We start from the raw sequence: 119,042 nt of genomic DNA on the forward strand, positions 1-119,042 counted from the left end.
AGTAGATGTCAGATCAAGCATACGGCACAAACAGAGAAGCTGCCAGACAGCACGGCCATTACTAGATAGGTAGCAGTGGCACTAGTCATAAGGAGGCAGCACCCTAGGTGTTAGGAAAGGGCCACAGCGAAGCAAGTGAAAAGCTTCCAACAGACTGCAGCTATAGACAGGTTGACTTCTGGAAAGACACACACACCTACGCCAGAGACTGAACGTCACAGCCGACAGATTGCTTGTGCCTGATATGTGGCTGTGAAGAGTACATATGCCGTAGTCAAAGAATCCACCACCAAAGAGTGAGTTTACGGGTCTGTTCACACTGAATTTTTTGCAGGTGGAATTTCAATGGGAGCCGCTCGCTTTTTTTTCCTGCTAGCGATTTTTTTCCGCTAGTGGGAAAAAGAAGCGACATTCCCCTTCTTCCCGCGGTTTCCGTGGCTGAGACAGCCTCGGTGTCTGTGGCGCGAGACTCACTCCCGATTATACCCATTTATTCGGGCCTAATCAGGCGTGGGAAGCTGTGATGGGATGCCGCTGCACTAAATCAGCATCCCGTTGCGGCTAGCCATGCAGAGAGTTCACACGGCGGAAAAGGTTTCTGCTGTGTACACATACCCTAGGAGGTCGCCCTGCGCATTAGAGAGTAAGCTGCTAGAGTATGACTATAAGGGTAAGTTCACACGTGAGTTTTTTGGACCGGATTTTGACATGGAGGCCGCCTCAGATTCCAGTTCAAAAAACGGCTATCCGCGATTGGATGCTCCGGATTAAGTCCAAATGAATGGGCCTAGTCGGGAGGGAGATGTCGCAAGGCGGACGTCCGTGGTTGAGTCAGCCGCAGAATCCGCCTGAAGAAAGGGTATGTCACTTATTTTTTCTACAAGCTCAATCCCGCATCAAAATCAGGCCCAAAAACCCCCGTGTAAACCTGGCCTAACATTGGAAGTTTCCCTATAGGTATAATTGAAGCAGAAAGTTCTCAAAGGAAAACTCTACGGACTCTCTGTGAAACTGTGATACGTTTCCGCCACGTTTTTTCCTGCAGTGCTTTTTCGCTGTGCCCTGCTACGTGGGGCCTTAGCCTAAAACAATCCCAAAAACACAATTGAGACCATTTTTTCCCCATTGCACCCTACACATCATTTTTCAATACATGATATGGAATATTAAATGGCGTCACCTGTTTTTTGTAACAATAGGAACTGCTTGTGGCTGGAACAAATCCCATCATACAATTTTGTGTACTACATGTGAATTTGCATGTTAGTGACGGGAAGATATATCGGTATTTGGTTTGAATGTGGAGTGACTACTGTGAGTGAAGCTTCAATGGTCTTTGTGTTTTTCATCCTACAATTTCTGCTGGTCACATCTTGTAGCTCAATCGTCTTGAGACATTCTGTAGAGTAAATTCCTCCTGGGCAATGTTTCCATCCACTTATCAGCAAAAATCTCCAGTTTTGTAAGATTCCCTCTCTGTAATAACAATAGCCTTATCTGAACCATCATGTCTTCTTCTATAGGCAGGAATCAGCTACGTGCCACCTCTTCGATCAGCTTCTATATATTCTCCAGCAGTGATGTCATCTTCACCACCAGTCATTGCACCAGTACGACCTCAGATATTGTTCTGCTACCTTGTATGACCTCACCTGATCTACTATAACAAGCACGTTTTGTTAACTTTAGTTACTCCCCATCCTAGATAAAACACTAGAATGCAACAATAGAAAAAAAAAAATCACTGCATCACGGTGGCTGCAACCTCAAGGGGTTAAAGGCTGGAGACACCTTTGCAAGAAAAAAAAAATCAATATTCTCCAGCGATTGTATGTATTTTATTGAATAAAATATATTTGCAAATGGATTCTATGAAAAGCTTGCTGCCTCTTTTGTTGTATGTAGTGCATGTACTTCCATACACTGCCCGCTGCTCTATTGTGATCTGTGCAAAATCTGTAAGGGGGTGTTCACACTATAGTTAGTGTCCGCTCAGCAGTGTCCGTGGCTATTGTCCGTACAAGATTTTAGCAAAGGACAATAGCTGGTCCGTTTGCAAATTTCTGTTCATTTCAATGAGATTTTGTCTTGTGTCCTTTAGCGTCCATTTGTGTCCGTTTACAACCATGTCCGTTTTTGCAAGTGGACAAAAAAAATCCTACCTGCAAGACTTTTCTGTCCGGTTGAAAAAAGGAACAGTAAGCGTCTGTTTTGGTTTTTTGTTTTTTTTTTGGGGGGGGTTAACATTGAGGTCTGTGGGCAACAGACATATAGCAGAAGTGATAGCCATCAGTTACTGTCCATTTGTGTCCGTAACGATAGGTGTCCGTTTTTTTGTTTTTTTTTTCAATTGGACACCTTCTGAGCGGACACCAACGGTAATGTGAACCGCACCTAAGAGAAGATCTCTGATGGAGTAGACTGCAGCTTCTAAACATGCATCTAATGTCAGTTATGTGTATGAACACAGTGCCAGACAACTAAGGCTATGTTCACACCTGCGTTCGGCACTCCGTTCTGTGGTTTCCGTCTTCTGCATGCAAGAAGACGGAAACCACAGACCGGGTCCGGCCGTGAGCGCCGGTGAGCGTTTTATGCTCTCTGCCGCGAAACTGTTTTTTTAAATCCGGACACAGAGTACTGCATGTCCGACTCTGTGCCCGGATTTTAAAAAACGGTTTTGCGGCGGAGAGCATAAAACGCATTCAAATGAATGGGTGAGAGAGTCCTGCAGGTTTCCGTCTCCTGCCTCTGTTTTGTGCAGGAAACGAAAACCTGCAAAACCGAGATCCCGGGGGCGCAGATGTGAACGAGCCCTAAGGCTATGTTCACACCTCATAACATAGTGTAAGGGGAAGACCATCCACAGGAACTCACAGCATGGTGTAGGGCAGGGGTGCTCACACTTTTTCAGCGTGTGAGCTACTTTATTAGTGCACCAAGGCAAAAGATCTACTACCCACCTTGTGGGCCGGGACGGTACGGGCCTATGGGCAGGGCCTGGGAGGGCCTGTGGGTGGGATGGGGCGTGTCTGTGGGTGGGGCCAGGCATGTGGGCGGGGCCAGGTGGAGTGTGAGAGCAGGAGACAGCGGCGTTCTGTGGCCGCACAGGGATCCCCGGTGTCTGCTTGTTCACAGCGCAGGCTGAGCATTATCTCTGGACACTGGTAGGCTGAGGCTGCGGCAGCCCTGCCTGCTAGTGTCCATAGATGACTCTCAGCCTGCGCTGTGAACAAGCAGCACCTCGGCTCCCTCCATCCCTAAGAGGGGGGAGCGCGTCATCCCCCGGAGCTGTTGCTGCCCGGCCTGCAAGTGTCCGGAGTGCTTGTTCACAGCGCAGGCTGAGTCGACTCTCAACCTGCACTGTGAACAAGCGGACACCGGGGATCCCTGCATCCCACGATCGACCCATACGTCCTTTGCAATCGACCAGTAGAGCGCGATCGACGTATTGGGCACCCCTGGTGTAGGGGAAGACCATCCATAGTAAAACACAGCATGGTGTGGGGGGAAGACATCCATAGCAACTCATAGCATAGTATAGGGGAAGAGCATCCACAGTAAATCACATCATATTGTAGGGGGAACCCCATCCACAGCAGCTCACAGCATAGTGTAGGGGAAAGACCATCCACAGGAACTCACAGCATAGTGCAGGACTTCCCACTTCTAGGACCTTTACCTATCTCAAAAATGCCCCCCTTCTCCTTTACCTGTCACATATGGATAAAGTGCTGGGTTATGAAAGAGCGGACTTTGCTAAACTGTTTCCATAACTATCTCGTAATGAATGGAGGCTACAGAAACAACATTGGACACAGTGAGCGACACTGTTTGTTGGATACCAGAATTATAGCAACAGTTTCCACATTTCACATTGGTTTTTATTGGAGTTACAGAAACAGCACAGCACAACCAATCCATAACTCTCAGTCTGGTGGATGGGACATCCAGACATGTATGACTGTCTGAGACTAGGTCCCCTGGCAGACCAAAACAATGGAGAGCCGGACCACTCAAACAGCGGTTACTGCAGACACCAGTTAACCCATTTGACTATAATGAGATCTACTATGGGATTCACTGTTTTCATACATAAAGCCATGGAATAAAAAAAACCTCCATGTAGGTGTCACGGGGTGACTAATGCTATCACAGTCTCAGAACACTGACAAGTGTGTGATGTGATAATAACAGTGGTAAAAGGAGATATTTCTGTAATGAAAAATTCTATTGTAGTAATTCTTTTTGACCACAAGATGCCGCTGTGTTAGGTAAAGGAAGAACTAGGAAGTGACGAGTTCAGGAAGTGAACTGGAGTAGTGTGTGAGGAGAAGCTGGCTGTTGAGCAGTGAGAGATTTGAGTGACAATCGTTTGCCATCCGCTGCCGTACTACGCTTGTTTCAGGCCAGAGCCAGCTCTGGAGAAGCCCGGACCTGTTGCTGGTTCCCATGTCAGGAGAGTTGGAGACGGTTGCGGTACAGACGCCGTGGAGCAGATGAAAAGAAGGACCAGCCCTTGTGACACCGAAATTCCTGTTTCATTCTGAAAATCCATCTGACTGTTCGCCCCCTTGCTAACCCGGGTAAGTGGAGCTCCGATTCACCTTTCATAAGGGTGAATAGTCTATACACTCAGTAAATAGTTTTTTTTGGCGCCAAAAACCTAGCATAGACTGGTTCCGGCCATTTTGCTTTAAAGTGAGTTCCATCTAGACAGAGATACAGCACGTGTTGTCCTGCTATTCAAAAGAGACACTATATCCTGGATTATAGTACCAGAAGTACGTCATAAGAGGAGTTATTTGGTTCACTAAGACTTGTGCAGCTAAGCACCAACTTCTAATAAAACAAAACCGGTTGCTGAAGTCCTCCCTGCAGGGTTGGGGTAGTGTGTTGAAATGTGGACATTGGGGAGTGGGTAAGTTAAATAGTAAACTGTGATATTGTTAACCCCAGTGAGACACCGCAGGTGACCTTCCTCTGCATCCTTACATTGTTTTGTTAGCTTGGTATTAATAGGTAAATTGCAGCTGCTTTATATATGTAGCCGCTAGTTAAAGGCATAGTTCACTAGTTCTGACATATTAGGTCACGGTGCAGTGTCACTCAGGGGTCTCGGCCCTCGGCTGAGTGTCTTGTAATTATTGATTTCATCAGGCCCGTTAGCCTGGACTTTACCCAGAAAGGGTATAGAGTAAAATTTATATTTCTTACTTCGTGTCTGGTGTGTTTGTGTCTGTCCGTGGAACCGTTGTATCCTAAAAGTTCCTGCAAGAGCCCCGGTAGCCAGTCGGCTGCCGTGCCCTTCCCCTCCCCCCCCCCCCCCCTTACATAGGACTTTTCCCTCCACTGATTTTTGGTGGTTTCAATTGCGAACCATTTGCGGACACATATTCAATGCGGCCTCTTACACCACTGGATATTTTATCCGTGGTGTGCCAGGCTGCAACCGTGGTCCGCACTTTATAGCGCAGGTCCGTAATGGCTGTGAATTCACGGCACTGCACCGACTCGCCCATAGAACTCTAAGGGCGAGTGCGGCAGTTCATGGGCGTCTGCGGTGTCAGTGTTGATGATTAGCAACTTGCGGACCGTAAAATCATTACGACCGTGTAAGACCAGCCTTACTCTGGCACTATTATGCAATGGCACTAAAATTTGTATAGCATTCGGCCAATCAATGCTGGTTCTGAATTGAATATTTACTGCGAATAGCTAGTAGTATTCCATTGAGTACCTACTCGATTGAATACTACTCACTCATCTCTATTGATGACATCATCAGCTTTATATTACTAAGCATTCACTGTAAATATATGGCTTTCCTACAAGGGACACATAATGCCACATGACTGAAACATGTTTTGTTACACTGTTCGTCTTGTCTGGCCAATGTCCTGAACATATTTGTTTGGGTACATTACGGTATATGATTATGACTGCCAATTGTGACTCAGCTCATTATGTGACAGTCGGATGGGATCCACCAGCGTGCATGGCTCATCCGATCATAACACAAACAATATCCTTTTTGGGCAATTTATTTTATTGTAAGAATAAATAGCTAAACCACAAGAATTACATTTTTTGTGTTTTTTTTTTTGTTTGTTTGCTGTACATTCGCTCAACATGTATTTGTGTATTAGTTACAGCTCGGTGTGGCCAAAGGACTATTTCTAACAATAAAGATGATAAGAGATTTAGATTCATTATATATTTGAAACTACAGTAAATGTGCCCATAAGGTGCAGAAGGTGGACTTGTCAACTAGGACCGACTTTGTTGAATTTGAACATGCCGAATCCTTTGTTTCCATTATAGATACAACACCACCAGAAGTGTGCGGCAGTGGCTTACTCTGCTCTCTTCACAATGAGAACACATGCACGCCCCAGCCAATAACACATACACGTTTATGAAAAAGTCACAAGGAACAATTTATCCTACTAATATTAATGTGAAAGTTTGTGTGTTTGTGTGTTTGGATGTTTGTTCCTCAATCACGCAAAAACAGCTGAACATATTTGCATGAAATTTGCCTCATACATAGATAGGAACCCTGATTAAAACATAGGCTACTTTTTATCCCGGTAAATGACATCACTACTCGACCACAGTGAAGGAATTTAGGTTCATACAACACTAAAGGACCTGTGATGACATCATTACAGGTCCTTGAGCCATTCTAGGATAGGATCATGCTAGGAAGTGGGGGGGAGCTACATGCTATTTTCGGTGCGGAGCTATATAGGATAAAGCTGCACAGTGTGAAAGCTGAAGAAAATGGAGTCTCATGGAAGGTCAGGAGACTACAGAACATGCAGACTGTGTGTGGGCAAGAGGAGTATATTGGGTATAGAGTTTCAGTGAGTACGACGGGGAATGTGTTTTTCTGCCTCTGATGGGGGAGGGGGGAGAACTTTAGCACATTTCAGCAACATCCATTCAGCCCTTTGTAACACAGAAGCTGCTCAGAGAGTCACATAACAAAACCCCTGTATTCTCAATTGCCTGATGTAGCAGAGCTTACGCAGCGCTGTAGCAAAGCTAGGTAGGCTCTCCATATGCAAACATGTGCATAGAGCTGGATATCCTACACATATGCAGCGATGTAGAAAGCCGAGACGCGGGAGCAGGCTGATCGAACTCTGGCATATTTCAGCAACATCCATTCAGCCCTTTGTAACACAGAAGCTGCTCAGACAGTCACATAACAAAACCCCTGTAATCACAATTGCCTGATGTAGCTGAGTTTAGGAAGCACTGTAACACACCTCTATAGGCTCTCCATATGCAAACATGTACATACAGCTGGGTATCCTATACATATGCAGCGATGTAGCAGAGCCGAGACGCAGTAGCAGGCTAATCGAACTGTGGCAAATTTCTACAACATCCGTTCAGCCGTTTCCAACACAGAAGCTGCTCACACACTGACATAAGGACACCCCTATAATCCAAATGGCCAGATGTAGCAGAGCTCAGGCAGTGCTGTAGCACAGCTGAGTACGCTCTCCATATGCAGAGATATACATACAAATGAGTATGCTGCGCATATGCTGCGATGTAGCAGAGCCGAGATGCGGGAGCAGGCGGATCATCCACAACAGCAATTGGCTAAATATAAGTGACAGTGCCAAAACCAACCCGCAGGCGAAGTTGCGGGCAGATGCTAGTTGAAGATATATAGCCAGATTACAACTAGAGTTTGGATGAATCGATTTAGACTGAGCCGAGTTCGACTCAAATAATCCAAATTGTTCATTATTTTAAGAAACTGACCAAATGGAGATTTGTCTTGAATGAACTAAAATGGCCAGAGCATTATACTCTGGGGTCTCTTCAGACCCCAAATTATAATAGGTGGAAGACCAGGGGAGGTGAAAAATGTATTAAAAAATTCATACTCACCTTCCATTACCTCTTTTGGGCCCCCCTTCGGCGTCCAGTGCGCTTTTCTATGATTTCATCTGCCAGGGTTCAGGGCTGAGGCCTTTGATTGGGCACATCAAGCCTTATGACGTCATGAGGCTTGGCGTAGCCCAATCACAGGCCTCAACTGTGATCCCTGGTCACAGAAGAGTGTTGGATGACTTCAGGAGAGTGTTGGATGACACGAGGAGAGAGCCAGATCTGGTGGGCCATAGGAGCGGCCCTTAGAACATGTAGATATGTACCCTGGAGAAATGAGTATGACTATTTGTTATGCTTCATCACTCTGAGATGGGTGAACCAATTTGTTCCGAGCCAGGGTCGACCCAAATGTTCCAAATTATATGGAATTTAACAAATCTAAATAAATGGTAGTTCACTTTGGACTAACTAAAATAACCACCGTAACATGCATTGAATGGTGAAACTATAGAAGACTCATGTGTCTGAGAATCACTGACATCACCTGACAGCCTCTCACCTAATAGTCAGTGGTACGTGGACACCTTATAGTGCTGATGCCGAGTCCAGTATATGAGTTACTGTGGGCTGGAACACAAGGCATTTCAGTGAGGGTGGAAGTAGGGGATGGATGTGTTATTCATCACTACATAATCCAAAGCAATGACTCCATTTTCTTCAGTAATACACAGCATTTAGTGCAGTAAAGCTTGCAATAGAGAATCTTAGAGGTAGCAGGGTTAGTACAAAGTTTAGTCAGAGTTTGCCACTTTACATAACTTCAACTGTGTTTGCCTTAGGCCCTTGGAGACAACCGTGGCCGTGGTCAGTGTGCTATCTGTGTATTTCACGGATAGCACACTGACTCATTCTTTTCTACAGACCCGTGCACACGACTATGAATTTCACGGTCCCATGTGTGGGACGTCATTATGGGCTGCAAAATATAGAACAGGTCCTATTCCCATCATATTTTGCGTCCCTTGATTCATGGCTCCTATTCATTTAATGAAAGGAGCCGTACATGCCCTGTGCAAGGGCAGCACATGGGAGACATCCCCCATGTTCCCCGTGTACCGCCCGTGCTTTTAATTCACGGCTGGCCGGTTGCAGCACGGTCATCTACAACCGGCCTCAGACAGCTAGAAATCGGATAGATAGATAGATAGATAGATAGATAGATAGATAGATAGGGTCTTAGGAGGCCTATGAGTGTGCTACACTTAATTTTAAGCCAATTTAAGGTATGGTTCTTATCAAACTTGTTCAACCCGAAACAAATCTTGAATCTGAACCACAACAAACAAATTAAACCTTTAGTGGTTTGTCATCTCTACCACATAGCATAATAATTGCAGTTTGGACTGAAGAAGTTTGGCCTGGCAAATCCCATTCCAAGCCTGGGTCTAATTACTTAAAGTAGCGTCATTGATGCTGTCAATTCAGGTCATCGGACCTGTAGTCAGAATAGGTTTTGTGGCAAAATACAGACACTATAATATGGACATATTAAAGCTGAATGAGGCTTTAGTTTACAAGATCTTGAAAATGATCTTCTGGACAGTGGATTGATTCACATAGAATTATTTAGCGATTTTTTTTGTTTTATATCCAGTTGTTGGTTGATTTATAGCATTAGGCACAATTTTTTTTACAACCACAAAACCTAAGGTGTAAACTAGAGATGAACAAACCAGTTTATAACAAGCCAGATTTGTTGTGCACTTTTCCAAAACTTTGTATTCAATTGAGTATAAACTTTTTGTGGTTCCATTTGCACGACTCAGCTATAATGGTGCCTGCCATGTGAAAGTATGGAGAAAAAGGAGAAAGATCACATGACTGTGGGGTTCTCATGGGTTTTTCCAAAATGATTTGAAAAGCAGCCCTTATAACATGAGACAGCAAACCATGAAGAACTATACATCTATGTCCACTGGTCAGACAGAAACAGAAGGCATCCATTGTGTGGGGAGAGTAATTATTAGAGAGATAGGGTGTCTTTTCAGACCCCAGAGTATAATAATCGGAGACCCGGGGAATAAAAACATAAAAAACTACTGTTTCTTACCTGTCCCCCGGCTCCTACGCTGTCTTCTCCACTGCCGTCCTTCTTCAATGACGTTGGACATCACATGACCCGGATAGCAGCGGTAGCGGCTGTCACCGGGCCCCTAATGTCCCGGGCCCTGTGGCAACTGCCTCTGATGCTATGGCCGTAGTTACGCCACTGGCTCTGTACAGGCATCTCACGTGTGGGGATTTTTCTCTACATTGTTGTACAACAAATCTGTTGCAGGGTGAAAGATTTGCACACAAATGATAAACCCTGGTTATCCAGATACAAATGCAGTCACCATGGCTCTCCATCAGTCCATGTTGAAGCATCTTAAGCTATGGGAAAAATGAATTTGCATGGTTGTGACCATGGCAAGCCATCTATGTCCTCCTCCTCTTCTTAGTTATTCTTGTAGAACGACCACATCCACAACTAGCACATGGTCCTTGTTGTCATCATCATGTTCTATACTCTATACCAGGGGTAGGGAACGTACGGCTCTTCAGCTGTTACAAAACTACAACTCCCAGCATGCATACTTGCTCTGCTGTCTTTGGAACTTCCATGGAAGTGAATGGAGCATGTTGGGAGTTGTAGTTTCACAGCAGCTGGAGAGCCGAATATTCCCTACCCCTGCTCTATACTAAGCTCTATACTCTCACATGGTGGACAATAGGGGCTACTCCTTATATTTGTCATTGTACGACAAGGAGCCATGCCATAAGCAAAACCTGGACCAACACTCACGGGCAGGAACAGTACATGTCTTTTATGGTGCACTTGGTCAATGTTTTTGGCAGCAGTGACCACCAAAAGAAGTAGCAAAGTTCTAGTTCAGAGTCTTCTGACATTTATCTGTCTCATTCACTTCCCTTGCAATAGACATCTTCTGTTCCCAACAGCAATCGGACAAAGTGTTGCTTTCACTCCCCCTACCTCCTTTCATAGTTGTAAGCTGAAGTGCTGTTATGATGTCTTACAGGTGATAATCTTGGACAAGAAAGGCCACCCAGGGGATGAGTTGCTTCTCTGCATCAAGCAACAAAACTCCCCGCCAACCCCAAATTGGCAACATAGTGAGTGAAAATGGCACAAACATTATGGCTGCACTGCAGTTAGATAAAATAACACATTGTCCCTGCAGGACATATGTCATAAATTTGGTGATGCTTAATAAAAACATACAGTATCTTGAAGAAGTTGAAATAGGAAGTGCATTTCAGCCACTATGTGACTAAGAAAACCCTCCTGAGCTTTTAGTGACAGAATAGTCTGCCTTTACACTTCTTGTAAAATTACTAAAATCCCACTTTTACATACAGGACTGTCTATATATGTAGTCATTGATTACTACATGCAACAAACGCCACAATGTTTTATTACTGTAAGATCAGGCAATTGATGAATTTCCTCCTGAGGCCCTTCAAGGGTGTCACTAGATTTGTCAGTAGGGACAAATGAGGCATCACTGATGCCCCCAAATATTTATAATAGAGGAAATGCAACATGGCAGGGGAGAAGCAACAGGGTCTTCCACATTTTGCTCCCTGCACTGGGGGATCAGCACAGGTGATGTAATGTGCAAGCGGAATTGAAGGTGGATGAAGAATTGGGTCTTGGTCTTGTACTTGGAGAAGAGAAGGAATTGTAGGATGAAGATTAGGACCCTTATTGTTGTGATGATGATGGTAACAGCGCTGGCCAAGGACAACAGCATTTGGCAGAAAAGTAACCTGGGTATCCTTGGGCACACTGGTAATGGTGGCAGAATGCTTGCCGTATCGCTTGCGTGATGATAAGTACATCATTAGCATTGAGGAATGGGATGCCTATTGGACAACTATGCTTTTAGACCTTTGCTACATAGGTAAAATGAAGGATTGTTGCCTTGCTTCTGAATAGCAGTCAAAATTGGCGTATTACAAAGAAATACTCTGTAGCCAACATACCCCAGCTTTTACTGAGCAGACCCCCACTGACATGTCTTTCTGGGAGGCCTCCTCCGTTCCCCACTAAGTCACCGCTCTGCCAATTCTACTTGTGCTGCCACTAAGAAGAGTAACAGCCAATACAGTTTCTGCAACATGGTGAACCAATGCCAACATAATGCAGATAAGCAAACAGATAGGCAGTGGCACCACCTGCACAGTACCTGCCCTGTCTCTGGCAGATGCCCTGAGCTCTGGTCAGTTTGTTGTCTTGTCCGGGTACTATGTAATGTCAGAGAGGATATTCAGCACCACAGATGGTGCAGTCACACTCACTCAAGAGGACAAGCATGTCTACCAAAAGGAGGAAAAAATTACATTCCTGAAAACTACTCAGACCTACATCTAGGAAGATTTCCACATACCTCCAGCTTATGCCACAAATTAGATCTGCCATTGCTGACAGCTGGGCAAATCTCTGGGTTTTTAGGGTCCATACACATGGTGCTTTATTTGGTGCTGAATTTTCATCAATGGGAGGCTTTTTTTCAGCGCTGAAAATTCAGCGTTGGAAATTTTGCTAGTGGAAAAAAAAAGCTAGCGGAACCCATTGAAATCAATGGCAGGCTTTTTTTTCAGCGCCCAATGATGCCACAGGTCTGTATGCCTGTCTATTATGTTTCAAGCTTTACTACTGTTGCTGCTGCTACAACTAACCCTAGACAGTCAGACAAAATCTCCGGTGCTGTCTGTCTTGTTCCATACGGTCCTGCTACTGCATCCATATACTACCAGACAGGTATCGTCTGCCATCAGCCACTGACTGCCTCTTCATTGTCCAAACCTTTTGCTAGTTCCCAAATTGGCTAATTTTTGGAGCCCTGTGGCGAAATTTTGACATGACAGAGCACAAAGCTGTACTGGGACTATTGCGCGCATCGGCAGATTCAGTAAACAGGGAGGAGCCATCCTGGAAGGAAGAGAGGTAAGTGTGATGCAGTGGATTAGGAGTGAAGTTCCATTTACAGAAACGGGGAAACGGATTGTCACGGGATAACCAGAAAATGTCCCTGGGGAAGTCACATGACCGCCCCAGGGATATGGGTAAATATACATTTAATAAATTATGTTATTTATAAAGTTGGCAGGGTGTTTAGAATAGTGTAGGGATTAGTTTTTATTATTTAAGTATGTGCTTGCGTTAAATTGCTCAAAAGGCGTCTGCCACACTTAACTTTTTAAGGCAATTTGCACTTCAGTTTTGCAAAGAACCAATTCAGACTTGAATCAAACTTTTGGGCCAAACAAGTTAGATCTGAAAAAATGTTTTATTCAAAGTTCACTCAGCCCTAAGCATCCAAACTAAGAGCATCTCTGTGATCTTAGAGTTACAGAACAGCCAGCTCTTATACTACCACCCATATACTAATACCTATCTGTACCTTTCATACAGTGGCATGCAAAAGTTTGTACACCCCTGGTTAATATGACTGTTATTGTGAACAAATAAGCAAGTTGAAGTTAAAATAATTTTCAAAAGGCACAACATTAAAGATAGCACATTCACAATGTATTTTTTGGAAAAAAAAAATATGTTTTCATATTTTACATTTTCGAAATAACAAAAAATGAAATTGGTCCGATGCAAAAGTTTGGGCACCTTGCATGGTTAATACCTAGTGGTAAACATTTTGGCAAGTATCACAATTTGAAAATTATTTTTGTAGCCAGCCAAGAGTCTTTCAGTACTTGTTTGAGGGATTTACATCCATTCCTCCTTGGAAAAGTCTTTAAGTTCTGTGAGATTCCTGGGCCATCTTGTATACACTGCTCTTTTGAGGTCTAGCCACAGATTTTCAATAATGTTGAGATCAGGGGACTGTGAGTATGGTAAATCCTTCAGCTTGTGCTTGTTTAGGTAGTCTAAAATGCACCCATTTTATTGTTCTCCTCCAGCTACCCCCTGGGTTTAATGTCCCCCTCCAGTTGCCCTCAGTTTAATGTTCTTCTTCATCTGCCCCCAGTTTAATGTTCTTCTTCATCCGTCTCACTATTGAACTGACTAAAATGGAGTTACTGCAGGTAGGTTCATGGTCTTGGTGTGTTGTGTAGTTACTATAGGTAGGTTCATGGTCTTGGTGCTTTCTGTGAAAGTCAGCATAGGGTCTATGTCTATAAATAAGCCCCACACAGGACATAGGCAGCAGCACGCCGAGGTGCAGATCACAAAAGCATACAGGCGGCAGACCCCCATGGACTGGTGTTCCTTCAGCACAGAGACAGCAGCGCCCCAGGGACTGGAGGCCTCCTCCGACCCCCACAGCACACTGTGGGCAGCCCTCCTCCTCCCAACGTGGTGGCAAGACCCCAGGAGCCCGACCTCTCCAATACACAGGCAACACTCCAGGGATCACCACCAGCAACCCCCCCACACACACAGCCAGCACCGCAGGAACCTCCCCACTTACATGAAGGTAGCAGCCTAGGGACATGAACACCACGCAGCAGCACCCCTCGGACCCTCCACAAAGGTGGAAGTACCCAAGGGACCACCATCAGCACCTGCTCACACACAGGTTGCACTCCAGGGACCCCAAACATGCACACAAGTGGCAGCACCCTGGGACCACCTCCAGAACACCCAGTAGCACTCCAATGACCCTCACTCCTATTTAAATGCCAAATGCACACCAACGACACATGTCCCCATACTTAGATACCAATGGCACCCTGGGGACACGTGTCTCTACCCCCTTTAGTTTCAAGAAGCTCACCAGGGACCCCTGCCTTCTATTCATGCCAGCAGCATCCCTCTTAGATGCCAACAGCACACAGAGGACCCATACCCCCTTAAAATGCCAGAATCACCCATCCCCCACCTGATGCCAGCAGCACCGCAAAAACCCCTTTAGATGCCAGAAGCATCCTGAATTCACATGCCCCTATATTATGATGCCAATGGCATCCTTGGAAACCCTGTCCCCCTTAGATGCCAGCAGTGCTACAAGGACCCTTGCCTCCACCCACACCCTCATTAACCACTTCTCTTGGTCTCTCACAATGTTCTTCTTCCGCCACACATATAGACGGTAACACGATTGATCTAGTCTTCCATCGACTCCTCACAGTCTCTAAATTTTCTAACTCTTCTCTGCCGCTTTCTGACCACAATCTTCTATCTCTCACCATCAGTGCTCTCTCCCCTTCACAAGACGCCCCTACCCATCACACATATAGGAACTTGCGTGCTATTGACACCCAGCACCTCTCAGATACTCTACAGTCCTCCCTGTCCCCCATCTCTTCAATCTCCTGTCCCAATCTGGCCACCAGTCACTATAATGAAACCCTCAAAAATGCATTGGATGAGGTTGCTCCCCCCTCCACTCGTAAAGTCCCACATAGGAGGCAGCAGCCCTGGCACACGCCACAGACACGATTTCTTCAGCGCTGCTCTAGGTGTGCCGAACGTCTCTGGAGAAAATCACGCTCACCTGCAGATTTCCTCCACTTCAAGTTTATGCTTAAAACATATAGCTCTGCCCTTTACCTCGCCAAACAAGACTATTTCACCGCCCTCATCTCTTCTCTCTCCAGCAACCCTAAAAGGCTTTTTGAAACCTTTCACTCCTTACTCACACCCAAGGTGCAGACGCCATTCTCAGACCTTAGTGCTGATGACCTGGCCATGTATTTCCATGATAAAATTGATAAGATCCGTCAGGAAATTACTGCCCAAGCCTCAGGTGGCATTGACTCCCACACCTACGATAGTACTGATCCCCTCACCAGCCGCACTTTAGACTGTCCATTCTCATCTTTTGAACCTGTCACAGAAGAGGAAGTCTCCCAGCTACTTTCTTCATCTCGCCCCACAACCTGCAGTAGTGACCCCTTCCCCTCACACCTTCTCCAATCTCTGTCCCCTGCTGTCACTACTTACCTTACTAAAATATTTAACCTCTCTCTCTCTTCTGGAATCTTCCCATCCTCCTTCAAGCATGCTGTTATAATCCCGCTACTGAAAAAACCCTCCCTGGACCCATCCTGTGCTGCTAACTATCGACCCGTCTCTAACCTCCCCTTCATCTCTAAACTTTTGGAACGCCTGGCTTATTCTCGGTTAATCCGTTATCTCTCTGCTAACTCTCTGCTTGACCCCTTACAATCTGGTTTCCGCGCTCTGCACTCTACTGAAACAGCTCTCACAAAAGTCTCTAATGATCTACTAAAGGCTAAATCCAATGGTGACTTCTCTCTTCTTATTCTTCTGGACCTCTCTGCAGCTTTTGACACTGTTGACCATCAACTTCTCCTCACTATGCTCCGCTCAGTCGGCCTCAATGACACTGCGCTCTCCTGGTTCTCCTCTTATCTCTCAGACCGCACTTTCAGTGTATCATTTGCGGGCTCTGTTTCCTCCCCTCTTTCCCTTGCTGTTGGGGTTCCTCAGGGCTCGGTCCTCGGCCCCCTGCTCTTTTCTCTCTACACAGCCCCCATTGGACAAACCATCGCCAGATTTGGCTTCAGGTACCATCTTTATGCTGATGACACCCAATTATACACATCTTCCCGTGACATCACCCCTGCACTCATACAGAACACCAGTGACTGTCTCTCTGCTGTCTCTAATATCATGTCCTCGCTCTATCTGAAACTAAATCTCTCCAAGACTGAACTACTACTGTTTCCACCATCTAACAGATCTGTCCCTGATATATCCATTGCAGTCTCAGGCCTTACTATTTTTTTTTATAACTCAAATTTTTATTGAAAATTTTTTTAAACAATAAGAAAAGAAAAAACAATTACAAGTTACAAGGCGAACACCCGCCCTGCGAACAGAAAAAGCACACAGTGCAACACAAAATACCCAGGCCTTACTATAACTCCTAGGCAGCATGCCCGCTGCCTTGGGGTCATATTTGACACAGACCTTTCCTTCACCCCTCATATTGAATCACTCGCACGTTCATGTCACCTCCACCTCAAAAACATCTCCAGAATACGCCCTTTCCTTACCAGAGATACACTAAAGACACTTATTGTCTCTCTGATTCATTCTCGCCTTGACTACTGTAATTCCTTACTAATCGGTCTTCCCCTCACTAAACTCTCCCCTCTACAATCTATTCTGAATGCAGCGGCCAGGCTCATCTATCAGGCTAGACGCTACAGCGATGCCTCCGGTCTGTGCCAGTCACTACATTGGCTGCCTATTCATTATAGAATAAAATATAAAGTTATTACTCTCATCCACAAGGCTCTCCATAATGCCGCACCTCCCTACATTTCTTCCCTCATCTCTGTCTACCGCCCAACCCGTGCTCTCCGCTCACTCAATGACCTAACACTTACATCCTCTATTATCAGAACCTCCCACGCTCGTATACAAGACTTCTCCCGAGCTGCACCACTTCTCTGGAATGCTCTACCCCGGACAATAAGATTAACTCCCAACTTCTACAGTTTCAAACGCAAACTAAAGACGCATCTTTTCAGACAAGCCTATCACAATTCCTAATGCACAAAATTGTCTGAACACTGTATAAGCAATGCCGCCCCTGCTACCTCTTGTGTCACCCCCTCTACCTCATAGATTGTAAGCTCTTTTGAGCAGGGCCCTCAGTCCCATTGTGTGAAATGACGTTCTTTGTTATGTATGTCTGTATCTGAACCCTATAAATTGTACAGCGCTGCGGAATATGTTGGCGCTATATAAATAAAATGTATTACTATATAAATAAAATGTATTACACCCTTTAGATGTCAGCAGCACCTCAAGTGTCCCTGCCTCATATCCATGCCAACAGTATCCCCCTTAGATGCCAATAGCACCCCAAGGACCCCTGTCCCCCTTTAAATGCCAGAAGCACCTAATGGATCGCTGCCCCCCCCTTTAGATTCCAGAAGGACACCCCTTTAGATTCCAGCAGCACCACAAGGACCATTGCCTCCACCCTTTATCCAGAAGCACCTCAAGTATCCCTGTCTCCTATTCATGCCAGCAACACCCCCACCTTAGTTATCAACAGCACCCAAGGAGGACCCTGCTCCAGTTACATGCCAGAAGCACGTAAAGAACCGCTGGCTCCCCTTTAGATGCCAGAATGACCCCCCCCCCCCTTAGATACCAGAAGCACCCTGCTCCCCTTAGATGCCAGTAGCTCCCCACAGACCCCTGCCCCCCCTTAGATGCCAGAAGTACCCCACAGACCCCTTGCTCTCTTATATGCCAGAAGCTCCCCATGGATCCCTGCCACCCCTTAGATGCCAGCAGCACCCCAAGGACCCCTGCCTCCCCTTTAGCTGTCAGAAGCACCCCAAGGATCCCTGATCTCCTTTAGATGCCAGCAGAACTCAAAGAACCCTGTATCCCTCGATGCCAACTGAACCCCAGGGACTCCTATCCGCTCTAAACATCAATCCAATCCCCAAGACCCCGTAGAATAGAGTCCCATGAAAAACATTACTTTTTCTTCAACTTCTCAACATGCAGTCCCATTTAAATACATCACCCCCACTCCTCAACCTCCTCACACATGCAGTCCCATGTAAATACATCACTCCCTTCTGTCCAACATGCAGTCCCTTGTAAATACATCACTCCCTCAGCCTGCTCCAACATGCAGTACCATATAAAACAATCCCCTTCCAATCTAGTCCTCACTGCTTTCTGTTCTCCATCTTCTCCTGCTTCCTCTATAGAGAACAGATCTGTGATACAAGAAACCCTGCCCTCCTCTGAGAGACCAAGCCCTTTCCTGTGACATCATTCATACCAGAGGCAGCTCCATCTAGTCACGACTGAGCAGGCGGGGACACTGTGGTGATGTGGGGGCTGTCCACTCCTATATCAGCACTGTATTCAACTCATCTGTGTCCTTTCCAAATGCATATGAGTTGAATCCAGGACATACTTCCCGCCGACCGGGATCTCGGGACACGACCCCAAGTCTGGGACTGTCCCGCAGAATATGGGGTGGTTGGGAGGTATGTTAATGGTTAGACAGATTTTCTTTTCCTGAAATTCTGTACCCTTTTTTCTTCAAACATACGTTTGATCATTGTGGCCAAACAGTTCTATTGTATCCTCATCGGTCGACAGGACTTGTTTTCAAAATGCATCAGGCTTGTTTAGATGTTCTTTTGCAAACTTCTGACACTGAATTTTATGGTGAGGATGCAGGAGAGGTTTTCTTGTGATGACTCTTCCATGAAGGCAATATTTGTGCAGGTGTCTCTTAACAGTAGAACAATGAACCACAACTCCAGAGTCTGCTAAATCTTCCTGAAGGTCTTTTGCAGTCAAACGGGGGTTCTGATTTGCCACTCTGGCAATCCTACGAGCAGCTGTCTATAAGGAAAAGTGACCATGGCTGGTAGTGGCTGACCACTGTTGTCATATGGTTTTATTACAGAAGACAAGTCACTGCACCAAAATCTTAACTCCTAGGCAGCAGAATCAAAGTGCTTGCTTCACAAGAGGCTTATATAATTTACTGCAATATAATAGTATGGAAGTTTAGATGGATGTTGATCAGTAGTCTGATCTCTTTCTGAGCCAAGAGATTTTATTTTGCCATTCAGGACAAAATGGAACTTGCCTCAATCATGACTTCAAGGAAACGTAAGGGCACATTCACATGGAGGAAAACGGTGCTGAATTTGGTGCTGAATTTCAGCGCTCAAAGAAAAGACTTCCATTGACTTCAATGGGTTCCTTTTTCTGCTAGCAGTTCTGCAAACTGCTAGCAGAAAAAGGAACCCATTGAAGTCAATGGGAGGCTTTTTTTTCGGCACTGAAATTCAGCACCAAATTCCTCACCATTTTCCTCCGTGTGAATGGACCCTAACACCTTTTTTTTTTATACCAGATAGTGAAATCTATCACTTGTAGATTGTAGATTTTTTTAATTCTATTTTCTGTACATGACTATGTAGACTGCCATCTTACCTGAGCTTCTCCTCTGTTCTGCTTTACAGTAGTCTCATGCCATAGGCAGCAATAGTCTGGAGCCAACTCATTGAGGTCTATGGAGGAGTTTTCTGGACATTCTCTGGGCAGGAAGGGGAGTAAATAAGCTGTAACATCAGTAGTGGATGTAATGGATGTAATTATGGGTCAGTGGTGTTATCTTCTATTGTAATCCTGTCTGTAATACAAACTTCTATGCACTCTCACAAAATATTACAGGCATCTTCCCTCCCTTGATAGCACTTTGGCAAGAACGAGTGTGTAACCTTTATTTGTCAGACCAATGGTGATGTGTTTCAAGGGTATTATGAATGTAACAGAGTCTACATTCACCACCGAAAAAAACTGAGGCAGGTGTCAGTGGCCTAGGTGTGCCGAGGAAGTGTTGTCCCACTGATCACAGGCTTTGCTGACAGGTCTCCCCTGTTTAATAGTATGACAGATATCAAGAAACTGTTACTGCAAGAGGATCGGATCCAAACCAAAGTCTTTTATTTCTACCTGTTTTCTCAATATTGTAATAGACTGCTGGTCTTATTGAATTACTCATTACCAAAGTGGCACTACCCCACAAAACAACAGCTATCCCATTGTTGTGAACACTGATGATGTGAAGTAGTTTCTTTCGCACATTTATCTATGGTGAGCAGTAGAGATGAGCGAACACTGTTCGGATCAGCCGATCTGAACAGCACGCACCCATAGAAATGAATGGAAGCACCTGTGACGCCGGCCGGCTGCCGGCAAAGTCAGCGTCACAGGTGCTTCCATTCATTTCTATGGGTGCGTGCTGTTCAGATCGGCTGATCCAAACAGTGTTCGCTCATCTCTAGTGAGCAGATATTAGTTATCTTTTACGCAGACCACGACCACAAAGTAACCTCACATACACATAAATAGGATAGTTATCATATCCATTTGTGTTGAAGGAGATATTTATAGATACAGGAGAACCAAACAACAGCGAGGCAGACCACTAAAACCTCAGTTACATACGGAGCCAAGTGGAACCCATTGACTATAATGGGGTCCATCGTCTTTAAAGTGAAAGCAGTGGAGGAAAAAGTCCTCTGTGCAGAACGTTTTTCTCCACGAATTTGCAGCAAACTTTGTGAGGTCCGCCAAAGAGGTGGGAGTGATTACTAGTTTTCCATAATTTACCATTATTGAAGCCCAAATTATATGATTGCCTATTCATTTGTGTGAGAAACATGTAATACTATATGAACTGAGTGCTCTGAGTGCCCTATTCTCCAATTATATAAGACCCTTGAGACGATGATCACAAATGCGCGAGGACTCCACTGCAAACTCCATCGCAGGGTCCACCTGAAAATAGGGCTTTCTCCTCCAGTTTTCAGTTTGAAAAAATGGACCCCAATATAGACAATTGTTTGCAGTCTTACTATCCATTGGTCTGGTTCTCCAAAGGACCAGAACAATGGTGAGGCAACACTAGTGGGAACCTAGAGTTAAAGTGCACCTCCAATTACAAACACATTTTCATACATGAATAGTACAGGTGAATACATTAAATGTTGTAATATATCTTATTAAATAAATATGTTTTCTTCTCCATATCTGAAGTAGTTATTTTCTACTTATTATTCTATGAAGAGGGTAAGGTTTGGAAAAGATACTCAAATAATTGCTGCTTTTACACTCTGCTATTCTAAAGTAGTTTAACCCTGCTAGATTTTTTTTTAATATACATTCTTTATTTAAAACAAGAATAAACACAAAACAGTGCAGAACAATTAACAAAACAGAACCCACTCAAAGGGGGCCCATAAATCATGCATCTGTGGTGAAAAGAAGAAGCCGGGAGATCCTCGGCTTAGAGAGAAGAAAAGAACAGAGGGAAGAGGAAAAGGAAGGGGAGACAGAGAAGAGAAAAAAAATTATATATAAATAAAAATAATAATAATAATAATAATAATAATAATGGAGGGGGAGAGAAAGTAAGCTCCGGTCGCCAGAGACAGGGATGCAGACCATCAGGTCACGGTAAGTCTGAGTTCCTTGGAAAAGCATCCACGGGGTCTACGCATCCATGAAAGTCCCATGAGCGTCCCGAAGGAACGCCGTGAGGTCCTCCATGGTCTGGATATCTTCCACCCTAAGAATCCAGTTGCAAAGGGAGGGAGGATGAACTGATTTCTAGAGCGCCCGAGGCGGACGACAGAAAGCCACCCCCTCCCAGGAGGAGGGGGCGGAGCAGAGGGGACAGAGCATGAGGGCGGGGCAGAGCTAGGGGGCAGGGTGGAGCGGCGTTAGCAGGCACGGAGAGGACCTGCTCTCTGCCTGAGCGTGAGGGGAGGCCGCTGGAGCAGCGCTGCTCCAGCGGCCTCCCCAATCCACCGTTCGGTGACGCTAAGCCAGTCCAGGACAGCTTGTCCTGGACTGGCTTATGTAAGCAAAAATGCCGCCCTCCCCGGGGCCCTGGCATAGCGCCGCCTGAAGCGGTCGCTTCAGGTCGCCTCATGGGAGGTGCGGCGCTGGCGCCGGAATACAGGCTCTGGCAACATTGAGCATATGCCGTATGGAGGATCTACGGTAGGCCCCTGAGGAGAAATCCAATAGGTGAAGCAGGAAGACGGCGGGCGTGCAGGGGATAGGGGCCTGAAAAATGTGACTGAGTTGATTGTGAACACCGTCCCAAAATCCCCTCAAGACAGGAAAGCTCCAGAAAATGTGCTGGAGTGTTCCCTCCTCCGAGGCACAGCGCCAGTAAAGGGGAGAGGAGGAAGGGAAAAATCTGTGCAACCTAGATAGAACAAGGTACCACCTGGTCAAGATTTTATAACCTGTCTCATGATATTTGCAGGCCACCGAACTCTTGTGAGCAAACTCAAGAATTCTAGCACACTGCAAGTCAGTGAAAGACAGGTTCAGGTCCGTTTCCCACTTAGATAGGAAAAGAGGCCTGTGGCCCGAACAAGGGGAGACCAAAAGCAGGTATAACTTTGAGAGAGAATGCTGGAGCAAACCAGAGCCAGAACAGGCCTGCTTGAAGCTCGTGAGACGCCTGTCAAATCCTGTGGAGCTAGGAAGTGAGGAGAGGAAATGGGAGAGCTGCAAGACTCTCCACGGACCCAGTGGAGGAAGATCCAGATCCAAGAGGAGATCTCGGTGGGAGCGCCAAGAACCCCCAGTATGAAAATGCATAGCCCTCTGCCTGCCCACCTCTCGCCACCGTCGGAATGATCCCAGGGAGAGGCCTGCCGGAAAGGATGGGTTACCCAGTACCAGGAACATAGGAGAGGGGGAGGGAAATACCCATTCTTTCGGAACGAGTGATTGAGACACACGTAGAGTGGGCCCTATAGTGGGATGAGACCTCAACACTGCTAGATTTTTGATAAGAGGCTAACAGTGCACAGAATGAGGCAATAAATCAATTAACCAGATAGCAGAAGAATCTCACATCCCCCCTCCATAGAGCTCTGTGAGAGAGGCTGAATACAGAGATATATAATGTAAAAAATCAGTCAGACTGAAGATGAGGAGGAGGAGAACAGCTTAGTATGCGAAGAAGGAAACAGATCTCCTTAAACGGAATCTATCATTGGAAAAAGTCATTTTTAAGTAAAGGCAGGCTGGAATAGTATTCCGTTCAGGGGGTCCGCATGGATACCAAACACATTGAAAAGTGATAAGCAATGAAAGCACACGGACCCCACAGACTATAATGGTGTCCATGTGTTTTCTGCGCGGTGTCCACTCAAGTCATGCGGAGAGAAAAGTACTTCATGAACTACTTTCCTCTCTGAATGACTCGTGTGGACACCTCGCGGAAAACACGCGGACCCCATTATAGTCTATGGGGTCCGTGTGCTTTCATCATACCTCCCAACTTTTGAAAAACCGAAAGAGGGACACAATGTGCTCCACCCACTTTTGTTGACTCCACCCATTCTCATTAATTTTTCATGAGCCTCCACACAGTGTAATACTCCTACAGTCACCCGTAAATTATATGTCCCCCCTCTATCTCTCCCCCGGTTTCATATACACCCTTCATCTGCCCCCAGTTTCATGTCCCCCCTCCATCTCCTCCCCCAGTTTCATGTCCCCTCCATCTCTGTCCCAGATTCATGTCCCACATCTCTGCCCACAGTTTCATGTCCCTCCATCTCTGCCCCCAGATTCATGTACCCCATCTCTGCCCCCAGATTAATGTCCCCCATCTCTGCCCCCAGATTAATGTCCCCCATCTCTGCCCCCAGATTAATGTCCCCCATCTCTGCCCCCAGATTCATGTCCCCTCTATCTCTGCCCCCAGATTCATGTCCTCTCCATCTCTGCCCCCAGATTCATGTCCCCCCATCTCTGCCCCCAGATTCATGTCCCCTCCATCTCTGCTCCCAGATTCATGTCCCCACATCTCTGCCCCCAGATTCATGTCCCCCCATCTCTGCCCCCAGATTCATGTTCCCTCCATCTCTGCCCCCAGATTCATGTCCCCACATCTCTGCCCCCAGATTCAAATCCCCCCATCTCTGCCCCTAGATTCATGTCCCCTCCATCTCTGCCCCAGATTCATGTCCTCTCCATCTCTGCCCCCAGATTCATGTCCCCCCATCTCTGCCCCAGATTCATGTCCCCTCCATCTGTGCCCCCAGATTCATGTCCCCCATATCTGCCCCCAGATTCATGTCCCCCATCTCTGCCCCCAGATTCATGTCCCCCCATCTCTGCCCCCAGATTCATGTCTCCCATCTCTGCTCCCAGTGTCTCCTTCATCTGCCTCCAGTTTCATGTTCCACCTCAATGTGTACACAAAAAAACCACTTAAACGCACCTTTTCCTCGCTCCCCCGCCGCTCTCTCCGCAGTCTCGCTAACACAGTTGTAGGTGCGATGTGACGTCATCACATCGCGTCTACACAGCCACTAGCCGGAGTGCAGCGACAAAGCAAGGAGCTGAGCTGTGACAGACGCAGATCTGAGTTGAAACCGGGACCGTGGGACATGTCACCGAAATAGTGAATGTCCCGCGGAAATCGGGACGGTTGGGAGGTATGCTTTCATTGCTCATCGCTTTTCAATGCATTTGGTATCCATAAGGACCCTCTGAACAGAATACTGAACGAAGATGTTAACCAGGCCTTATACAGTCCTATGAAAAAGTTTGGGCACCCCTATTAATCTTAATCATTTTTAGTTCTAAATATTTTGGTGTTTGCAACAGCCATTTCAGTTTGATCTATCTAATAACTGATGGACACAGTAATATTTCAGGATTGAAATGAGGTTTATTGTACTAACAGAAAATGCGCAATATGCATTAAACCAAAATTTGACCGGTGCAAAAATATGGGCACCTCAACAGAAAAGTGACATTAATATTTAGTACATCCTCCTTTTGCAAAGATAACAGCCTCTAGTCGCTTCCTGTAGCTTTTAATCAGTTCCTGGATCCTGGATGAAGGGATTTTGGACCATTTCTTTCTACAAAACAATTCAAGTTCAGTTAAGTTTGATGGTCGCCGAACATGGACAGCCCGCTCTCAAATGATCTGAAAACAAAGATTGTTCAACATAGTTGTTCAGGGGAAGGATACAAAACGTTGTCTCAGAGATTTAACCTGTCAGTTTCCACTGTGAGGAACATAGTAAGGAAATGGAAGACCACAGGGACAGTTCTTGTTAAGCCCAGAAGTGGCAGGCCAAGAAAAATATCAGAAAGGCAGAGAAGAAGAATGGTGAGAACAGTCAAGGACAATCCACAGACCACCTCCAAAGAGCTGCAGCATCATCTTGCTGCAGATTGTGTCACTGTGCATCAGTCAACAATACAGCGCACTTTGCACAAGGAGAAGCTGTCAGGGAGAGTGATTAAAAAGAAGCTGTTTCTGCAAGCACACCACAAACAGAGTCGCCTGAGGTATGAAAAAGCACATTTGGAGAAGCCAACTTAATTTTGGAAACAAAGATTGAGTTGTTTGGTTATAAAAAAAGGCGTTATGCATGGCGTCCAAAAAGAAACAGCATTCCAAGAAAAACACTTGCTACCCACTGTAAAATTTGGTGGAGGTTCCATCATGCTTTGGGGCTGTGTGGCCAATGCCGGCACCGGGAATCTTGTTAAAGTTGAGAGTCGCATGGATTCCACTCAGTATCAGCAGATTCTTGAGAATAATGTTCAAGAATCAGTGACGAAGTTGAAGTTACGCCGGGGATGGATATTTCAGCAAGACAATGATCCAAAACACTGCTCCAAATCAACTCAGGCATTCATGCAGAGGAACAATTACAATGTTCTGGAATGGCCATCCCAGTCCCCAGACCTGAATATCATTGAACATCTGTGGGGTGATTGGAAGCGGGCTGTCCATGCTCGGCGACCATCTAACTTAACTGAACTTGAATTGTTTGTCCAAAATACCTTTATCCAGGAACTGATTAAAAGCTACAGGAAGCGACTAGAGGCTGTTATCTTTGCAAAAGGAGGATCTACTAAATATTAATGTCACTTTTCTGTTGAGGTGCCCATACTTTTGCACCGGTCAAATTTTGGTTTAATGCATATTGCACATTTTCTGTTAGTACAATAAACCTCATTTCAATCCTGAAATATTACTGTGTCCATCAGTTATTAGATATATCAAACTGAAATGGCTGTTGCAAATACCAAAATATTTAGAACTAAAAATGATTAAGATTAATAGGGGTGCCCAAACTTTTTCATAGGACTGTATATTGATATCTCCATACTCCCAATGATCGCACGTTATTGATCTATTCTAATGATATATCATCAATATATAAGTCCTGAAAAAACCTTTAAGACCCATAATGTCCTTATTGTGGGCAGGTTGTGGCAGCGGTACTACATGAATGAGAAGATCACCAGACCACAATAACGAAATCATTGCAGGGTGTCTGCATTCATGGTCGAAGCCATTGGCAACTGATCCAGACAGCAGACTGTCACCACTAAAATGGATAGAGAAATCTTTAAAACTCTGTAAAATTGTCGCTTACTTATATTTCCAAAATTGTTTAACTTTTTTATACCGCACACATGTAACTATGGTTATGTCCATGGGAAGATCCCTTTAACCATCTGCATTTCCTAAATGATTTCCCTGTGTCTGTGTTTCCCTGTGCAGGAAGCGTCTCGCTCCATTGTATGCACACATTGCCTCTCACCTCATGTGTTTTATTCTAAAGTCTGTCTAATAATAGAACAGTATGAAGTAATATTGCCATTGATGTTCTTGAGGCTTTGATTGGATAAGTATATAAACAGTAGGGGGTGGATGGATAGATCACATTTGTATTCCTGTCCTATCAATGTGCTATGATGCTAACCACGTCAGTCTGCCAGATTCCCAACCTCTTCCAGTCCCACCAAGCATCTCAGAGGATCTTGAGGAAGCAGAGAGCAGTGAGCCTGATCTTTGGCTTGATCTCCTTAGTCCTCCAGGGAGGTGGGATCCAGGCACTATGAGGATGCTACAGCTAATCTAGGAGCCCCAGGAGCTCAAGCCTCTTCTGAATGGCAACTCTTAGCTGCTTGTGCTTGCCCTGCCTTGTTGTGATCGATCTTAGGAGGAAGCCTGCTGTGTGCATTCACATTGGGATGTCCAGGGATCAGCATGCATTGCAGGGCTGACCACCCCTGATCCAGAGCTATGCAGCAAGACTCAGCATCTCTCCTTCTGGCTCCTGAAGGTTACCTGCTCCTCCTATAAGAAAAGCTAGTTCCTAAGGAGTTCCAGTGGCACTTTCAGCTGTGTGCAGTGGCTGGCACCTTACACCCTCCCCCCATCTCGCCTTGGCATTGCCTGGTGGATGTGTATGCATGACTTCTGCACCGAATGGGCGCAAAAATCGCCCCAGGTCACAGGGATCGATCTTCCAAATCGGCAGCAAATCTCTCCCCAGAGATCTTGATCGCAGGGGGAGCTCGGAGAGCGCCCTCAAGTCCCAGAGAACCCTGGACCACTGCAAGATGGTGGGTACAGAAGACCAAATAATGCTAATATTTCTAATGGTTTTGCTTTAGTGCCACTCCCACCCACCCCCATCTTGTCTATTCACATCACGTGCACATGCACTATTTTTAAAACTGCAGCACCTATTGGAGATGACACCCTGCTCCACATATAGCTCAGTGCATTCTTGGGATGCTTTCTGCAGAGCGTTGCACCCTAGTCTACATACTGCTCAGTGAATGACTGGGAGCTACAAAGCAGAGCATTGCTTTCACTATACGTTCTCCAGTGCATATAGCTCAGTGCATGCTTGGGATGCTTGTTGCAGAGCATTGCACCCTAGTCTACACACTACTCATTGAATAAAAGCATTGCATTGACCATACAGTATATCTTCAGTGCATATAGCTCAGTGCATGGTTGGGATGCTTTCTACAGAACATTGCACCCTAGTCTACATGCCAATCATTGAATAAAAGCATTGCATTGACCATCTTCAGTGCATATAGTTCAGTGCATGGTCGGGATGCTTTCTGCAGAGCATTTCACCCTAGACTACATACCACTCATTGAATAAAAGCATTGCATTGATCATCTCCAGTGCATATAGTTCAGTGCATAGTTGGGATGCTTGCAGCAGAGCATTGCACCCTAGTTCAGTAAAGTACAGAGCATTGCATTGACTATATGTCTCTACCATCTCCAGTTCATATAGCTCAGTTAGGTTCATAGCAGAGCATTGCACCCTAACTGAAATGCATAAAGCAGATATAGACTATGTTATAGTTCCCTATTTCCAATGGATATAGTGCATCCATTTATTACACTGGGCTATAGGTCTCTGCTACTCACAGGCTACTTAGGTTCATGATAATAATATATACAGACCAATATTTCACTTGTCAATATGACTCCAATATACATGATTGTAAAGCATACAGTATATCATTGCATGGAGTTCCAGGTCTTCATCCCCTGCACGACTGGGATATACTGCAAAATTTTGCAATAAGCCATAAGTAGTCACTATATAGTTTACAGTTTGATTGACTTATGAACTGCAGATTATTGCACTGGACTACTCATCGGAGTTCACGTATAGTTCAGTGAATGATCTGAATGAATGAATAAATGGCTTAGGGAATGATGACGATCTATTCTGCAGACTATTGCACTAAGCTACTATGCCTAGTCAATGTATAGTTTAATGAATGGTTACAATGCACAGATCAGAGCATTGCACTGAGCTATCGCCAGTCCACCTACACCTTATGATTGGAATGCATGCAGCAGAGCATTGCACCCAGCTATGTGTCTCAGTCACTATCACTGGGTGTCTGCTTGTCTGCCGGTAACAGGCTGCAGTGTAACCACATCACACATCCTCGCCACTGCCCCCTCTCTCTGCCTCCCTTCCTCCTTCTATGGCCACTTGCTATAATCCAAGTGTGAACTAGACCTAATCCTGGTGAATGCACAGGTGTTTAATACAATAATCACATTATACACTCCCCAATCTCCAGCACATATTACGGAGCTTGCGGCTGGATGTCACATCAGTAGCCTCTGGTATTGCGGATACAGGCAGCGAGCTGGGAAAGAAAAATAACCATTTCATTGCTGACAATTGGCTACATCAGTCCTATAAATTCTGCACATTGTATTTGCCGTAGATACATTTGTTACTCTTTATAGCAACATTGCATTCTATGGTGTAAATATTTTCAAGGCTCCACCATTTATCTTTTGCTGCATTGGTATAGGATATGCCCAGAAAATACCCAGAGATTTCCTGCTAAAATATTTATAATGATGCAGGATCCCGAACAACTTGTTGTGAGTTTAAAGATGGTGTCCGAAGGGTTAAGAATAAGAAAGGGGACCTAGCTATTGCTTGGATGCAAAGTTCGGAGCTAGTTGATTATTATGTATATGAAGTAATATCCTGTTCTGTAGAGGAGACACCTGGCCGCATTCACCTCTTTGTCTAGTCTTCAGATTAGGTGGGGAGAGGGTTGTTGTCCTCACATGCACTTAGCGCTGCCATCATCTTATATCCCGTATAGCCATGCAGATAGGTTTAATGGATCCTCACATACAACACATAGGTAACATTAAACCGTGACCTGTATAAAAGATGCATGTGATCCACTGTAATAGACATAATCCTATTTCTGATGGTGACCATATATATTTTTTCTAGCTTGTCCAGGATTTCAACACCCAGGTGGCTTTGTATCGCGAATTAGTCATATCCATCGGGGACGTGTCAGTAAGCTGTCCCTCCCTGCGGGCTGAAATGCAGAAAACTCGAACCAAAGGCTGTGAGATGGCTCTCCAAGCACACCAAAAACTCTCAGCAATCTCTGGGTAGGATATGTGGTTTCTGTAATCCATAACCAAGGATATCATTCATTGTCTTAGAGATGTCTGTGGATGAGGATTGCTCAGAGGTCTTTGCAAGGACACCAAGCTGTTATTATGTATCTTATAGCTTCCTTCCTTGTGTGGCCCACAACCGGGTGAATATTAGTGTTCTTGACCATAGTCTTAAAGACGCTACTATGAAATCGAGAGTGACGTCTTCCAATAACCTTGTATCATCCATTCTATTATTAGTACTCGATTCTTGATTCTCAGCCTGTAGTATGTGTACGCCAGGTGGTATAAGCTATGTATCTACGGTATTTATATTGGTTCAGGCACATTGAGTAACACCGGTCTGTATCATACCAAGTGATAGCACATTTGGGCAAAAGTAACCCCTAGGAGAGTCTGCCAAGATGGCAACTATTGTATGGGCTGATCTCATAGCTAACTAATCTTATTGATGGCTTAATATTGGTGCACGACATTGCTGACACCATGTGGAGGGTGGAATCTAATATAGGGACATGAATTGTTACTGTCTACTTAATGCATTTGTAAGAAAATCATTATTTTTGACTGGTCTTATTTTATGTTTAGAATGCAACTGATATATCAAGAAATACAACCCAACCAACCCATCTGTTCTCAGTGGTTTCAACAATGCTATCAAGAAAGCAAGTAAAAATACATCATTTGGCTTTAAAGTGCTGGGAAATATGGATAGCATATTAGTGTTTATATCATATTTAGCTAAGGAAGTCCCCTACAGTCTCTAAGACTTGTGTTGCGCGATAGTATGGCAGACTTGCTTGGCATGATCGGAGTAGGCAACCTTCGTCACTCCAGCTGTCGTGAAACTCCCAGCATGCATACTTGTATTGCTGTTCTGGATACTCGAACAGAATTGAATGGAGCATGCTGGGAGTTGTATTTACACGGCAGCTGCAATGCCCAAGGCTGCTGACCCCTGTTCTAGATGGAGTCACTCTTTTAGGCTAAGGCCCCACTTTGCGAAAAAGCTGCTTTTGGCTAAGGCCCCACGTAGCAGGCCGCAGCAAGAAAGCTGCGTTTTTTCCTGCAGAGGTTTCCTCTTTAAACTTTCTACTTCCATTATACCTATGGGGAAACCACCAGAGTTTCTGTAGGTATAATCGACATGCTGCGTTTTCCAAAACCGCAATGGTTTTGGAAATCACAGCGAGTATTTTTTTGCAATATATGGAGGTTTTTGCCACATCGTTTACACCATGTGGGGACCAAGCCTTTTTGTTGCAGATTTTGTTGCCTTTTTTTGAACCAGACCCAGACATCACTACAAAAGGAATGGGAAATATATAGGAAGCTCTTATATTTCTGCCTTCTTCTCAATCCACACTTTTCTTTGGCTCTAAAAACCCGCAGCCAAATCTGCAACCAAAAAAGCAGCTTTTCCGCAATGTGGGGCCTCAGCCTTACTTCATTTGTTAGGATTGGATTGACTTGTTTGAAGTCTGAATTAGCTGATCTGCCAGGGGCCCGGGATCAGGTGCACGTGCTATACAGAGGATGTTACTGCAGGTTATCTCCATGCCCCTATGTCAGCTGAACCAGTGATGTCCATTACAGTGATAGCAGCCATAACATAAGTTTAACTCAAGCCACAGCTTTGCCTTCTTAGTACTTGACATTGCTGTCTCTCTCACCGCCATCCAGGAAGCCTATGTTAGTTGTTAGGAACTATACAGATTTCTCCATTGGCTGATAGCACTGGTGGTGGATTCCAAGTCCCTAGATAACTCACCCATGTGCATTTCAGTAGAAAGTATTGGTGACAAGCTATAATAATAAGAAAAATCATATGATAAGTACATAAAATAGAAAAAAAAATAATACATGCCCGACATATATAGTAACATGTCAGAATTCATATTTGAATCCTCTTTTAGTCTTTTCTCTCAGCCCTGCACTAGGCATGTCATCAAATATCAGTATTCCCTAGAATGTTCCTTTATCTTATCACATACACTTTATTTTATTCTCTATGAGTTTAGTCTCAGAACAGGGTTTTCCTGAAAACTTTGTAAGGCTAAGGCCCCACCGGACGATCCGCAGAGCTAAACGGCGGGAACGCATCGCGGTTCTTCCCGCAGCGCTTTGAACAGCAAATTCGCAGAGTTTTCCTCCGCGGACTTCCTGTTACAATTATATCTACGGGAAAGCCGCTGGCGTTTCTGAAGATATAATCGACATGCTGCGATTTCCAAAACCGCGATGGTCCCGTGGGGCTTCAGCTTAAGTCTAAGGCTCCACATGGCGGGAACGCAGCTTTTTTTGTTGCAGATTTTGCTGCATTTATTTGAGCAAAATTCAGGATTGAATAAAACAGAAGATAGACGTATTATATTTCCCATTTCTTATGTCACCACTCCAGGGTTTGCCTCAAAAGACAACAGTAAAATCTATAATAAAAAAAAAGCTGCTTTTCCGCAACATGGGGCCTTATCCTAAGACTTATGTTATGATGGTAAACATTAAGTGTAGCATTTTATTAGACAATTGCATATAATTCCCCCCACACACACACACACTCAATAATGTTGTTCTAGTCTTATGATAATGTTAATGAGGTTATAAAAGAGGTACTACTGACTCATACACTTTGTAAATGCAGGTTACTGTCACCATAGTGATTTATTTTTCCAGAAAACATATTTTTATTAATAAATGGGGTGCCCCATCTAAACAATTGATGGTATAGTGCTTGCTTTGTACACTGCTCAGTACTTTTGTATAATGTCCTCCATGCTGCCTCTGAGTGAGTAATAGAGAGTTAGGGAGCAGAATCTCCTGTTTCATCCATGTGCTGACTATGGCGTCATAGCAGTGTGAAGACCATAATATACAGTACAAGTATCATGATGGCCTGAAATATTGCTACATCTCTACAGTGTTCTTAGAATAGGGGATGGAAGCAAAGGTTGGGGAACAGCTGGTCGGTGGGATAGCCGGGTGTCAGAATCGGCCATCAATATAGACTCGGAAACCCCTTTAAGTAGATGAATTCACTTTGCACTGTAAGAAATAAAAAACTTATATGGTTGACTGCCATGGTGTACGGTAGATTAACAAAGTCACACGTTTTTCAGTATCTCCAAGTCTACATCAAACCCTTACCTCAATTCTAATGTACTTTTGTCACAAAGCAATAGTGTGTAAGGTCTCATTACCCAACCTTGTCAATATCAACATGACAATGGCCAGAACAAGACTGGAAGCTGCCAAGAGGTTCTAATAAGCTAATACGGTCGTGCAAAGCTTTGGATAACATATCTGTGTCTTCTCACAAGGTGACATGGCAGAGCTATCTTAGAAATCCTTAGTCTTTGCTTAAGAATAGATTACAAAAAGAAATCAACAATTGATGTTTTTTTTTTGTTATATACTGGTGACCTATTCTTGGCGTGATAAGAGAGTGACCTCTAAGACACAGGGCGAGAATTGAATAGGTTGTCTACCTAGCTTCACCTACATCAGCATTGTCTGTGAGAGGTTTGGGGTGGGCAGCTATAAGGGGGCGTTCACCCGGAGTAATTTGGTGCTGATTCTGATGCATCCGCGTGGAAATAAAGCCTCCCATTCCGTTTTCTGCGCGGAACCCATTGAAATCAATGGGAGGCTTTTTTCCCATTGAGTTCAATGGGTTCCGTGCGGAAAACAGAACCCATTGAAGTCAATGGGAATCAGAATCAGCTCCAAATTGCTCCGTGTGAATGCTCCGTTATCTTTATATGGGTGCTGTTAGAACTTTTTGTTTGGACACTATATATGCTATTGATCTGGCCGTTATACAGTCCTATGAAAAAGTTTGGGCACCCCTATTAATCTTAATCATTTTTTGTTCTAAATATTTTGGTGTTTGCAACAGCCATTTCAGTTTGATATATCTAATAACTGATGGACACAGTAATATTTCAGGATTGAAATGAGGTTTATTGTACTAACAGAAAATGTGCAATATGCATTAAACCAAAATTTGACCGGTGCAAAAGTATGGGCACCCTTATCATTTTATTGATTTGAATTCCCCTAACTACTTTTTACTGACTTACTGAAGCACAAAATTGGTTTTGTAACCTCAGTGAGCTTTGAACTTCATAGCCAGATGTATCCAATCATAAGAAAAGGTATTTAAGGTGGCCAATTGCAAGTTGATCTCCTATTAGAATCACCTCTGAAGAGTGGCATCATGGGCTACTCAAAACAACTCTCAAATGATCTGAAAACAAAGATTGTTCAACATAGTTGTTCAGGGGAAGGATACAAAAAGTTGTCTCAGAGATTTAACCTGTCAGTTTCCACTGTGAGGAACATAGTAAGGAAATGGAAGACCACAGGGACAGTTCTTGTTAAGCCCAGAAGTGGCAGGCCAAGAAAAATATCAGAAAGGCAGAGAAGAAGAATGGTGAGAACAGTCAAGGACAATCCACAGACCACCTCCAAAGAGCTGCAGCATCATCTTGCTGCAGATGGTGTCACTGTGCATTGGTCAACTATACAGCGCACTTTGCACAAATAGAAGCTGTATGGGAGAGTGATGAGAAAGAAGCCGTTTCTGCACGTACGCCACAAATAGAGTTGCCTGAGGTATGAAAAAGCACATTTGGACAAGGCAGCTTCATTTTGGAAACAAAAATTGAGTTGTTTGGTTATAAAAAAAGGCGTTATGCATGGCGTCCAAAAAGAAACAGCATTCCAAGAAAAACACATGCTACCCACTGTAAAATTTGGTGGAGGTTCCATCATGCTTTGGGGCTGTGTGGCCAATGCCGGCATCGGGAATCTTGTTAAAGTTGAGAGTCGCATGGATTCCACTCAGTATCAGCAGATTCTTGAGAATAATGTTCAAGAATCAGTGACGAAGTTGAAGTTACGCCGGGGATGGATATTTCAGCAAGACAATGATCCAAAACACCGCTCCAAATCCTCAGGCATTCATGCAGAGGAACAATTACAATGTTCTGGAATGGCCATCCCAGTCCCCAGACCTGAATATCATTGAACATCTGTGGGATGATTTGAAGCGGGCTGTCCATGCTCGGCGACCATCTAACTTAACTGAACTTGAATTGTTTGTCCAAAATACCTTTATCCAGGATCCAGGAACTGATTAAAAGCTACAGGAAGCGACTAGAGGCTGTTATCTTTGCAAAAGGAGGATCTACTAAATATTAATGTCACTTTTCTGTTGAGGTGCCCATACTTTTGCACCGGTCAAATTTTGGTTTAATGCATATTGCACATTTTCTGTTAGTACAATAAACCTCATTTCAATCCTGAAATATTACTGTGTCCATCAGTTATTAGATATATCAAACTGAAATGGCTGTTATAAACACCAAAATATTTAGAACTAAAAATGATTAAGATTAATAGGGGTGCCCAAACTTTTTCATAGGACTGTATACTTTTATTATATGGATGCTGCATGTGCTGTCTATCTGGACACTGCTTTATTTTTTGGACAGTATACACACACTACTTATCTATGGGCATTATACACTATTTTTGACCCTTTTAAAGGGAATCTGTCATCAAAACTTAGTGGTGTTTTTTTCCTGTAAATTGGTGCTTCTGTGGTAAGATGTTCATGTCTTTGTCTATTGAGCTCTATGGAGCAATGAGGGTCTTGTCCCCTCTCATTTGCATATAGACAAAAACAACAATATTTCGCCAACTATGCCGCAAAATCACGGGCGCAAAATAATACGCTCCTAACACCCATTGAAATGAATGGGAACATTTTGAGCGTGTAATCTACCGGCAATTGTGGATGTCAACATTTGTATTTTGTGGTGTGTTTTGTTTTTTGCGGATCCGCATAATACTGATACACACGGAACGTTGCAGATGCACTTTGCGGATGTCTGTGGAATTAATTTTTAAAGTGAAATTTGTGTTGCGGATCCGCAACTTGCAGACCGCAAAAACCACTACGGTCGTGTAAGACCAGCCTAAAACAGGATGGTGAGTTATATTAAGTTTGTTGGGCCAAGTCCCCTCGGCCAGTCCTGCTCAACCCACACTATCATCCCTCTACGTTAGAAAACTGGTGTAGAGGGATTACTAAAATATACCCCCCAGTTTTTTGGGTGCCTTATAGGCTATTTCTGACTGTCATGACTCCATCCTATGAATGCTGTGTGTATTATTTATATGTACGTTACGTGTCTTATTTGGCTGCTACATGCGGTATCTACCTATTACTATACGATACAATTTATTTGGATACTGTGTGCACCATATATCTGGATTCTATGAGGCACCATGTATCTGACTGCTGTTTTACAAAAAATACTAAAAATTGTCCATTCTGTATTTATCTGTAGTGTTGTAGAGGTATCATTCATCCTATCAACCATTCAGGACCTAGTACTGTAGATGACCAGATAAACAGTACTTAAAGGAGTTGTCTAGAATTATATTTTTAGTAGAGATGAGCGATTACTGTTTGGATCAGCCGATCCGAACAGCACGCTCGCATAGAAATGAATGGACGTAGCCGGCACGCGGGGGGTTAAGCGGCCAGCCGGTGAAGCGTAAGTACCAGGTGCATCCATTCATTTCTATGGAGCGTGCTGTTGGGATCGGCTTATCCGAACAGTACTCGCTCATCTCTAATTTTTATGGCTTACACTCAATCGGTGTAGGACGTGGGGGGTGGGACAGGTGACCCCCACACAGATCAACTATTCAGGGCCACTTCCTACACTCGTGCTATGCATTTTACAGGGCCAGGAGCAGATGGCTCCGTTCTCTAATGACTGGAGAACCTAACAGCATCTCGGTTGAAGTCAATGGGAGCTAAACTGCAATATTTGCTCCCAACCACTGTCAAAAGCGGTCCTGAACAGCCGATCCGTGCAGGGATCAGACATTTAGGACCTATCCCAATGATAGGCCATAAATAATATATTCCTGGCCATCCGCTCTGTAGCTTTATAGTGTGCCTAAACTTTTGAACAACTTTTGATTTTCTGCCAGTACGTGTGACATTAATAAATTATGTAATATCCTTTATTAATGGATTTTGGCTCCTTTCCATTATATCCTCTGCTGAAATCCACTTTCTGTCCCTTATTTATTCATTCCGTAGTTTTTTATTGCCAGCATAAATCTCACTGTAGTATGGGTGGGTGGTCTCCTGTATGACACTGAGAAGGAGAGGCTGGAAGAAGGGGGGGGGGGGGTCTCAGGTATTATAGAAAATGGTATATATTAGAGGCATGACATAGAACGTATACGAAAGATGATGAGATTGGTACACTTGCTAACAAGATTGCAGTTCTACCTGTTTTATTGACGGAGATATCGGCAGTTGGAATGTGAGAACTCTACAGTGTATATGTAAGAACCCTGAACATAACATCATCAGATCTAATAGAGACCAGAAGCCCTGAGAAATGGAGCGACAATGCTCAAACAGAGAGCCCTTTTTTAAAAAATGTAGATTGTGAGCCCCTCATAGAGATCACAATGTATATTTTTTCCCTATCAGTATGCCTTTGTGGAATGTGAGGAAATCCACGCAAACACAGGGAGAACATACAAACTCCTTGCAGATGTTGTTCCTGGCGGGATTTGAACCCAGGACTCCAGTGCTGCAAGACTGTAGTGCTAACTACCACCGTGTTACCCCTACGAGTAATCTTTTTCCTTGTTGTTGTTTTACGGTATTTTCTGCTGACTTCCATGTGTAAAAGAAAAGTCACACCCCTTTAAAGCCAGGTTGGCTGAACCCTTCACATTCAGTGTGATCAGGGGGATCTTATGTGTAGGGGTTCTCCCAATTCTCCCCCAACAGATGATGTCAGGAAAAAGTAGGCTAGGGTATGTTGAATTTTAATATGTAATCCTTTGGTTTAGTTCCAGATTCCTTCTACCTATTAGGACTGTGGAGTTGGAGTTTTACTCTATGTTCACACTTACGCTTGGGTTTCCATTCTTCGGGTCCACTTGGGGACCCAAATAATGGAAACCTAATCTCCGTACAAAGCTGTTACCCATCCGGTTTCCTTTCGAAAAATGTGCTTTTTTTTTTTCAAGCAGAATGGGGGACGAAGTTTCCCAACGGAAATCGAGTACTGGTGTGAATCCAGCCGTAAGAGAGTTGGAAAAACTTTATTGACTGACTCCAACTTCAAAATAAAATTAATTATTTTTCATGCCATTATATAATTATTATTAGATACATAGTTTGTTACATTTTTACTTTCACAGGAATCAATTGCTGGTTTTTTTCAGTAACTTAGAGAATCTTTACTGCTTCAGACTGACCATGATCGTCAGCTGGAGTCGGGGTAAGGCTGGTCTTACACGGCCGTAATGTAAGTCCGCAAATGGTCCGCAATTGAGGGTTTTCATTTGCGGACACATATTCAGTGCTTCCTCTTACACCACCAGATATTTTATCTGTGGTGTGCTGAGCCTCCGCACTGAATAGAGCAGGTCCGTAAAGGCTATGAATTCACGGCACTGCATGGACTCGCCCATAGAAGTCTATAGGCGAGTGCGGCAGGACACAGGCATCTGTGGTGTCTATGATGCTGATCAGCAACTTGCGGACCGTAAAATCAATACGGTCGTGTAAGACCAGCCTAAGAGCAGGAATTAGTGTCAGAATTGGGCTGTGGAAAAATAGAGGAGTGGGGCCGGAGACCCTACTAACTCCACAGTCTTGCTGCCTATATAAAACACATGCCTGAGCCGAGTGTACATGTGTAGGATGGCATTGAAAGGAATAGCTGTCCGATGTGAAATTTTTTTAGCTGGAGATAAAAAGAACATAAGGACGGTCAATGACTTTTGCACTATACAGTATATACAGTAATTGAATAAGATATCTGCGCCCACTGTACCCTGTCAAGCAAGCGAGAGCGTAGTTTTATATGCTGGCAGAGTTATCTATTCAATACCAGATTGGCCTAAATGTAGGAGCCTCCACTCATGCATTAGTTGGCAGCAAGTCCCTTGTCCCTGCGGCACACAAGATGAAAGCTGGAACCACTAGCCAGCAAATATCCAGCATGACAGGTTAATCCTCCGACTACTGACATACTAGAGTTTACCAGATTAAAATATTTCTCAATAAGCATTTTACAGTTTATTTCCAACCATCCCAAGAGGATGAGAAAGAACAACAAAGTGGAAATTCATGCCTCGAGTGTGTTTGTATAGAGGAAGCGGCTGAAATATTTATGAGTGTTCATGTAATTGTAGTGCACAGGCTTAACAATATCAAAGCTGATGTCATCGAAAAATAATTTTTTTGTGATTTAAGGTGAAATTATAGTGAAGAAATTTGTGTGCTTCATAGAACATGTCTATAATAATATTGTGTTATCTGGGTCCTATATCAAAGAGTATTACACAGATATACAGTACCAGCAATGAACCGGAGCCCTGATTTATAAAGAGGGAAAAAGTTGAAAAATTGCTGAATATTCTGCCCTTGTTATTAGGGGGACGTACAGAGCAGTCTTGGGGTTTCCAGTTTTCTTGTATGTATATAAATAGGTAGCAAAGTTTACCTTGGCACGGATAACTTGCTGCAGCATGATCTTATCATATAACACGAAAAAGTCATTGTAAATCCATTGGAAAATGTGAGTTAATTTTTGCGGTCCAGTGTAGCTAATGCACTAATGTTGCTACTTCCGTATATGAATACTTACTTAGCTCTTCCTTTATTATATATACAGAGTTGTCTCTTACCTTTACTCTGTATTCGCATGATACAAGTTCATACCGTTTTTGCACAGATATAGGTAGCATACACAATGTATTGGGAATCTCAATATCTGTGCTCCTGCTTCTTGCATACATTGTTCCCTGCACTACTCACAGCTATCACTTTAAGGATGCCATTGTTACAAGTCAAACTCTGGCTGGGTTTGCTCAGCCAGTCAGAAGATTGAGATTTGATCGGAAAGCTGCCAATCCAAAGCTGAGACAGGGTATTTAGAGCAAACAACACTTGCATATGATTGCGTTAGCACACAAGGCTCTGTTCTTAGAACTTACTCTCAGTACCTTACTCCTGTTTTTCTTACGCTGGGTTCACATCAGCGTCTGGACTCCATTATCAGGTTTTCGTCTTCTGCATGCAAAAGACGGAAACCTGTCATGCCAAGTCTGGCCATGAGCGCCGGTGAGCTTTTTATTCTCTCCACAAACCGGACACAGAGTACTGCATGTCCGACTCTGTGTGCGGTTAAAAAAAAAAACGGTTTCGCCGCAGAGCGCATAAAACGCTCACCGGTGCTCACGCCCGGACACTTCTCAAACCCATTCAAATGAATGGGTTTATAAGATGCCGGCAGGTTTCCGTCTCCTGCCTTGTTTTGTGCAGGAAACGGAAACCTGCAGAACGGAGTCCCGGGCGCAGATGTGAACGAGCCCTTACCATGGTTTGCAGTATCTGTGACCTCCTGGATTTGACTTAGGCTTGGACTCTCACTCTTTGCTTTGTTTTGACAATTTTCATACTGTCCTGGTTTTGACCTTGGCTTAAAATTTACACTCTCTGCCCTCTATAGGGTTTGGTCCTTGCTCTGCAATTGCACCTATTTTCTGGCACCTTGTCCTGGAGTTGTAATTTCGCTCCCAAAGTAGCCATGTCCATTCTAACTGGTGGCAGACTTTGGTAAAAATCTTGAGGTTACCTTAGACTCTATAAACCAGGGTGGTGTTGAATTATAGGTAGCTTGTAAACTTGCTTTCTTTTCGTCCTGCTGCACATTAAGGAATTGCTTAGACAGCAATTCCATTATCTTGGGAATTACTTAAGCAGTAGTTTCATAACACAGTGCCCCACAGCGTAAGCAAAACATAAGCCAAAAGGAATAGTAAGGAAGGACACAACTGTATAAGGGTGGCAAATTAAAGAAGCAGTCCACGTTTTTTTTTTTTATTGCACCCCCCCACCCATTACCCTATATATTTTTAATGTAATTGCGAGCCCCATATAGGGATCACAATGTACTTTTTTTTTCCCTATCAGTATGTCTTTGTAGAAAGAGAGGAAATCCACACAAACACTGGAAGAACATACAAACTCCTTGCAGATGTTGTTCCTGATGGGATTTGAACTCAGGACGACAGCACTGCAAGGCTGCAGTGCTAACCACTGAGCCACCGTGTTTCCCCGTCCCATCTATTATCCTATATTGGTGGTTCTTTGGGGTGGTGTGAGGTAAAACCAACTTGTTGCATGATCAAGCAGATATAGTTCCACGCGACCTGCTCTTGAGTTGCCAGAAGTCACCGTCTTATTCAGTGAATGTGCGTTCCAGTTCACTGAAAAGGACAGTGAGCTCCGGTAACTCAGACGTAGGTCATGTTGGCCGGCACCGATAACTAATGCAAGTAGTAATCTGCACACCCTATGTAGAAATGGGTGGGGGGTGGGGCAATAAAAAAGAAAGATGGACTGCTTTGTAAAATCGATAAATTTGTTATTTAGGCTCCTTGCAATTCTGTTTTTACATAGGATCATTAAGTCAATACTAATTTGCATTATAATAAGGAGAGACATGACACAGCCCTGGTGCCTCCCATACTCTTACACTAGTGGACCTGCCCTTGTGGCATTTTCTAATATACTTATGGGATGAATTAATCACTAAGTATACTAAAAAAAAAAATTTTTGGTTCTTTTGGAGAAAGGGAAGACGACAATTGTAATTGAGAATTGCTTGATTTTATTTTGAGGTTATCGCCCAGTCCTATTGTAGAGCTATTATTTACACCGTATATACATTTTGCTGGGGAAGTAATAACAAATCTTGCTGCCGTATTATTCTGCACACATCCCTCTGCAGTTCTATAAATCAGGGGTGAATAAAATAATGTAGAATTATGGTGCTGGGAAATAAAATCTAGCAGACAGAAGGATTCTTGAAGTGGCCAGAGAAGGTGCATTGACCTTAGTAGAAATGGTACATTGCCAGTGGCAAGTCCAGACACATTAGCGTCCGGGCTCCTGGAATTCCTCCAGGCTAGATAGAAATGATACAAAAGGTAAATGGGAGTCTTTACCTTCATATGTCATATATCACTGTGTCTCCTACATAGAGGACTGTAGGTAGCCACATACCCTTAGTATGAAGAACCCTAGGGGGGTCTATGACTTATTTTAGAACATTCAGGTATAAAATGTATTTAGTCGACTGAATTTTATGACATATGTCTGACTCTTTTTTTTTTTATCAATGAATTTGGTATTTTCCTCAGTGTACAGTGTTTGCGGATATATGTCCTGAAGGTGCCCAAACACATATAATTGCCTAATGGGAGGCACTGTAGTTGACACTTATGTGGGTACTGTGGCTGGCACAATGTGACATTGTAAGTTTGGAGATGTGGATGTCCCAGTTATGGCCAGACACTGTTACGAGAAAATTCTGGCTGTCCTCTTCGTGGGGGCCACTGGGGTTATATGTAATGAACAGATTTTTTCACTACAGACAAGCCCTATAATAATGGATGGGCCTTGGATGTCCTGTTATTATTGGTACCGGAGATTTTGCTGAGGGAAGTCACATTGAACTAGACATTTCCCAGCAGTGGCCATTTTCCTTACTAGCCCTTTGGTGCCCTTTTATTTTGATGCCAAAAACAAAATCATCAATTGTCAAAATGGTGAATTAATTGATTTAATGGGAAACCTTCCAGTTGTTATCTGGAACGTGGAGAATTCTGTGATTGCTTATTACTCAGCGTGTAAGGGGTTACAAATAAGATGGGATGGTGGGTTCCTTAAAATATAGACTGGTCTGGAATTGCTGTAAGAGTGCCATGCACTGTCTCATTTTGAGATGTCTTTAGCATGGTATGAATGAAATTTTCTGAGAGAAGTCCTCAGTAGTTCATACCTTTTTTAATGGCTAACTCAAAAAGTTTTTTGATGACATATCGAGCTTTCGGGACTAATATAAAGGTCCCTTCATCAGGATGGTATAACACAATGTCTGAAGGTAGGCATATATATACAGAGAAATGGAGTGTTAGATGCAAAATAGATGGAAAACAGAACATAAACAGTTTAAAAAAAAAACACATATATATCAGTTCGCAGGAAAGTTCTCTGGGTTTATGGCTTCTTTGATCAGTGACGTGGTGTCTAGTGGTTATAAAAGGCCATAAAACCCTGGGCCCTGTTTAAACCTTGTTGGAGAGTGCAAAGGGTCGTCATAAGTTTAAATTCCCATATGAGGCGATCTTTTCTGTCTCTGAAATTCCCCCTTAGTACCAGGATCTTCATATCCTGGGTCATATTATGATTTAGCATGGTACTCACACTCGGGCATGAAAGGAGTTGTGCAAGTCTTAGCAAAGTTTGCTACCGATGACCCATCTACAGGATAGGTCATCCATATCAGATCAGTTGGGGGCCAGGTATATAGGTGTCAGCATAGTAAGCTGACGCTCCACTTGGCACCGCCCGTGCTGTGCCTGTTGGCGCTGTCTGGAGTGAAAGTTTCCCTTACATGTACTCTTAGACCTCTGTGGGGGTATGAGAACGCATGCTGGACTGACCCTCACAAACCACAACTGTGGAATCGAAGTAGGGACCAATTTTGGGTTTAGTCGGAGTTGGAAAAAAATTTACTGACTTGGACTCCAACTTCAAAATGAAAAGATTATATATTTTTAATTATATTCTACAGTTCTTAATCTTACATAAGTGTTTAGATTCATAGTTTGTTGTACATTTACTTTCATAGGCATTCAGTCACCGGCTTTTTATTGCATCGGTAAGAGGAGTCAGAGTCAATGATTTGGCCTACTCCTACTCCTGACACTAACCTATGATCTGGCCATGGCTCCCTGTGGCCCCAGTTCATTATACTTTATGGACACCACTAGAGATGAGCGAGTAGTATTCGATTGAGTAAGTATTCGATAGAATACTATGGTATTCGAAATACTCGTACTCGTTCGAATACTACTCCTATTCGCAGTAAAGATTCGATTCAGAACCAGCATTGATTGGCCGAATGTTATACAGTGTATAGCATTCTGCAAATGAACGCTGGTTCTGCAGCAGGCTCTTCTTTGCTAGTCGGGAGAGCTGACAGCTTTCAGTTATGCAGGAGCTGACTTTTTCTCATAGGAATGCATTGACCAGCGTTGATCGGACCAGCAGTCTCCATTGTAGTCCGATCTTAGACTCCGCCTCCTCACAGACGAGCCTCCGGCAGAACCAGCGTTAATTGGCTGAATGCTGTACGCTGTATAGCATTCGGCCAATCAACGCTGGTCAATGCATTCCTATGAGAAAAATTCAGCTCCCGCATAACCGAAAGCTGACAGCTCTCCCAACTAGCAAAGAAGAGCCTTCTGCAGAAACAGTGTTCATTTGCAGAATGCTATACATTGTATAGCATTCAGCCAATCAACGCTGGTTCTGCAGGACGAGTAAGTTTACATTAGCGCTTGCCTCCTGTCCGGAAGGAGTCCGCAGGAGGACCCCCCCGAACGGAATATCAGCGCAACTGCAAGCTCTGTGCCGTTAAAGCGCACGGACCCGTTATAATCTATGGGGTCCGTGCACTTTAACTGCACAGCGCTCCTCCTAAACACTCTCCTCCTGCTACTCGTGGACTTGGTGACTCTCCTTTAGTCGAATAGTGGTTTCCCCTGAAATAAGCATTTTTTCCCATAGACTGTAATGGGATTCGATATTCAATCGAGTAGTTGAATATTGGGGCTCTACTCGAAACGAATATTGAATCTCGAATATTTCACTACTCACTCATCTCTAGATATCACACAAAACCTCTGCCAATCATTGGCCGTCATCCTCGTTCCCAAATACCCAGCGACACCCTTCATGAGGCATTTCTTGTCTCACAGGCATGTTTCCCTATCTTCATGACTTCACTACACACTCACATATCCATGGGGTCTAATGGCCGTTACATAGTGTGTCAGATGTAATTCGTAGTTGTCACATTACAAATCAGCTTCAGCAACGCATACCCATTAACCCCTTCCTGCAATTTTTGACTCTTTGTTTTTATCAATCCCACTTTCCAAAAATTATAACTTTTTTATTCTTCTATTCATTTAGTCATATAAGGGCCTGTTTTCTGTGGGACAAGTTGTATTTTTTATGGCGCTAGTTCATGTTCATATAATGTATTGCAAATAAATATTTGTGGGGGGGGTAGAGTTCAGTTTTCAGTAGAATAATTCTGGGGGTCAATACAAGTACACTGTCTACCAATAAGTATAATAATATAATAAGAATAGAAAAACAACATTTATTCCTATCCAATAGTCGGCAGAACCCAGCAGATGCTTCCTTACAGATGGTATTGAGCGACACAATACTCCCGGATGCCTGGTGATACTCCTGGTGTATGTGAGCCATCGGTTGGGTGCGGTTTCTCTGGCCAGCACTCGTCAGTCTCTATCTCCCAGTTTTGGGGGTCTGCCGACTCGGGGCGCATTCCGACAATCACCGTTCACCTTCCACTTTGTAATCACATAGGCCACTGTTGATGTTGGGTAATTCAGTTGACTTGCTATGTCCCTTAAGGTTCGACCATTTCTGTGGTACCCCACAATTACCCCTTTCTCAAAATCGGACATCTCTGCACTTCGTGGCATCTTGCATGTGACTATTATACCTCTAAAGAAAACGGCAGCGTTTCTGTAGGTATAACTTACATGCTGCGAGTTACAAAAACACAACTGTTTGCAGATATTTTTCTGTAATGTGTGGATGGTATTAGACAGAATCTTATCCACTTTGTAGGTACTATAAAATCGCAACATTTGCACTGCGTGGGGTTCCAGCCAAAAGAAGTTAATGGGAGTTAGAGGAATTTCAGTTAATGGGGGTGAGTTTTCGATTTGATCACAACAAAGGTAAAACACCGTGTTCTCAGGATTTGTGGGTGACTTAGGCCTGGTTCACATCTTCATTTGGGATTCCATTCGGGGGGGTCCACTTGGGGACCCCTCGAACGGAAACCTATGCGCATAGAAAAGTGGTTACCTTGGAAAACACATGGACCCAACGAGGACTTTTCTTTCTGCATGTTTTGTGCAAAAAACCAAACGAGTCCCATTGTAATCTATGGGGTCTGCGTGTTTTCCCAGGTAACTGCTTTTCTATAAATAAAAATATGCGAAAGAAACTGTATTTACTGTATTTCATGACATAATCATACAGTAATATATTCCCGATCGGATACTTTTTTAAAAAACAAGTAAATAACATGTTAAAAACGTAGAAATTGTTCATTTTATCATTAATAAATTAACAAGTTAACGCAGCGTGGGCGATATACTCGTCAATTCTCGTGAATCTCAGGACACATGAGAAAATTCTTTGAACGTATTTCACTTGTTTTAAAAAAGTATAATTAATTTTGTTTTTTATATTTTATATAATTATATTTTTTAATTTGAAATCAGCTTTTTATTTAAATTTTTAAGAGTGTAGTAAAAAATAAATCGTCCAAAAAAAAAAAAAAAAAAAAAGGAAAAGGTCTTTATCACTTTCAACTCACGCACCCCTAAACCGTACGTCCGGTTTTAAAAATTTGCTTCGGGGTTGGGGACTGTAAAATAAAAACCAAACTATGATGTAATTAAATAACTTACCCTAGTTGGAAGTTGAGTTTATTTGAGCCGTGATGAACTTGTTTGGGCAGGCCTTGCAGTAAGCAGACACTTTTTGTCCTGCCCCTGCCGCTTCAGATTTAGTCTTGTTAATTTTGAAAAAAGTTCCGTCCAAAAATGCAGGGAGATGTGAGTCATCGAGATCTGAATCATTGTCGGTTGCGTCCCCTTCACTGGTATTACGATTTTCCTCCATTTCTGAAGTTATTTTACGTAATGGATAATGCGATCGGGATGATTAAAAACTAAAAATAAATCACGCTTCACTACAAGGCGGACTTGCGTTGCTGAAACGCGCTGGAATTGTCCCTGATGACATGACTCACTCTGGGGTTTTTTTTGTTTTTTTTTTTTAAGTGCGGTGAGGCGGGTTATTTACATTACAACATTTGTTTTGAATGTAGACAGTAATTAAAATACGTAAAATACTTCCTAAAAGTATTTTACCGTATATACTCGAGTATAAGCCAAATTTTTCAGCACAGTTTTTGTGCTGAAAAAGTCCCCCTCAGCTTATACTCGAGTCTGCAAAAAAAAAAATTTATTTTTTTTTTAGGAGGGGAGGTCTATGACCAGCAGCAATATCAATGTATAGAATATCCCGTAAAATAGTGGGAAAAAAAAGAAGCTTAAAAAAAAAATAAATTTAAAAGTTCTAAATCCCTCGTTTCCTTAGAATACATATAAAAGTAGAAAATGACTGTGAAACACATACACATTAGGTATCCTGTGTCTGACAGTGCCCGGTCTACTGAATATAGGGGATCTGCAGTGCTCCTGTTCCGTCGGGAAGGGGTTAATAGGAGCACTGCAGATCCCCTATATTCAGCCAGGCTGAATTCCAAGTGGGGGGAAAAAAACAGTCCTCAAGATCAGAGAAGGGGCAGGCAGACAACCAAAACACCCCCTCCCCTTTCCCAGCACCCAGCAACTACTGCACCCAATAACTCCAGCCATTTTAATTTTTGAAATTTTCCAGTAGCTGCTGCATTTCCCCCCCTCGGCTTATACTCGAGTCAATTAGTTTTCCCAGTTTTTTTGAGGTAAAATTTAGGGGGTCAGCAGTAACCCATAGCAATAATACATCAGTTCAGTGCCAACAGAGGGGTTCATAACAGGTTGTTGTCCTATTTTTGCAAGGGTGTCGGACCCGTTTCCAACCCTCTTAGAAGGGAATGGCTTGCTTTTCTTGATAGTATGTTCTATTGTCCTCACACCTCCTGGTAATGACAGTTCACAGTCATTTCACAATCCAGGACACCACTAACAAGTATAGGGCACGCCGCTTCAGATGTATGACACCGGCCATCAAGCTCGCACTCTCTCAAAATATAATGTTATGCTAAGGGTGGATATCAGGAAAACAGGAATGGTGGATCATCAATATCAAGTGACAATCTGTATTCCGAAATATGTTATGGATACTGTTAAAGGAACAGTACATGAAGAAAATAATGTAAAATATATTCCAGTAATTCCTCCCATCCTTTAATCTAAAACTGGGGAAAAATGTGTTGGGGACTTTTTTGCAAGATCATCCATTTGTGCTCTTCTTCTGGCGTACATCAGGTCTGACCTATGTGAGCGCAAAATTACGCGCCTTATACGCCCGTAACGACCCATTGAAATGAATGGGATCTGTTTTGAGCGCTCACATTCTGACACGTGTATACATGCCAGAATGCGAGCGCGTTAACCCCGTGTGAACTGGCCCTAAATGGCTTCTGGCTACAAAGGAAGCTTCTCCATTAGGCCTCTTGCAGACGATCATGTGCACAGTCAATTTTTTTTCCCGGATAGCACACTGACCCATTCATTGCTATGACCCATACACATGACCCTGAATAACACAGTTACTTGTACGGGCCGACAGTCCGGGCCGTATAATATCAGGTCCTATACCTGTCCTATTTTGTGGCCCAGTTTCCATGGTTCCTATTCATTAAATGAAAGGGGCTGTGGAAGCACAAGTGGCAAATGGTGACATCCTGGTCAATCGTGCGCCGACCATGCCTTTAATTCACGGCTGGCCGGAAGCACAGAGTCAGGTACCACCGGCCTTAAACGTTGTGTCTGTGGTGGGAGACCAGTCATGTGATAGCCAAAACTGAAATCGTACAAAGTAGTAAGCTCTCTTTGAGATTTCAAAAGTACAACGATAGGAACTATAGAAAATCCTGCGGAATAATAAACTCTGTGTAACTTTCATTAAGATGAGGCCCCACATTGCAGAAACGCAGCTTTTTTTGTTGCAAATTTTGTTGCCGTTTTTTTGAGCCAAAGCCGAGAATGGCTACAAAAGGAATGGGGATTGTATAGGAAGCTCTAAGGGTAAGTTCACACGGAGATTTTTGGTCAGGATTTTGAGGCCGTAAGCTGAAAAACATTACAGAAAAGTCTGTGGCAGAGAGCAACACGGTGGCTCGGTGGTTAGCACTGTAGCCTTGCAGCGCTGGAGTCCTGGGTTCAAATCCCCCCAGGAACAACATCTGCAAGGAGTTTATATGTTCTCCCTGTGTTTGCGTGGATTTCCTCCCATTCTACAAAGACATACTGATAGGACAAAAAAAGTATATTGTGATCCCTATATGGGGCTCACAATCTACATTAAAAAAGAAAAGACTGTGGCAGAAACACATTGAATTTTTCTCCCACAGTGTTTTTCACAGAAAGATTGCAGGGCTTTCGCTTCTTTTATACCTATATGAAAACCACCAGCGATTCCATAGGTATAATTCATATGCTGCAATGCTCCAATTTACAAAAACGCAAGCGTTTTTGAATTCCCAGCATTTCCACTTCAGATTTTTTTCTGCAATGTGTGAATTGGATTAGCCAGAATCCTATTTACTTTATGGGTAATGTGTTATGCAGCCTATTTGAAACACTGTGGCCAAAATGCTGAGGGCCTTGGACTAAGATTGAGCGCAGCTTTTTCTGTTGCAGATTTTGCAGGGTTTTTTTTAGCCAAATCCAAGAACGGCTACAAAAGGAATGGGAAATACTGTATATAGGAAGTTCTTATACTTCTATCTTCTGTTCAGTGCAGTCCTGGCTTTGGCTCAAAAAACCGCAACAAACTTCAACAACTAAAAAGCTTATTCAACGTGTGGCCTTAGGGCAAGTTCAGACAGAGTTTTTTGGCAGCATATTTTGACGTGAAATCCGCATCAAAATCCGCTGCCAAAACTGCTCGCTTCTTTTTTCTGTTAGCTAGTAGTAGTAGTAGGAAGTGAGATGAGGCCTCTTGCCACGGATTCCATGGCTGAATCAGCTATGGCGGTGTGAGGCTCCCTTCTGATTAGGTCCATTTATTTGCACTGCTCCAGTGTCCCGTCGGGGCTAGCCGCACGTAATGTTCACATGCGGAATGCAAATTTTGCAGTGTGAACATACCCTTAGTCGGTGTTGTAAAGAATCTCAGTTGTAGGGAAATGAATCGTAAATTTATAAATATGATAAATGTGATACATATAGGGTTGTACATAATATGGACTACTTAGATTACAAATATATGTATAGCTGGGACTTCACTCATATAAGCCGTAGACAACTGCTATATATAGCAACCAAATAAGAACAGTTATCGTATGTGCATTGCTGGATTAATGTGTGCAGGCGTGTTACTAGCCCCCACATCATTTAGTTAGATAGGGTGTGCTAATCTTAGAACAGAAAAACAAGTTACCCTATATAGCTAAGCATATAAAGATGGAAATCAAATGGCTGAAATGTTTGCTATGCACTTAAAAAGAAGAAAATGTACGCCTCCAACTATTCCATGCAGAAACCTCTTTGAGGTGACCAGCCTAAAACATGGTGGTCCTTGCATACTCCGACAACATTAATTTGATAGTGTCAGACTACTCACACCGTTTATCAATTGATTAATACATTTCCAAGGGGAATAACACAGGAACAAGACAATGCAGAGTTCTAGGAAAAGTTGTTCAAAATATTGGAGTATATATCTGTGTTTACAGGTATGCTGCTTTTCTTAGTAGGCCTTTCTCTTTAAAGGGATCCTATCACTCAGACATGATTTTTTCCAAGTACCTTGTCGGAATAGCCTTAAGAAAGGCCAAATCCAATACTGTGCAAGCGGCCATTTTCTCGTGACCTGTGGGCATGCGCAGTCTGCTCTGCCCAAGGCCCGAGGCCTTAGAAGTTACAAGCCACCGCCAGAAGAAGAGGCTGAAGGTGACGCTGCTGAAGAAGAGGAGGCGGCACTGGAGAGAGTTCGCTCGCAGCATTGGGGACGCCCACAGTGCTGTCTGAGCGCTGGGGCCCGTCCCCAGTGCTGCGAGAGAGCTCATTAGCATACCGACAAGAACCAGGATTGTAGGCGAACGGTGGCGTGGAGAAGACGACGAAAGGTAGGAGACGAATTGCCTTTCCTAAGGCTATGCCAACATGGTACTTAGAAAAAATAATGTCTGAGTGATAGGATCCCTTTAAGTATTAGTGTTTGTACCTACTTAATTCCTTCTGCCCATCTATGTGTATCTGTACGTATACAAGGCTAAGGCCCCCACGGGCCAGAAACGCAGCACTTTAGTGCTGCGGGAACAACCGTGGCGTGAACGCATCGCGGTTATTCCCGCAGCACTTTGAACAGAAAGTTCACAGAGTTTTCCTCCACGGACTTTCTGTTACAGTTATATCTACAGGCAAGCCGCCGACGTTTCCGTAGATATAATTGACATGATACGAATTTCAAAACCGTGACAGTGTCCACGCTGCGTTTTTTTCCGCAAAGTGGGGTGGGATTAGCATGAATCCGATCCACTTTGCAAGTACTGTAAAATGCCGCAATTTTTCCTGCGGCGTTTCTGCTGTGGGCAAATCGTGGCATTTCCGCCTGTGAGACCCCGGCCTAAAGCCCAATGCAGCTTTTTTTGTTGCAGATTTTGTTGCGGTTTTTTGAGCCAAAGCCAGGAGTGGATTGTGCAAAAGGTAGAAATAAAAGAGCTTTTTATATATTTCCCTTTCCATTTGTAGCCATTCTTGGGTTTAGCTCAAAAAACCACATCAAAATATGCAGCAAATATAGCAAAAAAGCTGCGTTTCTGCAATGTGAGGCTTTAGCTTAAAGGGGTATTCCCATCATTTAACTTTTAATTATCTACAAATATAGATATGATTATGTACATGGGAATACCCCTTTAAGCCTTTTTCTTTAGTCCCACTTAGCTGAGCAATGAGTTCTGTTCCATGCATGCACCCTGCTGTTTTTTGTCTGTCTGTCCTGTTTGTTATGTGAGTTCTGAGTTTTGATCTAAATCTGTTTGCGTGCATGTTGCTGTGCTGTTGATGCCAGAGTCTTTATCTGCCTTGTTTTAGGCAACTCCTTTTGTCTGTTATATCTGTGTTATGTCTCTCTAATGCTAAGTTCACACTAGCATTCAGGTGTCCGTTTTTTGCATCCACTTGGGGACCTGAAAAATGAGACACCCTATCCACTTTAAAAGCAGTTACACACCGAAACATGTAAATCCCATAAACTATAATGGGGTCTGTCTGGTTTCTGCTGATTTCAGTGTAAAAATACCTATTTTAAGAGGAATGGGCAATGGAGTTCCTGAATGCTAGTGTGAACATAGCATTACCTGTTCGTCCAATGGCTTCTGCAAAATACCTCTGATATTTGTGGCCTCTGGGCTTTCTAGAATCCCTCTGACATCTGTGGCCTCGGAGCTTTTTGGAGTACGAAAATCAGGAAGAGGCTACAACAATATCAGAAGAGTAGAGTTTGAAAAGGGGTTCACAAAAATCCATAAGAAAAATAAAGCAAATAGAACCCACAAAACTTAAAGGGATTCTACCACTAAATATGTTTTTTTTTGTGCTTTAGACGTCGGAATAGCCTTTAGAAAGGCTATTCGTCTCTTACCTTTAGACGTGGCCTCCGCGCTGCCGTTCCTTAGAAATACCATTTTTTACTGGTATGCAGATGAGTTCTCTCGCAGCAATGGGGGCAGGCCCCAGCGCTCAATCGGCAATGGGGGCATCCCCACTGCTGCCAGAGAAATCTCTCCAGCGACGCCTCCATCTTCAGCTGCATCCTCCCCTTCTCTCGTCATCTTCGGTCTGGGTTAGCTCTGACGCCTGCGCAATCGGCTCTGCCAGTGAGACACTAGTAGAGCAGACTGCGCAGGCGTCGGAGCTGACCCAGACCGAAGATGACGAGAGAAGGGGAGGATGCAGCTGAAGATGGAGGCGTCGCTGGAAAGAGTTCTCTGGCAGCAGTGGGGATGCCCCCATTGCCATTTGAGCGTTGGGGCCCGCCCCCATTGCTGAGAGAGAACTCATTTGCATACCGGTAAAAAATTGTATTTCTAAGGAATGGCAGCGCGGAGACCACGTCTAAAGGTAAAAGCTGAATAGCCTTTCTAAAGGCTATTCCAACGTCTAAAGTACAAAAAAAAACCATATTTAGTGGCAGAATCCCTTTAACTTTTACTAAATAATATTAATAAATAGCACATAACCAATAAAAGCAACAAGGTTTACGAAGAACAATGCACAGGAATGTTTCTCTGCCGTATCCCAATATAATTTCCCAAATGGGAACTACTCCCAAAGTAGACAGTATGCAGAGAAAGCAGGAACAATCTTACCATCCAATGATCAAGGAGCAGGCTTGGGTTCACCACCATCAAAGGACACCTTCTGGGACAAGTAAACTAACCCTGGTTTACCCTGAACCTCACCCTATTTGCTCCAGATCAATAACTCCCACCCTTACAAGAGCTGTACGACAAACAGGGCCCTAAATGCACAGTAATATTCTGCATACCAACCCAACGTGTTTTGTCCTTTAGACCTAACTTCCATTTTTAGTCTGTACTTCTTTCCACCCAGTGCACTCTGCACCAGTGTCCTGACCCTCTTGGTCAGTTGCTACCAAATTAGGACCCACCTCAGGAGGTAATGGTCTAGCAGGATCCCAGTAGTGATGTCCAGATCTCCATATGGGGGTTAAAGTATGAAAACTGGGGATTCTGCTTGCTCAACACTAGAGATGAGCGAACATTAAAATGTTCGAGGTTCGAAATTCGATTCGAACAGCCGCTCACTGTTCGAGTGTTCGAATGGGTTTCGAACCCCATTATAGTCTATGGGGAACATAAACTCGTTAAGGGGGAAACCCAAATTCGTGTCTGGAGGGTCACCAAGTCCACTATGACACCCCAGGAAATGATACCAACACCCTGGAATGACACTGGGACAGCAGGGGAAGCATGTCTGGGGGCATAAAAGTCACTTTATTTCATGGAAATCCCTGTCAGTTTGCGATTTTCGCAAGCTAACTTTTCCCCATAGAAATGCATTGGCCAGTGCTGATTGGCCAGAGTACGGAACTCGACCAATCAGCGCTGGCTCTGCTGGAGGAGGCGGAGTCTAAGATAGCTCCACACCAGTCTCCATTCAGGTCCGACCTTAGACTCCGCCTCCTCCGGCAGAGCCAGCGCTGATTGGCCGAAGGCTGGCCAATGCATTCCTATGCGAATGCAGACTTAGCAGTGCTGAGTCAGTTTTGCTCAACTACACATCTGATGCACACTCGGCACTGCTACATCAGATGTAGCAATCTGATGTAGCAGAGCCGAGGGTGCACTAGAACCCCTGTGCAAACTCAGTTCACGCTAATAGAATGCATTGGCCAGCGCTGATTGGCCAATGCATTCTATTAGCCCGATGAAGTAGAGCTGAATGTGTGTGCTAAGCACACACATTCAGCACTGCTTCATCAAGCCAATACAATGCATTAGCCAGTGCTGATTGGCCAGAGTACGGAATTCGGCCAATCAGCGCTGGCCAATGCATTCTATTAGCCCGATGAAGTAGAGCTGAATGTGTGTGCTAAGCACACACATTCAGCACTGCTTCATCAAGCCAATACAATGCATTAGCCAGTGCTGATTGGCCAGAGTACGGAATTCGGCCAATCAGCGCTGGCTCTGCCGGAGGAGGCGGAGTCTAAGGTCGGACCTGAATGGAGACTGGTGTGGAGCGATCTTAGACTCCGCCTCCTCCAGCAGAGCCAGCGCTGATTGGTCGAGTTCCGTACTCTGGCCAATCAGCGCTGGCCAATGCATTCTATTAGCCCGATGAAGTAGAGCTGAATGTGTGTGCTTAGCACACACATTCAGCTCTACTTCATCAGGCTAATAGAATACATTGGCCAATCAGCGCTGGCCAATGCATTCTATTAGCTTGATGAAGCAGAGTGTGCACAAGGGTTCAAGCGCACCCTCGGCTCTGATGTAGCAGAGCTGAGGGTGCACAAGGGTTCAAGTGCACCCTCGGCTCTCCTACATCAGAGCCGAGGGTGCGCTTGAACCCTTGTGCAGCCTCGGCTCTGCTACATCAGAGCCGAGGGTGCGCTTGAACCCTTGTGCACACTCTGCTTCATCAAGCTAATAGAATGCATTGGCCAGCACTGATTGGCCAGAGTACGGAATTCGGCCAATCAGCGCTGGCCAATGCATCCCTATGGGAAAAAGTTTATCTCACAAAAATCACAATTACACACCCGATAGAGCCCCAAAAAGTTATTTTTAATAACATTCCCCCCTAAATAAAGGTTATCCCTAGCTATCCCTGCCTGTACAGCTATCCCTGTCTCATAGTCACAAAGTTCACATTCTCATATGACCCGGATTTGAAATCCACTATTCGTCTAAAATGGAGGTCACCTGATTTCGGCAGCCAATGACTTTTTCCAATTTTTTTCAATGCCCCCAGTGTCGTAGTTCCTGTCCCACCTCCCCTGCGCTGTTATTGGTGCAAAAAAGGCGCCAGGGAAGGTGGGAGGGGAATCGAATTTTGGCGCACTTTACCACGTGGTGTTCGATTCGATTCGAACATGGCGAACACCCTGATATCCGATCGAACATGTGTTCGATAGAACACTGTTCGCTCATCTCTACTCAACACCCTTAGTGGTGGTCCCAAGCCAATCCGGTCTTGGGAGTTACGGAAATCTGCCCATAAGGATTTGCCTACCCTATTGTACACTAGTTGTGGGGTGACTGCCTCTAAGCATAGGCTTGTTTACAGGCCAATGAAAACTCATATATATAGATTACATGGTTTAGGTAACAATTCCGGCTCGGTGCGCTCATCCTCGCCTTCCACTAAACATCACGTATTTAATGAGTGATTGTTTCATGCTTCCCATTTGATTAATCAACCATCCATGTTATTGTTCAATAAATTATACACCACTTAGTTAATAGGTTGATGTAATTAAATAAACATATTGCGTTACCTTAGGGCACATGGGCAGATGAGTTACAGATTATCATTGGGTCCTGGAGTCAGATGAAAATTAATTTTCATAATTCTGTACGGTGGAGCGAGAAACCTGCAGTAGCTACTTTAATAGCAATTATTTGAGAGACTCTCAGCTTGCAGATTGCATTTCATTCTAAATTACAAGGAAAACAAAAAAATCGGACTGAAACATAAGATGAATATAATCGTTATACTAGTTGAGGAGAAACTTGAAATGGGTTTTCCAGGACATAAATATTGATGGTCTTTATATATGATAGGCCATCAGTGTATGATCGGTGACAATCTGAGATCCCTGCAGATCAGTAGGATGAACTCCATGTTTACACAGACATAGCAGTCCATCTGTGCTGTTATACCCGGTAGCAAACGCAAGTGCCTTTATAATTTAGCCATGGCGGTTGTGTATACAGTATTTCAGGCCTAAAACGTGCCTCCACTTATACAGCAAATATAAGAAACTTTGCATTATGTCTTATTAGGGAGATCTGTTCCCTTCTCCCGATCTCTTACACCTTATCTTCAATATGACTGCTTACATTATATCCGTATTCAGCCTCATAAACAAAGCTCTATGGAGTAGGGACTGAGCAGAATTTTTCTGTTGGCTGATTGATTTTATCAGCTTCTTATCTACAACTTAGCGGTGTTAAAAAAAAAAAAAAAAAAGCAAGAGTGTAACAGCAGCAATTATATGAGTGCCTTATATTTATCCCCTTCCTCTCTTCATAATCTAATATAAAGAAAGTAACTGCCTGAAAAGTGGAAAAGAAAACATATTTCTTTAATGAAAAAATATATATGTTTCTTATATTAACTTTCCTATTCATTTATTTATTTTTTATGTAGATTGTGAGCCCACATGGAGCTCACAATGTATATTATTTTCCCTATTAGTATGTCTTTGGAATATGGGATGGAAATCCATGCAAAGACGGGGAGAGCATACAAACTCCTTGCAGATGGTTTTTTTGCCCTTGGCGGGATTTGAACACCAGGACTCCAGCGCTGCAAGGCTGCAGTGCTAACCACTGAGCCACCGTGTGGCCCCCAACTCTACTATTCATTTATGAAAAGTTGTTCAGAATTGGAGGTGTGCTTCAAAATGAAATCCTAAAATTATTTGAAATCTGTTCAGGGATTACAAAAAGAAAGTAGGAGCAATGACGTACCTACCATGGTGGCAGGGTAGGCAATTGGTATGGGGCCCACGGAAACAGGGGGCCTGCGGACTCCTTTTAGAACACTTTGATTTCTATTGATGTTTAGCAGTCTGAGTACCCTAAAGTCTTCCACTATTTATTGAAATTAATGATACAGTTTGTTAGACATGCCCTCTACCCCGTCAGGAGATCATTAACCCCTAAATTAAAAAAAACAGCAGTATATAGTTAAATAAGGAAGGCTATGGAGAAAGTATGTTGCTGAAAGGGTTACTGCCTTTCAGCCGGACTAGCGTCTTCTGTAGGCAAGGAAAACACTGAATTATTGTAATTGTTGGTGTGAATTTTTTTTCTTTTTATTCTTCAAATACATGTATTCAAAAATATCAAGAGAATATATTATTTCTACAACCACAATGTTTCTGGTCATGAATAGGGAAAAATGTCCCGATCTTAAATCGGTTAAGGTTAGAATAGGAGTAGGAGTATTACAAAAGTTCCTGCTTGTTCAAGGTTCTGAACCACTGCATTAAAATTAATGAGATTTTCATGTTAAATGGCCATTGGGTTTGACCAGGCAGTAAAAATCATCATCCAGGGACCTCGGTATGTAGAGTCTTTGATTTTCTAGTCTTTATGGAGCAACTGCGCTCAACATTGTAAAGATCAAATCATATTTATGGTCGGTTGCGGAGATTATCCCAGATTATTTTATGATAAAATCAAAAAACTCACAGTAGGCTGAACATCATGAAGAATTTAGCATAAAACTTTATGGACTGTGTTGAATATATATAAATAACCTATTACAGTAACACAGATCATGAATATCATAAGCAAGGCTATTTCTAAAGTTATCACAACAGATAAAGGGGCCCTTGTAATTGACTGATAGTTAGGGTTGAGCCGATCTTGACTTTTCAGGATCGATTTTAAAATCCGATTTCCGATCATTTTTCATTCAAACCCGATCTCGATCCCAATTCCGATCCCAGTGCAAGTCAATGGGATTTTTTTATTAATCGGAGATCGGATTTTAAAATCAATCCTATTCACTATACAGCATGGAATCTAACAATTGAACGCTTCAATTGTTAGAATCCACGCTGTGTATTGAATCACTAAGTAGCCAGAGGATTTTTTTTAATCCTCTGGCTACTTAGTCCCCCCTGGTGTCCACTTACCTCCAGAGATGGCTGGTCCAGTGCCCGGTGCCTTCCTTCTTCTTTGCCTCGCTGCCGCTGCACGCTGCTCTTCTCCCTTCGCTGCCCCCTCCCTGCCAGGTTAGGAGAGTGTGGGCAGGTACTGGGAGGGGAGACGTCACGTCTCCCTGCCCTGGACCTGCCCACACTCTCCTAAGCCACAAGCCTCGCCTACCTAGCGCTTTAAACACTAACCTGGGAGGCGGGGCAGCGAGGCAAGAAGAAGGAGGGCACCGGAGCAGCCATCTTTAGAGGTAAGTAGCTGCTAGAAATTTAGTTTAGCCTCCCATTCGAATGAATGGAGGCAGCCGACGCACAGGGGGTTAAGGCTGTGTGCCAGCTGCTTCCATTCTTTCCTATGGAACTGCAGCGGAGCCTTCACACTGAGTATACAGCGTATACAGCGCATTGTGGGAAAAGATCACCGATCTCAATCCCACATAAAAAGATCATGTTCGGAATTCCGATGCCGATCGTGAATTTTTCTCGATCGCCAATCTGAATCCAATCTTTTCCGAACACGATCGCTCAACCCTACTGATAGTCCATGTAGTCCATGGATGGGCCAGATCTTCCAAAGAAAGAGGTCTCTTCTTCATAACTCATAGAGGAGATTTCCCCGCTATGAGGTCTATATAATCGGATAGGACATATGGAAAGAGCTTGTCTTGAATATATCGGGAAATAGGATAACATAAAGTGTACTGAAAGCGCTGAGGATACAAGCCCCTAAAATTCAGGAGCTTCTCCCAACCAACTATGCTTGACAACTGGGCAGCACAACATGGACGGTACAACATCTGTCGGCAACTCAGCATCTCTTAGCTCTCTTGCCGATGGCAATTTGCTGATATCACAAGGTTCTTCTTTGCAGGTTTGGATATGATCTGTTTCCACCATTTTATTAATAAGGGACAACGAATAAAAGAGAATTTAATGAGGTCCAAAGTAATATCGGTGGAAATTCTGTTGACGAAGACTCATTGGTAGACCCTATAGTATGGAGTAAGCAATTATATGACAAGTTTTGCTATGTCAGGGTAAAAATTTGAGTGAAAGTACTCTCTGTACAGGGAACATGGTAGCGTTTTATGAGTATGAAAGATAAGAAATAGATGATGGATGCATATTATTATTGATGGATGCAAGTGGTAGTGGATGGAACACAAAGTTAATGAGATGAGACCTTAGGTTGTCTTTAGAGACTCAGCACCAAAAGCCCAGGCTACTACATCAAACTTTTTTTGCAGCCAGCAGTAATCATGATACCAGTTTCTAAGAGCCTCTGACGTTATTCTGAGACTCGAATTCCCAGAGCACAATGAAGATCAGGTGTTTAGTTATCATGAAAATGTTGGCTTACTCATCTGGTACCAAACGCTCAGCATTTTAGAATCCCTTCTGGACCAATTCACATGTAAGCATGGGAAATGACAACAAATGAAGCCTGTGGGATAATGAACTGTATGATAATGACATGAATGACTTCTGCCGAAGGGATGAAACCTCAAAAAGAGTCTAATTAAAATCAATTACTGGTTTATATGTAACACTAGTCGAGTCTGCTCCTGACTCCTTGTATGTCACCGTGCGGTCTTTTGTTTTCAAGCTTAGCCTTATGCACGTCAGATCTCTTCTACCTTCAGGGGTGTTGTCCAATCTCTTAAATATTTTTACAGCTTACAATACCGTACCAATTCTCTGCAAATCCGGTACCAAGACTTCTATAGTTCCCTGCTGGTCTCTACTTACTGTACTCTATCAATGTTATGTCAAAACAGTTTGAGTATACTGGATGACGGGTGGCCGCTGCTGAGGACACCATTGTGCCCACCGATTAGTTGTAGTGGTTATGTGTTATGTTAGTACGTCATGTGTTGGCAGAGGAGCAGCAGAGTTTGCCAAGGTGAGTATTATTCCATTGGTTAGAACAGAATTGAGCTGTCTCCATTGTCATTCATACTAGATTTTGAGGGATTTTTTAAAATGTTTTTTAATAGGCCAAATAGAGCATACTTACGTTAGGTTCCCACTAGCGTTGGGTTTCCGTTCTTCATATCCGCTTGGGGACCCGAAAAAAAGAAACCCTATCTGCTTAAAAAGTGGATACTCGCAAAATTCCGCGGACCTCATAGGCTATAATGGGGTCCACCGATTTTCTGCCAGTTTTCCACCCGAAATCGGCGTGCAGGACTTTTGTCTCCACATATTTTAAGCAGAATGGGAGACAGAGTCCCCGAACAGTCATTGATGTGACATAAAAATAAACAGGACCGTATATAATTATGTTTATGCGCAAGCTAATTAATTTGAGATATTTGAACATCTCATTAATACCTTGTATACTTACACCACACTGTAAACTCACCATGCCGAACGTTTAGTGTGTGTGTATAGTACATGCACGCGCTCCATTTCCATTTTATTATGGCATCATAGATCCTAATGTGATAGATCCTCATAATCAAACCTTATTATAGTAAAAGTAGAATAAAATAAGGAAATTCTACATCTAACTTCAATATCATGCTCAAATCAGTACAATAAAACATTTATAATTTTTTTTATAAAAGAATTAAATTAAATTGAATATTAACTAATAAGGGGATATCCAATTCCAAGCGATGTCTTCGATGTGATACATCAAACAATAAAAAAAGAAAAAGCCCCCCTCGGCTTATACTCGAGTCAGTAAAAATTTAATTTTTTTTTTCTTTAGGAGAAGGGGGGGGGGGGTCTATGACCAGCCACAATATTAATGTATAGAATCTCCCATGAAATAGTGCAAAAAAAAAAAAGAAAAGAAAATTTTTTAAAAAATTCTAAAATTAAAGTTCTAAATCCCTCCTTTCCCTAGAATACATGCAAAAGTAGAAAATTACTGTGAAACACATACACATTAGGTATCCCTGTTTCTGACAGTGCCTGGTCTACTGAATATAGGGGATCTGCGGGGCTCCTGTTCCGTCGGAAAGGGGTTAATAGGAGCACTGCAGATACCCTATATTCAGCCAGGCTGAATTCCAAGTGGGGGGAAGAAAAAACAGTCCTCAAGCTCAGGGAAGGGGCAGACAGACAACCAAAACACCCCCTTCCCTTTCCCAGCAACTACTGCACCCAAAAACTCCGACCATTTTAATTTTTGAAATTTTCCAGTAGCTGCTGCATTTCCCCCCTCGGCTTATACTCGAGTCAATAAGTTTTCCCAGTTTTTTGTGGTAAAATTAGGGGCTTCTGCTTATATTCGGGTCGGCTTATACTCGAGTACGGTAAATATAATAAAAATCTAATATACTTCATACATATGAAATCATGGGGCATATTTAACCATTGTGATTAAGTTCAACCAATCATGATGAAGAGATAGACCCCAGGCCATACGGCAACCCAACAATTCATAATGTACTAGCAAGTCTATATTAAGTTCCTTTCATTTGAGAGTGTCCATCTATAAATCCATTCTAGCTCCTTTTGCTTTACCAGGAGTTCCTCATTTCCATCCCTCGAGATAATGGAATGTGATCAATTACACCAAATCTCAGTTGATCTTCAGTATGTCAAAAATCACATTTGGGAACTGGAACATCTTTCTGCGTATTTCATATGTCTTGAGAGAATAATCTTACTCTCAATACTCCATGAGCTGTGTGGCAAAGACTAGCTGCTATGATGTTTCTCATAGAGATAACCAGGGGACAACTGGAAATTCCTTCCATAAATGTATCTATCACTCAGGAGAAGAAGCACCATATAGACCATTATGAGCTGTAATGAGTGTAAAATACTTTCGGTGACACAGAAAACTTACCAATATCTGCAGCAGCCTTTCCAATATCTGCAGCAACCTGTTTGGCTGTGTCTCTGCTATTGGCCCCCTTCCTAAATCTATCAGGTTCAACATCATTATGCTCATAAACCAAAATTCATCCAGAGGAAGGCAAGAACTAATTTGTAACCACCAGGAACACAATTTGTTATAAAGTTTAGATAAGTCTTTCATGACCCCATTACACTATCCCTATATTATATAGTTTACAAGGAAGATATCTAACCCTTCTCTAAAGTTTGCCACGCTTTTTCCCACAACTAATTTTTCATTTCTGACAGTAATGTCAGCACACTGAACCCATCCTGTGCTTGGTCCATGAAACAATTGAGGTCTGTGGCTAAGTGGATGCCTTAAATAGATGTCACCATAAGTATATAAGACTACGGCTATATATTTTTTCTTTTATGGCTATATGGTGATTTTGATCGTGACTCTCATTGTCAACCAAAGGTTGCCGGGTTGCCTTGCAACTCCATCACTCATGTTAGTAGATGGAGTTGCATTGAGACCCTCAGAGTGGTGTGACCATGAATTCAAGTTGAACATTTCTCAACTTTTTATGACTTGTGTTTGTGGCACGTTCGAGATATAATGCAACTCCAATTCACTAGCATTAGAAGTCACAAGAAGACCCGTCACGACGGAAGTCTCCTTCAAAATCACTGGGTAGCCCTAGTTTCAATCCAGAAAGCACAGCTGGTGAGGTCATTGTTTCTGGCCCTTTTTGAAGTTCTGAGCTGGACGAAATAACACTGGGAAATGGACCAGAGGTGTGTGTGTGTATATATATATATATATATATATATATATATATATATATATACACACACCCGTATTTTTCGGACTATAAGACGCAGTTTTTTCCCCCAAAATTTGGGGGGAAAAGAAGGGTGCGTCTTATAGTCCGAATGTGGCCGCCCGGCATCCGCTGTAATAGAGAGGCGGATGCTGGCGAGGGATAGATGCTGGCACAGGTGCCGGGGCCTGAGACATCGCTACGCTCCTGCCCTGCATGAAGCCAGCAGCGGCAGGAGCAATGCTGCTATTCCACTCCTCCGTACCCCCACCCCCTCCCGCCGGGAATATCAGCATCGCTCCTGCCGCTGCTGGCTTCATGCAGGGCAGGAGTGTAGCGATGTCTCAGGCCCCGGCACCTGTGCCAGCGTCTATCCCTCGCTGGCATCTGCCTCTCTATTACAGTGGATGCCGGGTCTGTATTGGCGGACCCTTCTCCCCCGGGGCCGGTCCCCACCAGACCCATACCTATATAGTTGCAGGTCGGCTCCTGCGTGGCGATATCGTAGGAGCCGACCTGTTCGGGTGACAGCTGGGAGCCTAGTGAAGGCTCCCAGGCCTGTCATTGCTATATTACCATTGCGGCTAGTCTATGACCAGCCGTAATAGTAATATACAGAATGTCCCATAGACGGCAATACACTTGTATTGCCGTCTATGGGACTTGCAATCAAATGACTGCAGGTTCAAGCTCCCCTGGGGGGAATAAAATTGTAAGAAAAAAAAAAAAAAAAAAGCTATATATAATTAAAAAAATGAAATAAATAAAAGTTCTAAATCACCTCCTTTCCCTGGAATACATATAAAAGTAGAAAATCATATGTCACACACATATACATTAGGTATCCCTGTGTCCGAAAATGTTCGATCTACTAATAGTTTTCCTGTACGGTGAACGTCAAAATCACAAGTGCTAAACTGCCGGGTTTTTTTTCAATAAAAGGTGATCTAAGCAATAGATATTCCCCAAAATGGTATAACTAAAAAGTACATCTGGCCCCGCAAAAAAAAACGCTCTATGTATCCCCGTACAGCTGCAGGGTCACCTGTCAATGTGGCCTTACAGCTGTTGCAAAACTACAACTCCCATATATTAAATATTTTACCATTTTTTGCTTCAAATTTTTTTTCCCCTATTTTCCTCCTCTAAAACCTAGGTGCGTCTTATAGTCCAGTGCGTCTTATAGTCTGAAAAATACGGTATATCTTTTATTTATTTTTTTAATTATTTTATTTTTTACTCTTCTTTTTTTTAATTTTTTTTAAAGCTCCTCGTGATGGGTATCCATAATGACTTGAGACATGGTCCAGATTGTCATATTTTCCCATTCGGGATAGAGACCTCCATGTGTTTCTTCATAGGTCCATTTTCTTTTTACAGCAGCCTGATGACTATTGGCTGCGGCTCAGGACTGCTCCTCGGCTCCGGGAGGCTTTATCAAACTGTAAATCTTCCAGTTTTTCAGTAAACACCCAAAACAAATTTGGACGCTTCTGAAACAGCAGATGTCTAATCATCGTTAGTGTTTATGTGATTATTTCCTGTCTTCTGTAAAAGCGAGGGGGAGATTTGCATATCCCAACAATGATAAATACTTGATTTGGAACAGTACATATTTCCTTCATATTGCTTGGCAACGCAGCAGCTCGGCTATTTTATGTATTTTATTATTTATAACATGTAAAAAAAAATAATCATTAAAATGAAACCGTAATTACAGCTTCTCGTTATTAATAAGAGCGGGATTATATATACGTCATGTGATGTCACGATGACCACTGCTATGTATGTATTGACAGTCTAGTATCATCAGTCTATACTAGTGTTTCTCAACCTTTCACGTGAAGTACCCACCTCACATGGCCCCCTATCTGACCGATCTATCAAAGCAATTCCTTACCACTAAAGTTACAAAACTGCTAGTCCTCACCATCATAATATCCTACTTAGGGCTAGTTCACACGGGGACATGGACGCTGATTTTGACAGCAGATTTTGCAGCCAAATCAGCGTCCATACAATGTCCACACTATGTGAACTGCTCCCGCCGCGACCATCGCGGTCGCGGCTTTCACCTCCGCTGTCGGCTCAAATGAATGAGCCGACATGGAGGGCGCTGCGGCTGGGCGGAAGCCGCGGCTCATCGCGAGCGGCTTCCGCCCGAAAGATAGGTCATGTCGCTTCTTTTTGTGCTAGCGAGCTAGCAGAAAAAAAAAAGCGAGCAGTTCACATAGGGATACATTGTATGGACGCTGATTTGGCTGCGAAATCCGCTGTCAAAATCAGCGTCCATGTCCCCGTGTGAACTAGCCCTAGTATAACACTGTTTTCCATTGCTTTTCTGCTTGCTTAAAGGGATCGTATCATTGGATACCCTTTTTTTTTTTTCTAACTAGCACATAGGAATATCCTTAAGAAAGGCTATTCTTCTCCTACCTTTAGATGTCTTCTTTGTGCCGCCGTTCAGTAGATATTTTGTTTTCGGTCTTTATGCAAATGAGTTATCTCACCGCACTGGGGGCGTCCCCAATGCTGCGAGAGAACTCTCTAGTGCCACTTCCATCTTCTTCAGGACCGGCCCTTACACGTCGTCTTTCGCAATCAGCTCTGTCAGCGGGCCTCAGGCAGAGCCGACTGCACCTGCACGGCCATTTTTTTGTGGCCGCTTATGCGAGTTCTTGTTGTAAGCCACAAAAAAATGGCCATGCAGGTGCAGTCGGCTCTGCCCGAGGCCTGCTGGCAGAGCCGATTGCACATGCGTAGAAGATTGAAAGCAAGGCCGAAAGATGACACGTAGAGGCCGGTTCCTGAAGAAGATGGAGGTGGCGCTAAAGAGTTCTCCCACAGCATTGGGGGCCGCCCCCAGTGCTGCGAGATAACTCATTTACATAAAGAAGGAAAATGGAATATCTACCGATTTGGTGGTGTGGAGAATACATCTCATAGTAGGAGAAGAATAACCTTTCATAAGGCTATTCCTATGTGTTATTTAGGAAAAAAAAGGATTCTAATGATAGAATCCCTTTAAAGGGGTTGTCCCATCACAAGGATCCTATCTATACTGCTTGTTAATGTGGATGTAAGACTTTTCCTAAATACATTGCTTCAGCAAAACTGCTTTGTTTGTCCACTATCTTACTTTATTCATTTTTTTGGGTCACATCCCTTGACTTATCTGGTCATAAGTCAAGTGATGTATCTGCTGCTCTGAGGGGGGAGGGAGGAGGGGCTAAGTGCACGGGAGCGAGCCTGGAGGGGGGTAGTTTACACTTTGGGGGGTGAAGGGGCCACCAATACAGATCCGGCATCCGCTGTAATAGAGAGGCGGATGCCAGGGAGTGTAGACGCCGACACAGGTGAAGCCAGCAGCGGCAGGACCGATGCTGCTCTTCCGGAGGGGAGGGGGGGGGGCGGAGGAGCGGAATAGCAGCATCGGTCCTGCCGCTGCTGGCTTCACCTGTGTCGGCGTCTACACTCCCTGGCATCCGCCTCTCTATTACAGCGGATGCCGGATCTGTATTGGTGGCCCCTTCACCCCCCAAAGTGTAAACTATGTATAGAGGGCCAAAAAACAGAACATACCGTAAATTGTGTTGGGGCCAAAGAAATTGTGGTTATAATTATGTGTGGGAGCCACAAAATTGTGGCAATATACAGTATGGCCATTATAGAGGGATTTTTTTATCTGCAAGTGGTGGGACAGATCTTGTAAAGAGGTGTTTGGCCTAAAAGGTTTGTATAATGGGCAAACACACTTTTCCTTGACAACTGGCTACAATATAACAATATTATTCTGTGTCTTTTCTCATTATAAACCAGTCCCACTGCCTCTGTGTCTATAAGGGGACCTGTGACGGTAATCTATGCAGATTTGTTTGCTGATGGATATCGGATGTGCAGGGCTACGGCGAGCAGAGGCTCAGTCTTATGAATGTAAACAGAAAATGTTGTGTGTTTAGATGTGCAGTGTGAATTGTGTCAGTCCCCCGGGATCAGCTTTTCTTCCCCGCTGTGCTGTAGCCATGCAGGAATCTACTGGCATGATGAACTTATTTCCTTGTGGACCTATTTATATAATCACTCTCCAAGGAGAAGGGCCTGTGCTTGCTGCCTGCGATGAAAGCCTTGCCTTAGACATTTATGCTGCATATACATTTATAGACATATGGCATGTCTATGTGTTTTGTGCAATCCTACGTTTGACTGTAGGTACTGTGCACATAGTGTTAGCACAGTGTCAAGTACTGGAGATTGCTCACATTACATCTAAAAACTGAGAGTCCGGTTCATTAGAGTCTGCACAACTTTTGTACAATAAATCGTTGCAAGTGCGGCTTTTACACCTCCCTAGTTATTTTTCAAAAATGGGGTGTGATGCGGGTCTGCCCAATTTACTATAATTTATGACAGTTTTCTGTAAATGATGCCTGAAATCTAAGACAGCTACGAGCTGGTGTAGATTCGTGTCTAGTCGCACAGCCCATCCAGCATGAGTCTGATTTAGGGGCCCAAAACAGGGATTAAGTTATGGTTTATATGATGGTAAAGCTCTTGGTACATATGGCAAATGTACATGTACTGTATGTCCTTGTCATATGGCACAAGAGTACCTTTTTGGCATTGGTAGAGAAGGGCATGACTTTTAAGGTATGGTATAGCATAGACTTCCATTGTGTACCTCTGCATAGATACCGCCTCAAGTTCTGGTCCAAAATACGGGTAGCTGCGACTAGATGCCGATGCAGTGCACCAGCATCTAGTCGTGCACTCCGCTCTGGATTAGACCCAAATGAATGGGACTAGTCAGGATGGAGGGTCTTCAGGTGGAGGTCGCAAGGCGAATCTGTCTGAAAGAATGAGCATCTCGCTTCTTTATACGGGAGCTAGAATAAACCGGCTCCCGGAAAAAAGAACTGACCGACTCCCACATAGTGTCCCGCAGCAAAAAAGTATAGTGGGAAAAACCACAGTGGCGTAGCATCATGGTCTTCCCCGCAGTACTTTTCACAGAAAGTTCACAGAGGTTTCCTCTGTGGAATTTCTGCTTCAATTATACTTCTAAGGAAACCGACACCATTTCTGTAGGTATATATATAAATATAACCGCAATGGTTTTGGAAATTGTAGCATGTCTGCAGCACATATTTTACTGCAGTATAGGGATGGTATTTGTTAGTATCTCATCCACTATAGAGGGATTGTAAAACACCACGTGGGGCCCCGGACTAAATGCTTTATTGTGGTTTATAGTGTCCCTCTAATGAAGCCGGTTGTTTGCCGGTGAAACGCACGTCGGGGCGTGTTTACATGTTTAGTGAGACTTTCCATTGCATTTTTATGTGTGCATTCTTCTGATGATGTTTAGCCTTTTGAATTCACTATTTTCATTAGTTCCACTCATTTATGTTTCACTATATGTATTTCAGATGGTATTTTATTACTTATTACATATCTATATGATGTGGTTCTAGTGACTGCTGTTTATGTGTCTCCATGCATCACTATGTTCACTGTAGATGGATTAGTCTCATTATTGTTTGTCTTGTGTATTTTTATGTATTTTTAATACATTTATATTTTTATATTAAATTAGTTTGGAATTTGCCTTTATTGGCACAGTTTATTCAGTTTCAGTAAATTCCCTAGATTCCTATTATCTTTATGTATTGGTTTGCCCGTTTTTTTCTTGTGTTGCAAACATCAACCAGGATAACACGGCATGACCCATGTGACCGCTGAGGCCCAATCACAGGCTTCAGTGGTCTCTGACTCCTGAGCCCAGGAGAGGTGAGTAACACTGTTTTTTATGTTTGATACTCTCCCCTGGGTCTCCACATATTATAGTTTATAGAGAACCCATAGTATAATAGCAGTCCAGTGTGAACAAAAGCAAGATGAATCTCGTGAGGTTCACCCAACACTTGAAGTGGCGGAACCTAAATAATCACCCTTAATCACAATCGAGGTTAAATTTCTGATTCATTTTGATTTCAGACATAATCACCATTCAATTTGCCATTAGTAGGTTCAGGTTTAGAGTTATCTGATGTTGATGACCTATCTTAGTGGTTTTGAACCCAGTAAACCATTTTACTTTTGCACTTTTAGCTCTGCTACACAATATATAATTTGTATATGTCACACCTTTCATGTCCTCGGGCACATGCGGTTTCATATGCCGCGAGAAAGACGATAGTGCGCTGAATTCAGCGCACTATTGGCTTTCCCGTTATGTGCCCCTGGTGAAGAGCTATCGGTGCGATAGCTCTTCACTGTCAGAAGGGCGTTCCTGACAGTCTAACTGGGAACGCTCCTTCTAACAGTCTGTTCGTAGTGCTATACTGTGAGGGGACGTTCCTTACCGCCCAGCAATGACGCTTTGCAGTGAGGAACGCCCACCACCTCCCCCAGTACTAGTCTATGGATGAGTTCTGTAGAGGGAGGCATTCCTCACTGCTCAACGTCATCGCTGAGAGGTAAAGAAAGCCCCCTTCCCCAGTACTAGTCTATGGACAAGTACTGTCAGGGTCGGGTAGGGGTTCCTCACTGTTCAGCGTCATTGCTGAACGGTAAGGAATGCCCCCTCTGACAGTGCAGCACTATAGACTCTACTGTCAGGTGGGGCATTCTCGTTAGACTGTCAGGAACGCCCTTCTGACAGTGAAGAGCTACGGTAATGGCACATAACGGGAAAACCAATAGTGTGCTGAATTCAGCGCACTGTTAGCTTTCTAGCGGTATATAAAACCGCATGTGCCTGAGGACATGAAAGGTCCGCTTTAAAGTGTACAGTATTTTATTAAATAAATCTGTTTCTCCACTTACAAGGCTGCTCTCCTGCTCCTTATCTTCACTCACATAGATAAGTCTGGCGCAAGGGTACAGCCCTGTCCACTCAATAGCGATGGCACAGGGGTATAGCCTTGTCCACTGTATAGTGATTTCATAGGGGTACAGCCCTTTGCACTGTATAGTGATGGCGCAGGGGTACAGCCCTGTCCACTGTATAGCAATGGCACAGGGGTACAGCAGAGCGGATCTGCAGCCCTGTCCACTGCATAGTGATGGTGCAGGGGTAAATCCCTGTCCACTGTATAGCGATGGTGCAGGGATACAGCCCTGTCCACTTTATAGTGATGGTGCAGGGATACAGCCCTGTCCACTGTATAGCGATGGTGCAGGGATACAGCCCTGTCCACTGTGTAGCAATACTTCTATTACTTCAATAGGAATGAGCTGCCTCTGCTCCCTATCCACTTCAGTACCTAACTGTGCCCAGAGGCTGCCAGAACCGCTGATCTGTACCGGGTCTCATTGATCAGATACTGATGTATATTGTGGAAAAATCATCAGTATGAGACAAATCACTAATGTCCAACTCCATATTGTGTCCGTATATTACTGTATTACACAATTATTCCATTGCCTCTGGAGTATTATAACTTTATAATACAACATCTTATGAAACATGCCATGATTATTGGGGGGGGGGGCAAATTCATATGAAAGCTAAAACAAAAAAAATAATTAACCCTCTGTATAGAACTAAAGGCATATTGAGGTACAATAGGACCTGACTGAAGTCTATAGACGCCTTATTAGAGCTCTGTATCACTTGGCGGTCTCTGTATGGTACCGTAATATGTTTGTGTGCATGAGTCCCAATACATACAAGTTATGAAATCAATCTTTGCAGCCGCAGATAACCTCCCAGTAAGCAGTTATGGAGATCCAGCTGTTGGCTTTCTGCTTTCTGTGCAGTACAGCTGCAGTCTCTCAGGTATTGTCGCTGCCTGGCAATCTTTTAGTATGGTTCCCAGAACTGAGCTTGCCCTGCATCCACAGAGCCCTTCTGAGACTTCCTTCTGAATACATTAATGACGGCAGGTTTTTAATGTGATCAGATATGTGACCTAATTTAGAGAAAGAAGAAATACTGCACCAAAGGGAACCATACACATGCGGAGCCAACCCTATTCTACACGTATTTATGTATATCTTTCATTATATGTTATTAGAATATTGTGCATTTATAATTTCTTTCTCATTAAATATTTACTCTTTTACATCCTATCGTGTATTTTATAGCAGGATAATCCTAGCATATTATCTTATCACAGTGTGTTATCTGCACGGAAAAATGTGGCAATCCCAAAGAGGTAGAGGACAAAAGTATATCACTATACGGTAAATGTACTGTAAATGCAGCCTATGGTCCTATACCTGGTAATATGGCATTCTGCAGGGAATGGGGAAATGCCCCTCCTGGTAAAACTGCACTTTAGAATCCCGTTCTAAGCTGAACCCACGTCGGAATAGCCTTAGGAAAGGTTATTCTTCCCCTACCTTTAGATGTCTTCTCCACGCTGCCGTTCCTTAGATATTCCATTTTTTGTCCATATGCTAATTAGTTTTCTCGAAGCACTGCGGCCGGTCCTTAGCGCTCTAACAGCAGCGGAGTTCGCCTCCTCCGCCTCTTCTTGCCTGTTTGGCCACAGGAAAATGGCCGATGGACACGCGCAGAGTCAGCGCTTTTTGAAGAAGACGTGACCAGACAAGGAAGAAGAGGCGGTAGGAGAAGATCAAGAAGGCGGAGCTGGATAGTTTTCTCACAGCACTGGGACCACCCCCAGTGAAGCGAGAAAACTAATTAGCATATGGACGAGAACCAGGATATCTGAGGGTAAGTTCACACTGGGTGTTTTGGTCAGGATTTTGAGGCCATTTGCACCTCAAAATCCTGACCAAAAAGACGACTCCCATTGAATTTAACGACATACACCTGAAGACACTCCCTCCCAACTAGGCCCATTCATTTGGGCCTAATCTGAAGTGGACTGTGCTACTTCATACCAGTGCACTGCATCAGCATCCAGTCACAGCTACCCGTATTTTGGTCCGGAACCTGGGGTGGCCTCTGCCTCAGCTTCCAGACCAAAAAACCCTGTGTGAACTTACCCTTAGGAACGGCAGCGTGGAGAAGACATCTTAAGGCTATTCCGATGTGGGTTTAGCGTAAAACAGGATTAAATGATAGAATCTCTTTCAGCTTGCCAGCATGGGAGCTGTCCATAGATCAGTGCAGCAAAAAAAAAACGGACAGTATAAAGGACATCCATCTATTATTGTCTGTTACCCAGAGACTTTAATGTTAAAAGATAAGGGACGCTTGACGTCCATCATGAAACCGTTTTTTTTTTGTTTTTGTTTTTTTTTAATGGACAAAAAAGTTCTGCATGTAGAATTTTTTTGTCCATGTGACAGATTGGGTGTATGACAGACACTGACGGACACAAGATAAAATCCCATTGAAATGAATGGAATGCTAAAATACTAAAATCTTATAATGGATAATTAAAACGGACACTACTGACGGTCAACAACGGTAGTGTGAATGACCCCTAAGACGTTCTATAGCAACGATAAAGCGCTCAATTACCATAAATAACAAAAATTGTATTAAGCATTTGTCTGGTATGTACAAAAACATAAATGAGCTAAATTTGTCCACTGCCAAAAAAATTATTTCTTTTTGCTACTAACAGGGAATTGCACTCTGTCCTTTACAGTATCATCAGCACTGTTCACACAGATGAATTTTGCCCTCATTTGAAGCCGTTTCCACCTTTAAAATCAGCGCCAAATTCTGCCCTGATTCTGTCTTCCATAGTTTTCAATTTGAGGCTGAAAAAAATAAGTGTCCTGCTCAATCTTGCCACGTATTCTGATCAGTTGCCATCACCTGCAGAACAGTCTGAATTTGGGTTCTCACATTTGGGCCACAGACTAGTCATGTGACCGGTGACTGTACCACAAATTTTAACAGATTTCAGGCAAAGTACAGAAAAACCATGCAACTGCAATATGAGAATCCAGACTAAGGCCGGGGTCCCATGTGGCATAAACGGCGTGGTTTGCCCATTGTGTAAACTCTGCAAAACGCAGGGTCTTACAGTCACAACAAAGTAGATAGGATTCTTGTGAATCCCATCCCTACTTTGTGGTAAAATACTGCAGCAGATAGGCTGTGATTTTTAAAACTGTCACAGTTTTGGAAATTGCAGCATGTCAATTATCCCTACAGAAATGGCGGCTGTTTCCCTTTAGCTATAATGGAAACCTCTGCAAACTTTCTGTGAAAAGCTTTAGGAAAAACCTCGATGTCTTGCTGTCACGGTTTTTCCCACAGCGCTTTTTGCTGCGGTCCACTATGTGTGGCCTTAGCCTAAAGGTAGGGCTATATGTAGTAAAAAGCAGCAAAAAAAAATGATGTTGAAAAAAACTGCTGCGGAAACACAAAAATGCTACAAAATTGCTTGTGTTTTCACTGCTCTTCTGCTGTGTTTTTTTTATTTATCCTACCTCCATATATATCCCATATACATAAGATATACTTTCATGGAGCCGTATGAGGGTTTATTTTGTTACTCTGTGGCTGGCTTATAGATTAGAGATGAGCGAACAGCGTTCGATTGAGTACATGTTTGATCAGATATTAGGCTGTTCGAGATGTTTGATTCGAGTCGAACACCAGGTGGCAAACTCACAAAAAATTTGTATCCCCTCCCACCTTCCCTGGCGCTTTTTTCCCACCAATAACTGCGCAGGGGAGGTGGGACAGGAACTACGACAACGGAGGCATGAAAAAAAAATCGGAAAAAGTAATTGGCTGGCTAAATCAGGTGAACTCCAATTTATACAAATAGTGGATTTAATATCCGGTTCATATGAGACTGTGAACTATGTGACTGTGAGACAGGGATAGATGTACAGGCAGGGATAGCTAGGGATTACCTTTATTTAGGTGGCAATGTTACTCACCCAGCTCTTTGGGGCTCTATCTGGTTGGGATCCCTGTCAGCTTGCGATATGCGCGACCTGACTTTTTCCCATAGGAATGCATTGACCAGCCTTGATTGGCCGAATGCCATACAGAGTACAGCATTCGGCCAATCAACGCTGGTTCTGCCGGAGGCTTGTTTGTGAGGAGGCGGAGTCTACGGTCGGACCAGAATGGAGACTGCTATGGACCGATCTTAGACTCCGCCTCCTCCGGCAGAACCAGCATTGATTGGCCGAATGCTGTACTCTGTATGGTATTCAGCCAATCAACGCTGGTCAATGCATTCCTATGCCGAGATGTAGCAGTGGTGACCGTGTGCTCAGCACTGCTACACCAGGGATGAAACAGAGCTGAGTGTTCGCTGAACCCTGCTGCACACTCAGCTCTGCTGAGATGCAGCAGAGTTGTGTGTGCAGCAGGGTTCAGCGCATCTCTGATGCAGCAGAGTTGTGTGTGCAGCAGGGTTCAGAACATCTCTGATGCAGCAGAGCTGAGTGTGCAGCAGAATTCAGCGCATCTCTGATGCAGCAGAACTGAGTGTGCAGCAGGGTTCAGCGCATCTCTGATGCAGCAGAGCTGAGTGTGCAGTGGGGTTCACATCTCCGATGTAGCAGTGCTGGCCGTGCGCTCAGCTTGTCTGCATCTCCGGTGTAGCCGAGCTGAGCGCACGGCCAGCACTGCTACATCTCGGCATAGGAATGTATTGACCAGCGTTGATTGGCCGAATGCCATACAAAGTACAGCATTCAATCAATCAACGCTGGAGGAGGCAGAGTCTAAGATCAGTCCACAGCAGTCTCCATTCTGGTCCGATCTTAGACTCCGCCTCCTCACAGACGAGCCTCTGGCAGAACCAGCATCGACTGGCCGAATGCTGTACTCTGTATGGCATTCGGCCAATCAATGCTGGTCAATGCATTCCTATGGGAAAAAGTCAGCTCCCGCATATCGCAAGCTGACAGGGATCCCGACGTAATTCAGTGACTTGGGCATGTTAGATTCCCCCAGACATGCTTCCCCTGCTGTCCCAGTTGCATTCCAGGGTGTTGGCATTATTTCCTGGGGTGCCATAGTGGACTTGGTGACCCTCCTGAGTCAATTAGTGGTTTCCCCCTAAATGAGTATTTATTCCCCATAGACTATAATGGGGTTCGATGTTCGATCAAACAGTCGAGTATTGAGCAGCTACTCGAATCGAACTTCAAACATTTCACTGTTCGCTCATCTCTATTAATGATATTTTCAGGCTGACAGGCTCCCTTTAAAGAGGACCTTTCAACACCTCCGCCAATTGTAGTTCTTAGTTTCGGTTAATAGTCGCTGCTCCACTGGTTCCAGTGCAGTTGGATTTTTTTCTCTAGCCCTCACCATTCCTGAGCAACAAGCGCAGTTAGTTTTGGTGCCTGATGTGCTCTATAAGCTCAGTAATGTCAGAAGGGCGGTGTCAGACAGGGGTATGTGATTCAGGGTTCCAATCAGAGGCAGCCAGTGTCAGTGCTCAGAGTCACACCCCTTATCTTCTCCTGCCTAACACCACACTCCTGACAGTACAGAGACTAAATAGTATGCTAGGCACCAAAACTAACAGCATTGATTGCTTGGGAACGGTGGGGGCTAGAGAGAAAGTTCCAACTGTGCCAGAATCAGTGGATGTAAGAGCTGGACTTGGTGGAGGTTGTGAAAGCTCCTCTTTACATCCATCATGGAAAAAGTCCTTTAGCAAAGTAACAGGAAAATTGTTCCTTTAGAGCATAGTAACCCTATATAGGATTTTTGGAATTTTAACTCTAAATATTAGTATCATTGGCATATTGTATACTGTATGTGTTGCTTACAACATGTCAGGAGACGGAAGTAAAAAGACGATGAAGACAATTATTATTCTATCATTTCCCAAGTACAGTTATTAAAATGTCATCCTAACTACGTAGACGTGTCATTATTGTTCCATCCCGTTTGGCTTGACAGTCTCGGCGTTGCCTATCTAGGTGTTTTCTCTTTTCATTAGCATTGCTGGCTTTGTTCAGTCCTGTATGCAGTGTCAGCTGTGTGCATAAATTGGTCTTTATTTTCTTGATGTATTATATTACAGCTATTTGCTTTAATTTGGGAAGCTTTCAGTATTGGAGGATCCTATTTCTCTTAAAAGCTTGCATGCTTTCAAGCTTTTGATACAGAGCCTTTCAAATTGCACTGCCTGTCCAAAGGCATATATAGCATTACGGCTAAGAGTAGATGTGCCTTTGTTGTAACCTGTTTCCTATTCCCCTGACAAATCCACTTTCTCGGTGCCGTAGAATTTATTTCCATCTTGCAATATTTCCCTGCCAGCGTACGACGACTTTCTATTGTAAAAGTTCTGTCAGTGTAGACGAGATGACATGTTAAAAGTCTATGATTGTCGAAGATCCCATAGAAGGCCGAGCTCTGCAAAGGGAGGTGAAATGGTTTTAAAAATGTACAAGCGATGGCCTCATGTATTCTTTATGCCGTCTGCAGCTCTGCCCGCTTTAGATGGCTTTTACATCCTCTGCTTTTTTTTCAACGCCTTTTGTTACCTCTTTGAAACACTTTTCCTACATTTTCTTTTTTTCTAAGGCTCTCTTCGCCTCAGGAAATTTCCTGTCTTTTTCACTCTCTGTCATTCATACCACATACCACTCACGTTTCTTATTTTTTCTCAAATTTCCATGTTCTTTATGTTTAACTCTTCTCTAGATGCAATAGTACTGCAATACTTTACTGCTTCTTAAGGTGCTGTTGTACTATATCGCTTTACTGCTTCTTAAGGCGCTGTTGTACTGTATCGCTTTACTGCTTCTTAAGGTGCTGTTGTATTGTATCGCTTTACTGCTTCTTTAGGTGCTGTTGTACTGTATCGCTTTACTACTTCTTAAGATGCTGTTGTGCTGCACTGTTTTACTGCTTCTTAAGGCGCTGTTGTACTGTATCGCTTTACTTCTTCTTAAGATGTTGTTGTACTGCACCACTTTACTGCTTCTTTACGTGCTGTTGTACTGCACCACTTTACTTTATCTTAAGGTGCTATTTTACTATATCACTTTACTGCTTCTTAACCACTTCCGGACCACCCATAGACTATAAACGTCCGGATAGTGGTTGCCTAGTTCTGACAGGACGTACCGGTACGTCCAGTCAGAACACAGTAGCTGCACAGAGATCGTGCAGCTGCTGAAGCTGGGAGCCGGCTGTAACTTCAGCCGGAGCTCCCAGAGAGAAGACAGGAAAGGTTTATTCCCTTCCCTGCCATCTCGATCGCTGTGTATACTGCACTCAATGAGCGCTGTATACACGGCTATGGGCGCTGCATGATGCGGCCGCCCTCTGACCCAGTAGTCACGTGATCAGCGTCTTGCAAGAGCTGCTGGGTCCTACAGGACCCAGATCAGCTCTGTATTTTGCGTATACAGCGTGCAGGAGGCTGAATTCCTCCTGCAACTGAGGCTAAATGTATCAGCCTCAGCTGCAGAAGAAATCAGCCTCCAATACAAAAAAAAAAAAAAAAATTATCAGATGTCCCCAAAGGTCTCTTATCACCTTATGGGGACACCATCTGAAAAAAAAAAATAAAAATATATATATATATATATATATATATATATATATATATATATATGAAATAAAATTTTTTTAAAAAAAAATGTAAATAAAATATTAAAAAATAATAATAATACGCTAATAAAACGCCGTTATTAAAGGTTATAGCCCCACCCCTGACGACACCATACACAATAAAAAAAAATAACCGTAACGGAGAGCAAAAACTATTTTATAAAGTTTTTCAGTGACACTTTGTGTTATTAAATTAAAAAATTAAAAAAAATTGAAAACCAGACACATTTTCCCTCCTATTTTGTTTAGATTTTCCCGGATATAAAAAAAAATTAAAACACATTCGAAAATAAAAAACAAAATAAAAATAAAGCCCTATGTGTCCCCGAAAAAAGACGCAAAAATTAGTTGACTGAGACATACGGGGAAAAATGTTACAGCCCTCCAAACCGCACATACAAAATAAACCTAAAATGTGTCTGGTCCTGGACCACAAATTGGCCCGGTACTGAAGTGGATAAGGTGCTGTTCTACTGTATCGCTTTACTTCTTCTAAAGATTCTGTTGTACTGCACCACTTAACTGCTTCTTAAGGTGCTGTTGGACGGTATCGCTTTACTGCTTCTTAAGTAGCTGTTATACTGCACCGCTTTACTGCTTCATAAAGAGGACCTTTCACCTCCAGGGGCACATGCAGTGTAATACACCGCTAGAAAGCCAACAGTGCGCTGAATTCAGCGTACTATTGGCTTTCCCGTTCTGTGCCGACGCTGTAGAGCTATCGGTGCCGGTACTGTAGCTATTCAGTGTCAGAGGGGCGTTTCTGCAAGTCTGTCAGGAACGCCCCTCCTCACAGTAGCGTCTATCACGCTGTACTGAGAGAGGAGCTGTTCCTTACCGCCTAGTCATGACGCTGAGCGGTGAAGAATGCCTCCTCTAATCCTGATGAGTCCATAGATGAGTACAGGGAGGGGGCCATCCTCACCACTCAGCGTCATGGCGGGGTGGTAAGGAACACTCCCCCTCTCATAGTACAGTGCTATAGATGCTACTGTGAGGAAGGGCGTTCTCGACTGACTGTCGGAAACGCCCTTCTGAAACTGAAGAGCTACGGTATCGGCACCGATAGCCCTTCAGCACACTGTCGGCTTTCCAGCAGTGTATTACATCGAATGTGCCCCAAGGACATGAAAGGTCCTTTTTAAGGTGCTGTTGTACTGTACCACTTTACTGTATCTTAAAATGCAGTTGTACTGTACCGAGGCGAGTTTGCGGTATTGTTTACATACCGTAAGCCACATTGCTCACTCACCATACAAACTGTAGTGGTGAGTGTAGGTACTGCAGCAGTGCCACATAGATTTCAGTGGGACAGCGCTGCAGCACCTACACTGGCTGCTACAGTGTGTATGGCGAGTGAGCAGCACGGCTTGCGGTATGTTATCAATTTCATGAACTGCGTAGTCTCTCTACCTGTGACCTGCAGTGGTCCCGGGTGTCAGAGCCCCGCAGATCTTATATTGATAACCTATGCTAAGGAGAGGGCAACAATGTTAGAAACCGGAATTGGACAAACTACAAGGATGCTTGGGGAAAGTGTAACAGAAAAAAAATTACTCACCTGTTCATGGCACTCTGTTGTCCGGCACCACAGTCCTTTGTGCCGCGTGCTGTCCTTGGACGCACCGTCTCCCAAATGACAGCTGAGAACAGTCAGCGGTCTCAGGGGTTGCTGGAGAGATACCTGTGACCTGGTCTCCAGACCCTCTCCTGGGAGACTTGATTGGTCTGTGAAATTGGTCTTTAGATGGGACAGAGGGCTTCATGGTGCAAATCCGAAACTGTGGGTGGTGATAGACAACATGTTACACCTAACCCTTTACATGCCAATAAGATGCTTTTGACCCTAATTCCAAGTGTGACACATCCCTGGTGCCACTATAGCACAATATTTTTTAGCTTTGCCACCAGCTAGGAAAGCAAATGTAAGAGAAACCCCCCACATGTACAATGGTAGGGGAGGCCTGCTGTGTAACGTGCGCGTATTTTAGGTACATACCAACAAATTATTTACAAACATATATTTTTAACCTCAAATACTGAAAGAACAGACATCGTTATTAACAATCTAAGAACTACACAACTAGTACACAGCTCCTTAGTAATGGTAAGATGGCACCAAGAAGAGATACTGTATGTCACTGACAAACTACAGATAGTAAAGTGAAAGTTGCAACTCTAAATTAAGCATGAAGCTTCCAGGAACCCATTAACCTCAAGTGCCACATTTTTATAGTCGTTCCTGGAATCTTCTAAGGATAAAGATGTCAAGTGCTCAGAAGCAAAACTAATGTCAGGAAGACCAATGTACATTACACAAAATAAACACTGTAAAGGAACTGTAGTTGGATATAAGGGAGGCTTGATGGTGTCAATACTTATACAACTCTTCCCATCAGCAAAAATAATGATTGGGAATGTTAAATTTCAACATGCCCAATCCTTTGTTTTTAGGGGAGATAAGCCATCCTCGGAGATATATACCATTGGTTTCCTGTTCCCATTGAGAACACACGTATGAAGGGTTGTGCATGTATCTGGGAATTGGAAGTAACTGCTGTTGATCCAACAGCTATAAAAGGTATATAGACACCTTTAGAGTGGTTGGTGCCCTGCGCATTACCTTCTTTGACACCTCTTCTTATCATGCCATCCAGTGCCCAAATTTCATTGCCTTAAGGTATCGAAACAACACCATCCAGTTAGTGAAATTGGATACCAACTTTGGAATCTGGAATGCAAGTTCTTCAAACTATCTTTTCCATTTAGTGGTTTCAATTGATGTGTCCTATACTAACATTAGGGTCCCAAATCCCTAAGGCAGGCCTTTGTTGGATGAACGATCATCACAAGGCAAATTTTACATTAGATCCAATTAAGGGTGAGGAAAAATAATGGTATGTGCCAAAAACTTACTCCAGATTCTAGAGGACAATAGGATCATAGGACAATCTTACAATTGGACAATCTTACTCCAGATTCTAGAGGACAATAGGATCATAGGACAATCTTACAATAGGACAATCTTACTCCAGATTCTAGAGGACACTTTGTTATAGATGTAGACAATACAATAAGAAACCATCCAGGTATTAAGGAAGAATGTTTCTTGACTGTATTTGTTACAGTACTCAAAGAAATCCAAAAATAATGAAAAAAAGAACAATTTTTTTCATAATATAACCTGTAGTCTTTCTCAATATGGGAGTCAAAGGCAGGGGTAATCTTTGACCGACTTCTGGAAGGCTGTCTTAGACAATTTTTGTGTACCCAAATGCCATTTTACAAATCAAAAAGTAGTGTTCTGAAAAAGTAACTTTTAATATAACAAAAATATAAAAAGGTCACAATGTAAGTACGGATACCACAAAAAGTCAGAGATAGATAGAACCCCATAATCCACAATAAGTCATCATTGACCATATTAGACCCTACCCTGATAGTCGGGGTCTTACCAGTCATACGTTCACAGTCACAGAGCTCCAGCAGATGTGCTGTAGGCCACGTGTACAATACTGAGGTCACCTGATTCCAAGAGAAGGTCCAGAAATGATGGGGATTGAGGCAGTAGCCCAAATGTGGTGGTCTAGTGGACCTTTTTATATTTTTGTTACATTAAAAATTATGTTTTAAGAACACTACTTTTTGGACTTGTTGAATATGGTATTGTGGTGTTACTGATAACGGTATACACAACGTCCAATTGTTGCTTTGGAATAGTTCCAAATACCACTTAAGCTAGGTTTACATTTGCACCGGGTACATCGAGGGACCAGACCACCGGAGAGCCAGACCTCTAAAACAGTGACTGTAATGGGGTCCAATGGGTGTCTGTTGTTTTCACACTGAAAGCGGCAGAGAGAAAAGTCCTTGGTGGTTTCTGTGGAGGAATCACCAATGGAGAATCAGGTATACACATGAACCCAGTACACAATGTTGAATCTTTAGATGATGGTGAGAGTTTTAGTCCTATACGGTGGCTGACCCTACTCTAGTCTGTTCTTGCATTTACCGGCAGAGAGTGCATGTGTGAAAAAATCACGAGTTATGTTTAGACAAGAAAAACCATAAACAGAAAACATCAGTCGGAGGTGCTATAATATGCTGCAAATATGTCACATTCTAAGTTGCTGGAGACCGTGTGATATTTAATTAACACTTCTCCTGTATATATTAAAGGTTTTATTAGGAAGGTGCTAGATTCCAGCAGAAAAGCTGTGTACAACAATGTATGTCACAATGATTGGACTAACTCCTAGGAGTTACCGTATAAAGAGGTTTTCTCATCTCAGGGTTTCACCCGCTCTTCTGTTTCCTCCTTCCTCTACTTCCTGGTTGAAATGGCAGGTTGGTCATCGTGTGTGGACATCTCAGGTCAGCAGAACTATTCCTGAGACCTGTTGTAAAGTGCACACTGCTATCTCTGTATTTATGCATGGAAATAACAAGGCGCTTTTGTAGTCATTTACAGGGCTCAGGAGCTAAGTAAGAACTTTATTAGCTGTCAGTCACAGTGAGAAGAGAATAGAGGTGGTCACGCCAGTCCATTCGCAGCAGATAGATAGTAGACCTAGGCAATAAGTTGTAAGAACTGAGTAAACACATTCAGCAGTATCTGACAAACAGAGCAATGTATTGAATAAAACACTTAGTTTGAGCTATAAATTTAAATATGATCCTGCAGATGGGAATACCCCTTTAAGAGCCTCACACAGTATAATTCCTCCCTTATTGTGACCCCCACAGTATAATATTCACTCAGTACAATGTCTCCTGATTGTTAATCCCACACTATAATGACCTCCTCATTGTGGCCCCAGTGTAACTAATACCACCCCTTATGGCTTCCACAAAAAATGCACAAACCAAAAAAAGTGTTCCCTTGGTTCCCTGCAGTCCACCCTGGCTTCTGCTGCTGGCACCTTGGGAGGTGCATTGTAGTGATCTCACTACCTTGCTACAGCCGCTTCCAAGCTAAAATCAAGACAAGCAGGGGCTGGTGGTCTAGCACAGAGCGAATTGTGTGGATGGATAATTATTCAGTATAACGTGAATTGTCAGATACGATTTTTACCGTACCTTTTCTTACTTGGACATGTTCAGATATGTGAGCCACAATATGATCAGCATTTCAAAACAACATGATTTTGCAATGTCTTTTCACAATATTCCTATCCTTATGTGTAGCCACCCAGTGGTTGTAAACTATAGACTGTGAAGGGTTTTACTTGCATGTCACAATTTTGTATTGAATTGGTTTCAGAAGAAACTGAAGTCCTCAACCAGATTTAAGCTAAAGTAAGGGTTGGCTCACATTTGCATGGGGACTCCCCGAACGGAATACAAATGCAACTGCAAGCGCTGTGCTGTCAAAGTGCACAGACCCCATAGACTATAATGGGGTCCGTGTGCTTGCTGCGCAATGCACGTACAAATCATTTGTGCGGGCAGTGCGTGGCAAGCACATGGACCCCATTATAGTCTATGGGGTCCGTGTGCTTTACCTGCACAGCGCTTGCATTTTCATTGGTATTCTGTTTGGGGGGGTCCCCATGCGGATTCCCCCCGGACAGAATCCAAACGCTAATGTGAACCAGGGGTAAGGGTGGACACATCTTTATACATAAAAAAAAATTGGGGGGCCGCGTCCAGCTTAGTTTCATAATAAAAACTAAGGTTTATTCCCCATTTTTCTGGAATTTTCATGTATTCTTATAAATCTACATGTAACATAAAAATGTTGAATTTTAATCATTTCGCTGACAGCCGGCGTTCTTGTCAGTCTAAAAATAGCCAAACATTTGTCCATCTTTGCCGAGTGTTTGTACAGATTTCTCGGAGAACTGTAAGGAAAGGCTCATTGACTACTGAAAGCTTTGTTCAGTAATAAAAAAGATGGATGGATGAACTTCTTACATTTAAGGTTTTTGATCATTTTCTATTTTAATGTTAATTTACTTATCTATGGGTTACTGTTCTTCAGAGTCATGTTAAAAGTTAATTTTCTTTCTAAAGGTCTGCTGTGCGAGAAGACTCATAATGGTCTGATGTGGGGTGTAAGTTCTAAGACAACCAAAAGTGTCCCCCCACTCTTCCAATCCCCTCATATGGTCTCATACACAAGCTGCTCCACCCCTCCACCCCTTTGATAGCAACTAACTGAGGCAGGATTTCATTGTTCAGGTTTATTTTATGCAGTCTCTGAAGCCTATACTGGATCTACTCCTGGTTTTGGCTTCAAAAACTGCATCAAATTACCTGAACTTGGATACATATCATACAGAGATACTGACAAGCAAAAGGGTAACAATGATTTGAACTTTTGACTTTCAGGCTCCATATCTCACCAGCTTGGAACATGAGACTACCATCATTTTATAGACCATCTTGGCTATCTAATACATAAATTTGTCTACCTGAATCCTTCTGAGCATGCTCTCGATCAAAATCTGATCCCAGGTCTCTTTTAGATGTTCCCAATGTTGGTACATACTGGTCAACTCACTTGAGTAGGAATACAACTTTTTCTGTAACTCTAGCTGCAAGTGTTCAATTGAGTTGAGGTCTGTGGCACCAATCCAGCACCTCTACTTCATTGTCCTGAACCACTGGGTCATTGTCCTGCTGGAACACAATGTCATCCTTTTCATAGCAATAGTACTCAAGTGTACAAAGTAACTCTTCTTATAGGATACTCACACGTGGCTCAGTACTGAGACCACCATCAACCCTTGTCCAGCATCCAACACGTTTGGCTGTGAAACAACCCCATATCATCAGGCTTCCTCCACCAACCTTGGCAGCTCCTTCAATTTCTTGATCCATTAGCCCCCTTTTCCGTAGCTTCTTCCAGATCCATGTGAGACCTGTCTCTTGACTTTCATCTCATCACTCTAAATCACCCGTTTCCAATCTTCCATTGTCCACTTTTTGTACTTTTTTGCAAACTCGAGTCAACGCTTCTTATGATGATATTGAAGTTTAGGCTTCTTCACCTTTTTTCAGGCCTCTGTTCCAAACTTGTGTAACACGGAAGTGATCTCACTATTATGAAGTATATGAGCCACCTTCACTACCTGCTTGTCATGCCAGAACTGATAGTCCTTGTGACTGATATTTTGAATGGACGTCTACCTTTTGGCTGTTAAGTGGATAGACAGACTTTTGTACTTTTCCAACACTCATGCCTCTCTCATGATGAAATCATGAACATTTTTCTTTGGCCGAGAAACTGTTATCGATGAGCTGGATGATGTAGTGTCTCTCTTCTTGGGAAATCTTCTTCATAGGAGATCCTTGATTTGAACCACCTTTCACTAGAGAATCAAGTAGACACTGACTATAAGGGAATATGAGAACAGTTTGTAATTTGTAGTTTACAAGAAGAACATTTTTTTTCCACCACCAGGATACCAGATACAAGACAAGAATCTGAATAACTAATCCTATGCTAAATAACTGCAAGTCAAATTTATGTATAACATAGCCAAGATGATTGTCTATAACATGATGGTAGTCTCATGTTCCAAGTTGTAGTGGATGGTGAGATATGGAGCCTGAAATTCACAAGTCCTAAACATTGTTACCCTTTTGCTTGGCAGTATGTTCCATTGCAGCTCCCTCGCCATAAACCATGACGAGGGTTTATTGTTTCACTGTATGAGCCGACCCCAGTCCTGTTCTTTAACGTTCAGATGATGCCTGGACATATAAAGTAAGTCTCAAACAGCATCACATCCTGTGGGGCAATACAGGAGCGTGAACAGAGGAAGGATCGTTTTAGGGATTCTAATTACGGTACGAAAGATGTGTCTTTAGTTTGCGCTTGAAGCTGTAGAAATTGGGAGTTATTCTGATTGTCCGGGATAAAGCATTCCAGAGAAGTGGTGCAGCTCAGGAGAAGTCTTGTATACAAGCAAGATAGGTTTTGATAATAGAGGATATAGTACATAGTTACCTTCACTGTACATAGAGGACACAAGAGCCTCACAGGTAGCCTCCTTACCTTACCTTTAAGATTAAAAGCTTTTCAAGACAGTATGACTTTGTGATATTTCATAAAATTGAAAACCCCTTGCAATTGATTTGCTAGCACTTTGAGATATCATATAAAGAAATGTCAAGAGTCCGTAACCAAATTCGAGCTAAGTTTAGAGTAGACACGAACCGCCAACCTAACCACCAAACACGGAGGATTCCTGGTGCCCTCATTCTATGTAAAGGGGTTATCGAGGGAATTTCTATTTACGGCCTATCCTTATGATAATTGATTATCCTTATGTGATAAATTTCTATCATGGGGGCCAACAGTCGGCCCCTGCCCATGTTAACTCTTCACGTCACTTTAGAGTCAGAAGCAATTGACTCTGGTCTCTCTGCGTAGTGCCCGGGCACCATTACTGCAGTGGCTCCTGACTCCCTCATTGATATATTACAGATGTTGGCCCCAGGGGCCCCTAATATACTGGTTTTACAGTTGCAGTTAATTAAATTATATTATTAAAAACTAATCAGGACAAAGGGCCAGATCTCCGCTTATTGTGCATGTGTGTGCTGAATTTTAATGCGCTCCGTGTCATTGTGTTTTCTCTCGTTATTAGACTAGTAAATATAAATATATGAGATGGACCATCTGCCTTGTGATGAATAGAATTCAGCCTGTTATTTTCTTTTCTGCTTCTTTTCTTTGATTTTACACAATGTACAATATTCATTATCAGCACGCGGTTTGTTTTTTCTTGCCGTGGGATATGACACAGTTTTGCTGTTCTCTCTGCATGGGATACAATTGTATGTAGACAGCAGCTTTGTGTTGTATCCCAGGGCAAGATAAATAAGCAGCTCAGACTTCTGAAAGGAGATGTGTTGTGGGATGAGGCTTGATGGAAGTTTGCATGTTAAAAGGTGTAAATATTCTGCATTTTTCCAGAAACAGCGCCTCCCTTGCCCATAGTTTGGGTCTGGTATTGCAACATCACAACATTTCAGTTAATAGGCTTTCCAACCTTTGTAATCCTACATAATTCCTGCCAGTTTCGTAGTCGCTCCTGGCATCTTGCTTGCTTCTTAAGTGTGATCATGTGTCGTACACAACACTTGGTTGTTGAAGCAACTGCGGGAACAATGGCAGGGATAAGTAGGAATCCTTTTTACCAACTGACTCTCTTCACTCCCCCATAACAGTACTGTACATTGATGTCATTGATGGATCGATATGCCTTTGAAATGTTACCTTGTCTTGCAAAGATAAATGGAAGGACTGCACTCTGTTCATTGAGCAGTTCTTTTATACTTTGTGCAGTTTATCTTTTTTTTTTTTGCGACATGACTAAATGTGAAACTTTAATGCATTTTATTATTTTGGTGCAAAGTTAGTAAACCTGAATGTGTCATTTAGCCATTTGGTGAAGATAACTCCTCAAAGGAAACCTGTTACCTTGATAATGGAGTCCGGTCTGCAGGCAGTGGGCTATAGAGCTGGAGGAGCGGAGATGATATATCATTTTCTGTTAGAAAGAATTATGTATAACTTATGATTCTGAGCTCAGGAGTCGAGTAGGCAGCTCTGCCCCTGTATACCTGGCACCCGCACAAGGTGGCTGCACAAGGTGGGACAACAACCAACCACTATACTGGGCATGGAGACATCTGAACGACGGAGAGACAAATACCAGTGTGAACCTAGCATCAGTTTGCTACTTCAGGGCTTTAGTGTCAGTGGGGTGGGAGAATAGTTGATCCTTGATGTTGAGAGATGCCCTGACTTTATATTACGTTTTATATAAGCATCTTCTACTCCATAGTGGTCAGTGCTACTGAGAACTGAATAGTGCAGGATGGGACCTGAACACTGTTGAGCGTGCTGATTCAGTCTGTTACAGCTATGGCTGTGCAATTAATTGAATTCATTTGCTTAATTAGCCATTTCAGAAAATTTCAATTCTGATTTTTATCAGAATCGTGAAATCAATGTTAGCCCTGCTCTAGAGTCTAATAAATGCCTTGCAGGCTTTCTATTCCCACTGAAAACTAAGATCTTTCATTATCATCAGTAGTTGTGTGGTAGGATGAGAGCCTGGATATGTGTATCTATGTATTTATGTATCTATCCTATGGGTATGTATCTAACAACATCTCCCTATCCCAACGCACTGAAGTTTTTAAAGTTCAGTTAAGTAAAGTCATAAAAATCAAGATTAAAATCAAGAATCTCCCATAAGCGTGAAAAAAAAATAAATCTAAATTTATCTTTTTCCAAGTCTTTTATTTTGTATTACCCATTTCCAGGGCTTTTTTTATTCCGACAAAGCTGTGTTTTGTGTACACTTCCAAAATTGTTTCTGTCAGAGGACCGGAAATCCGGAAAATCTGATCCGCTTTATGACAAGCACAAATGGAACCTAAGAGACCCCAATAACTATAATGGGGTCCATCAGATATCTGTTCTATTTAGCTGTAATTACCAGGCAAAAAAATCCCACTAATAAGAAAGTTATTGTTTGTCCTGTTGTCTATTTAAATGACACTAACTTTTCAGACAACTTAGTTCCATTTCATAGATCATGTGATTTTGGATCAAAATGTGATGTACTTTAAATAAAAATATTGCTGCTTTCTGCCTGAAAAACCTCTCTAAATTCCTGCCACTAGGTTTCTCCCTTATAGCTAATTTGCAGTTCACTCCCTGTTACTAGGGAACTTCTGTCCATAGATACAAGACGGGTTCACGGTTAGTCAAGGGAGAAGTTCTGTTCTGTCTTCACATAGTGAATAGCGAGGAGGGGGCTGATTCTCCACACAAGCTTCACACATTTCTGCAAACTGCTTTCTTTGTGCACTGGACTGAACATTTTGCATCTCACAGCCTACATTGTAAGAAATGTCTTCTCTATACTTGTATTTACTTCTGTCTGTTTGTGTGCTTTTAGATTGGATATTATTCACAGGCAGCAAGCTATTTTTTTTTGGCTGTGCTCATAGATTGCTCTTTTCCTGTGTCAGAGATCTTTTAGCTGTCTTCATGTATTTGCCCTATACTTATAGTTCATAGTTACTGGATCTCCTATATTTGGGCTTTTCTTAGCTATTTGTTTGCTATTTTACAGTCACTCCTGACAGAATTACATATAAAACCAGCAGTAGTAGTAGTAATGGATAGAGAAGGGGGCAGACTGCTCCTTACAGTACATGCTCACAGCCTCAGAGATAAATGTAAAATGTGTTGCAGCCGTAATGTGAATATTATCAGCAGAAGACTAGTAGGTCACCATGTATGAAGGCTTATACAGTCATAAAACATACTGTCCACCCTTATACAGTCACAAAGCATACTGTCCAACCTTATACAGTCACAAAACATACTGTCCATCGTATACAGTCACAAAACATACTGTCCACCCTTATACGGTCACAAAACATACTGTCCACCCTTATACAGTCACAAAACATGCTGTCCATCTTATACAGTCACAAAACATACTGTCCATCTTATACAGTCACAAAACATACTGTCCAACCTGCACATGAAAGTTGAAATATAACTTTTCATGAAAACTCAGACTTCCCTTAAAGGGGTTGTCCCATAACAAGGATCCTATCTATACTGCTTGTTAATGTGGATTTAAGACTTTTCCTAAATACACTGCTTCAGCAAAACTGCTTTGTTTGTCCACTATCTTAATTTATTCACTTCATTCTTGACACTGCGTTTCTATGGCTCTTGGGATTATCTGCTCAAATGTCAAGTGACATAGCTGCCTGCTCTCAGGGGGGAAGGAGGAGGGGCTAAGTGCACGGGTGCGAGCCTGTGTCTGTAGCTGTTCCTGTGTCTGCACCACATGTGACCTAGCTTCCTGCTCTCAGATAAAGGAGGGGGGAAATGAGTTCTGCTTTCTTATATAAAACAGTCTAAATCCTAGTGGGCTAAAGGACCTGGTCTCTCTGCTCACTAGGATTTAGCTTTCTTATATAGAGAAGGCTAAAAGCTAGTGAATAGAAGGACCTGGTTCCTTTGCCCACTAGGATTTAGCCGACTCTATATAGAACAAGCTAAATCCAAGTGTTATAGGACCTTTGATGACATCACAGGCCCTTCAGTCATCCCATAGGATCACCCTATGTGGTGGGTGGAGCTACATGTTAATTTGGGGATACACAACTAAATATAGGGCAAAAAATTGGCAAAGCAATATAAATAGAACACTATGCTAAAAAAGCGCACTGCCACAGAAAATGTTTAGCAAAAAAATATATAAAGCTTTATTTAAATACATTTTAAAACATATATAAGACAGAAATAATGAATGGGGTGATACAACCAAACAGAACAATGAAGGCCCAAGATGAAATACTAATGGTTGATGATGAATAAATGACACTTACATTACATATATATAAGGATATGTGAAACATCCATGGTTTCTAAAGTGCATATATAACATATAGTTTTTTAAAGTGCAAATATTCTGTGAAATAACATGATACCAAGTGGTAAATTACCTATGGGTGGACCTTCATGTAGTGAACGCGCCCCGACGCGCGTTTCGCCACTACCGTGGCTTCGTCAGGGGGAAAAAAAGATGATCTTTTTTTCCCCCTGACGAAGCCACGGTAGTGGCGAAACGCGCGTCGGGGCGCGTTCACTACATGAAGGTCCACCCATAGGTAATTTACCACTTGGTATCATGTTATTTCACAGAATATTTGCACTTTAAAAAACTATATGTTATATATGCACTTTAGAAACCATGGATGTTTCACATATCCTTATATATATGTAATGTAAGTGTCATTTATTCATCATCAACCATTAGTATTTCATCTTGGGCCTTCATTGTTCTGTTTGGTTGTATCACCCCATTCATTATTTCTGTCTTATATATGTTTTAAAATGTATTTAAATAAAGCTTTATATATTTTTTGCTAAACATTTTCTGTGGCAGTGCGCTTTTTTAGCATAGTGTTCTACTCATGTTAATTTGGGGGAAAAGCTAAACTGGAGGTAGTCGGACAGTGTGGCTTTGCATATGAGACCCCGCACACCAATTGACGTAGAAAACCAGGAAGAAAGAAGTCTTTGCAGCAGCGAAGACTGGTGAGCAAGGGACATGAGAATACCCCTTTAAGGCCTCCTTTTATACGATAATGCTTGCCTTAGGGACTGTTTAATCTATTGGTTGAGTAGGGAGAGGTTCGGTCAATACACCTAGAAATTTGCCACTAATTCTCTGTTTTTGGGCTTTATATGAAAGTTATTATTGCAAGTTGTATTTCATAATAGTTGCTGACCCCAGTGTCAAACTGTCTTCTGTAGTGGACAGATGTCTACAGTATTGTGTATACCGCTACCAAATGATGGAAAGCTCTTCTGTACATGATAAAGGAAAATCACACCATGAAATCCAAGACTAGGTGTAACATATCTGCCTGTTCGGGCCCCTGCGCCACCCTCTGCTCGTGTGCTGCGGCGCAGGAGGCGCGTGCAGTTTGATAATCTGCGTAAAGTTTTTAGTTGCACTGTGTGAACATGGCTCTAGTCCTTAATTGGATTTGCACCACACCCGTCTTCTGCCTAGGTTGCCTCTGTCCATTTAGTGGTTAATCTGGCCTTGCCCTTTGATTGACAGCCTGCCTTCCTCTGAACTCCATGGGCGGGTTCTTCCTCCCTATTTAGCCTTGGTTCCCATTCACACCAGTGCTTGTTATTGCCGTGCGCATACCTGCTCTTACTGTACCTGTTGCTTATACTATTATACCTGACCTTTGGCTTTTCTCATTGACTATTCTCTTGACTCCGATTTGGCACTGCATCGCTCTCCTGTTACCGAACCCTGGCTAGCTGACCTCCCTTTGTTGTTGTTCGTCTTGTCTGCGTTTTGTGTTTCACGTATTCAGGGAGGGTTTGTCCTCGTGGTTGTCGCCTATTACCTAGGATAGGGCCTGGCAATAGGAAGGGAAAGAGGGGGGCTTCAGCTTAGGGCTCACTGTCTCTTGTGCCCCTCCCAGGGTTTAACAGTTCTGGGAATTGCTGTCTTAGCAATTCCCTTACATAATAACAAGCCCAAAAACCTACATCCATTGCTTCCCTACAGACAGCATGGATCCTATTCAGTGCTTTGCAGCCAAGTTGGAGGGATTGACAGGCCTGGTAGCTGAGCTTGCTAAACAGGTTCAGACCCTAACTGAGGCTGCTGCATCATCCCCAGCTGTTTTGGCACCTTACAAGGTCAAGATGTTACTCCCAGATCGTTTCTCAGGGGACCGTGAAAAATTTGAGACGTTCAGGGAGTCTTGTCGCTTGTATTTTCGGATTAATCCACATGTGACTCAGGCCCAAATGGTGGGAGTGGTTATATCTCTGCTACAGGGGGACCCACAAGCTTGGGCCCTTAAACTCCCTGCTGAGGCTGATGAGTGGTCTGATGTGGAAAAATTTTTTAAGTCCCTGGGCTCTATCTATGCTGAGCCAGACCACATTGCGCTTGCGGAATCTCAACTCCTCACCATGCGGCAGGGAAAACGCTCTGCAGAGGAGTATTGCGCAGAGTTCCGTAAGTACAGTGTAACTGCAGGTTGGTGTGAGTCAGCGCTAAAGGCTCACTTTAAAAAAGGTTTGTGTGACCGTGTTAAGGAGTTCTGGGTTGGTCACCCAGATCCCCCGACACTTGAGAAAGCCATGACTTTGGCGGTCCGTATTGACCGCAAGATCCGAGAAAATTTAAAAGAGAGAGTAGGGTCTGTTGCCTCCAAGTTTTCTGTCTCTTCCTCTCTCTCCTCTGAAAAACCTACCTTTCCTCCCATCACTTCTGGTGAGGAACCCATGCAACTGGGAGCTATGGACGCCAAGACACGACGAGAGCATCGTCTCAGGAATAACCTCTGCCTGTACTGTGGTTCCTCTGGTCATGTCATCCGAGACTGCTCTATCAGACCCTTGTCACCTTCGCAAAAACTTCAGTGCCTGAGTGGTAATCAGAAGAACCACTCAGGCAACCAGGTATTTGGTGGAAATAACAATAAGATGTTGTTATCTGTGTCTTTGTCCTCTGGGGACAGATCTGTTTCTGGCAAGGCCCTAATTGACTCTGGGTCTGCAGCAAATTTTGTTAAATATTCAGTTGTTGAATCTTTGGGCATTGAGCTTTTGCCACTGGACTCGCCTATGTCTGTTACGGGAGCGGATTCTACTCCACTGGCCAGAGGTAAAGTCAGGTTTAAAACCCCCTTGATCTCTTTGCAAGTGGGTTCTACACATTCAGAGGTCATAAGCCTTTTTGTTATGGAGAATCTCTCTGCTGATGTTATTTTGGGGTTCCCCTGGCTGAAGCTCCATAACCCTATTTTGGATTGGGGTAAAAAGGAGTTGGTAAAGTGGGGAGATCAGTGCTCATCTCACTGTATTGCTTTACATTCTGTAGATTGTGTCACTGTGGAGAAGGTCTCAGCTACTAAAAGTTGGGAGCGCCCCTCCGGTATTAAAACCTGGTGGTATCAGAAACGCCGGATGAATAAAAAATGTTTGCCTGGTTCTCAAGTGTCTGTGGTTCAAGCAGAACCAAAATACAAGGCAGGGAAAACTCAGAATCCCTCTAGAGCTGGTTTGTCTGGTGAGGGTCCGGTGGCCCCTCATAAAAGGGGGGGTACTGTAACATCTCTGCCTGTTCGGGCCCCTGCGCCACCCTCTGCTCGTGTGCTGCGGCGCAGGAGGCGCGTGCAGTTTGATAATCTGCGTAAAGTTTTTAGTTGCACTGTGTGAACATGGCTCTAGTCCTTAATTGGATTTGCACCACACCTGTCTTCTGCCTAGGTTGCCTCTGTCCATTTAGTGGTTAATCTGGCCTTGCCCTTTGATTGACAGCCTGCCTTCCTCTGAACTCCATGGGCGGGTTCTTCCTCCCTATTTAGCCTTGGTTCCCATTCACACCAGTGCTTGTTATTGCCATGCGCATACCTGCTCTTACTGTACCTGTTGCTTATACTATTATACCTGACCTTTGGCTTTCCTCATTGACTATTCTCTTGACTCCGATTTGGCACTGCATCACTCTCCTGTTACCGAACCCTGGCTAGCTGACCTCCCTTTGTTGTTGTTCGTCTTGTCTGCGTTTTGTGTTTCACGTATTCAGGGAGGGTTTGTCCTCGTGGTTGTCGCCTATTACCTAGGATAGGGCCTGGCAATAGGAAGGGAAAGCGGGGGGCTTCAGCTTAGGGCTCACTGTCTCTTGTGCCCCTCCCAGGGTTTAACAGTTCTGGGAATTGCTGTCTTAGCAATTCCATTACACTAGGTGAGATAAAATTCTTCTATTTCTCTTCTTTCAGTTTATATCTTAGTTCATTTAGAATTCCAACCCCCTGGTGACAGGTCCTCTTATGGCTGCCCTACAAATCAATGTGCTCGGCTCTGCCCATCTCATGATACTTGTCAGTGGTTAGGTGAAGCAATACTCAGATTCCTCTCCGAGCTGTGCGTTCATTGCCTCCAGATACGGCTGATACTGTTTTATTTAATACTTTCATCTCCACTTTTTTATTTTTTTACATCATAATGCGTAACCAAATGAATGGCAGAATATTCATTAGCTCTTTGATCTCTTTTGAGTTCAGAAAATATTCTTTAGGATGACTCATGAGACCAGTTTAAGCCCCCAGTTAACAATAAAACATTAAGATTTATGCAAAGCTACATTAAAAAAATAAATAAATTAAAAATATTATTGCTGACTCTCTATAATTGAGATGACTCGGTCGTTTTCTGAAAAGCTTTCATGGAGGAAAGAAAATGATAAGACGCGCGGTGTGAGCTCCGCAGAGCAATAGAGTACAACGTCTCAATTAACACGAGCATATGAATAGATGACAACTATGGCAACAGATGACAACTATGGCAATAGAAAGATGTAGCAGAGCTAATGTTTCTTAATAAGAGGATTGATATAAATCAGAATACGCTTAGTGCAGTCACAAGCTCAGCTTTACACTAAAAGCTTTGCCCAAATGATCCCTACCTATAGGCACGGGTGAATTAAAGGGGTTTGTCCAGAATAAAATGAAAATCTAACACTAAACTAAATGCTCCCCCCCACCAAACTTCTTTTTTACCGTATATACTCGAGTATAAGCCGAATTTTTCAGCCCAGTTTTTGTGCTGAAAAAGCCCCACTCGGCCTATACTCGAGTCAGGGGGGGTGGTCTATGACCAGCCAAACTATCAATGTATAGAATCTCCTATAAAATAGTGCAAAAAAAAAAAAAAAAAGATTTTAAAAAAATTAAAAAATAAAAGTTCTAAATCGCTCCTTTCCCTAGAATACATACAGAAGTAGAAAATGACTGTGACACACATACACATTAGGTATCCCTGTGTCTGAAAGTGCCCGGTCTACTGAATATAGGGTATCTGCAGTGCTCCTGTTCCGTCGGGAAGGGGTTAATAGGAGCACTGCAGATACCCTATATTCAGACAGGCTGAATTCCAAGTGGGGGAAAAAACCCAGTCCTCAAGCTCAGGGAAGGGGCAGACAGACAACCAAAACACCCCCTCCCCTTTCCCAGCAACTACTGCACCCAAAAACTCCGACCATTTTAATTTTTGAAATTTTCCAGTAGCTGCTGCATTTTCCCCCCTCGGCTTATACTCGAGTCAATAAGTTTTCCCAGTTTTTTTGTGGTAAAATTAGGGGCCTCGGCTTATATTTGGGTCGGCTTATACTCGAGTATATACGGGTACTTACTTTATAAAAAATGTATAATTACCCAGATTTCTCCGTTTCCAGAAACGGAATGTCGTCAATACTCCCCCCATCATACTCACCTGTCTTCATGTCCTTTTCTTCTGGGCACGAAGTTTCACTTTGTTCAGGGGGGTCGACGCCTTATGCATCCCCATATACTGAAAAATAAAAAGTCACAGGTGTCAGCAACTCCAAGAAATTTTTTAAAGTTTTGGAATTTTTAAGACCCGGGCCGATTAAGATGTTTTAAAAGTCTGCAGCATTTGGGTGTTGGAGCCTTGTCAGTACTTACCAAGCACAACACCATACATTTCTGAGAAGCTTTGCTTGCCATCACAGCTCAATCTATTTACTAGGATGGGACTGATGAATATGACGCTATGTGTATTGTGATGTGGAAGCCACTGTCATGTTGGGCGCTGCCGCTTCAAATAACTTAACACCTTAAGGCCAAGGCCCCACGGGCCAGAAACGCCATGGGAAAAATCGTGGTGTTGTACAGTACTTGCAAAGTGGATGGGATTCGTTCAAATCCCAACCTCACTTTGCAGGAAAAATTGCAGCGCGGACACACTGCGATTTCCAAAGCCATTGTGATATTGAAAATCGCAGCATGTCAATTATATCTACGGAAATGTCGGCGGCTTCCCCATAGATATAATTGTAACAGAAAGTCCGCGGAGGAAAACTCTGTGAACTTCCTGTTCAAAGTGTTGTAGGAAGAACTGTGATGCGTTCACGCTGCCTGTGGCGCCTAAGACTAAGGTCCCACGTTGCGGAAACAGCTTTATTTTCTCCATTTGTCTGTGACGCTGCGGGTATATGTACAATAAGGAACAGTCTGCCATCTCCTTTATCCATTACTGATACTGTTTTGCCATTCTGCCAGGAGTAACTGTATAATGGCAAACAAATTGCTGAGAAAAACCCAGGTGACCATAATATAGGAGATCTAGGAATACTGAACTGCACATTAATACATGCAGGCATGACCTAAGAAAACAGCAACCAGTAAACCAGCTGTTGTCTGTGACTAATATCCCATCTGTAATTACACAAGCAGCCAGAAATAGATGCAACTACATAGAGGACTTTTTACTTATCTGTATGCAGAATGTTCAGTCTTTTGCACAGAGAAAACATTCTACAGACCTGTAGGAGTATCAGCCGCCTGTCATCTGTATTTACTGTGTGAAGAGAAAAGAACTTCCCCCTACACTCACTCTGAAGCCATCTTGCACATGAAAGCATAAAAAATATGCAAATCTATTCTCCAGGATGTAATTAGGAGAACAGTGCCTCTGTATGCTGCCCTCTAGGGACAGCCCCCTTAACATCATGCATGACTCAGTTAAAAAGCCCATTAACATGATGCGGAGTTTATTGCCAAATTAGTATTTCTATTCCAAAAGGAACAGATTCCCAGCTATGTTCCTGTCTTTTGGACCTCCTCAGCATAGTGCAGGGATACTAATTTGGCAGAGTGAGAGACTATAGACCAGGGTCAGGGGATAATCATACACATTAGGGACAGTGTGTGCCTACATAGGCGTACGGAAACTTACAAGTCATATATAAATAAAATGTTTTATTATTATTATTATTATTATTATTGCTCCGCTAGGGATTCTGGGGAAAAAATATGCAAATCTATTCTCCAGGATGTAATTAGGAGAACAGTGCCTCTGTATGCTGCCCTCTAGGAATTAAGCTGCAAACTAGCAGGGAGACACCTAGTGGCAGAGGTTTTATAGGCAATCCAACCGCCAAGATTACAATTTTAAGGGAATTCTGCAGGGTGGATAAATGTAGACCAGCCACAACTAGAATAAAATAAAGCCGTGATAAGACCTACGTACTGACAGTTTCCATATTTCTATACTACGTTACAGGAAAGACCAAAAAAAAAAATAATGAGAATATATTACGATGACATATCTTATATTTTCTGACTACGTAGCCAATATTAGTTGTCAGAGGAAGAGCTATTCATGTGTAAGATAATGATATTGTATTATACAGAATATTAGGGATAATATACACTTGTATAAATTCCCGATGTGAGAAAAACTGATGTAAAGTGCCCTTGTTCAACATCCGAGAACAGAAAAACAGGCAGCTTAAAAAGTTATACGAGTCGAATAAAATGAAATCAAGAAAGTAAGGACTGCCACCTAGTGGTCCTACCTATGTTATACAGCATAGAACTGAATGTTACAGTATCTTCTCTATGTAAAAAAGATGGTATCTTATTATATTTCTGAATCCATATCGGGGTATAATCCCACTCCTCAGATTGTTTGGGAAAAAAATTGTGATTTATTCAATTCAATTGACCTCCCTGTTGTCAGACATAACCCTGACAGCTTAACAGTTTTTTTATTGTAATGCAGGGAGACAGATTGTTTTTCTACAGTAGATTTAAGGCTCATGCACATAACAAGACTGTATGTGGACTGTAACCATTTGGCCATACAGTGCGCCGCCGATCAAACCCTGGCAAGTATGTATGTGCAGGTATGTTCTCTAGGGAAACTAGGGAACAATACCTCCTGTCATACAGAGTCCAATGATACAGTTTTTTCTACAGTCCTATGAAAAAGTTTGGGCACCCCTATTAATCTTAATCATTTTTAGTTCTCAATATTTTGGTGTTTGCAGCAGCCATTTCAGTTTGATATATCTAATAACTGATGGACACAGTAATATTTCAGGATTGAAATGAGGTTTATTGTACTAACAGAAAATGTGCAATATGCATTAAACCAAAATTTGACCGCTGCAAAAGTATGGGCACCTCAACAGAAAAGTGACATTAATATTTAGTAGATCCTCCTTTTGCAAAGATAACAGCCTCTAGTCGCTTCCTGTAGCTTTTAATCAGTTCCTGGATCCTGGATGAAGGTATTTTGGACCATTCCTCTTTACAAAACAATTCAAGTTCAGTTAAGTTTGATGGTCGCCGAGCATGGACAGCCCGCTTCCAATCATCCCACAGATGTTCAATGATATTCAGGTCTGGGGACTGGGATGGCCATTCCAGAACATTGTAATTGTTCCTCTGCATGAATGCCTGAGTCGATTTGGAGCGGTGTTTTGGATCATTGTCTCACTGAAATATCTATCCCCGGCGTAACTTCAACTTTGTCACTGATTCTTGAACATTATTCTCAAGAATCTGCTGATACTGAGTGGAATCCATGCGACCCTGAACTTTAACAAGATTCCCGGTGCCGGCATTGGCCACACAGCCCCAAAGCATGATGGAACCTCCACCAAATTTTACAGTGGGTAGCATGTGCTTTTCTTGGAATGCTGTTTCTTTTTGGACGCCATGCATAACGCCTTTTTTTAATAACCAAACAACTCAATTTTTGTTTCCAAAATGAAGCTGGCTTGTCCAAATGTGCTTTTGCATACCTCAGGCGACTCTGTTTGTGGCGTACGTGCAGAAACGGCTTCTTTCTCATCACTCTCCCATACAGCTTCTCCTTGTGCAAAGTGCGCTGTATTGTTGACCGATGCACAGTGACACCATCTGCAGCAAGATGATGCTGCAGCTCTTTGGAGGTGGTCTGTGAATTGTCCTTGACTGTTCTCACCATTCTTCTTCTCTGTCTTTCTGATATTTTTCTTGGCCTGCCACTTCTGGGCTTAACAAGAACTGTCCCTGTGGTCTTTCATTTCCTTACTATGTTCCTCACAGTGGAAACTGACAGGTTAAATCTGTGAGACAACTTTTTGTATCCTTCCCCTGAACAACTATGTTGAACAATCTTTGTTTTCAGATCATTTGAGAGCGGGCTGTCCATGCTCGGCGACCATCAAACTTAACTGAACTTGAATTGTTTTGTAAAGAGGAATGGTCCAAAATACCTTCATCCAGGGTCCAGGAACTGATTAAAAGCTACAGGAAGCGACTAGAGGCTGTTATCTTTGCAAAAGGAGGATCTACTAAATATTAATGTCACTTTTCTGTTGAGGTTTTCTGTTGAGGTGCCCATACTTTTGCACCGGTCAAATTTTGGTTTAATGCATATTGCACATTTTCTGTTAGTACAATAAACCTCATTTCAATCCTGAAATATTACTGTGTCCATCAGTTACTAGATATATTAATCTGAAATGGCTGTTGCAAACACCAAAATATTTAGAACTAAAAATGATTAAGATTAATAGGGGTGCCCAAACTTTTTCATAGGACTGTACTTGTTGGATCCCTACATTGTCAGACCAAACAAAAGCATTTAATATTGGCGGGGCACAGTAGGGGCTCGGACATCTCTATAATAGCCCCATTACAGCTCTGTACAAAGCTGAGCCATAATACTTCCCAGAATAAAAATCGCCTTGTGTGGCATTGAGGAATACTGCGAGGTTTCAGTTGTAGAAATAGTGAATCCAGCTCTGGAGTATAATGCAGCAAGGACCAGTACAAATTAGAAAGGGCTGTAGAGTAGGAATTGGAGCCAGTTTTGGCTGGAATAGGAGTTGGAAAAAAGTTGTCGACTATGACTATAAATTGATTCATTATTTCTAATGATATAATCCAATAATTAATATTATATAATTAGATACATAGTTACATATTTACTTTCATACAAATTAATTCAATTACTGGCCTTTTAATAAATTGGAGAATCTTTACTGCTTTACACACAGGAAGGCAGCAAGCTTGGTGGTTATGATGTTTCCAAATGAGGCAACCTGCATGATGGTTTCAACAGTTCTGCATGATAACACATTGGCATTTACGTAACTCTGCTGACACTTGTGACACAGTGATGGTTCTTGCACCTCAGTTTGCAACTGTCTGTATCACATCAGCTCAATCTCTTACTTGTTCTGGTCACATTTTTTCCCTGTCACCTTGGCTCGGCAGCAGCATCCTGACAGATCTGGTCATAACTGCACGCTCTTGGCAGTGTTGCTCATTCTTGAGGTTTACCAATCCTTGCCGGCCCCTCACACACACAGGCACAGTCTCTATGCTGTCTCTGGCGCTGCAATTCTATTAATATATCAGACTCCAGATCTCTGGTGAGGCTACACGTTACACTCACTGGCCACTTCTCTTCCCATCCAGGCTAGACTCCTGACTGCAGCTTTATTGTTCTTCTATCCAAGCTTTAGGGTGTTGTACTCACCCCTAGTACGTAGTTAAGTCACATTACTTCTCTTACATCCTAAATAGACTGTCACTTTAACAGTTTGATATACTGTGAAGGGAGTCACCAGAACCCAGCATGTCCACCCTGATAAGTTTGGTTTACCAAGATAAAGATATTCCATTCTTTTATATGCAAATGAGCTCCTTAAAGTAATGAGGGCAATGCCATTTCTCCGAGGTGGTAAGCACCAAGTCCCTCCTTGCTCCAAAGAGCTCATTTGCATATTGTTTTAAACAGCGATATCTCAGCAAAGGAGGGAAAAATTCACAAAGGAGAATTCACATCAAAAGTGATCAAAGTCATGTGAGAGGGACTTGCAGCCCCCTCCTCCTCTCCACCAGCCATTCACCAATTGCCTACACCGCCTCTATGGTATGTACGCCATTGGTTTTCAACTTTTTTTTAAAGGGATTGTCCAGGAAATTGTTTTCTGCAAGGAGGCTAGGGAAGGTGGAGTATCACAGTGCTCCAGGTTACCTACCACTGTCCTCTACTGCGGCTCCCTGGGGCTTGTTCTGCTGCAGGTGACCACTAAGCGGTGGGAGACACCATAGCATTGGGGACAGGTGAGTATCAGGGGTTTTTTTAATTTTCACCTTCACAAGCCTCCTGAAATTCCTGGATATCCTTTTAATGGCTAGTTCACACAGAGTTTTTTGGCAGCAGATTTTGACGTGGAGTCCTTCTCAAAATCCGCCTGCCAAAACAGCTCGCATTGACTTCAATGGGAGCCGCTTGCTTCTTTTTCCCGCTAGCTAGTAGCAGAAAAAAGAAGCGATATGACCCTTCTTGCAGCGGATTCCGTGGCTGACTCAGCAGTGGCGTCCAAGAGTGTGCGAAGCAGTAATCAAATAAAAAGGTGGTACTTTGAAGAACCTAGGATATAATTCAGTTGTTTCACACTCTTTTGTTAAGTATATAATTCCACATGTGTTCATTCATAGTTTTGATGCCTTCAGTGCGAATCTACAATTGTCATGGTCATGAAAATACAGAAAACTCTTTGAATGAGAAGGTGTGTCCAAACTTTTGGTCTGTACTGTATGTTCAGACGTGGAATCCATTTTCCGCCGTGTGAACATACCCTAGGATAGGGCATCCGTTTTAGATTGGTGGGGTCCAACTATTCAGCTCTTGGCAGTGTTTTTATAGCATCTTTTCTTATAGAGTCTGATAAGAGCATTGTAACAGTGTTCCTTTCAAGCATATGGAGAACGTCTTTAAAGGCATTTTGGTGATCTTGCTTTCTTCTCTGTGTAGTTTCTCTCTGCACATTCACATTTAGGCAGATATTGACAGTTCTAGTGTCTGGGCTCATCTGGAGATTTCCTCCTGTGACAGTTTTCCCGTCATTCACAAGCGCACAGCTGAGACTCATTATCCGCACAACGTGGAGACCTGCTGTGCGCTCGCAGCTCGCCGTCTGCACTGACCAGATTACTCCCGGCACACATTTATGAATGACTCTGCGTGTTCCTGTACTTCAGCTTTCTTTATGTTTTCTCGTTTTAGAGCAGAAGATGGGGAGATCCACCCCGAAATCTGCAGACTTTATATTCAGTTGCAGTGCTGCCTAGAAATGTATACAACCGAAATGCTAAAATCCATGTGTCTTCTAGGCTCCCTTCAGCACCAGCGGAAAGGTAACTCCAATTATTGCAAAGGAATTCATTGCGTAAAGTGAGTCTGTCACCCAAATATTCCCTATTTCTACCTTGAAAAGTAATTTCTGACCTATCCTTAGAATAGGCCATCAATATCATTGTAGTGGGGGTCCGACATGCGGCACCCAGAGGAACCAGCTGGTATCAGTAGCTGTGGTGCAGTTATTTTAAATAGCAGACAGCGCCATCCACCATGTAGTGGCAGTTAGTGATTACTGCAGTTAAGTTCCTTATCTTTGTAGGATGGACAAACAGTTGTAGCTACTGTAACTCTCAGCTGTTAAATGGGAACTAAGCTGTAGTAACCTGAGTTGGCCATTACACAAAGAACAGCTGATCAGTGGGGCCGCCGGATATGGGACCCCCACCAATCCTTAGGATAGGTCATCAGTATTTTTAGTCTACAAAACCCCTTTAGGCCAAGGCCCCACGGGACGATCCGCAGCGCTAAGGCACTGTGGGAAAAAACGCAGCAGGAACGCATCGTGGTTCATCTCGCAGTGCTTTGAATAGAAAGTTCACGGAGTTCCTATAAATCAAAAAAGTTTTTATGAATAGGTTTTCGGTCCATATACATATACAGTAGCTGTGGGATGTGCAGTGTCTGAATCATGTAACTTGCTTATTACATTTTATATTACCCTGAGATTTTCTATATGTTCCTGTCTTAAAGGAAGAGAGCATTGTGCTGGGCCAAAGATCATAGACTACAAAATAGATGAGAGCTCAGAAGTTCCCATCCTAGAAGATACGTCTTCGTCACCGGTGGATGTCCAGTACTGTTGGCAGGTTTCCACAGACATTGAGAACACAGAAAGGTAAATATAGCACGAGTCCGAGAAAAGAATACTGAAAGCTGAAGAGGTATATTACCGTATATACCGTGATATACAGCAATGGGGCATCATACTTTGGATTCACAGTAGAAATGGTGCAGAATTTACAAGGCGAGGGTATTGCCGATAGTGATTTAGAGGCCCTGACACCTAGATGTAGTGATTTAGAGGCCCTGAATAAAAAGCAACAAAAGGTGGAAAATAGGAAATATTGGGGGGAAAAAGGAAAAAATTCATTCATTCACTGTGTTTCGTTGTGATGTGGCCCAACTGCACTAAAAAACACAGCAAAACTTCCATCTTTTGGTAAAAATTATTTGGTAGGGGTGCCCCAAGGAATTTTTTTTTCCTGGGATGCCCTGAATTTGAAAAGCAGATAAGCTTACAATGCAGTCTGAGGAGAGGGAGAGACGGATATATATCAGGGCTCTTTCCTTGCTGGGCAAGTTGTACTCTTTATTGGTACCAATTTTTGGTATGTAAGACTTTTTGATCACTTTTTATTGCTATTTTTTGAAAGGCGAACAAAATATATTAATTTGTGTATTGCCATTAATGTGTCCGTTACTCTGCCACAGTTAATGTCCATTGCTGTCATCCTATAATAGATGACAGCAACGGACATTAATAGCAGTAGTGTGAATGTAGCCTTAGAATAATGGAGAATTAAAACATACATATATTCATACATTGTGTGCACATTTCACAATATCAATATAGCGTACAAGGCCATTCCTTCAGCCACATGGAGGAGCACATGGTGACAGAGGAGCTTATACATTAAATGTACTTACAGAATCATGACTTGATGCTAGGAGAATGAGTGAGAATGACTATCTGTTTGTACAATTCTCCACTAAGGATATTGTATTTTTCTTCTCAGAGACATGAGGGAAATGAAAAACCTCTTAAGCAAACTCAGGGAGACCATGCCTTTGCCATTAAAAAACCAAGGTAAGTAGATGTCCTCTCTTCTTTATACAAAGGATTATTTCCTCGCCATCCTATTAAAATGTAACCGCCCCGAGTAAAACCCCAGGAGTCCTTCATAGATGATGTATACATTCTGGAGATCAGTCATTGAACACTTTCCATAACCCCTTATAAGCTGATGCCACAAATGGCAAAAAAGCTGCATTTTTTCTTGCAGGTTTTGTAGTAGAATAGTGTATTGGGAGAATTCACTAAAATTAGTAGTTCCTGGTGCAAAAGTGGCACATTTTTGGCACAAAACTGTGCAAAACTAAATTTTTGCAACCTACTCACCCCTTTTTAGAAAAGTAGACGGAGGTCAAGACAGGCTGTGGCAAACCGATTTAGGCTACATTCACACGAAATAGTCAATGGGTTTTTTATATTATTATAGTCATTGGATCTCTTTCACAATATTTTTGATACATTTCTTCAGGTTTTTAAATGTATCCGACGTTTGGATGATAATAAGAAGAAAAAACACGATGTGAACTGTTCTTTAGACTTTAGACTCATGATAAACTGATCCCAGGCTTCCACTGTAGTACTGTATAGCGTACAGCGTAGATATACAGCGTGACATGATGGGCAGCCAATTATATATGCAATTGATGAGAACTAATTGCGGTAAATGAAGGCTAAGTGAAATGTTCCATGGGAATTCATCATAGTTAGTTCTGTCCGTTGTAGAATATATAGCAGTGGGATTGTGGTGCCCGAGGTGCCAACAAGATAAAATTCTAGAAAGATTGTCCAATAAGGAGTCGTACGTCTTCACACTCCTCATATTAAAAGGATATTTAATAGGTAGAAGATTCATCATTCTTAATTGAGAAGTCTGTCTTATGGCAGATAGGAGTGAATGATCTTAGAATAGTTTCTGCAGACGATTCACTCATCTGATATGTCACATAAGGAAGATGGACATGAAAAAATACAGGGAAATGAGTTATCAATATATCAGTGTGAAGACATAGAGACTGTGCTAACAAGTAGAATAATGTATACATAGTGTACGGTAGGGGAGGCAATACAGCTGCTCACAAGGGAGTGACCAATTGCCCGAGGGTTGTCACAGCTTATTATTTGAGACTTCCACCATTCTTGTTATTATTTTATTATTATTATTATTGTTTATTTATATAGCACCATTAATTCCATGGTGCTTTACATTTGGGGGTTACACAGAATATACAGGTAGATATAATACTAACAATGACCGACTGGCACAGTGGGGTAGAGGGCCCTGCCCGCGAGGGCTTACAATCTATGGGGGAAAGGGGTAGAGACAGAAGGAGAGGGGGAGACTGTACAGATGGTGGAATGACTGTGCAATGAGTTCCAGGGTTATGAGTAAGACTCTATTCAGATCACGTGTTCATGGAAGACCATGCATTTACATATTGAAGTTTTATGGTAATATGGCACTCCTATAGGTACAGGTGCTGGAAGAGAAACTCACAACAGTTCATAAGCATACAGTGATCTCCACACTCCAGATTGAAGTGAAGCCTGTTTTTTTTTTTTTGTTTTTTTTTTTAATTTTCATTTTATAGCAATCCATACAATATATCAATTTGTTTCGATCCTCCCAGATATAGATCACCACAAAGGATAGAATGGATAAGGTGATGGAATAGATAAGCCATACAGCATTGTTGGTTCACCTTATCCATTCTGTCCTCTGTGGCGATATATGTCTAACGAAGGTCCGGGAGGACCGAAACGTTACAAATTAGTATATTGTATGGATTGTTATACTGTGAAAATTAAAAACCGCATGGTTCACTTCAGTCTGGAGTGTGGAGGTCACTGTATGCTCATCCATTTACATAGACATCATTTTGAGTCTGTTTTTTACATCTGTTAAAGAGATATAAAAAAAATGATATGTTACCCCTTACCCCTTCATTTTGCATTTGCATTTGGTAATCCGTTCGGGGAATCCGCATGGGGACCCCCGAACGGAATACCGAATGCATTTGCAAGCAGTGAAAGCATACAGACCGCATAGACTACAATGGGGTCCATGTGCTTGCCGCGCACTGCTCGCACAAATCATGCAGAGAGGAAAGTAGATTGTAAACTACTTTCCTGTTTCCATGGTCCCTGCAAAGATCTGGCAGCAAGTACATGGACCCCATTATAGTCTATGGGGATCCGTGTGCTTTCACTGCACAGCGCATGCAAATGCGTTCGGTATTCCGTTCGGCGGGGTTCCCATGCGGACTCCCCCAAATGGATTACCAAACGCAGTTGTGAACGAAGGGTTAGACTGTTTGGACATGGACAATCCATTTAAAACATTGTACAATCTAGTGTCTGATCCATATGCCATCTTTGTGTGCGTCCCCAATAAAAAAAAAACGGTTGCTTTTTTTTTTCTTTTTAACTTTTTACTGTTACCAAGCAATATATCTGTGAAAAATGGATAAAGCATTGACGGCATACAAATGACATCCATGTGCCATCCATTCTTTTATTCACTGACCCATACACTAGCCCGGCCAGGATGAATAGAAAAAAAAAATGTTATTTTTGCAATCTCTTAGCCTTCGAAAAAAAGGACATGTGGATGGTTCCATTCACTATAATGGGTCTATTTGGTGTCCATGTGCTGCCTGATCTTTTTCATCGTCAGGGCTCGGACAATAAAATTGTGTATGTGAAATCATGGCAGAAATCAAATAATATGTAGGTCAAAGACTCCAACCAGTAGAAAGAATCAAACTGCTTATACATCTTAAGGCTACAGTATAAGAAACCTTAAAGATGACCTTTCATGTCCTCGGGCACATGCGGTTTTATATACTGCTAGAAAGTCGACAGTGTGCCGTTACCGATAGCTCTTCACTGTCAGAAGGGTGATCCTGACAGTCTAACTGGAAACGCCCCTCAAGACAGTACTGTGTGTAGCGCTATACTGAGGGGGCGTTCCTTATGCTGAGCAGTGAGTAAGGCCCCTCCCCTCCTGACAGTACTCATCCATAGACTAGTACTGGGGGGGGGGGGGCGTTCCTCACCGCTCAGCATCATGACCTCACAGTATAGCGCTACCCACAGCACTGTCAGGAGGGGCATTCCCAGTTAGACAGGGAATGTCAGGATCACCCTTTTGACAGAGCTATTGGTAATGGCACTGGTCGCTCTTTCTCCAGGGCACATGAATTCAGCTCACTGTCGGCTTTCTAGCAGTATATAAAACTGCTTTCCCTGAGGACATGAAGGGTCCTCTATAAATGGGTTATACCATAAAAAGTATCCACTAATCATAGGAAAGAGGATACCTACCTGATTGTTGAAGATCTGACCACTGAGACAACCACCAATCTCGAGATCCTTTTCCTCTGCTGCCCATTTATCCTGACCACAGCCAGACTGAGTGAAGACATGTCTGGTGATGGAAAATGGCATTCCAGTTCACTTCAATGGGTGCACCAGAGATAGCTGAAGTACAGCACTCGGATATCTCTGGCACTCCCATTAAAGTGAATGGATAAATACTTTAAGTGGCGCAATCCCTTTAAGAATCACTATAAAGAAAAAAAATACTTAACAGAAAACATCTGTGGACATTGATTGATTAATACAGATTTTATCTTCTCTATGTACAGACGACAGTAGCCTCCTCAACTTGACACCTTATCCACTCGTCAGAAGAAGAAAGAGAAGATTCTTTGGCTTGTGTTGCCTCATCTCCAGTTAAAAATAAAGAAAAGCCATTGTTTCTGCAGATACGTTATAATTTGACCTTTGCCGTCATATATCGTATTGAGGTTGGTTAATTCATTATGTATTCAGTGTTGCCTAAACTGCCTTGTATAGTTGGGAGATGAACGCCATGACTACGAAGCGGTGGAGAAAGCGGCAAGTGTGACCAAGCCATCAGTGACTGGCTGGATATGTTACAATAGACTTTCTGAACACTCCGATGTTCATGGCATACAATAAATATGCAAAACGCTTTGATGTCCTAGTATTGTGCTATAGGAAAACCATTCCATCGGCATCACAATGGAGGTTAACTATGGATAATAGTGACAGCAATTATTATGCGAATATCGATGTATCAAGGCCAATAACTGTACTTTGTATTTTTAGTTCTTTCTCTCTTGTCTCAATCATACTTAGTCTTCCACAATGCATCAGGATTTTGTCCAAAACCTCAGCCAAGTTTCTAACCTACTAACTAGAGGATGAAAATAAAGTATTTATGGCTTGTACATATATTGTAATCTTGATGACGATCATCAGTATTTTCCTTTCGATCGAATGGTGTGATTTTCACAATTTTGAAGATGTTCTACATATATATTACGATAGTGTATTCAATTCCCCGATATATCCTCATGACCTAGAAAGACAGTTTACCATATATTGTTACTATAGGAAGTTGAAGCATGGTGTCTGCATATTGACATAGTGTTAAATCTGATAGGGCATGCCAGAGTTAGCTCAGACTGAAATATACCTTACATTTTACATTGTTAATAAATTTTTTTTAGTTAAATGTGTAACATATGCTTCGCGTCTTTCTTGGGTTTCTTGGTGGGGTCATACACAAATAACGTGGATGTTGGACGTGTCATGATAATAAATCGAGGAAGACTTAATGAGTGGACGCAAAATGATAATGTAATAGATCAACGATGGATACTAAGCAACAACAATATAGTGATGCAACCAAGGCATGTACATTGGTCCCAGTTGGCGGGAGCAGCAGCTAGAGATGTGTGAACACTGTTCAGATCAGCCGATCCGAACAGCACACACCCATAGAAATGAATGGAAGCACCTGGCACGTACACTTTGCCGGCGGCCGGTCGCCGTGCCAGGTGTTTCCATTCATTTCTATGGGAGCGTGCTGTTCGGATCGGCTGATCCGAACAGTGTTCGCTCATCTCTAAGCAGCACCAATAAGCCAAGATATCCAGATAAAGGACCAGGACAATGAACTGAACCTCTGGGTGATGGAACGTTTAGTCTCCGTTCTTGTAATGATGATTTGTCAGACTACATTCCCATTATCAATGGCTGTGAAAAACGTGCAAACATTTTTCCACTGCCATTTTGATTCCAAGACAGATTCGTTTTCACAGATCCCTCCTAGACTTGATTCTATTTAGGGATCGGTGAAAATTGGCAAAAATAGGACATATCCTATTTTTTTATGGTCCAAAAAAAGATCTTGTGAATTGACATATTGAAATCAATGTTTTCTAAATGTATGAATAAGGCCTTAGACGACAATGTAATGTGTGTGGATGCTGATCATCAAATGAATATACAGAACTGCCCTTTCTCACCTTTCGTCTTGTCTCAGCATATCCCAAGATGTTGACCAGCTTAATTTTTTTTTTTACAATACTCTGTTATGAGATGTCAATAATATATAGCGCTGTGCATAGGTTTTAGGCAGGCATGGAGAAATGCAGCTTTAAGAAATAGAAGTGGTTCCAGTTTATTTCGTCAATGAATGAAATAGTGTTAATGAGCATAAGAGAAATCTAAATCCCACCAATATTTGGTGTGACCTTTACCCTTTGCCTTCCATCACTTCTTCTAAGTACACTTGCAGACAGTTTGTGGAGGTTGTGTCTTTCCATGTAATCCCAGACAGACTGGATGATATTGGGATCATGCTTCTATAGCGGCCATGTTATTTATTTTCTCACAGACATTTAGTCACTGTCCTATATCGGACTCACAATCGACATTCCTCATCAGTATATCTTTGGAGTGTTGGAGAAAACCTGGAGGAAACCCACACAAACATGGGAAGAACATACAGACTCCTTGTAGATGTCCTCAGTTTGTTTCAAACCTAGGACTCCAGTGCTACAAGGTACCAGTGTTAACCACTCAGCCACCATGCTGCCCAAATAATGACTTCCAGGTCTCCTCCTCCATAGCGAACCCAAAGAGTGATTTGATTTAGATTTTCCTTTTGTTCATTCACTTCATTTTGGAGCCAAATCTAAATATTAACCCTTCTGTTTTACAGCATTCTTACTTGGCAGCATTTTTTCTACACATACCTAAAATTTATACTAATAATTGATATTGTACTGAATATTTTTTTTTTAGGATGTTGGTATCCTTAACCAAGTTTACGCTAAGGGAAGAGTATAGACATCCCTAATCAGAGATTTCTAGGTTGGATACACAAAGTTATGTATAGTAAAACAGAAATATCCACTAGGTTGAACCCATCAACCCACCTAGCTATTTAAGAGGAAGGCAAAAAAACCGAAGGCTGTTATTATTGACACGTTCTGTCGCTACTGCTTGACACTAAGTGCTTATTTTGTTGACAGCCAGTAAATCAATGTCCTGTCTTAGGGAGCCTTCACACGATGTAACGCTGCGCTTATTCTGATCATAAAAACACGTTTAGAATGAGCGCGTAAAAAGCAGCTCCCATTGACTTGATTGGGAGCTGGCTTTTTACGCGCTCATTCTGAACGTGTTTTTACGATCAGAATGAGCGCAGCTTTACATCGTGTGAAGGCTCCCTAAGGCTGTGTTTCCATCTGTATTGGAGTCTTCATTTGGACACTCCGTCTCAGAACTTTTTTGTCCAGCGCTTTCAGTTAAAATGAATGGACACCTGACAGACCATTATTAGTCATTGGGATCTGTTGTGTTCCATTGGTGTCCACTATTTTAGCGGTCTATTTGTCCATTGTTCTAGTCCTCCAATGGATCAGAGCAACAGACACCCTGACACCAGTGTTATCCTCAGGGCTCGTTCACATCTGCAGCCCGGTCTCCGTACTTAGGTTTCCGTTTCCTGCCTAAAACACAGGCAGGAGACAGAAACCTGCAGGAGACTCTCTCACCCATTCATTTGAATGGGTGAGAAAGCTGTCCGGCCGTGAGCGGCAGTGAGCGTTTTAGGCTCTCCGCCGCGAAACCGGGTTTTATAATCCGGACACAGAGTCGGACATGCACTACTCTGTGTCCGGATAAAAAAATCCGGTTTCGCGGCGGAGAGCCTAAAACGCTCACCGCCGCTCACGGCCGGACCCGGTCTATGGTTTCCGTCTTCTGCCATGCAGAAGACGGAAACCATAGTACGGAGACCCTGAACGCAGGTGTGAACCCAGCGTCAGTTGTATTATATAAACAAATATATACTTTCCCACTATTAGTTTGGCCTTTTTACCAGGTTTCTATATGTCATTGGCTATTTTCTTTATTCCATTAGCAGATATACAGGATACGATTGTCCTTTGACAAGAATGCCATATCACTAGAACTTGCTGCATTTTTGAGGCATTTTTTTCAACAGTTTTGGAAAACTCATTGGTGATTTACTACGCTAAATGCTCTTGATTTCTTAAACTAGTGTGTTTAAAGAAGTTGTCCCATCTCAAGGATCCTATCTATACTGGTAGCTTATGTAAATTGAAGACCTTTCCTAAATATATTGCTTTAGAAATGCTGCTTTGTTTGCCTGCTATGTGAACTTATTCCTCCCATTGTTTACACAGCGTTGCTATAACCATGAACCTATAGGACAAGTGTTGTCACTTACTCAGTACTTTAGTCAGCAGGACAATCAGTTCAGCTAATTGCAGTTTGCTGATAAAGCCGAGTCTATTATCTCTCTATGTAAACACACAGATAACACTGAGTCCTTTTCTACAAGCTTGTGCATATTACTTGATCTGAATAAGTATTGTGATCCTTCTCAGGCCTGTTCAGCAAGCTGGGGGGGATATAGGAAATGAGAAGAGACTTCAAGAAGACTGGTGAAACATTGAGATGGGAAAAAACCCTTTAAGTGCAGATGTTGTGACTTAGTTTACATTTAAGACTTCCCTATCAGTTGGTTTTGGAATGACTAAATAGTCAGCATGCTATTGAGCTACTGGTGTTCAGCATCCCAAAACTCTGTCACCAGTATCTGTAGAATTCAAATTCTGAAGGGGCCCTGGGTCCGCTAAGGGAGTCCTGCGCATGCGCATTGTGTGCAATGAAAATGAGGTCTGTACAACTTGCTTCACTCTGCATGTCCTGCCCTCGGCTTACTGCATGCAATGTGCATGCACCATGGTGAACCTAGCCTCTCTGTTGCCTGAGGTGGACAGTCAAAGGACACCCCCTTCCCAAATGAGTCCGGGGGGGAGGGGCGTGTTGTTCATCTTTTGACCGTCCACCTCAGATAGCGGGTGGTTGGGGGTGCTAGCAGTAACATTACAATAAATACAATGTAGTAGTATGACAAAAATGAAAAAGGTTTAAATGAAATGAGCTCACCAAATCTTCAGTCACTTCAAGGTGCACGTCCTACACTCCTGGACACAAAGAAGCTGCCGTAACAAATCTTCATCTAAAGGTAAGTAGGTCGGCATCACTTGAGTTTAAAATTTCACTTTTAATTCATGACATTTTAAAAACAAATAATAAACATACAAAACATCCAACTTTCAAAAAAGTGATGTAAATTTGCCATCTTTCTTTTTAAGCACTATGTAAAGTAAGTGAACCCTAAAACTGCCTTCCTCTGATGATGATGAATAACCTACTTATAGTTAGGACACAGAATGGCTTTTGAATATGTAATGTAATTATTTGATTTCTGTTCGGATGTAGCTACAATCACATTTATTATGGTACCTGACCTGCAAATTACATAAAATTGTTGCAAAATTGGCCTAATTAAAATAGTCACAGTTTTTCAAAATGAGCAAAATTATTTGCTGGAGATTTGCATAATGAATAAAGGATATTTATTATTACTGCATTCAGTTTAGACATCTTCAAACTAAACCAGGCAGAACAGGTGCTGAATGTATCGCAGAATATTACACTGTATGGTTTTACACTCATCTCTACTTTATGCCACCGTTTGGTTGCCATACTGTAAACCAATATTTTGCATCATAATTTTGGTGCATTACAAAGCGAGCCTGTCAGCTGGTTTGGGACCAATAAACCATCAGCATGCTATTAAGCAGCTGGGATTTAGGGTCCCAACCGTTTGTAATATGCCACCACCCATATTTGTTTAGAACAGAGGCTGAAGAGGGCTAGATCTTGCTGAGGGACTATGGTGCATGCACAGCGTGGCACCTCTAATGAGGTGAGGTGAGGCGCCTGCCTTGGGTGGCGCTCCGGAGGGGCGCAGCAGCCCGGGCGAGTTTTTATTTTTTCCTTTTTTTTCCTTAAACGAATGGAGGAGAGCTGCCGCTCTCCTTGTGCTGGTTCAGACATCTATGTATCAGCGTATCACTGTAGATATCCCTGGATATGATTAGGAAACTGGACCTTTTCCTAATCACCATGTGTTCACTCTTCCTGCATCCGTTGTACTGAGGAAGGTCTAAATTGACCGAAACGTCTACTTGTATAACTCTGGATGCATAAAATAAATATATGAAAAATTCCCATTGAGTGCCAGAAATATTCTTTCTTCATTGAATATGGTGGTGAGATGCCTTTTCTGAGCACCTAATCAATTAAATACCGAGTGACGGATCATTACATTTTAAATAGTTATCACAGTAGTTATCCCTGGCCATGGAGCCACGTAGTTATCACATTTGCCTTGTGACATGGTGCTGAATAATCCTTGAAAAAGCATTGTCTATCACCAAATTGCTCCTAGATGGTTGGGAGAAGTTCCTCTTGGATGAGGTTTAGATACATTCTTTATTCATGATGTGTTCTTAGGCAAAATTGTGAATGAGCACTAACTGGGGTGAAAAGCAACCTTTGGTCACAGGATCCTTTATGAATATGATCACAGGATAGTGTAGGAATAGGCAATTATTATCTCAATTTTAATCAAGCTTATGGGAAATTTTCAATCTAGATTTTCACATTTTTACCTAAAGAGACTAAAAAGTTCCGTGAGCTGGCGAAGAAACAGACATATTTGATTCCGGTTTTCCTTGTTCTAACACCCAACTACAGACTAGGGCTGGGCAATTATCACCTAAATCAATAAATTGATTAAACAATTGATTGAACATTTTACCTTGACTAATGATTAACTGAGCTGACTTCCAGGTACGATTATTAGGTTGATGAATTGTGCAGCCCTACTATAGACTACATTGAAGAAATTGTAGCAATAGGAGAAGATCTGCATGGAATATATCAGACTCTGGGACAGGGCTAAGAGCCATATAACAATTCTGCTGAAACTCAGAATTTCAGTTCTCAGAAATTGATAATTAATCAAGTTAATTGGATTAACTGCACAATCCTATTGTTGGCATGACACAGGATTCACGGCAGGGCTCTTTTTATCTTCTCTGGACAATCGTAATTCAGAAGCCACTTTTCTCCAATGAAAACATCAAGGACATTCTGTAGGAAGTACAAAAACTGGACTACAGAGGACGGGAGAAAAATTATTCTATCTGATAAAGTCCCTTCAGAGTCTTTGGGACCTCAGAAAGAATGACTGTCTGGAGAAAAATAGGTGAAGCTACCATGAGTCCTGGATCATGACAACAGTAAAGCAGCCTGAGATACCAAAGAATGGGATCTAAACATCCTCCAAGAGCAAGTACAAATGATTTACTGATGAACAATGTTTGCCCCCAGCCAGGCAAAAGAGATACCTAAGTGGCTTGGTTAGAAAAACATTGAAATTCTGGGTCCATGGTCAAGAAACTCTCCAGATCTTGATCCCATTGAGAACCTGTGGTCAATCCTCAAAGTGGGTAGACAAACAAAAACATGGAAATTGTGATAAAAGTCAAGCCCTGACTTGGCATGGAAGAATAGCCATCAGTCATGATTTGGCTCTGAAATTTGCCAGGGCAACTTGCAGAAGTTTTGAAAAATAAGAGTTAACCTTGTTCTTCAGTATACCAGAGACACATCTGGAAAAAATATCTTAAAACATTGAAGCAGCAAAGTTTGTGAAATCAAAATTTGTATCAGTCCCAAAACCTTTGTCCATGGATATACACAAACACTGGGGTGCAGGGTAGAGAGGAGCGAGTAGTATTCGATCAGGTAGGTATTCAATCAAATACTACGGTATTCGGAATATTTGTACTCGATCAAATACTACTAGCTATTCGCAGTTTATATTCGATTTAGACCCAGTGTTGATTGGCCCGAATGCTATACAGTTATAGCATTCGGCAAATCAACGCTGGTTCTGCAGCAGGCTCTGCTAGTCAGTAGAGCTGGCAGCTTGCTGTTATGAGGGAGGTTACTTTTTCTCATAGGAATGCATTGACCAGTGTTGATTAGCCAGTGTACAGCATTCGGCAAATCAACGCTGGTTCTGCTGGAGGCTCGTCTGTGAGGAGGCGGAGTCTAAGATTGGACCACAGCAGTCTCCATTAATCAACGCTGGTTAATGCATTCCTATGAGAAAAAGTCAGCTCGCTCATAACTGCAAGCTGCCAGCTATCCCAACTAGCAAGGACGAGCCTACAGCAGAACCAGTGTTGATTTGCCGCAGGCTCGTCTTTGCTAGTCGGGAGAGCTGGCAGCTTGATGCTATGAGGGAGCTTACTTTTTATCAGCACAACTGCTAGCGTTGTGCAGATAAAGCGCACAGACCCCATAGACCATAATGGGGTCCTTGCGCTTTAACTGCACAGCTCTCCTCCTGCTACTCGTGGACTTGGTGACTGCCCTTTAGTCGAATAGTGGTTTCCCCTGAAACGGGCCTTTTTTCCCCATAGACTATAATTGGAATCGAATCTCGAATATTTCACTGATCGCTCATCTCTAGTGCAGGGTTAGCATTAGCACCAGGCAAACCAAGGCAGATGGCAGGCCCACTGGGTTTTGGGGATGCTAATGGGGATTTTAGTAAAACTACTGTACAAATATCAAGTCAAGGCATTGGACTATGGTCCATGAGGACAGGCAAATATAACCCGGAGCTAGTCCTGCCTGGGCTGTTCACTAAAGATGGCTGAACCCCAAAAGATTTGTTTCGTCCTATGTTCAGATGAAGCAAACTCCTGATACGGTTTGGTCTGAACTTGTTCACATAAAACCAGAAGGAAAATTATTATACTCTGGGGTCTCTTCAAATTCCATAGAATAATTGTTGGAGGCCCAGGAGAGGTGACAAAATGAAAAAAAAAAATTTATACTCACCTCCTGTTACCTCTTCTGAGTCACCTTGTGTCGTCCCGGTCTCTGCATTTTCCCCCTCGTGGTATCTAACGCTATTCTCTGTCACCATTGGGGTCCAATCACAGGCTCACTAGTGACCATGGGCACATGACGTCACAGAAGAGCTCCATATGCCACAAGGGGAAAGACTTAGATCACCGGATTCCGCAAGAAGACCCAGAAAAGTAATAGGAGGTGAGTATAAATGTTTTTTGATTTTTGTCACCTCCCCGGGGCCTCCAGCAATTATATCTGAGGTCTAAGGAGAATAATTCAGAATAATTGGTCGTAATCCGGGTTGTTGCAAACCGAATCGTCCATCTCTACTGTTCATGATAGAGCTAGTGGGCATGGAAACTCTATTAAACATAAAAGACTGACGTGTTAATCCCAGGAATGTATAAATTCACTTACTGTAGATTTCCCAACCACATCTGCTGGAAGTTCGATTCCAAACCTCAACTACTCTTCCAGTAAAACATTTCTTGACATTATTCTGATTTCCCCTCCACCTCCCCCGAACTAATATCACATGACAGGGCCAGAAGCAGGTAGAAGTGACGCTAGGTTCACACCTGCGTTCTACTCTCCGTTCTGTGCTTTCCGTCTTCTGCATGCCAGAAGACGGAAACCACAGATCGGGTCCGGCTGTGAGCGGCGGTGAGCGTTTTATGCTCTCCGCGGCAAAACCGTTTTTTTTTAATCCGGACACAGAGTACTGCATGTCCAACTCTGTGTCCGGATTATAAAACCCGGTTTCGCGGCGGAGAGCCTAAAACACTCACCGCCGCTCACGGCCGGACAGCTTTCTCACCCATTCAAATGAATGGATTAGAAAGACTCCTGCAGGTTTCCGTCTCCTGCCTCTGTTTTAGGCAGGAAACGGAAACCTGAAGTACGGAGACCGGGCACAGATGTGAACGAGCCCTAAATGGAAGCTTAACTGCAGTGCAAGTTTCTGGGCCTGTGTGCTAAATGAAAGATAGACAACCAACCAAAAATGAGCAACCTAAAGTATATGTGTAAATGCATGGGTTCCTTTTAAACTATACCAAGCCCTAAAGAAATCTGTGTCCTCACCATACACATAAAATATCCACAAGAAAAGTAATTGTGAGTATGACACTTAGTATAAAAGGAATATATTACACATCCAGTCTTGGTCAATAAACTTGTCATAATTTTATTTATTACATCATACACATATATAAAAGATGGACATTGAAAGGAGAATCTACAAATACAAACTGACTGGGTACAAGTGAAGTGCAGCAGATGGTATGTGGTCCCTTTAAGTATTTACATACAATGGAATACACATGGATTAAGCTAATGCCAGAAAGGACCTCAGCACTGGAGTCCTTTATACACTTCACTTGTACCCAGTCAGTTTGTATTTGTAGATTCTCCTTTCAATGTCCATCTTTTATATATGTGTATGATGTAATAAATAAAATTATGACAAGTTTATTGACCAAGACTGGATGTGTAATATATTCCTTTTATACTAAGTGTCATACTCATGATTGCCTTTCCTGTGTGCTAAATGGTAGGGGTATAGGAAGCTGCCCTTGTATTACTGATCGATAAAGCAGCCGGCTGTTGGCCCAATGATTGGAATTCTTTCACAACCCTTTTAAGTTCTTTAAGCCTCCTGATGTGTTTTATGTTACGGACCCTCCACCATTTTTGTAGCCCACCTGTGCACCCATTATATTTTATGTCGTTATGTGAGTGGGTTCTCCAGAGCTTGACACAGTATTGCAGATGTGGTCTCACCAGCGCTCTTTACAGCAGGATCACAGTCTCTCTTCATACTGGGATTAATAAGTAAAGCCAAGGAAATGTAAGAGTATTTGGAGCATGAGTATAATAATATCTACAAGAGTACAGTATAATAATAGTTTGTGCATGATGAACATTATCTTGTACAGTACTGTACTGATTTATTTTGTCCACAAGATGGCAGATTAATACTCCTTATATTTCATAGATAAACTTTACCTACATTACATATCTACAGTATATGCTAGAAAACAGCATGACGATTCCTCAAGACACCCATCGAATTGCAATCTAATGTTAGGTAATAGAGTGCTCAGTTTTTCATTCCCAGCTTCCTACAAGTACTAAATTATAGGTGTTGTCTCCAAATACAAGGCTCTCTTTGCGGAATATTTGCAAAAGATCTAGTTGGGTTACGCCTAGAGTCAGGGGTGGACGTTTCCCCACCGTGGCACCTCAGCCTTACATAGTTAAAGGAGTTGTGCAAAGTTAGCCTCTTATCACATTGATGGGAATTTATTAAGACTGGCATGTCCCTTACCAGTTTTACTAAAGACCCTGGCGAGCCCTTCTGAAAGGTTACAAAAACCACAACATGGGAATCAATGGCAGAATCACAAAGAAGGGCCTGTAGGAAGCCAGACCTGGGCAGGGAAGCCTCAGTAATAAGCAGAAAAATCATCAGAATGGTCTGCAAATGTCTCCAAGAACAAAAAGAAGAAAAAAAAAAGTATAATGAGCATAGTTTATCCATAACCTGGGTGAAATTTACTGTGATGGACCTGGCATAACAAGGGGATGGGATGGATTAGTAGGAAAGGGGAAGCTTGATAAAGAGGAACAAGATACAATAACTTGCACAAAAAGTTTTGTGCAAAGTAGGAAAACCAATAGATAATGTAAAGTTAGAATACAATGCACCAACAATGGCATTCCTAACATGGAGGGCATTGCTTTAGGGCAGGGGTGCCCAATACATCGATCGCAATCTACCAGTCGATCACAAAGGAGGAATGGGTCAATCGCGGGATGCAGCCAAGGATCCCCGATGTCTGCTTGTTCACAATGCAGGCTGATAGTCGACTCTCAGCCTGCGCTGTGAACAAGCAGACACCGGGGATCCCTGGGCGGCCACAGAACGCCGCTGTCTCCTGCTCTCAC

General features: G+C 42.9%; 1 protein-coding gene across 3 annotated transcripts; it reads left to right on the plus strand.

Moving 5' to 3' along the window:
- The first annotated feature begins 27,232 nt into the window (after positions 1 to 27,232).
- Positions 27,233 to 108,460, plus strand: RGS7BP (regulator of G protein signaling 7 binding protein). Of its 3 annotated transcripts, XM_075269952.1 has the most exons (7): positions 27,233 to 27,826; positions 30,010 to 30,176; positions 30,774 to 30,854; positions 102,032 to 102,162; positions 102,857 to 103,001; positions 103,903 to 103,973; positions 107,606 to 108,460. In XM_075269952.1, exons 1-7 carry the CDS (start codon positions 27,674 to 27,676, stop codon positions 107,695 to 107,697), a joined length of 840 nt encoding a protein of 279 aa, XP_075126053.1. In that variant the 5' UTR covers positions 27,233 to 27,673; the 3' UTR covers positions 107,698 to 108,460. The 3 variants fall into 3 exon arrangements, with proteins under 3 accessions (XP_075126053.1, XP_075126062.1, XP_075126073.1); XM_075269961.1 differs by lacking the exon at positions 30,774 to 30,854; XM_075269972.1 differs by lacking the exon at positions 107,606 to 108,460 and having other exon boundaries at positions 103,905 to 103,977.
- Positions 108,461 to 119,042: the final 10,582 nt, after the last annotated feature.

This window comes from Leptodactylus fuscus, chromosome 1 (assembly GCF_031893055.1).
Source record: "Leptodactylus fuscus isolate aLepFus1 chromosome 1, aLepFus1.hap2, whole genome shotgun sequence".
NCBI classification, from domain to species: Eukaryota; Metazoa; Chordata; class Amphibia; order Anura; family Leptodactylidae; genus Leptodactylus; species Leptodactylus fuscus.

What these genes read in the sequence shown, in the direction of transcription:
- RGS7BP (XM_075269952.1), top strand. Translation starts at nt 27,674, where the DNA reads ATGACTTCTGCACCGAATGGGCGCAAAAATCGCCCCAGGTCACAGGGA. An exon ending in CAATGCTATCAAGAAAGCAA is followed by an intron (nt 30,855 to 102,031) that starts GTAAAAATACAT and finishes TTCTCGTTTTAG; the next exon opens with AGCAGAAGATGGGGAGATCC. An exon ending in TTTGCCATTAAAAAACCAAG is followed by an intron (nt 103,974 to 107,605) that starts GTAAGTAGATGT and finishes CTCTATGTACAG; the next exon opens with ACGACAGTAGCCTCCTCAAC.